The sequence below is a fragment of the Bos mutus genome, chromosome 19 (assembly GCF_027580195.1).
Source record: "Bos mutus isolate GX-2022 chromosome 19, NWIPB_WYAK_1.1, whole genome shotgun sequence".
NCBI lineage: Eukaryota > Metazoa > Chordata > Mammalia > Artiodactyla > Bovidae > Bos > Bos mutus.
The window spans coordinates 43914107-44025530 of record NC_091635.1 but is presented as its reverse complement, the minus strand read 5'-3'; the positions used below and the strand labels follow the sequence as shown (position 1 = coordinate 44025530).

General features: G+C 39.2%; 2 protein-coding genes, 1 non-coding gene and 1 pseudogene across 4 annotated transcripts; 2 read left to right on the top strand and 2 right to left on the bottom strand.

Moving 5' to 3' along the window:
• Positions 1 to 7504: 7504 nt before the first annotated feature.
• CRLF3 (cytokine receptor like factor 3) lies at positions 7505 to 48513 on the top strand. Its single transcript, XM_070390410.1, has 8 exons — positions 7505 to 7704; positions 22410 to 22617; positions 25267 to 25354; positions 26475 to 26652; positions 28343 to 28565; positions 29466 to 29598; positions 45880 to 45992; positions 47045 to 48513. The coding sequence occupies exons 1-8, from the start codon at positions 7588 to 7590 to the stop codon at positions 47299 to 47301; spliced, it is 1317 nt and encodes a 438-aa protein (XP_070246511.1). The 5' UTR covers positions 7505 to 7587; the 3' UTR covers positions 47302 to 48513.
• LOC102286572 (large ribosomal subunit protein uL13-like) lies at positions 13254 to 14940 on the bottom strand (annotated as a pseudogene).
• Positions 33701 to 33831, top strand: LOC138984009 (small nucleolar RNA SNORA30/SNORA37 family). The gene has a single exon (XR_011461370.1). It is a non-coding gene; the product is annotated as a small nucleolar RNA SNORA30/SNORA37 family (small nucleolar RNA).
• A 5827-nt stretch (positions 48514 to 54340) lies between the features above and the next one.
• Positions 54341 to 95926, bottom strand: SUZ12 (SUZ12 polycomb repressive complex 2 subunit). Of its 2 annotated transcripts, XM_005896673.3 has the most exons (16): positions 94997 to 95924; positions 92628 to 92674; positions 92479 to 92543; positions 88167 to 88235; positions 79898 to 79947; positions 76498 to 76583; positions 74319 to 74550; positions 73136 to 73229; positions 68861 to 68966; positions 65041 to 65218; positions 61964 to 62055; positions 61605 to 61748; positions 60976 to 61133; positions 60403 to 60601; positions 59852 to 59931; positions 54342 to 58004 (listed from the first exon to the last, which is right to left on the bottom strand). In XM_005896673.3, exons 1-16 carry the CDS (start codon positions 95268 to 95270, stop codon positions 57659 to 57661), a joined length of 2220 nt encoding a protein of 739 aa, XP_005896735.2. In that variant the 5' UTR covers positions 95271 to 95924; the 3' UTR covers positions 54342 to 57658. The 2 variants fall into 2 exon arrangements, with proteins under 2 accessions (XP_070246510.1, XP_005896735.2); XM_070390409.1 differs by lacking the exon at positions 88167 to 88235 and having other exon boundaries at positions 54341 to 58004; positions 94997 to 95926.
• Positions 95927 to 111424: the final 15498 nt, after the last annotated feature.

Below are 111424 nucleotides of genomic sequence, written 5' to 3'. Positions count from 1 at the left end.
TGAAAGTGAAAAGTGAAAGTGAAGTCGCTCAGTCCTGTCTGACTCTTAGAGACCTCATGGACTACAGCCCACCAGGGTTCTCCATCCATGGGATTTTCCAGGCAAGAGCACTGGAGTGGGGTGCCATTGTCTTCTCCGTCCATGGAATACTACTCAGCATTAAAAAGAAATGAACTATCAATACATGAAATAACATGAATGAATCTCAAAATCCTTCTGTTGAGTAAAAGAAGCCAGATGAAAAAAGAGTATATACTGCATGATTCTATTTTTCTAAAATTTGAGAAAATGCAAATTAATTTCTACTGACAGGAAGCAGATCATCATTGCTTGTGTTCAGGAGTTGAAGAAGGCATGGATTACAAAAGAATGTGTTACATGGAAAGTTTGGGGAGTGATAGAAATGTTTGTTATTTTGGTTATGGTAATGGTTCCCCATGAAAAAGTTAATCACATTATATGTTTTAAATACATGCAGTTTATTGCAAATCAGTTATACTCAATAAAGCTGTTTTTAAAAATTGTTAATGCTGATTGAAGTTTTTCAGCATGGGCAGGACTCATTCCTGGGTTCTACAGTAGGATGATTAGAAGATGAACTAGCATTTTCACTGAGGAATTTCCTAGTATTAAGAGGTGGAGGTCTTTTCTCTGGACCACTTGGTTTCTCCAATCTATTTAGGGGCATGTGTGGGTACTCAGTCGCTCAGTCTTCTCCAACTCTTTGCAAACCTAAGGACTGTTGCCCACCAACCTCATCTATCCATGGGATTCTCCAGGCAAGAATACTACAGTGTGTTGCCATGCCCTCCTCTAAGGGATCTTCCCAACCCAGGGATCAATCTTATGTCTCCTGCATTGGCAGGTGGATTCTTTACCACTAGTGCCACCTGGGAAACCCCTATTTAGGGGCTGCTGCTGCTGCTAAGTCACTTCAGTCGTGTCCAACTCTGTGTGACCCCATAGACGGCAGCCCACCAGGCTCCCCCATCCCTGGGATTCTCCAGGCAAGAACACTGGAGTGGGTTGCCATTTCCTTCTCCAATGCATGCAGGGGTATTTATATCTCATGTAGTTTCATGGAAGCAGTGGGGAGGAATCACCTAAATGCATGGACTAGGGCAATGGACCTAAAATATCTAACTCTAATATTAACAGATATCCCCCAAGTTAATCCCATAACTCCTTGTAATGTGCTTTGCTATTCATCCTTCCATCCATCCTATAAATATTGAGTGTCTGATATATGCCAGCTGTGAACAAAGCAGCTGTAACAAAACAGACAAAAATTTCTCTCCTTTTAGGATTTATATTCTAGTTGGTAGACATATATAATACAAACGATAGATAAGTAAAATATATGGCAATGAGTGAGTGAAAGTCACTCAGTTGAGTCCGACTCTTTGCGACCCCATGGGCTATACAGGTAAGATAAAGCTAAATGCTAAGGAGAAAATAATGCAGGAAATAGGATAAGAAAAGGAATGTCAGAATATAGGTTGTGGGTTTTTTTAAGTGACTAAGTATTTTTAAAGGATATATGGCCTGAATTTCCTTGGAGTCTTCAGGGGGAGTTAGCCCATTTCTGAATGGTTCCTCTTCTGCAGCTTCGGATATAAATTCCTGCAGTAGTCTTGGGCAATCACTACTTCTCCACTTCCTATCTTCCAAAATTTGTGGAACTCGCTAGTGCTTTTTGTGTTCTCTACTGTTCCACTCTCCTTCATGGATCACTGCCTTGTCGCAGCGAAGAGGCTTGTATAACTCAATGAAGCTATGAGGCATGTCGTGCAGGACCACCCAGATGGATGCGTCATAGTGAAGAGTTCTGACAAAAAGTGGTCCACTGAAGGAGAGAATGGCAAACTAGTTCAATATGCTTGTTGCAAGAACCCCATGAACATATGAAAAGACAAAAGGATGTGACATCAGAAGGCAAGACCCCCAGGTTGGAAGGTGTCTGCTATGCTATTGAGGAAGAGCAGAGGGCAATTATGAATAGCTCCAGAAAGAATGGACCAGCAGAGCCAAAGCAGAAACGATGCTCAGCTGTGGATGTGTCTGGTGGTGAAAGTAAAGTCCTATGCTGTAAAGAACAATATGGCATAGGAACCTGGAATGTTAGGCTCACAAATCAAGGTAAGTTGTACGTGATCAAGCGGGATGGCAAGAATGAACATCGACATCTTAAAAATCAGTGAACTAAAATGGACGAGAATGGGAGAATTTAATCCTGATGACCATTATATCTACTATTGTGGGCAAGAATCCCATAGTAGCCCTCATAGTCAACAAAAGAGTCGAAATGCATTACCTGCAGGCAATCTCAAAAATGACAGAATGATTTCAGTTTGTTTCTAGGGCAAACCATTCAACATTGCAGTAATCCAAGTCTATGTATGCCCCAACCATTGATACTGAAGAAGCTGAAGTTGACCAGTTCTATGATAACCTATAAGACCTGATAGAACTAACACCAAAGAAAGACATCCTTTTCCTCATACGGGATTGGAACGGAAAAGTAGGAAGTCAAGAGATAACCTGGAGTAACAGGCAAGTTTGGCCTTGGAGTACAAAATGAAGGAAGGCAAAGCTAACAGAGTTTTGTCAAGAGAACCCACTAGTCATAGCAAACATTCTCTTCCATCAACACAAGAGACAACTCTACACGTGGGCATCATCAGAAGTCAATACCAAAATCAGATTGATTATATTCTTTGCAGCCAAAGATGGAGAAGCTGTATACAGGTCAGCAAAAAACAAGACCTGGAGGTGACTGTGGCTCAGATCATGAACTCCTTATTGCTAAATTCAGGCTTCAACTGAAGAAAGTAGGGAAAACCACCAGGCCATTCAAGTATGACCTGAATTAAATCCCTTATGATCATACAATGGAGGTGACAAATAGATTCAAGGGATTAGATCTGATAGAGTGCCTGAAGAATTATGGACAGAGGTTGATAACATATAGGAGACAGTGATCAAAACCATCCCAAAGAAACACAAATGCAAGAAGGTAAAGCAGTTGTCTGAGGAAGTTTTACAAATAGCTGAGGAAAGAAGAGAAATGAAAGGGAAAGATACACTCAACTGAATGCAGAGTTCCAGAGAATAGCCAAGAGAGATAAGAAGCCCTTCTTCAATGAACAGTGCGAATAAATAGAGGAAAACAATAGTATGGGAAAGACTAGAGATCTCTGCAAGAAAATTGGAGATATCAAGGGAATATTTCATGCAAGGATGGGCATGATGAAGGATAGAGACAGTAAAGACCTAAAAGAAGCAGAAGAGACTAATAGGTAGCAAGAATACACAGAAGAACTGTACAAAAAAGATCTCAATGATCCAGATAATCATGAGGGTATGGTCATTCACCTAGAGCTAGACATCCTGGAGAGTGAAGTCAACTGGGCCTTAGGAAGCATTTCTAAGAACAAAGCTAGTGGAGGTAATGGAATTCCAGCTGGGCTATTTAAAATCCTAAAAGATGATGCTGTTAAAGGACTGCACCCAATATGTCAGCAAATTTGGAAAACTCAGCAGTGGCCACAGGACTGGAAAAGGTCAGTTTTCATTCCAATCCCAAAGAAAGGCAATGCCAAAGAATCTTTAAACTACCATACAGTTGTACTCATTTCACATACTAGCAAGGTTATACTCAAAATCTTTCAAGCTAGGCTTCAGTAATACATAAACTGAAAACTTTGAGATGTACAAGCTGGGTTTAGAAAAGGCAGAGGAACCATAGATCAAATTACCAACATTCACTGGGTCATAGAGAAAGCAAGGGAATTCCGGAAAAACATCTACTTCTGCTTCATTGACTATGGTAAACCTTTGACTGTGTGGCTCACAACAAACTGTGGAAAATTCTTACAGAGATAGGAATACCAGACCACCTTACCTGTCTCCTGAGAAATCTGTATGCAGGTCAGGAAGCAACAGTTAGAATCAAACATGGAACAACTGACTGGTTCAAAATTGGGAAAGGAGTATAACAAGGCTGTATATCATCACTCTTTTTAACTTCTATGCAGAGTACATCATGTGAAATGCCAGACTGGATGACTCACAAGCTGGAACCAAGATTGCTGGGAGAAATATCAACAACCTCAGATATGCAGATGATACCACTCTAATAGCAGAAAGTGAAAAGGAACTAAAGAGCCTTTTGATGAGGGTAAAAGAGGAGAGTGAAAAAACTGGCTTGATCATGGCAACTAGTCCCTTCATTTCATGGCAAATTGAAGGGGGAAAAGTGGAAGCAGTGACAGATTTTATTTTCTTGGGCTCCAAAATCACTGCAGACAGTGACTGCCACCATGAAATTAAAGACGCTTGCTCCTTGGAAGAAAATCTATGACAAACCTAGACAGCATATTAAAAAGCAGAGACACCACTTTGCCAACAAAGGTCTGTATAGTCAAAGGTATAGTTTTTTCAGTAGTCATGTATGGATATGAGACTTGGACCATAATGAAGCCTGAATGCTGTAGAACTGATGCTTTCGAATTGTGGTGCTGGTTAAGACTCTTGAGAGTTCCTCGGACTGCAAGGAGATCAAACCAGTCAATCCTTAAAGAAATCAACCTTGAACATTCATAGGAAGGACTGCTGAAGCTGAAGCTCCAATACTTTGGCCATCTGGTGTGAAGAGCTGACTCATTGGAAAATTCTCTAATGTTGGGGGAGATTGAAGGAAAAAAGGAGAGCAGGGTGACAGAGGATGAGATGGTTAGACAGCATCACTGACTCAATGGACAAGAATTTGAACAAACTCTGGGAGATGGTGAAGGACAGGGGAGCCTGGCATGCTACAGTCTATGGGGTTGCAAAAAGTTGGTCACAACTTCATGACTGAACAACAACAAAAACATGTGAAATCTTCTCAGACCAGGGGTTGAACCCGTGTCCCCTGCATTGGCAGGTGTATTCTTAACCATTGGATCTCCAAGGAAGTCCCCTAAACCAGTTTTAAACTCCTTAAGTTGTTATTTTGGAAGGGAAAAGAGAGACCCATGTGGGGCCACACCAAGAAAAACCTTAAGATTCACCTCAGAAGCTACTTTTTCCAAGAAACTTTCCCTGATACTTTCTTCCTTCCACTTTACCTTTGGCTGGGTTAGGCAGCAGGTTTCTGTGCTTCTACTTATTGCATTCAATATATTAGAATACAAATTCCTGCTTATCTTTGTACGATTCCTCCCAGTGGACTATGAAGGCAAGTCCTAGGTCTTATTCCTGTTGATTCCCAACACTTGGCACAGAGCCAGACACATACCTTACACTCTTTAAACATTTTGTACATAAATATGTGCTTTTACTTGGCCATATTAACCAGAATTTGCACACTCCCTGTAAGGAAGACGTTTCAATTATTGTCAATTTTTAGAAATGTAGCTCACACATGTTTCCAAAATTGCTAGTCTTCTAAATCAAATTTTAGTGCTTTTTGGCAGACATGTCCTCAGTACATGGAGAAAAATGGAAGATGTCATTTTCTCCTCAATATTATACCATTTTCTCTTGATAACCATCACTGTTGTTATTCTGGAATACACACTTCTCCCACTTGACTGATGTACTTGGTGGTGGTTATTTAGTCGCTAAGTCACGTCTGACTCTCGTGACCCCATGGACTGTAGCCCACCAGGCTCCTCTGTCCACGGGATTTCCCAGGCAAGAATATTGGAGTGGGTTGCCATTTCCTCCTCCAGGGGATCTTCCTGATCCAGGGATCGAGCCCAGTTGAGATCTTCTGGAGGTTTTCTGAGTACCTGTTAACCTTCTTAACCTGAACTCCACGGCCCTTACTTTGCTCGACTTCATCTCCCAATATATTTCAGTCTTTCCTCTCCAGTCACAGTGGTCTGCCCCTCCTTCCTTACAGAATCCACTTAGATTCCTGCCTGCCTTATATGCTTCCCCACTTAGTTTTGTCCTACCTGGGGTGCCTCTCCTTACTCCTTTTTGTTTAGTTAATGCCTTGATTCATTCCACAGGTACTTGTTGAGCATCTATGGAGTGGCTGGCTAGTTTAGGATAATTTCCCACTTTCTCCAGAAGGGCTTTCCTTTTCTAAACTTCTCTAATCTCAAGTGTCATTTTAAAGAGTATGGTAGCAAGAACATGAGAGTCTGGCCCAGGAAAACTGAAATCTAGCCTCTAGTACAGATTCATTGTGTAACCTTGAGGCAGTCTGTTTCTGAGGGAAAGCAAGTCTACCACACTCGGCCAGGGGTCAGGAAACTATGTGTGGTGTGTGCTAAGTTACTTCAGTAGTGTCTGATTCTGCGGGCCTATGGCCTGTAGCCCTCCAGTTTCCTCTGACCATGGTCTAAATCTGACCTACCGCCTGTTTTTATTGGGCTCCTGAATGAAGAATGTTTTTTACCTTTTAAAGTAGTTGAAAAAAGATGCAAAGTATATTTTGTGACACATGACAATTAGGTGAAATTCAAATTTGTGTCCATAAGTATTATTTGGACATGGTCACGCCCACTTACTACATTGCAACAGAGGCCTTGCTATGCTATGCTAAGTCGCTTCAGTCGTGTCCGACTCTGTGTGACCCCATAGACGGCAGCCACCAGGCTCCCCCGTCCCTGGGATTCTCTAGGCAAGAACACTGGAGTGGGCTGCCACTTCCTTCTCCAATGCATGAAAGTGAAAAGTGAAAGCGAAATCGCTCAGTCCTGTCCGATTCCCAGGGACCCCATGGACTGCAGCCTACCAGGCTCCTCCATCCATGGGATTTTCCAGGCAGAAGTACTGGAGTGGGGTGCCATTGCCTTCTCCAACAGAGGCCTTATGGCCAGCCAAGCTCCACATTTTCACTACCTGGCTGGTACAGAAAGAGCTAGTCTTGGAGTTCTAGCAGGATTGAGGTACCTACCGGGGGGCCCACGCTTAGGCCTCTGTCTTGCCTCCTTTATTAGACTACAAGCTTCTGGATTGGGGGTGATCCCTCTGAGCCTGGTGACTGGCTCAGGGTAACCTCCTAACCACTGGCCGCTGCAGGAATGCTCGTTCACTGACTCAATGGACGTGAGTTTGAGTAAACTCCGGGAGTTGGTGATGGACAGGGAGGCCTGGCATGCTGCAGTCCATGGGGTCGCAAAGAGTCGGACACGACTGAGCGACTGAACTGAACTGAACTGAAGACAATGATTTAAGAGCCACTGGGGTTAAAATCCCGACGGCTTGAGAAAGTTGATTCCCCTCTCTGTCCCTCTTTTTCCTCCGCTGTGGAATAGGGGTGCAAGGAGGCCTGGTAGTGAAAAGCCAGAAGGAGATAAGTTGTGCGAAGCACTTCGCTAGGTTCAGTCATTAATCTTTCGTTGGCTCCACGCGGACTGAGAAGAACCCCCGCGGGCCAGGTGCGGCGCATGAGCGCCGCCGGGAGGTTGGCGCAGGCGGCGCTGGGACCCTGACGCGGGTCTCGCCCTGCCGTCAATCAAGGCCTCCGCGGGGCGGGGCGGGGCGGGGCTTCCGCCTGCGCTCGGCCGTACCGGGCCGCTCGGCGGCGCCTGGGACAGTAGGGAACCGCGCCCGCCGCCGCCGGCCGCGCGGCCGGACGAGGGGACGATGGAGCTGGAGCCCGAGCTGATGCTGCAGGAGGCCCGCGAGAGCGTGGAGGCGGCGCAGAGCTACCGCCGGGAGCTGAGCCAGAGGCTGCAGGGGCTGCGGGAGGCGCGGAGGCAGGTCGGAGGGCCGCGCCCGCTGGGGCGCTGTGGGCCCCGGGGAGGGCGCGGGGTGCCCGGCGGTGGGCGAGTGCAGGGAAGGCTGCGAGGGGCGGGAGTGTCCGGACACTCTGAAGGGAGGAGGGAAGCGGCTCCGAAGGCGCTGGAGCCTTGACTAGGTGTGAGGAAGGGGGAGGTGGGCTCTGAGGGGTGTGGGGGGAGGGGGTCTTGAGAGGAAGAGGCGCGTTTGGGGAATGGAGGGAGGGTGTGAGAGGTGTTTCCTAAGCTGTGTGGGGCGATGCTGGGGATGCGAAGGGCTGCGAGGTTGGGGGGAGTCTGGGGTCCCAGCAGAAACCGAGGGCGTCGCAGAGTGGTCAAGATTGCGAGAGTTGGGGGCGGTGGAGGTTCATTGGAAAACCTGCCTTGTAGATGGAGATTGAGTTTAGAGAGCTCGAGGAAAATGTAGGGCAGTGAGTTGGGAGAGCGCAAATTGGAGGCAAAATGGACCGTGGAAGGGGAAGGACTAAAGAGAGGGACAGAGACAGGAGAAGCAGCAGAGTTAACACTAAATGAATGGAATTACTGTCTGAAAGTAGTCTTTAATATCTCCTGTGATCTTGAATGCATTAAAAAAAAATCATTTAGCGGGTTCCCATTCTAGCGAGTTTGGATTTTAAAGTGAAGCTGTGTGGAAAGGGCAAAGGAAAGAAAATGAAACCCTTGAGGGATGGGATACAAAAGCGTAGGGAAATGGAAAAACAGATTTAAAGAGAGACGTGTTGAGAGGAGAAGCTAAATATACTTTCAAGTGACAGCAGTTATCTGCCCCGTGGGGACCTGGTCCTCAAAGATATAGGAGAGTCACATGGTTTCTCCACACCCTGGAACATATACGGAAAAAGATACAACCCGCGGCCAGTGTGTAGTAGGACAGATAATCCTCGAGCAACTTTTAATTCAGGTGTTTAATAAGTGCTTTTTGAATCAGTGGGATTCCAGCTGAGTGGAATCATATGAGTGAGTGGCATTTTTCTTCATCACACTTGTCAGTAATCTATTTGGTCATCCGAGTAGTTCTCATGCTGCAAAGAATCTGAAAATTACAACTAGTTGAATAGTACTGTGCTAAGAGTGCCTTTGGCTATTCTCATCATCAAGGTTACTCAACCTGCTTGAGGTTTTATACATTTTAAAATTCTTGTAGGTTTTTTTTAATAATTATTTTCACTTTTGACTCTGCTAGGTCTTCATTGCTTTTGTGCTGGGTCTTCATTGCCTTTGCGTGGGCTTTCTGTGGTTGCGGCAAGTGGGGCCTGCTCTCTAGTTGCAGCAGGCGCACTTCTCAGTTGCAGTGGCTTCTCATGTTGCACAGCCCTCTAGGGCCAGAGGGCTTCGGTAGTTGCAGCGTGCAGACTCAGTAGTTGTGGCTTAGTTGCTCTGCAGCATGTGGGATCTTCCTGAAGCAGGAATCGAGCCAGTGTCCTCTGCTTTGGCTGGCAGATTCTAATCCACTGTGCCACTAGGGAGGTCCTAAAATTCTTGTAGATTTTTAAATGAAGGTCAGGCATCATTTGTAGTTTAGTAGCAAATCTGAGAGGGAAATCTAGATATGGTGATCCTCACTTGATGAATACTTTTTTTAAGGCCTTCCAATACATTCATCTTGATTTCCACTTGACAACATCTGTATTATTCCTTCTGCTATTGTGAAACAGAGGTTCTAAATCTAGGGTATGTTTAAAAAGAGATTTAAGTATCTCTTATTATATGATTATTCAGCCAGTTAAGATATCTTATATATGAATGAGACCGTTGTTTAACTGTATCAACAATTAAGAAACAGTAGAGTTGATATTATATTCCCTGATGGCTCAGTGGGTAAAGAATCTACCTGCAGTGCAAGAGACACAGAAGACACTGGTTCAATCCCTGGGTCGGGAAGATCCCCTGGAGAAGGAAATGGTAACCCACTCCAGAGATTCCTGGAGAATCCCATGGACAGAGGAGCCTGGTGGGCTACAGTCCATGGGGTCGCAAAGAGTCGGACACGACTAAGCAGCTGAACACACACACAGAGTTGATATTAAATGAATGAATGAGCTTAGCACCTGGGAGTAGTACTTATTAATTTCTCATGTGTAATTGAATACATTAAAACAATTCAGTATGATCTCATTCTGAGTTTCCAAACCTACATTCTTTAAATTTCCATGTCCAATAATTTAAATACGGGACACACTTCCCTATAATTTAGTGGAGTTTAGTATGGGGTTTCCCACTCCAGTACTTTTGCCTAGAAAATCCCATGGACGGAGGAGCCTGGTAGGCTGCAGTCCATGGGGTCGCTGAGGGTTGGACACGACTGAGCAACTTCACTTTCACTTTTCACTTTCATGCATTGGAGAAGGAAATGACAACCCACTCCAGGGTTGTCTTGCCTGGAGAATCCCAGGGACGGGGGAGCCTGGTGGGCTGCCGTCTATGGGGTCGCACAGAGTTGGACATGACTGAAGCGACTTAGCAGCAGCAGCAGTATGGGGTTTTGTTTTGTTTTTGAGTTCCCTTGTCTCAGGCTTGAAACAGAAAACACTAGGAGAACATCCATTATGCTTAGGTTCTCAATAACACTGCCTTCCAAGTAGACGGAGTAATATGGTAGTTCTCCCGTGTGACCTGAAATGTGTTTTGTGCCAGTGCCAGTTACAGTGGCTTCTGGTTCTATTGGGCTGGCCAAAAAGTTTGTAAGATCGTGTGGAAAAACCTGAACAAACTTTATCGTCAACCCAATAAAAGCTTTAATTCTTTCTCAGAGTTCATTCTAGTGGGTTGTACACGTTTGGATTTGGAGAATACATCCTCTATCAACTTGCAGTCTAAGGAGGATCTGTGTTACAAAAATGTTATCGAAATAAGCAGCTGCTTTTGTTTAGTGGTTGGGATATTTTTAGGGTTCCAGTCATTTTCAGAATAACTACATAAAATATATGGCTTTTCAGTCAAAGGTTTTGTGTGGGGGATGAATGAGAGAGCAGAGAAAAAGGATGTTCCCTTCGTATATATATTTTTACTTGCTGATTTTACTTCCTTATAGAATTTTTAAAATTGATGTATAATTTACAGACTGTACCTTAAAATGTACAATTCAGCAGTTTTTAGTGTATTTGCAAAGTTGTGCAACCATCACCACTGTCTGTTTCCAGAACCTTTCATCACCCCAAAAAAGAAATGCTTTCTGTCTCTATTTGGACTGGCCTATTTAGCACATGTCATAAAAATGAAACCATACTGAATGTAACCCCTTGCGACTGGCTTCTTTGACTTAGGCATAATGTTTTCAACTTCATTCATGTGGTAGCATGTATTGACACTTTAGTTCTTTTTGTGGCTGAGTAATATTTTGTGGATAAAGCACGTTTTATGTTTCCAACCATCAGCTGATAGACATTTGGGTTGATTTCACTCTTTGGCTATTATGAATAATGTTGCTGTGAACATTCATGGATGAGTTTCCGTGTGGATATTTGTATATTTGAGAATATACTTAGGAATTGCTGGGTCATGTGGTAACTCTTTGTTTAACGTTCTCAAGAACTCTTGGCATACTTTTTATCTTTGTTTTTGTTTCTTACCCTTGAAAAATCTCTCATGAAATTTGCGTCCTGTTAGGAAATCATGTCTGTGAAAGTTTAGAAGGAACAAGAGTAACGTCTTTTACTGTCAATCCTTTAGAGTCAAAAACAACTGCCAGCATGCAGCAGTTTCTCCTCTTGTGGTTAAGTTGAAGCCTTAGCCTCTGTCTTCAGAGAAAAGGAAGTTCTGTGTAGGAATGAAGTGTAGTCTGTAACTCTTACTGTTTGAATGTGTTAAACGCTAGAGACGGGTCTTCAGGAAATCAGGTGATATTTACAGTCAACTTGGCCTCACTGATGTCGAAATCATTAAGAATAGTTCTATATAGCTCCCTGGAATCCTTGGTATTAAGATGTAAATGCCAAGGAAATCAACTCCCACCGTCTTTAAATACTTATCTGTTCATTCATTCAGTGAGTATGTATTGGGTGCCTCTTGTGGGTCAGAGATACTTCTAGGTCCTAGAAATACTGTGGTGAGGGAAACAGACCACTGCCCTCACAGATGTAATCTTTTCCTTCTGTGGCTAATCATTAGACTTCCGCCTCAAAACAAAACAAATAGGAGAAATTTAAATTCTTGTGTATTCGTTTTCAGATTTCACTTCCATCGTGTTCTTCATCCCTTGTTTATTTCTACAGGATTGACTTTCCTGCTTGTTGTGAGTAGAGATAGCTGATTAGGATGTCACATAGTAATGTCAGCTGGCCAGTCAGAGATGCCTCACGGAGTGACACCAGCGTGATGACATTGCCACGGTCCAGAGCCTCATCTTTAAGCATTGCAGGTCCAGAAACTCCATCTTTGTACATTATCAAAGGGGGGTTAGATTGAGGTACTGGAGATGGTAGAAATACCGATATTCCAGTCTGTGTACAGTTAATAGTTCACTCCATAAAATAAATGTGTTGGCCATCATGTGCCTCTAATTAGTGTGATTCAGTGTCTCAGAGGGCGCTGACAAGAGCAGATCCCTGCTGTTTCAGAATAATGGTCCAGATCCTGGTGTCTAATTAAGATACTGTTAGGTGAGGACCCTGGCCAGCTCTGGCCAGTGGGTGTCCCTTTGATCATTGCTACTACAAATGTGGTCTATGTCTGCAATAGGGGCATCCTGACCTGAGAGTTGATGAAGAATGCAGGAATCAGGCCCCACCCAGACCTCCTGAATAGTCATCTGTACTTTAACAATATTGCTGGGTGTGATGTGTTTGCACATTAAACATTGCAGCACAGGGCCTTGGAGTGTACCATTAACACTTCATCAGCTCTCTGCCGATTTAACCCTTAGATGTGTTGTAAAATGTTGTGGTTTGTCATCAAGATTTTTTTTATAACTTTATTTTTATTTATTTTTGGCTGTGATGGGTCTTTATTGCTGGGAGGGCTCTTTAGTTCTGGGGAGTGGGAGCGACTCTTTGGTTGTGGTGCGCAGGCTTCCCACTGGTGGCTTCTCTTGTCTTGGAGTGTGGGCTCCAGTAACTCCAGCACGTGGGCTCAGTAGTTGTGGCTCCTGGGCGCCAGGGCACAGGCTCAATAGTTGTGGTGCCCAGGCTTTGTTGCACTGTGGCATGTGGGGTCTTCCCAGGTCAGGGATGGAACCCGTGTCTCCTGCATTGGCAGGTGGATTCTTTACCACTGACCCACCAGGGAAGCCCTAGCCTCAAGATTAAAATGTTGTTTGAAATTGCATGGGTTTGTTAGACAATTATACAATGTCAGACAAGTGATTAGTTGAGAATCTCAAGCCAGCACTTGTTTCAGCATGTCTTAAACATCTGTAATGCAACCATTTGTCTCTCACGGTATTTTGTTTTCAGATTTTTTTCTTTAAAAATAATCTATTAGTTTTGGATCACAAAATATAGGAAAGACACAAAGGTGATGCCTGTGACCACTTGGCTGCACTTCCTTTGCATTAACTCTTTTTTAAAATCCCAGACCTGTGCTACCCAAGCATTCTCTCATATCCTAACAGATACAGAGCATAGTATCCGACCACGTGGAAACCTTAAACACACACCCTGCAGCGATGTGGGATCCCTTCCAACTAAGTCTTCCAGCTCACTTTTGCCAATATTGCAACTGCACTGGTTATTCCAACTGTGTCCTAAAGCTCATGAACGAATAGGTCCCAAATGATGCCTGCACAGCCCTCCACTTTTTTTTTTTTTGCCTCCACCTTTTAAAAGTCCTTTCTTAAACAGCTGGGCTTCCCAGGTGACACAGTGGTAAAAAATACACCCACCACTGCAGGAGACGCAAGAGACGTGGGTTCGATCCCTGGGTCGGGAAGATACCCTAGAGTAGGAAGTGGCAGCGCACTCCAGTATGCTTGCCTGGAAATTCCATGGTCACGAGAAGCCTGGCAGGCTACAGTCCATGGGTTGCAAAGAGTCAGACAGGACTGAGCATGCATGCTTCTTAAACAGCAGTGACTAAGGCCCCTTTGCTGTACCCAGTCTTCTAAGCCCCAGGCTGCCTGTGGCACCTGGATGGCAGCCCCTAGGGGTCCCCCACATCCTAGGGTGGCGATGGAGGAAGGGCAGGCCTGGCCAAGCATGAAGAATAAGTAGTCAGTTTTATTGGGCTCAGACTAGAAATCCACGAGTCTTGAGGACCTCTGTGAATTTGTCGGTTTTCTTCCTCTATGTTCTTTTCAGCCTGCTCCATAGCCTCGTGAGCTGCTGCTTTTTCCAACAGCGGATCTTGGCCGTCTCCTTTCTCTTCTCCTCCAGGGTGGCTCTTACCACCTGGTGGTACTTGGAGCCAGCCTCACGAGCCAGACACCCTAGGTGTAGGCGAACTTCGGAATAGGCTTCAGACGTACAGCCTTGAGGGCAGCGGGAACCACCATCGGCTTTTTCTTTTCGTAGGGTGGCGGGATCCCGTCAAACACCTTGAGGTGGCCCGGAGCGGCTGGGCCACGCTTGGTCCTGTGGGCCGCCTGCCTTGCACTGTCTGCCAGAAGATGTGTCTGGGGGCTCGGAAGTGGTCGGGGCCCCCAGAGGTGTTGGTGTTCATCTGCTTGCAGAGGAAGGCCAGGTACTTCCGTGTCCTTCTGTGGAAGCTGTCAGCACTGTTGATGCCCTCACAGTGCAGGACCACAGCCTTCCGGTCCAGAAGCACCCGCTTGGCCATGACGGCTGCCCGGTGGCCCAGGAGATGGCCTTGGCCATCGAGCCCCAGGACCTGCCTCTCCATCATCTTCAGCAGCCGCCCGGGAAAGCTGTTTTCAAACTTTTAAATAGTTGATTTCAGCTAATTTTTTGAGGATCTTACTAGAAACCTTGATATTCCTAATGTACCACACCAGGTTCTCCATAGATCATTATTCCCACAGGATTTGAAAACATGTAGCGTATTTAACACTCAGTGTGGGGAACTCAGTGCAGGGAAAAATAAGTTATTTCAGAAAACCAGGGCAGGAAGTCTTAGTAACTCAGCAAAGAAAAGAAAGCTATTAACTGCTTCTTTTATCTCCCACTTCCCCTTCTGTTACCCATTTTCAAAACAGTCCAAAAATCTGTTTGAGAATAATTTGTTACTGCAGTGTCACTTAAAATGTTCCTTTTGCGTCCTGTGTGTGTGCGCGCTCAGTTGTGTCAAACTCTTTGTGACTGACCCCCCCCCCGCCCCGACTGTAGCCCACCAGGCTCCTCTGTCCTTGGAATTTTCCAGGCAAGAATGCTGGAGAGGGTTGCCATTTCCTTCTCCAAGGGATCTTCCTGACCCTGGAATTGAACCCATGTCTCCTGCTTTGGCAGGCGGATTCTTTACCACTGAGCCACCCGGGAAATCCATTATAGTGTCCTAAGAAAAGGTTAAATCCCAAGCTGGAGAAACCTAAGAAGAAATGAATAATTTGAAAATAATTCATAATTCTATTTACAGACAACCACTGTTAACATTTGGTGTATCCTTCTAGACATATTATTTTGTCAAATTGAAAAACTACTGTATAGTAGTTTTGCAACTTTATATATGCTTTTTTCTTTTGGCTCATGTTACATCATAAGCATATATTATGACAGATTTCCCATGTACAGTCTAATTTTTAATCCAGAGGTGAATTAAAATTACCTAGATACTTACAGAGCATTTGTTGGTAGCAGGCTGAAAAGTATTGACTCAGATATGTCAAAATACAAAACAGAAGCAAAGCTCTAGAAGCAAAACTAAATAATCAACCACCAAGGGGGAAAAAGCTGCACATATATTTGTGTGCAAAAGACCACATATTTACATTGGCTTTTTAGTCATCTTTTCTCAAACAAGTCTTCACAAATTGTCTTTAAGCACAGCACTCTGAGAGCTGCTTGTTGAGTCCAAACTCACTTGAAATATAGTAGGAAATGAGAATTCATAAAAGCATTTGGAATTAATGTTAAACTCAGGGAGCTTAATTAAAAAGTGTGTGAGTGTCACAGAAGGGCCCAGTTTATTTCTGTCTGGGATTTTTTTTTTTTTTCCCCAAGATAGAATGTGATGTAAATTTTACTTGGATAGAGAAGAACTGTTCTTATTACTAGAAACCTGGTAAATTATGTGACTAATTTGTGATCTCAAAAGCCAAACAAATGTAGGACAGGCTTTGGGTTTGTTTTTTGGGTGGGGGGAGTCCACTGGGATCTTAGTTCACTGACCCGAGATCAAACCTCGGCCCTGGCAGTGAAAGCACCAAGTCCAAACTCCTGGACTCCCAGGGAATTCCCAGGACAGGCTTTTATTATTATTTCAAGAATATTTATTAATATTTATCTATTCATTTGTCTGCACCGGGTCTTCATTGTGCCATGTGGGATCTTTGATCTTTTCATTGCAGCCTGTGGGATGCAGTTTCCTGACCAGGGATCAAACCCTGGGCCCCTGCATTGAGAGCACGCAGTCTTAGCCACTGGACTACCTGTGAAGCCCCATACTTTTCTTGTTGAGGGATATCCATGAATCATTTATATTTGCAGTTGTTTTACTTTGTTTGCATTTGCCCCCGTTAGTCATAAGACCTTGAGACACTTAACTTTCCCAGTGCCTCACTTTCCTTCCTATCTGTACAATGAGGATAGGGATAGGACCTACTTTATTTGGCCACTGTGGGAATTAAAGGGAGAAATGTATTTAAAATGTTTAACACAATGCCTGGGACTTATGAGCTGCTTAATAAACGTTAGCTGTAGAACTAATACCACTATATCATTCAGGGTGACCTCCCCTACTTTCCCACTGGCATCTAATTCTTGAAACGTCTCCTCTCTCTTCCAGCAGAAAGGGCTTTTTGAGCTCTGATGGCAGTTTGTGGCTGTCCCACTTACATAAGAACTTAATACTTTTTACTTTAGTTACGGGGGCATGCAACTCTCTCCTTTACTAGAATGACACAGTTTTCTGAGGTCAGGATCATGCTTTATTCATCTTTATAACCCTAGTTCCTGGCACATACTAAAGCTCAGTAAATGTTGAATGAGTGCTTTTATGAATGTTGTGGGTGTACTTTTGCAGACATTCATTTAGATTGTTCGTGGCCTTGATTATATTCACCCTATTCACTAATGCAGATAATCACGAATTAAACATTTGTTTTGTCATGATTTGGTTATTTGTTGCTACATAATAAACTATGTCAGAGCATAATGGCTTAAAAGGCTTGCTTAGTGTTCTGGGGACTGACTGGGGCTCAGCTGGGCAGTTCTCCTGATTTTGCTGGCAGCTCTTCTGTAATTGCAGTCAGATGGCAGCTGAGGCCGGAATGTTCAAGATGGAATATTTACTTACCTGTTTGGAGCCTAAAGTGGTAGCAGGGCTCAGCTGGAATGCTGGCGTGGCTGGGCCTGGCTGCCAGGCCCTCTTTCTTCCTCCCACCCTCACACTTTCCTCCCCCGCCTCACACTTTCCTCCCCCCTCAACTTGGTCTCTCAAGAAGGATAGCCATGCTTCGTAAATGGCAGGACCCCTGAAAGTGCAAAAGCAGAAGTTGCCAGGTCATCTTAAGGCTGCAGCCTGGAGCCAGCACAGTTCAGCTCCTGCCTGTAACGATGCACGGATGACTGCATTGCTAGTCACCGCCCAGCCTGTATTCTCACCGAGAGGTCTCTACGAGGATCTGAGTGCCACAAGGCATGGTTTATGGTTCCCTGGGGCCATTAATGTAACAGACTGCCAAATCATATAGTAAAGTTTTCCTTTTGAAAGTTTAGTAAGCGTTTTTTAAGAAAGCCTAACTGTAAGAGAGACAAGAAGGAAATGTAGCAGCGCTTTTGAGTCCATACATGAAGCAGACAGTTCAGATTTTCTGCCACTTGACTGGCTTTGTGACGTGGGCAAGTTCATCTCTCTGATTCCTGTAGGTCACTCACCTACAGATGATTTCTTCATAGGGTTGTGGTAGAATTTAAGTGAGAGCACGGCTATAAGTACCTGGTACACAGGTGTTCGGTAAGTGGGGACGGCTGCTATATTGTTATTATTGCCATTATTATTACTATTATTATTAATGACTTATGTCTTGGTGTCAGTGTGAAGACAAAGAGCTAATCCTGTGAACCCAGAGGGAACATTTTGGTTAGCTTCTTCAATTTCAGTTGATTACTTTGTATCTTTGTCTTTTATTTTTGATTCCTATGTTCTTGTTAGCTAATCATATTTAAAGCCAGCCTCTAATAATTTTAGTTTCCTATAAGCAAAACAGTTGGGAGTATAAATTCTTAGATTAAAGTTGGAGGATAAAAATTCTTTTCTTCTGTAGTCATGAAAATCCATGGTTTAGAGGAGATTCCAGTTACTTCATTTCCTGAAACACAGGCATGTTATATTATAGACAGAGCTACTATATATTGCCACTTAAGACCAGAGATGTCTTAAATCAGATTCTACACAGGCTCTTTGATATTTTAGTAGCTAAACTCTAGAGCAAAATCAGTATCAGTCACTATTGTCTTGGAGGGCTGTGAAGTATCTTTTACTAGGGTTTTGTATGGCTTTGTACTGTTACATAAGCTTATTCACTTTTTGAGAACTTCTGTAAAACTTTAAAAGTTGCTTTGGAATTAAAATCAACTGCAGTGAAAAGTTTGTAAATTTTAATGGTCTGTTATACTAGAAGTTTTAGTAGAAAATTGGTTCTGAATATTGTTAATCAATATAAATAATGTATATTACATTTCCTTTCTGAGACCTTGAGTTATGTATCATTTGTATCCTTCTTAAATTTACTTTGTTACAAATTGTAACAGTTGTTTTGCCCTGAGTGGTTGTCTACCACACCTTTCCTTATGCAAGGACAAGAAATACACATTGTGGCAGGAAATGTCTTCAACCAATCACTTAACTTTACAGGTTTACCAGAATGCCTTAAAACGGATTCTGGGGGACTTCCCTGGCAGTCCAGTGGTTAGGACTGTGCAGTTCGAATGCATAGTGTGTGTGTGTGTGTTCCCTGGTTGGGGAAGTAAGGTCCCTCATGCCACATGGCCAAAAATGAAAAAATAATTTAAAAACAAACAAAATGGGGTCTGTATGCACTAAGCAGCTTGGTGCCTGGACAGACCGTGAACCTTTGAGTCATGCTGTTTTCTGGCACCGGGAGGCTGTGGGGAAGTTTTTTGGCTTCTTTGAGCTTTTTCTTCAATGTAGACAGTACAGACCCACCTCTCACAGTTGTTGGGATGAGTGAACAAGCTAACAGTGAGCCCACTGGACCATGGTGCCACATCAAGTACCAAGAAATTCACTCAGCAGTGAAGTCCACATTTTAAAATTAGTTGTGTAAAAGCCCAAGGAATGACCTTGATTGGTTACATGATTCGATTAAAGGTGACTGTAGCTTTGAATTAAGAGCTATTTCTGGGAGAAGAAACTGGTGCCAAGGAAGTGTCAAGTTTGAAACAGTGGTGGTCCAGGATTTATGAGCAAAAAGGAGTCACATTTACAATGAAATGAGAGGAGGTGAGTTTGGAAATGGATTCTCCCTTCTCGGGCCCTCTCACTGCTTTGTGTTCACACATTTCCTTTTTTTCTGAGGTTCTGAAACAAAACAAAACGTAGTGGGGCTCTGCAGCAGCAGCAGGAGCTTTTGAATTCTTTCTAAAGAGGAAGTTGACTTTACCCAACCAGTGCACTTCCTGTGTGTGTGGTATCCGTTAGGGAGAGATGCAGGACCTCCTTGGTACAGCGCTCGACTGCAGAATTTCCTCTTGCTGGTGGCGGTGGGGGGTCGAACTGTATTTCAGAGCTCCAGTTTGTCGTCTTCGTTTATCCTGGTATCTGTGAGGTCTGTGTGAATCACCTTGTTACCGTTGCAGGTTCTGATCCAATAATTCGGGATAGGACCTGAGATTTTCCATTTCTAACCATATTCCAGGTGAGATGTATCAAAATCCTAAGGCATTCTTTCCCTGGTTCTTTTTGAAAGGTTTTAAACACATACATGGGGTGGGGGGGCTTCTCTGGTGACTCAGACGGTAAAGAATCTGCCTGCAATGCAGGAGACCTGGGGTCAGGAAGATCCCCTGGAGAAGGTAATGCCTACCCACTGCAGCATTCTTGCCTGGGAAATCCCGTGGGCAGAGGAGACTGGCAGGCTACAGTCCATGGGGTCACAAAGAGTCAGACACTGCTGTGTCCGACTGACACACACACACAAACACATACACGATTAACGTAATTGTAATGAACAACACTTAGTTGCTAGTTTTTACGTATGTTAGGGCCTGATTCTCAGGTACCTGATCCCACAGTTGGGTGATGTGCTAAAGCAAGGACATTTTTAATATAACCCTCTTATTTTTTTAAAGTTCTCTAGTAACTTTACAGAGATTAATAGCAATTAAACTTGTTAGAATTTCTTTGTTCTTTATGATTTAAGAAATTATTTCACTTACTGCACAAGCAGCGTTGTAACTTACGTTAATGTTGAAAGGAGAAGAAATTGTTTCTACAATCTCCCCAGCCAATCAAACCATTTTTTCGCCCGTATTTCTTTGTAGCCCTTAGATGTGGGCATTTTTTGTTTTCACATGCTCGTGAACATTTCTGGGTAACTTTTTTGTTCTTAATGGTTTTATTTTTTTGGCTGTGCTGGGTCTTCATCGCTATGGGGGCTTTTCTCTAGTTTTGGGGAGTGGGGGCTACTCTGCAGTTGCAGTGGGTGGGCGTCTCAACGCAGTAGTTTCTCTTGTTGCTGAGCACAGGTTCTGGGGCCCACGGGCTTCAGCGGTTGTGGCTCCCAGGCTCTAGAGCACAGCCTCCGTAGTTGTGGTGAACAGGCTTAGTTGCTCTGCAGCATGTGGGATCTCCCCTAATCAGGGATTGAACCTGTGTCTCCTGCATTGGTAGGCGGATTCTTTACCCCTGAGCCACCAGGGAAACCCCTGGGCAACAATTTTGTATTCTGGTTTTCAGTTTTAGTGTTAGAGAATAAGTAGAAAGTTTTCAAAATTTCTCTGTTACCTGTTGAAATATTGGGCTTTATCCACATTTTGATACATTCTTTTCTTGGTGGATTTCTCTTAGCCTTCAAATGCTCTTTCTAAGATCAAGTTAGCAAAGGGTTAGGGTAATAAACATAATATGTCTTAGGAAATTAATATAATATTTGCAAAGTACAGTATGAACTTGGTTATGAAGTTGGTTAGATAGCATCACCAACTTAAAGGACAGGAATTTGAGTAAACGCTAGGAGATAGGAGAGGAAAACCAGCATGCTGCAGATCATGGGGTTGCAAAGAGTTGGACACGACTTAGTGACTGAACAACAACAAAATGTGAGCTTGCTTAAATTCAGCTGACTAGTGTATAGTTAGAATTTTCCTGTTAAGTGAGAAAAGGTGAATTGTGTGTTATCTGTATGCTTAAAAAGACAATCAGGTGTCTGTACAGACAGCTGACTTGTTTTCAGAATATCTGTGAGATGTAAGGATTTTTCTGTCATATCTCCTAGAACAAACCATTCTTAATCTGGGCTCTGAGGATCGAGGGTAGTGTGTCTCAAAGCATGGGCTGCAGAGTCACAGGTGTGCTTGTGAAAAAGGAGGACTCTGCCCGTCGTATGTTCCCCTGACCCCTTCTCCAAGCTAGTTCTGGGGTGGAGCCTTGCTATCTAAGCTATAACAGATTGTCTGATACGTGATTCTTCTGCAAACCAAGTTTCAGAATTACTGCTCTGGGCAAGCTGTGGTTGGGATCTGAGGGACTTTGTAATCTCTGATATTGAATCAGTTTCTTTTTGGTAGGGATTATTCATTTTTTCTGGGAAGGTCTATAAACCTCTCATTGAAATTCACAGAGGACCGTGACTCAAAGAGGATGACGTCATTGTCCCAGAGGTGTGCTTTGAACATCTTCTGCTTCCTGTGAACCTTTTGGATTGTAAATAAATTCTTAGTTTTTTTTTTTTTTTTTTAAACCATAATGAGGGCATTTTGTCCACAGTGTTGTTGTTGTTGTTGTTTTGCGCTTTTTAAAGCTATCATTTCTTTTCTACTTTTCAGTGAAATGAATTTTTTTTTTTTGGCAGGGGGAGGGTGGGCCTCATGGCATGTGGGATCTTTGTTCCCTGACCAGGGATCAAACCTATGCCCCGCTGCAGTGGAAGCATGGAGTCTTAACCACTGGACCGTCTGGGAAGTTCCAGTAAAATAAATTTTAATCTCTTCCTAATCTGATTTTTTTCTTTGGCACTGAAACATTACTATTTCCGAAAACTGCTTTGTGGAGATAATATTATTGCTAATGTTTATTTATTGAAAGCAACAATGTGCCGATTATTTTACCAAGTGCAGGGCGTAGACTATTTAATCCACAAGCAGCTCCATCGGGCGAGCGTAATTATCCTCATTTGAAGAACAAGGGCATTGAAGCATGGTGTATTTAATTATTAATAGCCTAATCCGATTGACCTCGTCTGTGAGTGATGGGATCAGGGTGTGAGGCTGTTCTGTCTCACCTGAAGGCAAACACTGAGCAGGTCTGCACAGATGAATCACATTTGGTTTACCAGTGACTGGAAGGTGATGTTGGGGTAGTGCCTTGAGATTATTATGGGTGATGCCTGTGGATCAGCCTTTCCTAGAGACTCTGAGTTTTTACGTTATTTCGTTTCAGATCAAGGAGAGTGCATCCCAGACAAGAGATGTCCTCAAACAGCATTTTAATGATTTAAAGGGAACGCTTGCAAAGCTCCTGGATGAGCGATTGGTGACCCTCTTGCAAGAGGTGGACACCATTGAGCAGGAGACCATCAAACCACTAGATGACTGCCAGAAGCTGATAGAACACGGAGTTAACACTGCAGAGGACTTAGTCCAAGAAGGTGGGAGTCCAGGGAGCCTGTTAAATGCGGCCCATTCAGGTCGACGTTGTGCTGGTTTCCCAGGGCACCAGCAGGCTTCCTGCCATCTCTGGGTGCTTAGGCTGTTCGTACCTTGGGAAAGTTTGTGATAATAGGATAACAGGGGTACAGTGAGGTATCCTAGGGTAAGTTGCAATTCATGTACTAATTATAGTAATTTACAAAACACAGTAAATGATCTTTCTTATGGTTCTATGATAACAGTCTCTCATTCTTAGTTAACACAGCAACTTTGCGATCATTTTGAATCTGTTCACGTAGTCTTCAAGGGTGTTGATGATTTAATTCCATTGTTATTTTTAGAAGGTTAAGGAGTAGGATTGGTGTTTACTCCTGAGACTGTAGTGGTTATATTCCTGAATGTAGTCAGTTACTTTGGTTAAAGCGTGCCCAGTTCTTCCCTTGCTAACTTCCTGCCTCCACGTCTGTCTACCTTCTTTCCTTCCCTCCTGTAGGTCTTTGTCAGGTACATTAAATAAAAAGGTACTAGTTCTGCCCTTTGGGGTTCACAGGCCGGTGAGAGAGGCACATATGGTGAGAGAGATCTAAGACCTCATGGGAGCACAAAAAGAAAAATGCTTAGCTCTGGAAGAGGGTGGGGTGGCTTCCAACAGGAGAACTTCCACAAAGGCTGAAGAAATTCATCAAGCAGGCAAAAGAGGAAAAGGAGTTCACAGCAAGACTGGAAACAGAAGTCATGCCAAGAATAAAGTGAATGGCATATCTGGGAGGTCTTGAATGAAGTCTTTTAGGCCACAGAGTTACATTAAAAAAAAAAAAAAGACACTGCCAACAGTTTGGAAACTGTATTAGGAGTTTTAAAGAACTAAAAAGTGCCTAATGAGAACACCATGGCAGCAGTCCAGATAGGAAATGACAGAGGCGTGACAGATGAAGGTAAAGCAGAGCAGGTTTTAAGATTTTTTGGACGTAGAATGATTGGTGATTTTACTGAGCTCTTCCTGTTGGTGTTGGCGATTGCCCAGTTATAGGATGGAGGAGGAAGAGAAGGGTTTGGGATGACCCAGGCCAGTGTGGTTTTAGATGACTGGTGAACTGTACCATTGACTGACTCAGGACATGAAGGGGGAGGGTGAGTGGTTAGACAGTTGGTTCTGGGTATGTTGAGCTTGAGGTGCTAAAGATATCAGGAGCTGGAAATGTGGGTATGATGCTAAGGAGAGAGATCCTACCTGGAGATGTGGAGTGGTGTGTACAACGCATCTGAATCCATGGGAATAAGTAAAGTCATCAAGAGAGAGCACAATATGATTAAAATGACTCCTTGGGATGTTCATATTTCCACTCTTTCTCTGTACTTTCTTTTTTAAAAATTATTAGAGGATAATTGCTTTACAGTATTGAGTTAGTTTCTGCCATACCTCAGCATGACTCAGCCATTGGTATGTATATATATGTCTCCTCCCTCTTGAACCTCCCTCCCACCTTCCACCCCATCTCTGTACTTTCAAATGGTTCAGGCTCACTCTTACTATTCTTAGAATTTAGGTTTACCTGAACTATGACATTTTCAAAGACCCGTCTTTCTTTCTCCATTAAAAACATTAAAGTAAAAGTTACATTTCAGTTAAAAAAAAAAAGGGGGGGGGAGGGTGCAATATGAGATGGGAAGGCTGTACAAGGTGGGACTCTGAGAGATGCCAACATTTAGAGGTCAGTTAAGGACAGAGGACTCAGGGAGGGAGCCTGAATGCCGTCCATTCTTCATTGAGTGCTGTGCGTGGCACAGAATAAAAAGTGTGTATGGCTCGCAAGTTGTCACTTCAGCCAGAAGTCAGTCCCCTTTCTGGTCTCACTTAGAATATAGTACTAGTGTTATGTGTACATGCTGATTCCACTTCCAGCTTCTCTTCAAGGACAAGTGTTTATTTGCCACTGACCATAACAGTGCGTTTGAGAAAATTCTTTTTAGCAGGACTGCAGAATGTCTTTCCCTGGGGGCTCAGCATTTGGAAACAGACTCAGCAGCAGTTCAGCACAGGTCAAGAGTGTGTACCCATCAGCATGAGGCCTAACCAGTGATTTTATTTTAGAAAATAAAATCCTTTGAGGCACATACATGTTTGTTACAGCATCTGCTGCTAAATTTTTTTTTTATACTTCAGAAATATTTTTAAATTTCAAACTTTTTCCTCCTTTCCCTTCCCAAGGGATAAAAACTTATTTATGGAATTGTGAGGATTCTGAAGCAGTGTTAGTATGCCTCTGTTTTCCTTTTGGTGAGGGGTGGGGTCATTGTTATGTGGTCTCAAAACACTTGAGTGACTCCAGGGCACAGTCAGACAGAAAACCGTTCTGGTAGTGTTCTTTAGGGCTGCGGAAGGACAGGGTCCCTGGGGACCTGGCCATACACTTGGTTGATAAACCAGGTTTCCACTTGCAGAGCAGAATCTTTCATCTCTGGCAGAATGCAGCCACCATGTACCCTGTTCCTCTGTGTTTCACTTTAAAGTCACTGCTGAAATAGTTCCTACACTTGCTTTTGGGGAATTTGTGACATCACATAAGAATCGTTTTCAAGAGATGCGGAGACCCACCTAACACAGGTGACCGTTTTTCCTGTACTGGTTCTCTTATCCCTGATTGTAGGTGAGCTCGCCATTCGGGGAGGTATAGGAGAACAGAATGAAAAGCTCTGGAGCTTTACCAAGAAAGCCTCGCACATCCAGCTGGACAGGTGAGAGCGCGTGTCTCTTGGGCTTAAACTGCTTTTCTTTTTTTTCTCTCTCTCTCCCTCTCTCCTCTTTTTCCTGTTAAAAATTATGATTCAAGGAGATAGTATATTTTTCAAAGTTTCACTACCCATTACCAGTATTACTAGTGTGGAATAGTCGGGATTGTAATCTATGAAATAGAACTACTACAGATTTTCTTCAATCCTAACATGTAAGAGAATCATTAAATTTTAAAAATTCTGGACATATCATTAAAACTGAGTCATGGCTCAGACCACAAGGTCCTGCTGTTTAGCACAGGGAATTGTATTCAATAACCAATGATGGACCACAATGGAAAAGAATATAAAAAAGAATGCATGTAGTATGTGTAAATGAATCACTTTGCCATACAGCAGAAATTAATGCAATACTGTAAAGCAACTGTACTTCAGTTGAAACAAAGAAAATTGAGTCACAACTCAGTAAACCAAATCTTTTGACATAAACTTGACAGTTGTGATCCTATCCCTTTTCATCCCCACTGCCATTAGCATTATTTACCAGCGGCTCCTGCGTCCTTACAGCATGTGACTGATTGAAAATGTTGCTTGTTGGGAAGCCCCTGGCTGTGCACTGGTTAGGATTTCATTCTCTCATTGCTGAGGGCCTGGATTCAACCCCTGGTTGGGAAACTAAAATCCCACAAGCCACACGTTTGAGTCAAAAAATAAATAAGTGAAATGACAAATAAAATATTCTTTGTTAATTTGTTAAAAATTGATGTATAGTTGATTTTCAGTGTTGTATGTGTTTTGGGGTATACAACGTGTGCTGTGCTTAGTTGCTCAGTCATGTCTGACTCTTCGCAACCCCGCGGGCTGTAGCCCACCAGGCTCGCTCCTCTGTCCATGGGGATTCTCCAAGCAAGGATACTGGAGTGGGTCGCCATGCCCTCCTCCACGGAATCTTCCTAACCTAGGGATTGAACCCAGGTCTCCCACATTGCACGCAGATTCTTTACCGATTGAGCGTCCAGGGAAGCCCACTACAACATAGTGATATGCAATTTTAAAAGCTATACTCCCTTGTATTTTTAACTCTTGGTTAAAAGTCTCATAAACATGAGCTTTCTTTCCTCAGCCTACCAGAAGTGCCTTTACTAGTTGACGTGCCTTGCTTATCTGCTCAATTGGATGACTCAATTCTTAACATAGTGAAAGACCATATTTTTAAACATGGAACGGTAGCATCTCGCCCACCGGTACAGATAGAAGAATTGATAGAGAAACCTGGAGGCATCATCGTACGGTGGTGTAAGGTATGTAATTCAGAACTGTAGAAGTGGCTTCAGCATTATGAATTTGAGTTTTAGGGGCCTTTACAATTTTTTTTATTAGTTACTGTTTTCTTCTCTGCGTGAACAAAAGTGCCTTTTGCTTTACAATTAAGGTCATAGGGAACTTGAACTAGCTGTTGCTTTGAGATGAACAGTTTTGAAGGTACTTTTTAAAATCTCTGTATCAAAACGTTTGCCATCACACATTTCCCAAACGTAACTTGGTGAGTTGAGAATTGCTCCCATTTCTGTTTATTAGAAAAGTTCAGAAGGTATTAGTGAATGTTGGCTGTTGGATATTTTTCTGTTCAACATTGAACTAGTACCTCTGAAATAAAAGTTCAAAAGTATGTTCTTTTCCCCCACACTCTCAGCATTACCAAGAATTTTGTGTATTGGTCATATTAAGCATGTGATAAGTCATATTATGCATGTGAATTACCATATTTTAGATAAAAACCATGTCCAAGTGAGTCATAATATCTTGGCTGTTGACAAATACATCATTCAGAGGTGGGTGGTCAGCTTCTGGAAACTTTTCTTAAATGGGATTTTTACTTTTGTTACAAAATTGTTTTTCTTGTTTTTGATTAATTTTTTATTCTTTTCATTGTTTTTAATGAAATTTTAAAAATGAAGCCTTTGTACAGAAGAAAGAAGTAGATACTTCTGTTGGTTCAAAACAAAGACTCTTATTGTATTTCTGGTTTTTTTTGCCTGTCAGTTCTTTTGTTATAAGTATTATTATTCATGCTTTCTTGCATACACATTTAAGATTTTCTAAAGTATATACCTAGCTGTAAAACTATGAGGTAGCATATTAGATCTATACTCTACCAGGAGATAACCAAACTCTTCCCAAAGTGATTGTCCCCGAGTGTCCTTCTCCCAGTGGTGTACACATGCCTCTTACTCTGCATCTTCACCGGTACTTGGCATTGTCAGACTTTATATCTTTGCCAGTGTAGTACCTCATGGTGGATTTTGACTGCATTTTCCATACTACAAGTTAGGCTGCATATCTTTATATATTTTCAGCTGCTTATATTTCTTATTCTGTAAAACACTGACTCGTGTCTTCTATGCATTTCCCTTGCTGGCTGCCTTGTTTTCTTTTATAAGTTTTACATATTACATTTTACAAAGTCCTTTATATATTTCAGATATTACCTCTCTCTTAGTTACATGAATAATGTAGTTGTGGGATGCTTGTCTTTGAATTTTGACTGTCTTATCTTGGGCTTTATTGTGTAGGAAACACATCGATACTTCAAAGGAAGCAGATCTGTTCATATCACACCGGGGTTATAAAGCACGTGGTTCAGGGACTTGTGGCAGTCCAGTGGTTAAGAATCCGCCTGCCAGTGTAGGGGATGCAGATTCAATCCCTGGTTGGGGAACTAAGATCCCACATGTCTAGGGGCAACTAAATCCAAGTGCTTCAATGAAGACTCAGTGCACCAAAAAAAAAAAATAAAATAAAAACACATGGTTCAGTAAGGAAAAGAAGGGAAATAATGATGTCATATTTTCTCTGAGCTTCCTGAGACCAGCTCATATTCAGCATATGGGCCTGTTTGCTCAGTCCCAAAGGCCCCCATTCAGAGTTAGGTTGTAATGCTGAGAGAAGTTGTTCTCTGACTTCTGCCTAACATAAAGCCTTTCTCCCCAGGTGGATGACGACTTTACCGCCCAAGATTACAGGCTCCAGTTCCGTAAATGTACTTCCAATCATTTTGAGGATGTATATGTAGGCTCTGAAACGGAATTCATTGTGTTGCACATAGACCCCAACGTTGATTATCAGTTCAGAGTCTGCGCCCGAGGAGACGGCCGACAGGAGTGGAGTCCGTGGAGCGTCCCCCAGATCGGTCATTCCACACTGGTGCCGCATGGTATGCCGTTGCCCTCTTACTCCTGAAACTTTCCTATGTATGAAGACTTGTATTCTTTGCTAAAAGGCAGCCCACTGACAACCCTTTTTCCTAAGGATAGACCCTGAATTGATGGAGAATGACATGAGACACATCTTTTACTTCCTGCTCAGATTATTTCATGTGGATTTTGATAAATTTTCATTCATCCCCAAATGGGCTAACCAGGTGGTTCAAGTGGTAAAGAACCCGCTTGCCAATGCAGGAGATGTGGGTTCAATCCCTGAGTTGGGAAGATCCCCTATAGTAGGAAATGGCATCCCACTCCAGTATTCTTGCCTGGAGAATCCCATGGACAGAGGGGAGCCTGGTGGGCTACAGTCCACGGGGTTGCAAAGAGTCAGACACGACTGAGCATGCATGCACACGAGGTTCCCCAAGTAGTGCCAGATAGGAGTAGAAACGTCCCTAAAAGCAAAGGTTTGTAAATATTGCCTTAGAAGACTGCAGTATTTAACCCAAACCTTCAATGTATATCTTGCTAGGGGCTTTTTTTTTTTTTTTTTTTCAAAAAAAGTCTTATGATTTGAAATTGATCTCTCGTATTACTTTTTAAAAATATTTAGACTCATTTCTTAATTACCTTTTAGGTTGGAATAAGCTCAAACATGATTTTATTGAGTAGTAAGGGATAATGCTTGTTTGATCTTCCTTGCCACAAATGTGCAAGAAGAGACTAAAATCTTTGTGGTATGTAGGATTAACCATGACACCCTATCACTGAATTTTTCCCTTTATTGAACTTGCCCATGACTCCTAAGAGTGGCGTCTTCCACTTCCAAGTTTTATTTAATATATCTGTGTCGAAGGTTTTCCCCAAATGATTCTAACAGTTTTCAATATCTTTTGCTTTTTAAAAAGAGTGGACAGCTGGCTTTGAGGGGTACAGCCTGAGCAGTCGGAGAAACATAGCACTTCGTAACGATGCCGAGTCGTCCGGTGTTCTCTACTCCAGCGCGCCCACTTACTTCTGTGGGCAGACGTTAACATTCAGGCAAGTGGATATTAAAAGATCTGACTCTCAGGCCTTGGGCAGTAGCGGGAAGTACTCAGAGCATCCAGGAGCTTCTGGTCTAAAGAGTCCTGAGTTTATTCTGTCATTTCTAGGCAGTATTACCTTGGAGCCATTTCCTTATTTCTCTTTGCTTCGCTTTTCTCATATGTAGTCATAGGGTTATTATGAGCATGAAGTGAGATAAAGTGTTTAAAATGCCTTCCTTTGCTTGATAACATAGTGCACCATGGTGTTTAGGTCTTCTTTCCTCCTGGTAAATAGAGATAAACAGAATATCTCTCAAAAGTCCATCTTAAAAATTCAGAGGTCCCCAATTTTTTTTTTCCTTTGTGAATCCAAAAGAGCAGGTTTCAGTGAAAGACAGCCTAAGGAAACGTACTGTGTGTAGATACATGTGGTATATATGTTTAGTCTTTGTAAAATAAAGTGGAAAACAAGCCTCTCCTGCCACCAGTTATTTTCTATTTCTTCACCCATTGCTCCCTGTCTTAGAAAAATTCCCTTTTCCTTGTTTTCATGTTTGCTGAGATACATTCTCTGTAGTCCTGTTTCTAAATAACTTTTCCTGAGAACCAAAGCCCAGTTTTGATTGAGGAAAGTAAAGCTCGCCTGATGTTCACCATACACCCCTCAGTGTAGCAAGCTCTCCTCTAGGTTTTAAGTCGTGAGAATCGTGGGATTTTATTGTGAATGCTTGTTCCGGGTTACTCTTGTTCTCAGTCTCTTGTATAAGGCATGGAGAGTATCTGAAAGTTTTCTCTAAGCTAATGTTGCCATGTTCTCCACCAGCCAAGTCATTTGAACCGTCAGCATGATCAGAATGCACTAGTTTATGCTTTGTCTCATTTCTGACACCTCCCCTTGCCCCTTACGTTACAATGAAAGAATGACTTAATAACCAGAAAAATACTGACAGAGAAGTAAGGAGTCTAGTACCTAACATCGACTTAGTTATTCCCCGGGTAATCAGTTTTCTGAACTAACAAATCTCTTCTCTGCTTATGTCCCTTGTTGATAGAGATATTCCCATTAGTGAGTCTTCTGAGCAGAAGGGACTTCTGTATAATGACAGGGCTTCCTGAGTTAATAGGTTCAGGCCAGATATCTCAGCTCATAATAAGAATAATAATCAGTGTAATATTGCAGTTTTAAGTTGCATTTACCATGTGCCAGGTGCTATTCTAAGCATTTCACTTATTGCTTCTCATAACCCAATGAAATAGGTTTAGTTACCCATTTTATGGATGAAGATACTGAGGCACAGGGAAGTCCAGTCACTTACCCAGGGTCACACAACTAGTAAATGGCAAAGCTAGGATTTGAACCCAGTCAGTCTGGGTCCCATGATTTTAACACTGGTCTTTATTGCTTCTTGGGCTTCCCTGTGGCAGGAAAATAATTCTCCTGCCAATGTAGGAGACTTGAATTCGATCCCTGGGTTGTGAAGATCCCCTGGAGAAGGAAATGGCTACCCACTCCAGTGTTCTTGCCTGGGAAATCCCATGGATAGAGGAGCCTGGCAGGCTACAGTCCATGGGGTTGCAGAGTCAGACACGACTTAGCGACTAAACAACAAACAGCGATATTGCTTCTTGTTAGTCTTTTTCATGCCAGAGGGTGGAAATGTACAGTTTCTCCATATCCTTAGCTCTCTTCTTTTCCCGTCTTCTGTGACTTTTCTCGCTTGGTGATGGTGATCGGATGCTCTTCTACCGGTAACTTCTTCCTCTGTGAACCCAGGGGAACCCGGCCAATAGATGACCTACTTAGGTTTATTTCTTAAGTCATTCAATAAATGTTTTTAGGTTACGACATTAGAAATTACACATTGATTTGCATCCACCTCCTTTCTGCAGCCTGTGGCCTGACAGTTGGCCTAACCCATTAGCTCCTCCTTCCTCCTCCAAAGGTGCTTGACTGGGCCCCTCTTGGCAGGTGATTAACTGACAGTTAAGCTCAGTATTACCTTAGTCAGACCTTTGCATTTTTGTCATTTTTCCTTTGAATGTGGATTGAAAATGTTTTCTTTTGTTGTTTAAAGTAATGCTGGTCATTGGCCATGACGGCAGAAGATGTGAATGGTGTGTTTGTGTTGGGGGCACCGTCTTGTGTTTGGGGGGAGGGCGCAGGCAGATACGCCTACTTGAATAAAGGTAAACTTTATCTAGTTTTTTAAGGACTTCATAGTCAGAGGGGTGATTATACTCCTGCAGGCCCTGTCCTGTGGCTCAACCCAGTCTATGCTGAAGTTTCTGAAATGCTTCGAGCTGCTGATGTCAAAGAAACCTGTTACTGGCCAGCTCTTAACAGTCTCTCCAGCCCAGCCTCAGGTGATGCCCGGGTCCCCTCCTTCCCGGCCACTCCCTGACTTCCTGTCTTGAATATTCCTGCCTTCCCTTGCTTCTAAAATTTCCCGATTATACTATTTTTTAAACCATATTTTTACTGTCTCTTCTCTACCACCTCCTTTCTTTAGCTTCCCTTAGTCTGATAAAATATTTGCTGATCTGTAAAGTGTGTAGAAATATCTCAGAATATCACTGTTACTCAGACTTGAGCCCTGAGAATATATTCTATGCATTGGTAGTTTAATATTAAGTAAAGAATCTGGGATATTGAGAAATCTCATTTTTATAAGAGCATATCTGGGAAGAAGAAAATTTTCTTTGATGGTGAGACTTTTGTCTTAGTTCAGAAAATTATTTAATAATTCTTGGTTACTTGTGAATAAAGGAACTTTGTAATCCTCATTTCTCCTGTAAGCATTGTCATAGTCAGCTTATGCCCTATTGTTGCAAATAGCCTTGCTTTGCCCAATGCCAAGGAAGCCCAGAGGGAGAGTAGTCTTCCACGGTTGCTGTAAATGTTTGGCGAAGTGCTTAATTTTTTAAACTTTATTTTTTGCAATTGTTACCTATAATGAGGGCATCCCAGGTGACTCAGTGGTAAAAGAATCCACCTGCCCATTTAGGAGATGGGAATTTGATCCCTGGGTCGGGAAGGTCCCCTGAAGGAGGAAACAACAACAAATATTCTTGCCTGGAAAATTCCATGGACAGAAGAGCCTGGCAGGGTACAGCCCATGGAGTGACAAAGAGTTGGATACTACTGAGTCCATCTATAATGAGCTTTCTGAGCCTGGATAGTGTTTGGAGAGGAGGTGGTGGTGTAAGCTTGTATGTTCTCCACCCTACCGGGCTTTTTCAGTTTGGAGGGAAGTGTGGCTAAAGTTGACCTTGGAGTGTTGGTATTGTTGCAGCACTTGACGACGTTGCCATGTGAGTAATAGAAGCTGATTTTGGTTCTCTAATACATATATATTTATTAAAAAATAAATAAAAACGGGGACTTCCCTGGCAGTCCAGTAGTTAAGACTCTATGCTTCCACTGCAGGGGGCTCCAGTACGTCCCTGATTGGGAACTAAGATCCCGTATGCTGTGCTGTAAAAAAAAAAAAAATATGGAATCTAGAAAGACGGTCATGACGATCCTATATGCAAGGCAGCAAAAGAGACACAGATGTGTAAAGAACAGACTTTTGGACTATGTGGGAGAAGGTGAGGGTGGGATAATTTAAGAGAATAGCATTGAAACATGCACATTACCGTATGTAAAATAGGTGACCAGTGCAAGTTCGATGCATGAAGCAGGGCACTCAAAGCTGGTGCTCTGGGACAACCCAGAGGGATGGGGTGGGGAGGGAGTGGGGTTCAGGATGGGGGGACATACTGTACACGTGGCTGATTCATGTTGATGTATGGCTAAAACAACCACAATATTGTGAAGAAATTATCCTCCAATTAAATAAATTAATTAAAAAAAAAATCTTCCTTTTAACAGCCTTCCTTATCCTGGTAGCCTCGGAGGTTACTGTCTTTCTCTTTCCCCATGAGGAAATGAGAGCAGAGAGAGACTGACTCATCAATATTTAAATCCTGAGCGTCTCACCCCAGTCTGTGCTCTTAACCACTGTGCTACCCTGCCTTTCACAAGTAACATGATGTGGTAAATCGAGTGGTAAATCAGCTGGCTATTTTTTGTTAACTTTTTTCTTCCAAGAACATCAAAAAGTAAAGTTCCACTAGCACTTTCACAGGTCCTCCCCTAGGCAGTGTGGCCAGGTTTTGGTAGCTGGTACTGAAATTGACAACCCTTGATTATATCCTTGCCCTGGGACTGTGTCAGTGGCGACTGTCAATCAATGGGACGGGACGAGGGGGGAAGTCATGTTCCAGTTACTTATTGTTGTGTAACAAGCCACCCCCAAACTTAAACAACTCTAGTCACTTATTTAGCTCAGGAAACTACAGTTCGCAGAGTATGGCAAGGACAACTCATCTCTGCTTATGTGGAGTCAGCTGGGGTGGTTTGACCAAGGATGGTGGATCGACTTCCAAGATGACCTGTTGACATGGCTGGCAGGTTGATTCTGGCTCCTGGGGCCTCTCTGTGGACTGCCTGTGCCTGCTCATAGCCTGCTGGCTGGGTTCCAAGAATCAGCATCCCAAGAGGTAGGAAATAGAAACTGAGAGCTTCTTAAGGTCGAGCCTGGAGACTAACCCAGCATCATTTCTGCCATGCTTTGTTGCTCAACTGCTCACAGAGTCCAGATCCCAGGGAGGAGACGTAGACCCTGCCTTATTTATTGATATTTTTTGCCGTGCCTTGAAACAAGTGGGATCTTAGTTCCCCAACCAGGGATCAAACCCGTGCCCGCTGCCCAGTCTTAACTACTGGACCGTCAGGGAGATCCTTAGAGCCTGCTTTTTTTTTGTTGTTTTGGTTGACCTTCCTTGACCAGCACTCAGACTCACCCCCCGCAGTGGAAGTGCAGAGTCTTAACTGCTGGACCACCAGGGGAAGTCCCTAGACTGCTGCTTGATGGAGGAAATATCAATGAATCTGGGGGCTTTCTGTTAGAAATGCCATGGTTGGTAGCTGTTAGAAAGGGGTTTCTTGGAATATGTGCATTTGGTTTAATGCTTGCCTTGTTTGAACATTAGCATTACCTTTGGTGAATGAATTTAAGCTGGAGGAGATCTCTATTTTTCTGTACAAGCTTGGTCTCTGTCATTACCAAGTGTATCTTTAATACTAATTACTACCTCTTCATATCGTAAAAAAACAAAAATCTCAGTCTAATATAATTTTATCTGGTAAAATCCCAGCTGGGCATAATCTCTACTAGGATTAGGAAGATAATTTAACTATAGGGTCTTTGAAACCTTATCACTTTCTTCTTTTATTGAGACAGTGCCCTGTCCCAGGTGAATACAGCTTTGCTGGTGTTTTCTGTTTTGTTAGAGTGATCCCCTCTGGAGGCTTGATGTGTAGTTCTTTCCGGGTGAAGCTTGTGTCTTATTACAGGTGTGGGGTATGTTGTCAGACAGAAGTTTTCCCCACAGACCTTTTATTATAGACTTGGATGAGATAAGACAGGTGGTTCCTAAGTAGACTAAGGATTCTGTAGTTTTTAGTTTGTTTGTAGAGAGAGGATGACATGAAATCATAGAATCATATCTGCTTTGGGATGTTCACAAGGAGTTATAACCATTCCTTACAGATAATCTGAGGAATATTTCTTATACTTTTTTCCTATCCATATCTCTGTCTGAAACTGCTTTTCTAAAATGTAAGGACAGTTCTCTTGCTCACCTGAGGTCTTTCTGAATGATGCTGACCATTTCATTCAACGCTTATTCCACTCTGATGGTATTTACACTATTTGGTATGGTTGGGAATGCAAAGTTTTTAAAAAAAGAAAAAACAAGAACCTTTGGCTAATAGTTTATAAGTTAGGATAAGAGAGATTCTGAGGAACTTCCCTGGTGGTTCCGTGGCTAAGACTGTGCGCTTCCAATGCTTCCGTTGCAGAGGGTATGGGTTCGATCCCTGGTCAGGGAACTAAGATCCCACATGCCGTTCAGCGTGGCTAAAAATAAAGAAACTGGTAGCACCGTAGCACCATTAAAAAAATATGATTAGACAGTCAAACCCAAAAAAAAAAAAATCCTGAATGCTGTGAGATATAGGGGAAGGGAAATTTACTTCTAGATGAGGGGATGATGAAGGCTTTATCTCAGAGTTAGAAAGGACAGTTCAGGTAGGGAAATAAAGCAAGAACCAAAGATATGGAGGAGGGAAAATATGGAGAACAGGAAGTAATTGGTATAAATGGAGTTAATAGAGACAGGCACATAGAGAGAGCCCCAGAAAAGTAGGATATTCTTAGTTCTGAAGAATTTAATGAGTTAATGTCTATAAATCCTCATTACATGCTCAGGAGGTAGAAATGTTATATAGATGAGGAAACTGAGGTGTAAAAAGATTAAACCACCTGCCTGAGGTTGTACAGATTCTTTTGGGGGATTCATACCGTGAGGCATGTGGGATCTTAACCAGAGATGGAACCTGTGCCTCTTGCAGTGGAAGCGTGGAGTCCTAACCACTGGACCACCAGGGAGTTCCGTGTACAGATTCTTATAGTTATCCTGAGATTCAGATCCTGGCAGTCCAGCCCCGTAGGTCTCTCTCCGCTTGGACCTAGAATGTGACAGGAAGCCATTGGAGGACATTGAGCAGATGAATGAGGTGATCTGATGTGCGTTTTACAGGTGGTTTTGGCTGCTGGGTGGAAAGAAGTCTGGAAAGTGGTGAAGGCCTGGAGACCAGTTAGGAGGCTGGAGAGGAGGGGCAAAAATGTTAACCAGAAATGAGGGAAAAGCTGCGCTCAGCATTAAAGGGTTAATCTTGTTGACAGCTCAACCTGGACCAGAAGTTAGTGATAAGTGGTCAGAATCTGGGTTTATTTTGAAGGAAGCACTGACAGGATTTATTGACAAGTGGTTGTAGGGTATGAGAAAAGTGTAACCTCCGGGTTTTCGGAGTAAGTAACTTAGGGTAGAATTGTCATTTACTGAAGTAGGTGAGGCCTTTTGAGGAACCTGTTTCTGGGTGAATATCAGTTTGTTCTTTCACAAATTAATTTCCTTATAAGACATTTAAGTGAAGATGTGGAGTGGACAGTGAATATACAAGTGTGGAGTTAAGTGGAGAAGACCAGGCTGAAGATACTAGTGAGAGGTTTTTTTTTTTTAGTTTTTTTTTTTTTGTCTGCACTGTGCAACATGTGGGATCTTTGTTCTCTGACCAAGGATCGAACGTGTACTCCTTGCATTGGAGGTGTGGGTCTTAACCACTGGACTGCCAGGGAAGTCCAACTTCAGAGGTTTTAACATGGTGGTTTAGTCGCTAAGTCATGTCCTTCTCTTGGCGACCCCATGGACTGTAGCCTGCCAGGCTCCTCTGTCCATGGGATTTTCCAGGCAAGAGTACTGGAGTGGGGTGCCATTGCCTTTTCGAGTAGATGCATAGCAGTACCTTAGTTCTGAATTTTTTCTACTCTGGAAACTTTTTGGAGGAATGAAAGAGGTGGGGGAACCCAGAAGTGCTTTTTCAATAGAACTAAGTAATACAGAAAACTCAAATTCCAAATTAGCTGTAAAGACTTCATAAAAACACAACTAGGCAGGAAGTCATGATATTTGCTGGCCAACCTCAGAATCTCCAGATATTCAGTCCCAAAAGAAGACCCCACAAGACTATGATGGCCAGGACAGAACAGTGCTTGAGTGTTCCTGAGGAAGCAGAGAGAAAAGGTGTAACAAATCTCCAGGGCAGTCAGAGTGCATCACTTTACGAAGCAGGGGCTGTGTCTTTTGGTGACAGTGGACAGTGGTCTGTAAGCAGCCTTTGACGAGAGCTCCTCTGTCCATGGAATTCTCCAGGCAAGAATACTGGAGTGGGTTGCCATTTCCTCCTCCAGGGGATCTTCCCGACTTAGGGATCGAACCCAGGTCTTCTCCTGCATTGCAGGCAGATTTTTTTTCACCGTCTCAGCCACCGGTGAAGAGAACTCAGGTATATAAATCTGAAAGTCACCCTTTTTAGGTTTTTTTTTTCCCCTCCGACAGTACTGCTTGGCCTGTGGGATCTTGGTTCCTCGAACAGGGATCAAAGTCCCGCAGCTGTGAAGGGCAGAGTCCTAACCACTGGACCACCAGGGAATTCCCATCTTCATTTAATTTTTTAAAAAATGCCTTCCATCAGTGTTTTGTCATTTTTTTTCTTGTCTTACTACACATGCTAGGAAGTGTAATTCTGAGCAGCAGCGCTGAAAGTAGACATCCTTGTCTCATTCCAGATCTAGGAATAAGGTGCTAGTATGATGCCAGCTGTAGGTTTTTTGTGGATACCCTCTATCGGGTTAAGGAAGTTTCCTTCTATTCTTACTTTGCTGAGAGCTTTATCTATAAATGGATGTTTAATTTTGTCATATTACCTTTATATAACTAATCAGATAATCATATGGTTTGTCTTCTGTTGATATGATGACAGCGATAGATTTTTAAATACTGGATCAGCTTTGCATTCCCATGAGAAGCCCTACTTGACTATGTGTTCTTCTTTTGTATATATTGCTGTAAATTTAGCTTTTATTAATTTTTTGAGGATTTTTACATCTCTTCACAAGAGAGATATCTGTCTCTTTTCTTACAGTGAGTTTGGTATCAGGGTAATTGCCAGCCTCATAGAGTGAGATGGGAAATCATTCTTCCTCTTTTATTTCTCAGAACTGTCTGTGAGAATTGGCATTGTTCCTTAAATGTTTGGTAGAATTCACCAGTGAATTCGCCATCCTAGGAGTTTCTTTGTTGGAAGATTTTCAATTTTTACAATAATAATAAGATAATCAGTTTTATTTTAAGAGAGGATAAAAGCTATTTTAGTATTTGTATAGTAAGGAATATATTTCTATATAAAAAAATCCTTGTCTTCCATGACTTGATAAGACATCCCTTTTCTCTTTTTTTTCCCCTGACAAGTCAAGCTGTGCCTTGACCCTCTTTGTTAACATATGGCTTATTTGTTCCTTGGGCTAGATTCCCGTTGGTGACACACAGGCCAGCTGGCTGTGTTCCTGGAAGTCCTTGCAGTCTTCCCAGCAGTGTGTGAGGGTCCTGACTGCTGTTGCTGCATCCTTGTCAGTCTTAAGTGTTACTGTTTTAACCTGTAGCTGTAGGCCATGATAATATTCTTCTTCTCTTTCTTATATTTATCATAAAGTTGGATACTTTCCATAATATATTTGGATATATTATCCAAACAACTGGATTTTTGGACCTTTGCTCCAGGTGTCCACTGTGGGAAGAAGGAAATGTGAGGTTCTGAGGCTTTTCCCAGTTAGCCAAAGTGCGGAGTAATAGGTTTAGCGTTCTTTTTGCTGTCAACCTTGCTGCTTTTTGTTCTGAACCATGTTCTTTCTCAGAATACTCTATCTTTGAGAACAATTATCCTCTGCAACTTTCTACATGATTCTGTGCAGTGGATGCCCTCCTGCTAATTTGTACATAAGTTGATTTTTTAAGTTAATTGTATCTCTGAGGTCACTGTACCCTGCCATCAATTATTTTATATGCCATTTGTCTTTTTTATATACTTTTTATATTTGGATGATTTATAGGAAAGTTTTGTTTTTTTTTTAATAGGACTTGTTTGTGTGAGAGAACCATTCAAATAGTTTTTTTAGGATATGATGTCCTGATTACTTGTCTTGCAACTTAAAAATTCAAAAATGTTAGGAATCCCTGAAAGTCCGGTGGTTAGAATGCAGTGCTTTCCGTTCTGGGGATCCGGATTCATTTGCTGGCTGGGGAACTAAGATCCTGCAAGCTGTGTGGTATGCCCCCCCACCCCGAAAAAATATTCAAAGATGCTAAATTTACATTCTGTTTCTTAGTGAGCTATGAAAATAATTCTGGGTTTCAGGAAAATTAGCTCTTTATTTTCATGGTTCATTTTATATTCAAAGAAATTTTTGTAAGCTTTTAATGGCAGCCTTGTGTTGTTTATCAAATGCTGTTTTCATGCAGAATGTTTCTAGGAACAGTTTTGTGATTTATTCAAATTAAGAGTTTTTTTTTCCTTTCTTCCCAAGATGTTTTTTTCTTACTGCTTTGAGTTTCTTTTTTTTAAATTGGAAGATAATTGGTTTACAGTGTTGTGTTGGTTTCTGTCATACGTCATCATGAGTCAGCCATAAGTATACCTATGTCCCCTCCCGCCCACCTCCCTCCCCATCCCACCCCTCTAGGCTGCCACAGAGCACTGGGTTGAGCTTCCTGTGCTCTGCAGCAACTTTCTGCTTTTGAGTTTTAACTCATACTTTATTTCAAGAAAATTTGAGTTAATTATTCATTTAAGAAGTTTAATCACAGGAAAAAATGTACATTTGAAATGAGCTGGCCAAACTCAAGTGAGAGCACAGTGCACCAAAAGATACCAGTTGCAAGCTCAGGGGTCCCCAGGGCCCATCCTCACTTCTAACTACATAGGTGGCTACAAATTCCAAGGTTTCCATGACCACGCTCAGGTTTTATAATTTGCTGGCATGACTCACAGAACTTAGGAAAGCACTTCACTTATGATAACAGTGTTAATATAGCAGGAGGATACACATCAGAACCTGCCAGAGAGAGGGACTCACAGGGCGAGATGTGAGGGGTTCCAGACCAAAGCATACATTTCAGGGATGCAAGACTTTGCAATAACAATACTCAGAGTATTACAAAGCAGGAATGCTCACTCAGCCTTTAGTGTCCAGAGTTTTTATTGGGATTTTATTGATTGCAGGAGACCCAGTCTTCCCAATCCCTGACTTGGGAAGATCCCCCAGAAAAGGAAATGGTAACCAACACAATGTTCTTGCCTGGAAAATCCCATGGACAGCAGAACCTGACGGGCTATAGTCCACAGGTTTGCAAAGAGTCAGACACAACTGAGCATACACACACACACACACACACACACACATCTGGGAGATTGGACTGACATCCCTTTGCTCAGAGCCTCAACCCTGTGATCATATGTTTGATCTTTCTGGGGTGACTTGTTCCCGTCCTGAGTCGTCGTGTTAGCACAAACTATCTAGGGACCCACCTGGAGCACCTCATTAGCATGGTGGATCTGAGATGCCCACCATGAGTAATGAAGACACACTACTGTCACTTGGAACATTCCAGTGGTTTCGAGATTGTTTCCAGGCATTAAGGCAAGCCAGATTCTTCATTAGGCAATACTAAAATGAATAATTACTATCCTCCATCTATTAGTGATAATATTAGCATGTTTTTATTTTTTAGAGAAATAATATTAGAGATGTTAGGGATAAAATTGAAGTATCTTGTGTTCCTCACATTCATCTCTCTCTCTATATATATATATGTATATAATATATATATTTATCCATATAGTGTTCTGTGTGTTTTTGTTTTTTTGTTTTGATTTTAAAAAATACTTATGTTTATTTATTCAGTTGGCTGTGTCAGGTCTTAGTTGCAGCATGCAAACTCTTAGCTGTGGCATGTGGGATGTAGTTTCCTGACCAGGGACTGAAACTGGGCACCCCCTGCATTGGGAGCAGAGAGTCATAGTCACTGGACCACCAAGGAAGTCCCTGATTTGTGTGTTTTTAAAGTCTTTATAAGCATGATTTTTCAGATTCACAGAAGAATTGCAAGAATAGTACAAAGAACCCCCGAATAGCCTTCACCCAGATTCCCCAATACTACATTTGCTTCATCATTTTCTTTTTTTTTCCCAAATCATTTTCAGTGAGTATTTCATAAAAAGAGATCATAAAAATCATAAAGTTAACATTGATACACTATTATCTAACCTATAGAGCTTACTAGATTTAGTTGTCCCAATTAACGTTCTTTGCGGAAAAGAAAAAGATCTTGGATCCTGTGTGATATTCATTTGTTATGTCCCTTTAGCCTCATTTATTTATTTACTCTTGGTTGTGCTGGGTCTTTGCTGCTTCGAGCGGCCTTTCTCGTTGCAGAGAGCAGGGGGCCCCCTTGGTTTCGGTTCCCGGGCTTCTCGTTGGATGGCTTCTCTCGTTGCTGAGCACAGGCTCTGGGTGCTCTCAGTTGCTCTGCAGCACGTGAGATCTTCCTGGACCAGGGATTGAACCCATGTCCCCTGCACTGGCAGGCAGATTCTTGCTTTCTTTTTTTGAGTTATTTATTCATTCTTGGCTGTGCTTGTTCTTCGTTGCTGTGGCACGCTTTCTCTGGTTGCAGGGAGCGGGGGCTGCTCTTCCCTGAGGTGCCTGCGCCTCTCATTGTGGTAGCCTGTCGAGCGGAACACAGGCTCTAGGCTCACGGGCTTCGACAGTTGCGGCACTTGGGCTCAGTAGCCGTGGCGCAGGGTCTTAGCTGCTCAGAGGCATGTAGAGTCTTCCCATACCGGGTATTGAACCCATGTCAGCTGTGTTGGCAGGCAGATTCTCATGCACTGGGCCACCGGGGAAGTCTCTCTTTAGCGTCTATTAACCTGGAACAGTTTCTCTCTTTTCAATTGTATGATATTGGCATTTTTTAAGAGCACAGGTCAGTTATTTTATAGACGATCCCTCATTTTGGGTTTTTCTGGTGTTTCCTGAATGTTAAGATTCAGGTTGTGTATCTTTAGCGGGAACACTGTAGAAGTACAGTTGTGTCCTCTCAGTGCCTTGACTTCTTTTGGATATATGCCCAAGAGTGGGGTTGCTGCATCATGTGGTGGCTCTATTTTTAGTTTTGTGAGGAACCTCCGTTCTGTTTTACAGAGTAGCTGGGCCAATTTACATTCTCACCAACAGTGCTAGTACTTTATTTAGGATTTTTACATCTGTAGTCAGTCATCAGAGTTGTTGGCCTGAAGTTTTCTTTTCTTGCATTGTCTTCCTCTGACTCTGGTTTCAGGATAATTTTAACCTTGTAAGTTTAGAAATGTCGACCAAAAAAAACCCAAAATTGCACAACATGAGAATTGCAAAATAAGTTTTATTTGAGGCAAAATGAGGACTATAGCCTGGGAAATAGCATTTCAGGTAGCTCCGAGAAACTGCTCCAAAGAGGCAGCGGGGAAAGGTCAGTGTGTATGATTTTGGTGAAAGGGGAATACATGCAATCAAGCGCTTTTTTTTTTTTGCAGAAGGTTTCTGCTAGTCAGGAAGAACAGTCATCATCGTAAAGGATTTTAGTGCTTTTCTAGGTATGAGGAGATACAAGAATTGGGCTCATAAAATCTGCTTCTGAAAATATCTAATTGCCTGAAGACCTGTCCTGCCAGTTTTCCCCTGAGCACAGCATGCCTCGTTCCTGCTCTCCTCCCTGAACCCCTTTCACGGGTGTTGAAAATCAGCAGCTGCAGCAGCACATGATTTAATTCCTTGTAGAGGTAGATGGCAACTGCCCCTGGCGAGTGCCAGTTTGTAGTTGACTATTCCCTCCTCTTTAGTGTTTTTGAAGACTTTAAGAAGGATTGTATTTATTGTTTAATCATGTGGTAGAATTCACCAGTGAGGCTCTTTGGTCCAGGGCTGCTGTTTACTGATAGTCTTGGTACATTTTTGATTACTGATCCAGTCTCCTTTCTAGTTATAAGTCTGTTCAGATTTGCTGTGTGTTTATGATTCATTCTTGGTAGGTTGTATATTTGTAGAAATTTACCCATTTCTTCTAAATTATCCAATTTCTTGGTATATTTTGTTTATGCGTTTCTTACAATCTGTTCAATTTCTATGGTATCAGTTGTAATGTCTCCTCTTTCATTTCTGACTTTGTTTGTATCTTGTCTTTCTTTATCTTAATCTAGCTGAATCTGTCAACTTTGTCAGTCATTTCAAAAAAACAACTCTTAGTTTTGTTGATGTTTTTCTGTTGTTTTTCTAGTCTCTATATTATTTGTTCCTACTCTAATATATTATTATTTCCTTTCTTCTCCTAACTTAAGTCTTAGTTCTTTTTTGTTCTTTGAGATGTAAGTTGTTTTCTGATATTTTAAAAAATTTTTATTTAAATTTTTTGGAAATTGGATTTAAAAAAAAAAACACAAACTTTTTTTTGGTTGCCCCACATGGTATGTGGGGTGTTCGTACCCTGACCAGGGATCGAGTCCATGTCCCCTGCATTGGAAATGAGAGGCTTTAACCACTGAACCAGCAGGAAAGTCCCTGGTATCTTTTTAGATGTATGTGTCTGTCAACTTTGCTCTTCAGTGCTTTTGCTGCATCCTATATGTTTTGGTTTTGTTTTCATTTGTATCAGGACATTTTCTAATTTTCGTTTTGATTTTGTCTTTGATCCGTTGGCTGTTCAAAAGTTTGTTAATTTCCACATATTCGTGAGCTTTCTAGTTTCCCTTCTGCCATTAATTTATAGTTTCATTCCGTTGTGGTCAGAAAATAAACACGGTGTAATTTCAGTCTTCCTGAATTCGGTGTGACTTATTTTGTGACCTACTGTGTGCTGTATCCTGGAGAACGTTCCTTGTATGCTTGAGAAGAATGTATAGTCTGCTTTTGGGAGGAGTGTCCGTATCATTTACGGTGTTACTCAGATCCCCTACTCCTTACTGATCTTCTGTCTGGATATTCTATCCACTATTGAAGTAGAGTATTGAAATCTTCTATTATTGTGTAACTGTTTTCCCCTTCAGTTCTGTCAGTTTTTTGCTGCATATATTTAAGTGCTCTGATGTTGGGTGCGTATATGTTTATAATTGTTCTATCTTCCTGGTAAATGGACTTCCCTTGAGTTTGTGTGTGCAGTTTCTCAATTAGAGCCTTGCTGGCTTTTCAGGCGCTCGTAATCTCTTGCTCCCTCTGGTGCCAGTTTGTGGTACTGCACGTCCTGCAGCCGCAGGGTGCCTTCACTCCCTTGGACCCAGTGGCCCCCAGACATCCAGAGTATGCTGGCTCCCGACAAGGGAATGAGACAGATACCATTCCCTTGAGCTGGCCTGTGGAAAGATAGCACACCAGAAGGATGTCTTGCTCTTCTCCCTCCCTGCAGCACTGGCTGCAGGCTGCCACCCCTCACTTTTCTTGGCAGCATTCAGGCATCCATGCTCTGCCAGTTCCTTCAGTGCACCAAATGAGACATGACAGAAACCAGTCCTCTGGGAAACCCTCCAAGGAGCTGGAATGTTGGATGTACACTCCACTCCTGTGTGTCTTTTCTGAAGGAAAAGTCAGGAGCTGGGCTGTTCTTGCCTGGTTCTGAGCTGTGGTAGCTTGGAAGAGGGGTTGACATGAGGCAAGTGAAATTACTCTTCTCAGCCAGTTCAGTGCAGCTGTTCTCAGCTGTGTGCTCCTTTGGGACTTTTTAACTGAATTCTGGAACTCTCCTAAAGGTATTTTGGTCTGTATATCATTTAGAAAGTGTGTGTCCCCACGGTAGAATGAGTCCTAGGACTTAACTATGCTGTCGTATGGCTGGCGTCATTCTCCTCCTCCTTTATACTGCTGGTTTAGAAATGAAATGACTTCAGAAACCCACCCACATGTTTATTATGGACTCCATGTTTGCCACTTCACAAGGAAAGACATCTTGAGGCCACTCTGGGTATCAGTAACCACGTCTTCCCTCAAAAGCTACGTGCTGCCCCTCACTCATTTTTCTTTTTCTGTCCTTGCAAAGTCTAGCTTTCTGGAATGGAGAGAAAGATGACCCCGGTCATCGGGATGTGGGTTGACCATTATATCTAAGTACATGATGACATGTTGTTTGAGACTTAGACGCAAAAGGAAATGCTTCAACTTACTATGTATGAAGTTCTCCAGCCAGAATATGTCCATAACCATATTATCCTCTGTTTTAAAAGAGGGATAATGTCTATTTTTAAATGCTTGGTAAACAGTAGTCATTACATAGACTCTCCTAATAAAAGTTTAAGTGATGATCACATTCGTTATAATAGCAAATATGACACATTTTCTATATGTCTAGAACCAGAACATAGAGCTGAAATATGCTGTCATAGCCTTAAACAGGTAACATGGACTCTGAAGTCAGAATGCCTGAGTTCGTGTCCTAGCTCCACCACTCAGCTCAGTGATCAGATCAGTTTATTTTCCCTTTTTCTTAAACCTTATTTTTTCTTTTGTGTCTGAGTTTACTCATGTATAAACTGGGTATGATAATAACAGTGCCTACATCATGGATTGTTAAAAACGAACTGAATGAGAAGATTTATAGATAAGATATACAGACACAAAGTTTTCAGAACAGGACCTGGAATTTAAGAAGTGCTAAATTATTGTTAGCTATTCTTAAGAGTAATCGTGATGAAATTGCTCTTGTTATGCTTAGCAACTAGTAGAGATCACATTAAAAAAATATTTAAAAGATTTTTCTGCCCCGTTGACAGAGTTGAAACTGTGGGACAACCAGACAGAAGAGACAGTATAGGAGTGTGTGCAGAAAAACAGAATGGATATGACTCCCTGCAGCGGGATCAAGCAGTATGCATTAGTACAAATGGTAAGTAAGGAGAAAATAACTGCCATTCTCTTTGAAATGTATAATTTACTATAATAAGATTTGAATCAGTATCACACGTTTATACCAGAAGATGAAAAAATTTAGGTCTTAATGACATATCTATGTGACTGCTTCATACCAGGCATTATTCTATACCCTTTAAAAATACCTTATTTAATCTTTAACACCTTTTTGAAGTGAGGAGTAGCATTATATCCATTTTGTAGTTGATGAAAGGGCTTCCTAGGTGGCTCAGTGGTAAAGAATCTGCCTGACAATGCAGGAGACGCAGGTTCGATCCCTGGGTTGGGAAGATTCCCTGGAGGCGGAAATGGCAACCTACTCCAAGTATTCTTGCCTGGGAAGTTCCATGGACAGAGGAGCCTGGTGGCTACAGTCCATGGTGTCACAAAGAACTGGAAAGGAGCACGCCCAGCGCTGAGTGGGCACACCCAGCACACGGTAGATGAGAAAAGCCACAGAGAAGCTGGGGCTGAAGTAGCTGGCCTAAAGTCACTTAGTGTGGAGGTGATTGAGCTGAGATTTTTTGCCAGGCAGTTTACTCCTGGATTCCGTGTGCCTAAGTCATCTGAATCCAACATAGAGAAGATAAATTCAGCATAGGTTAGGGAAATGAGGAGAGTTTACATCTATAGTGTTCTTTGGTCCCTTACTTCACAGTGATCACACTTAAAAATCACTACCAAGATGTGTTAATATTTTATGGTGTGGGTCAAACAGTCGGTAGACAGGATCCTTATGTATTCCATGTGAAACAGTCCTGCTATTCCACAGGAAGGAAACTCATGGTCTCTTTTAAAAGAGTGGAACCCTGGACCAGAAGCCTAAAACGTTATTAAAGCTTTAACTTTTCCTTCTGCCTTGGGAATGTGGGGTTAATGAACATATTTAACTGCATTATCTTTGACCAGTTGGCATTCCAAAATGTTTTCTTTAATTAGGAAATTAGCTGCATTACCAATAATCTAGCATCTTGTTTCCATTCTTAGTTGCTGCTCACATGTCAATGACTCTTTACCTTAACATTTTAGGTGCAGTTTTTGTAAATGGAAAAGAAATGACTAATCAGTTGCCCGCAGTTACTTCTGGGTCCACTGTCACATTTGACGTTGAAGCTGTGACTCTAGGATCCACCAATAATAACGAAGGCGGAAACTTCAAGCTTCGAGTGACTATTAGCTCAAATAACAGAGAAGTGGTGTTTGATTGGTTACTCGATCAGTCTTGTGGTTCTCTTTACTTTGGATGCTCATTTTTCTATCCTGGGTGGAAAGTGCTGGTGTTCTAGGTTTGCCGATGATTGGCTTTGGGTGTGCAGGGGTTTCACATAGCTTTCCTCTCAGCCCAGTTGTCATTGGTTTAAAAAATGGTTAGATTCATCTCTCAGTTAAGCCATTGGAAACAGAAATTATTTACGGGATATCTTTTGGACTATCTCAGCAATAAGAGGCATGAATATGGTAGACAAAACCGTTGCAATGCAGTCCATTTTATTTTTTAGTATAGTGTTAATTGGAATATGACATCACAATAAAAATCAAACTGGCTTTTAAAGTATGAGGAGATACAGAAAGCCCTATGAACCCTTCCACTGTACTTCTAAAGTTGGTTGTAAGAACAGAAAAATGCAACATAACATCATTTTTTATTAAGTCTCCATCTTTTAAAGATCCAAGGCCATTTAAGACTTTAGAATGAAAAGCCAGGACTAGACCAGGCAGAATATGCCATAATGTACGCTGTGACGGACACTCCCTTGTGTGTTCTCCACAGGAGTGTTGCATATGCTCTTCATCTTCAGGGATTTGTAAGCAGTATTGAATTTTATCTCATGTTCAGTAATCTTTAAGTCCCAAAAGTGTGATAAGTTTTAAAAATTACTGAGCAAATGTCTACAACAGGCAAAGTGTTTTCTTTTGTTCTTTCCTTGCAGCTCCATTCCCAGTTAGGTTTGAGGGGTTTTACAGGGTAAAACTACTTACGGAAGTAGTATGCACAGCAGTGTTATTAATAGCTATGTCCCACGTTTGAAATAGGCACCGGTGCGTATCCAGCCTAGTGACTCGCATGTCGCTCTTGGTGGGGTCTGAGTTGCAGTCCAGTTCATGAGTGGTCTTTTAGTGGACCAAACAAGTGTAGGCTAAATACTTGACCTATTTTTTGGGAAACAAATTTGTTTAAAATATTTATTTGAAGGACTTGGATGTAAACATGATTATCTTAACTTGCTATTTACCAGCCTAAGATCTTTTCTCTTTAATGTGAATTTTTTTTTTTTTTTCCATTTTTAAGAGTAGAAAAGTGGAAAAGCAAGTTTGATATTTTTGTAAGATAATTTATTGGGGGATTCCAGTTCCCTATTAGACAATCATGACCTTTTCCCATTGCCTTTTTATATATAAGTAAGCTGTTTTTCACTTGTTTAGTGATTAAGAAGATGTGCTAGAATGTAGATGCCTCGTCCAACTATCTGAAACAAAAATAAAAAAAGTAAAAGGTATGTGTGTGTATTTTTTTTTTCTTTCATGAGATTTAATTAATTCAGATTTAATCTTTTAAGTAGAGGGAGAAAAGTCATCTTCACTTTTAACTGTGTGTGTGTATATATAATAGTAATAAATAAGTTATATACACATACATAAGATGTATATTGGCAAGACTGTTCTCCTTCCAGAGGGTCTAGGGGAGCACCCTTGGAGCTACTGGTGGCCACAGGCGTTGTAACTACAGTCTCTGTCTCTGTCTTCCCATGGCCTTCTCCCTTGGGCTTTTTTTTTTTCCCCAACTGCCCTGTGAGGCTTGCAGGATCTTAGTTCCCCAACCAGGGATTGAACCCAGGCCCATGGCAGTGAAAACACCAAGTTCTAACCACTGGACCTCGAGGGAGTTCCCTCCTTTTGTCTCTTATAAGGACATTTGTCTTGGATTTAGTACCCACTCAAATAATCCAGGATGATCTCATCTCCAAGTCTTTATTTTACTTATAGCTGCAAAGACCCTTTTTCCAAGTAAAATTGCTGCCATAGGTTCTGATGTGGACATGTCCTTTTGTGGGCCACCACCAGCCAACATGGATGATGGTGTTTGGCTGGAGTGGTTGTTGGCCATCAGTTTGTCTTACTAGGCTGCCCCTTTCCTGGTCCCTTGGCTGCAGAGAGCAGGTTTTTGTTGGGGCTTTTTTGTCTGTCGACATTTCCATGTTGCTGGTGTCTTTTGCCCCCAGGTCTGGGATACACGACGAAAACCTTAAGAATGCACAGTGTGGAGTTCCTTGAGTTTTGAGGTGCTTGGTCGTCTGTCAGTCTTCTTGTGTTTGTTTTATTATATTTTTCCCCATAGTTTTTAGTTTTCCTCAGCAGGAGTGGGAAAATTATGCTACTCCATCTTCTCAGAAGCATAAATTCTGAAGCTATATAATAGATTTTAATATCAAAACAAAAATAAAAGAGTAAGTAGGGATGAAGGGTAAATACATCTCTTCAGAGGGCTTTCCCTGTAGAGGGGAGCAGAGTAAGCATCTAGCTCCTCGGTTAAATATGGAAGATTTAGTTCAAGGAGTGAAATTTATTCAGTTATTGACAACAAACTATTGTGACAACTATTGACAGTAACGCACTCACTGAGGTATCTCTTAAACAGGTTCAGAACTTTCCACACGTGTATGAATCAACTAGTGTCAGCTCCACTCAGTGTCCTGTCTTTCTCTCTCTCGGATTATTCCTTAACCTTAGTGGAGCACTTCCTCCATTTGCTGAGAAAGGGTGCCCAAGAGGTAAATTTTTTGAGATGGAAAGCTGAAAATCTCTTTATTCAATCCTACCTTTGACTGTGACTCATAAAGAATTCTAGGTTGGCGGTCATTCCCTCTCAGAATTTGAATGCACTGCTCTGTGGTCTCCCAGGAAAACTAATGCCCTTCTGGTGCCTCTTCATTTGCATGTTGTATGTTTTTCCTCTTTGGAAAACTGTAGTATCTTCTCTTTATTCCAGCGGTCCCCTACCTTTTTGGCATCAGGGACTGGTTTCATGGAAGACAATTTTTCACCGACTGTTGGGGGCAGTGGTTTTGGGATGATTCAAGCACGTTATATTTTTTGTGCACTTTATTTCTACTATTCCACAAGCTGCACCTCAGGTCATCATGTATTAGATCCCAGAGGTTGGGGACCCCTGCTTTGTTCTGTCTTCCTAATTTGGTTTTGGTATAACACTCAGCTACGTAGCTCATTTGACAGCTGACCCTATAGATATATGAGTTTCTAATACCTGCTTTAAACCCACTAGATTATAAATTCCTTGAGTTTTTGTATCTTCATAGCAAGTTATTCTCAACCCTGGCCTCACATTAGAATTTCCTGGAGAGCTTTTAAAAATAGCAGAAATTCTGATTCAATTGGTATTAGTGGAGCTCACATTTTTTACGAAATGAAATTATTATTATGAAGGCAGATTTGGGAGTAACCACTCCAAAGTAACTAAAAGTCCAGTCTCGGTGATTTTTTTTGGTAAATCTAAATTTGTTCTCTTTGGAAGACTATCCTTTATTCTGAAATTTAAGTTTCTTGCTCTTTTTATACTGTGTCCTTCTGTAAAATTAAAGTGACAGTAGATGTCAGGTTTGCTGGGTTTGTTTGTAAATCCTGACAAAATGCCAAAATTTTTTGAATATATATTAGAGGTCTATGAAATCCAAAAGTCTGGGATGTACTTCCTACCCAACATTTCCTGATATGTGGGTATCTGATAAGTACTTCTGAACTAAGAACAGTACTTCTCTTCTTAAAAGACAAAAACAGTATTCGGCAAAATAAAACTAATCTCTCACAAAAGACTTTCTTTCATGGAATTTATTGTTGATCAAATGAAGTGACCTTTCTGTCACTTCTATTCATTAGTCTTACCTAAGGCAGTGTTAGAAAGCTTGCAGTTCTGTAGAAAATTAAGACTTTGTTAATGTAATCTCAGAAGACTTCTCCAGGGTCTTAAAATATATAGCTTGTGGAAGAAGGAGCAAGCGTGTGATTTTTCCTCAGCCGTGGGAGCTGAGGATTGAAGTTGACAAAACTGTAAGGTTGTAGGGAAGGAAATAGTGATGTTAACCAAGAGCAGGTTACTGTCTAGATCCCGTGTTGAAGGAGGCACTTTTTTTTGTGAGGCCGGGGGCGGGGGTGGGGTGGGGTGGGTCTATTGCTATAGTTGTTATTTTTTAAATGTATTTTTAATTGGAGGATAATTGCTTTCCAAGTTTGTGTTGGTTTCTGCCATATATTAACGTGAATCAGCCGTGGGTATACATATGTCCCCTCCCTCTTGAATCCCTCCCTCCCACCTCCCAGCCTATTGAAGGAGGGATTTTGATCCCATTTTACAGTTGAAGAAACAAACTCAGTGTTGTCAAGTAACTGAGTTTTGGAGCTGCAAAGGCCCTGGAGTTGGCATTCAAATCTAGGCCTGTGGACTCTCAGTTCTTCTGCCACGCTCCTCTGTGTCCACACTGCCCTGTGTCCCTGGGGCACCAGTTTGAGATGAGATGTTTAGCTTACTAACCTGGCTTACTAAAACATGAACGAATGTCACCCTCTCTGGAATTCAAGATTCACGAGGACAAGAACAATGTCTGGCTTCTTCATCTTTGTATCCTCACACTTAACTAAGGCAAAGGCCATTCATTATAGGTGCCCAGGAAGTATCTAAGGAATAAATAAGGCTCCGTGAGCCTAATTAATGGCATGGCAACTGTGGTCCTTTCCCTTCAGGGCCTCACAGAAGAGCCAGCTCCCCGCTTTCCCCAAATAAGAGAAATAGGGATCATTTGGACAGAATCCACTCAGAAGAAAATCTTAGTTGAATTAGTGAATAAGGGAGTTAAGTTACATTCTAGGTCCTTGTTCTAGGTGATTCATAGGTTTGTCTCAAAATAGAAAAAGCTTTCATTCTGTGACCTGTGTAGCTTCACCGCTTCTCTGGAGTAATGAGCAGTAAGTCTAGCGAAGAGGTGCGTGGTTGTTTAGGAAAAAGAAGTGACCTTAGTTTTGATCCGTGAGAACTGGGAGAATCCTTGAAACATGAGTCTTACTCAGCTCATTCCCAGTACTTGGGATAAGTCCCGGCACATGTGTACAGATGAATGACTGAACAGCTGGAGTGGGAGTGTGCTACCAAAGAGGTAGAAGCTATTAGGGCTCTGAAAAGGGATGGAGTAGCATGGACAGAAATAGGATTCCAGGAGATGGTGTACCTGTAGGTGGCCACTGGTTAAGTTCTGCCATGTGGGTGGATAGGATGGTAGTCAGAAATGGGAAAAGACAACCGATTAAATACAGTAGTTTGGGAGATATACACCCTGTTCTCTCAAAGCAGCTTTATAATGTGATTCATCCATGTGACATTTAAGTAACAATCTTATGTCTAAGAATATACTTGAGTGAATTTTTACCTCTGTATAAAAACCACTTACACTTGTACAAATAGTACATAGAAACAGAAGGTGCTCCAGAAATTGGATTGTAGACTGTGTATGGAGAACAGGGTGCATGGTGTGTACCATGCTGTACTCTGGTACCCTACCTGGTTGGAGGGGAGATTGCATACTGAGAGGTGAAGACTGGAAAGATAGTGAATTCCAATCAGGCAGGAAAAGTATGGTTTTTATGCTGTCAACAACTCAGTTCAGTTCAGTCGCTCAGTTGTGTCCGACTTTTTGTGACCCCATGGACTGCAGCACACCGGCTTCCCTGTCCATTACCAATTCCCAGAGTTTACTCAAACCCATGTCCATCACGTTGGTGATGCCATCCAACCATTTCATCCTCTGTTGTTCCCTTCTTCTCCTGCCTTCAATCTTTCCCAGAATCAGGGTCTTTTCCAGTCAGTTCTTTGCATCAGGTGGCCAAAGTATTGGAGTTTCAGCTTCAGCATCAGTCCTTCTAGTGAATATTCAGGACTGATTTCCTTTAGGATTGACTGGTTGGATCTCCTTGCTGTCCAAGGGACTCTCAAGAGTCTTCAACACCACAGTTCAAAACCATCAATTCTTCGGCTCTCAGCTTTCTTTATAGTTCAACTCTCACATCTGTACAGGACTACTGGAAAAACCATAGCTTTGACTAGATGGACCTTTTGTCGGGAAAGTAATGTCTCTGCTTTTTAATATGCTGTCTAGTTGGTCGTAACTTTTCTTCCAAGGAGCAAGTGTCTTTTATGGCTGCAGTCACCATCTGCAGTGATTTTGGAGCCCCCCAAAATAAAGTCTGACACTGTTTCCACTGTTTCCCCATCTATTTCCCACGAAAGGATGGGACCAGATGCCATGATCTTCGTTTTCTGAATGTTGAGCTTTAAGCCAACTTTTTCACTCCCCTCTTTCACTTGCATCAAGAGGCACTTTAGTAATTCTTCGCTTTCTGCCAGTGTCATCTGCGTAGGTTATTGATATAGGTTATTGTCGTCTGAGGTTACTGATATTTCTCCTTGCAATCTTGATTCCAGCCTGTGCTTCATCCAGCCCAGCATTTTGCATGATGTACTCTGCATATAAGTTAAATAAGCAGGGTGACAGTATACAGCCTTGATGTACTCCTTTCCCCATTTGGAACCAGTCTGTTGTTCCATGTCCAGTTCTAACTGTTGCTTCTTGACCTGCATACAGATTTCTCTGGTATTCCTGTCTCTTTAAGAATTTTCCAGTTTGTTGTGATCTATACAGTCAACTGGGAACCATCAATGATCCATTTTAATATGGTACTGGTATAGTTAATAAAACATGTATCTCTGCTTTCCTTGGAGTGACATACTATTTAGATTAACAAAAAAATAAATACAGCTTTCAGACTATTTTTTACAGCACCTGTTTGACTTAATACCAATTGACTGTGTTCCAAATCCTTGTTAACAACTTATCCATTATACCTGGTTCCCAGTGAGAAACCATCCCTCTTTTTCAGCTTTTTAAAATGTTAAGAACTACGGAAAACAGGCAGTACATTTAGATTTAAAAACTGCACAGCAACAGCCTCCTTCCTATCCTTTCACCCAGACATCTTTTCTGACAGCAGTTGCTTTTGTGTATCCATTTAGTCATATTCTTCACCCAAGCAAATATGGGCACATATTCTTTTCAAATCTTGTTAAAAATGGAAGTATTCTAGAAACTTCTCTGTACCTTTCTAATCTGCTCAACAGTGGTCAGTTTGTCAATTTACATGTGCCCCAGTTTATGTTGGATTAAATTCCTGAAGATAAAATTGTTGGGGCAAAGGTTAAATGCATTATGATTTTAATGGTAAGTACCAAATTACTCTGTAGAGGTTGTACTAGCTTATTTCCCCACCAGAAATGTCATGAGTACCCACTTCTCCATTTTTTACCCAACAGTATTATCAGCACTCTTTCATCTTTAGCAAGCTGAATCCACCTGTGTTCTCGATCTCATTCTTTCCTTTTCTGGCAATGTGTATCTTTGGTGTCCTCTGTGTCTTCCATAGTCTGCAGGCTCAACCTTCCTATCCACTCTCCCCAATCTCTGCCTGTTTCCCTCTTTCGATGGCCCTATTTCCCACGTATTCATGATAAACTTCTCCGACTCATTTTCCATTTATTAATAGTAAACTCCTCAAACCTGTTTTCTGTTATTTAACCCTTAAAGTTGCTGTTTTAAACTCATTTTCTGTTACAGGACGGCTTCCTTTATGAAACTCTTCTTCCCTTGGCGTTGTCACTGCTGATTAGTTCATTTCTGCACACTGAAACACCATGGTTACTTCTTGGGCACTTACTTCACAATGGGCAGAATTCTGTTATTTAGTTGGGTATCTCACCTGGAGGACTCCTGCAGCATCCCTGTGCTTCTCCCTGTGGAGAGCTTCTTCCCTCCCAGATTCTTAGAGCCACAGCTCACCTATGACACAGACTGGTTTGTGTCACGTCTGTACAGTAAATCTCCAAATACTTCTTACTGCCTGAAATCCAAATGCTTAGTTAGCATGGCATATAAGGCCTTCAGTTTATGTAACAATTATCTGAACACCAATGAAGACCATGAGTCACTACTAAGGCTAGTGAGACTGACTCAGCAGTCTAATGAAAAGGAAGCAGGTGCTTAAAGAAACAGAGTGAGCTTTGGAACCAGAGGGGCGCTCAGCTCAAAGAATACACATGTGTACAGGCAAGCTATTTCTTGTAAATAAAGCAAGCACAGTGGAACTGTCAACACTTCGGTAACATTTTCCTCAATTCTTCTAAATTAATTTCAACTACTGACCTCAAAGAATATAGTATTTTATTACAAAATTGTTTTATTATTTGTGTCTCACTATATGGCTTTTTGAAAGCCAACATAAATCCTTTTTCATTCAAAAGAAAATTGAAAAAACCAAAGGTGAATCAGCATTAGGGCAATTAATATTGACATTACCCTAGACTATCAATTTTAAAATATTTTTTATGTGACAGTATGACACACTAGTTGCAACTGCTATTACTAGAACCGAAAGCAGGATTTCACATTAATTTTTCTCAACTTATTTGTTCCAATGGATATATTTTTTTGGATATTTCCTATCTTAGCCAAGCCAAACTTTTTGTGCGTGTATTAACAATTCATAATATAAAAAACAAAACAGAATGCAGCTTTTATATTATTGAACTTTATGTACAAAATCATTTGATTTCAAATAAACATTTAATGTAAAAACAAACGTTCTTTTAAACTGAATTTTTTTTTTTACATCTACTGTACCATTCAAATGCTTTATCATCTTACATGATTTCTTCAAAATCTCTTATCAAGGGTACATATAGAAAAGCTTTTTTTTATAAATAGAAACAAAGGGATTTTTTCAGCTTTTATTATAAGATGACATAAAAAGTTTACTCAACAGAAGTAATTTCATTACTATTTGGGGGAGGGAATCACCAACTTTTTGTGCAAACAATGCTAGCCTTCTTTTAAGCATTAAGAGCATAACTGCTTAAGAAATGACATAAGCAATAATTCTACACCTACATCTCCCCTAAAATAATCTATTTTTTTTTTTTTACATATGTGCACAGCTTTAGCAAATTAAAGCCCGAGAGAAATGCTCGAAATCCACTATGCAGAGGCATAATCAGAGTTTACTGTAACTCATCATTTGGAGAGCTTACCAATCAAGGAGTCTGTAATGAAAGCTGCAGTTTCCCTCTTTCCTATTTTTTTTTAACACAAAAAAAATCAATGACTAGGAACTTAATACTGGATGACAAATCACATCCACACTATCAGTTAAATAGCCTCACAGTTAAACACATCTTAAAGACCAATCAAATCAGTATTTACATTTTATAAATTTCTGAAGACACCATTAGAAAGCTTATATATCCCTTCATTAAACAAAATAGGGAACTGCATCTGATGGTGGTGGAATGAAATTAAAAAAATTAAAAATACCTGTATTTACAGCAGCATTGATCCTTTATAAATAAAGAATATGAAAATGCAATTATCTTTAAGGATAATAAAAAATTGAGGTGATGTTACTCAACCACAGTGCTTGGAGTTGGACTAAAAATCTATTGGTGCTTGTTAATGTGCCAGTAGTGAAACCACTTTCTGTTGGAGAAAATCCAACTGTAAATATGTGCATGAGACACATATAACACAGGGCAAAACTGCTCACAACGATTCAAGTCAGCTTATCTGCATTGGATATTCTAATCATGAAATACATTACGAAGACATCCTTGCAAAGAAAAAAAATGTTACATCATTTTCTGGTTCATTTTTATAGAACATTTCCTCCCTCAAAAGTGGCATCTTAAAAATCTGAAACTCGTTCTTCCCTTGGTTTACAATCCTAAGGAACAGATGTGAACAGCTGAATCTTCCATGTGATTACCTAATTGGGAAAGAAGAAAAAAAACAGCAAAATGTTCAAGTTTAAAAAAATATACTGGGTGAGCAATGCACTAAAATTGTCCACATAAAAACAAATGGATGGTCAGTGACCTTAGAAGCCAACACTGACATTTCACTGACAATGTGAAAAATTAACATGTTCTCAAACAGGCCTAAGATGAAGAAGTGCTATTTTTAAATTGTAAAATGAACTCACATAATGTAAAATACCTTATGTTGTACTTTTGCATTCCAAATTGATAAATGATTTCAAAGTCAAGGATTAAGGTCTGATTGCAAACAGTACTGCAACATAATTTCACAAAAATATTCAGTTTCTAAAAAAAGGAATCACATTCTAATTTTCCCTCCCCAAGAAAATGTCTCACAATTACAAAGTAGAAAAACAGCCAGTCACAAATGCCAAAAAAAAAAAACCCCAACACATTATAAATATGAAATAATTTCTAGATTATCAATTCAGTATATTTCATAAGACAATTGTTGAAGTTAAAAATACTTTAAGGTATTGCTTTTCATGCTTGAACTTGAGAATATTTTAATGACATCAAAAAAACTGATATGCGGGTAATGCTGCATACTGAAGTGAAGTAGAACCCTGATTAAAAATATCCTTGTTGAAATCATTTACTTCATCTGACAGTGCCTGTTTGGAACCTATGATTAAAAACAAAAACAGAACCCTTCCTAGAGGCTGAATTCCCTAGAATGAAATTTCAGTGTTTGTCCATAATGTGGGGGTTAAGCCTTTTCAGAGTTTTTGTTTTTTGCTCTGTTTTGAAACCCCTGAGACACCATCTGTTTCCAAAGCTTTCTCTTTTGAGTTAATTTCACTAAATCCATTTGCTGTCCCATTTTGTTCTTCAGTGACTTCTTCATTTGCAGGGGAAGCAGATTCTCCTTTTTCTAATTTTTGTTGCATTTCACGGAGCTTGGTAACAGCTTTATCTATTGACATTATGCTAATAAGATTAAAGTCATGCATGCTGACTAGATGAAGCATGAAGTTTCGACATAAATTCTTCTTAATTATTTTCTGTCCATAGTTTTCTACAAACAGCATACAGGCATGATTCATTTGATTGTCAGCAATAAACCTATTTAATAAAAACACAAACACATCAACAACAATACAAAGTATTTCTGTCAAAGGCCACAATGATAACTATTACAAGATAATAAGGCTATACCTAGGTAAGTGATGATTTAACTAGTAAAACTATAGTGAATCTGAGATTCGATCACCTGAATAAACTTACCATGTTAGAAATTTAAAGAGGTTTAATTTAACCAGAGCTTAAACAGATGTCATTTCTGTTTTTCCTAATGAAATTAGGAAGTTAGCAGTTAAAAGTGTAAAATATTTTCTCTTGCCACTCCACTTTCATTAACTGTGTAACACTATTCTCTCAGTTTCCTATTTCAGAAGCAGTGTTTCTACACACTTTCAGTTAATGGTAAACTTTTGAAAAAATGAACATGTCACAACAATTGTGGTATAGTATGACTGTTTTGGTGGAAGACAAGGAATAAAATTTGAGAGAACCAAATTAAACCAAATAGGAGATGGATGTTCAATTACCCACTGAGACTCAAAACAATCTGTAAAATGTAAAAGCCTGATTACAGATCTGAAAAAATACAAATAGTTTACCAACTACCTGCCACTTTGTAATGCCAGTTTATAGTGAACCTAGTAGTTCTTATGCTGACAGATTTGGATCAGGAATTAAAATATAACTCAATTAAGTAATTTGACTAAAATTCTATCTTGAAACTGGCATATCAGGACAAAAGGAGAAAGAGATTTCAGCCAAGCCTCCACATACATATTTACTCATAACTGAGTTTTAATGACTAGACCAGGGATGAAGCAAACATTTTCTGTAAAAGGCTAAACAGTAAGTATTTTAGGCTTTGCAAGCCATATGTGGGCTTTCCAGATGGTGCTAGTGGTAAATAAAGACCTCCTGCCAACGCAGGAGACGTAAGAGACGCGAGTTTGATCCTTAGGTTGGAAAGATCCCCTGGAGGAGGACATGGCAACCCACACCAGTATTCTTGCCTGGAGAATCCCATGGACAGAGGAGCCTGGTGGGCTACAGTCCATAGAGTCACAAAGAGTTGGACCCGACTGAAACGAATTAGCAAGCCATATGTAATCTCTATTGTCTTCCTCTTTAATTTTTTTTACAACCCACTAAAAATGTGAAGACTATTCTTAGCTCAAGGCAGTTTACAAAAAAAAAAAGGCTATAAGCGATGCACCCAGTCATCTGAACTAGAACTTAAAACACTTACGTCCTCCATTCCCCAAGAATAAAGAAAATAAAACGCCTCTTCCCATTTATTTCATTTAACCTTTAAAGGAAAAAACCTTAGATCCATGTGCTATAAAAGAAAGCCTTATTTGAGGGTCTAATACTAACGAAGGTAGAGAAGAATCTATGTACTGACAGGTAAATAGTTCACATAGGGAAGCAGATGTACAGGAAAAACAATGCTACAGCCTCAAAGGCACAAGAAATTAGGATTGTTCTACCCTCAGCTTTATGAAATGGTAGTAAGAAATAAGAAAAGCTGACTGTTTATATTTTACTCTGAATAATAAAGCAGTTAAAAATTTTGTTAATAATTGTGTTAGTGGTTTTCAGGATTTCCAGGTGTGTAGCACACGGTGTATTATTTATGTATTCCCTAGCAATAAAAGGAATAAAAGCTGGGTTATTAAAAAAACATTAACTAAAAACCTGCTGTTAGATGGAGCTAGCACCTTACTTAAAACATTCTTTGAAGGTAACCATATTTTTCTAATACCTGAATTAGGATATTTAGGACAAATTATACCTAAATTTTAAGTAAGATCCTAACACAGATTTACAGAATGTGAAGCAACAAAAAGAACATGAAGGAAATGGAATATTTAAATCTAGAAACACCCTACCCATGCTTCATGACATGGAGATTCCATAGTTTCATCACTTCTTTCTCTCCTTCATTAACATCAGAAAATTCCTCAATTTGCTTTTAGAAAAAAAGAGGGGAAAAAAATTTATTAGATGCAGAATAAATATAATTGGTATTTCTAAGAAAAAATTGTGAGAATGTTAAAAACAGAATTTTTTGTAACTAAAAATACCACAACTTATTTATATAGCAAAGCAGATGTTTCCAACATCCATTTAAGTGGTAATTTTAAAAGGGAAATCCTTACTATGAAAATAGTTGCCTTTAAATAAAATGAAAACACACAAAATCACAAGAAGAAAACCCGTATTTCCTTTAGTTGGTAACTATTAAAATGACACAATTACAAAAATTGTAGATTCCTGAATTCCTTAATTTAGAAAAATGCTCCTTAACATTAAATCAAAAATTTAATTCATATTAAAGTTATTAGTTTTCAAACAAAATCATTTCATCATAAAATTGTAAAATCATTGTCGATAACGATAATGATGATGATGGTAAGAGCAACAGAACAGTAATAATTACAGTAATGGTTTTTTCTCTTAGCCATTCGGGGTCTTTTTCATCTTCACTATCTACTTCCATTTCTTGTGGACGGAGAGGTAAACAAGTATCACTATGGAAATAGAGGCGGTTGTGTCCACTACTGTATGTTCGCTGCTGTTCCACTTCTCCATCTTCGGATTCAAGAAATTCAGACATACTTGCTTTTGTTCTTTTTGGCCTAATGAAAAGAAATGTTGATGTAATATTAAGTAACACAGAGAGGGCTCACACTACTCAGAGTACATTCCTTTCTTACAGAGGTTTCCACCTAGGCATGCACACAGAAACTTCTACTGGGAGACACTTCAATCTCCCTATAACCACTACAGCAGTAGCCACATTAACACAGGAAAAAGCTGTGAGGAGGAAGTGAGAAAACTGCTGTAGAAACAGGAGCCAGGGAGAGTTATAAAGCAGTATGCGACCCCAGAGACTTATTTAATACTGAAATAAGAACTGCCACCTAAACAGTAGTTTTGAATGGCTTCCCTTATTCCTCAAACATCAATAAAGTCAGAAAATAAACTTTTGCCACATGCCCTTTTTACCTACCTGCACACAAGAATGTGTGTGATAGGTGTTCTCTTTACTGGTCCATTGCGACTAAAAGCAAATCCGGGCTGGCGATGAATATCCTGAGGATTTCCTGCATAGGAGCCATCATAACACTCGTTGATAGAAACATCTATCCTAGCACCTTTTGGATGATACTGTAACAAAAATGGCAAGGTGATCAGAAAAATAAAATATTAATTATCCTATCTTAAATACCTATTCCTCCAACTTAATTAAAACGTACTTGTGGGTTCTTAAATGTTTTGAAAACTAAAATAAGCCAGGCATACCAGCATGGTGAACAGGGGGCCAGAAGATCTGGAGTCAAAAAGATCCATGTTAAAATCCTGGCTGTGCCATTTATTGGCTTGGTAACGGTACAAATTATTTCTTGTCTGAGCAAGGATAAGGAAATTACCACTTAATTCAAAGAGCTGGGGTGAGGATTATGTGAGTCATTAGAGGTGCACCGTGCAAATATACACAAACACTGAGTCATTCACCGTAATTCATCCATAAACAATCCATTCAACGTGGAAACTTTGGCATCCTGCACAAAGTACAATTTCTGAAAGCCAAATTTTATCATAATGTATAATAGTAAGAAAAAATGAAAAACTACTTACAACATAATTGAAGATAAATCTGCTATGGCAAAGTTTAAGATGTTTAAGTAAGCTATAAAGTTTGCGGCAGTTCAGGGTGCACCAAGGGCAATGTAGGTCATCTCTTGCTTCAGTTTGTTGTCTCGTATTGTTGTTATAAAGGAACTTTAAAGATAACAAAAGACAAAAAGAACAGCAAATCTCCAACTTACATATCTCAAGATATTTTGTTTCAATATCAACTTTAAACATAGTTAAAATAATATAAAAGGAAAATCAAGTCAGAGGCATTCTATTTATTTATGTCAGAATATTTCAGATAGAACGTGCAAAACAAAAGTATCTCATGATTACTTAAAAGAAGGGTCAGCTATGTTTACCTGATAAAATATTCTTAATTTTTGTCGGTTTTCATTTGAAGTATCTTTTTCTTTTCTTGTTTGCAGATCTGTAGTCAATGATTCTTTAACAGCTGAAAACATACACTTTAATGAAAATACTTGCTTCTAAAAAGTGAAATATCATCTGTTGTGAACATAATTAAACAATAAAGGTTTCACAAAATTCTTCTTGTGGCATTGAATACAATGTTTTCACCCTCAAGTGATTTCAGGGGAACAATCCCTTTATCAGCAACCTAACCAGATACTAAGGTCTTTACTGGTAGGATCCATTCTTTTTTCCCCTTTAAAATGTCCTAAAACATTAGGACACCTATCATGTTCTAAAACATTTAAAAAATAACCCCAAGTATTATACGTAGTCACTGTAATGCTTTAAGCACTTTGAGGTCAAAGTAAGGTTTTGCTTGGTCTCTGTATTTCCAGTGCACAACAGTGAGCAGACACCCACTCAATATTGGTTTAACAAATTAAATGAAAATGATTGTAATAATATCATTCCAAATCCAAAACATCATCATTAATAATTTTGGTGTATTATTTTACTGACTTAAAAATGAAAATTTGTATTTCTCCTGACATAAGTAATCATTTCCTATGTAAAACTTTGTAAAAATCTTTTCTACTCAGTTTCCTGAAAACTCTTTTACTAGTATTTGGCCACAGAACACTTTGAGAAGTGCCCAGACTACAATTTCCTTGGGAAATCTTTCCCCTGACAGGGGTCATTTCTTACATCTCCTAAAACTGACTCTAACTACAGTTGACTTGCACACAGCTAATGGATGGACTTGAGTGGTATATGTCAAAGACAGCTCCCTTCTGCCTTCTTAAACAGTCTTAGATATAAAACACATGGATACCCTCAGGTCAAGGACAGTGTTCTTATCAGGCAGATAAAAAATGAAAGAATACTGCAACATGGGCCTTAACCCAACAGAGCTAACTGCTACAATTTGTAAATGTTTCTCCTCTTAAAAATTTACTACAAAGGAGAAGGAAATGGCAACCCACTCCAGTATTCTTGCCTGGAAAATCCCATGGACGGAGAAGCCTAGTGGGCTATAGTCCATGGGGTCGCAAAGAGTCGGACACGACTGAGCGACTTGACTTGACTTACTTTACTTCCCATGCTTAGACCATACCACTGCTTTTCTCATAAGAACATTTAAGTACTTGAGCATTGTTAAGTTAAAGATACCTTACTTCTGAGCTTTCACTTGGAATGTTTATTTTAATGTGTTATTTTGCACTGGTTCTGCCTATAGTTACATGGTATATGTATGCCTGACTTGCAGTGATTCTAGAACAGCGCTGCTTAAACGATCTGCGATGAAGAACCTTTTAAAAGATTTCTTAAATCTTTTTCAAAATTTCCAATCCTTCGCGAGCCAGAACTTACACAAAAACGCAATAAAAACATCAGACTACTAAAAAAAAAAAAAAAAAAAAATTTACTACAAAATTTAACCTGATAAAATTCAGGTTATAATAATCCTCTTCCAGCCCCCAAATTGTTCAAATATTCTTAAATGGTTAAGTCAGTTCCATAATATAAACAAATTTTTATGTAAATTTGAAAAAGCACATTGTTCCAAAGCCCTTTATAGCTGCAATTCAAAACTACAAAGCTCTGAAAACCAATCATTTTCTCATGAGTTTGGGACAAATTTATTTAATGGAAAAACTTATCCTAAATTGACATAAAGCTATCTATAGACTATGACAAAGCCTTTGACTGTGTGGATCACAATAAACTGTGGAAAATTCTGAAAGAGATGGGAATACCAGACCACCTGACCTGCCTCTTGAGAAACCTATATGCAGGTCAGGAAGCAAGTTTATAACTGGACATGAACAACAGACTGGTTCCCAATAGGAAAAGGAGTACGTCAAGGCTGTGTATTGTCACCTTACTTAACTTCTATGCACAGTACATCATGAGAAACGCTGGGCTGGAAGAAGCACAAGCTGGAATCAAGATTGCCAGGAGAAATATCAATAACCTCAGATAGGTAGATGACACCACCCTTATGGCAGAAAGTGACGAGGAACTAAAAAGCCTTTTGATGAAAGTGAAAGTGGAGAGTGAAAAAGTTGGCTTAGAGCTCAACATTCAGAAAATGAAGATCATGGCATCTGGTCCCATCACTTCATGGGAAACAGATGGGGAAACAGTGTCAGACTTTATTTTTGGGGGCTCCAAAATCACTGCAGATGGTGACTGCAGCCATGAAATTAAAAGATGCTTACTCCTTGGAAGGAAAGCTATGATCAACCTAGATAGCATATTCAAAAGCAGAGACGTTACTTTGCCAACAAAGGTCCGTCTAGTCAAGGCCATGGTTTTTCCAGTAGTCATGTATGGATGTGAGAGTTGGACTGTGAAGAAAGCTGAGCGCCGAAGAATTGATGCTTTTGAACTGTGGTGTTGGAGAAGACTCTTGAGAGTCCCTTGGACTGCAAGGAGATCCAACCAGTCCCTTCTAAAGGAGATCAGTCCTGGGTGTTCTTTGGAAGGAATGATGCTAAAGCTGAAACTCCAATCCTTTGGCCACCTCATGCGAAGAGCTGACTCATTGGAAAAGACTCTGATGCTGGGAGGGATTGGGGGCAGGAGGAAAAGGGGATGACAGAGGATGAGATGGCTAGATGGCATCACCGACTCAATGGACATGAGTTTGGGTGAACTCTGGGAGTTGGTGACGGACAGGGAGGCCTGGCGTGCTGCAATTCATAGGGTCGCAGAGTCGGACACGACTGAGCGACTGAACTGAGACCTCATTTGAAGATATTATGTAATATATGGCATATATAATATATATTATACCATGATTCTAAAATTAAAAAATCTCCAAAATTCCCACATACATCTAGTGAATAAAGTACTGTTGATCAGCACTTCATCACAAAACTTTAGGAGAATCGTAATTTACTCATAATGTGTCTAGTAAGTCAAATAATATTTCCGAAGATTACTGGAGCAAAAGACAAATTAATCTAAAACCTAAGTCCTAACTCTGCAAAGCATTATTTTGACAGCAAAGTTTTCATACCAATAGTTTGAGTAGGTTTTACTGAACCAGGCTTATTTTCTTGATGAAGACTCTCTGAATTTCTAGTGGCAAGAGGTTTGGCTATAGGAGCTGTAGATTTATCATTGGTCTCTCCTGTCCAACGAAGAGTGAACTGCAATGTAGGTCCCTGAGAAAATGTTTCAAATGGAGGCAGTCTCTAAAAAAGAAAAAACATGACAACAGTGAAGATCCCAAAAACTGAATTGAAAGAAATTGTAGGAGTAAAAAAAAAATACTTATTATGACATATTAATGTAGAACTGACTTCAATCAACAGATTTTTCCTTTAAAAACCCCCAAATGCCTACATGGATAGCCAGGAAAATAAAGTAAATGTATGGCGCAGTAAAGACTGTATATAGTACTAGAGGGCTCAGACTGGCAATTGCTACACTGGTTCCCCATACAAACACTGGCCCAATACAGCCAGATTTTCAGACTTTTTTTTTAAGTTCATATGAAAAATACTCCCATTTTTATTTGCTGGTAACTAACAAATTAAAAAAAAAACTATGGTACCCAAAGCCTGCCAGTTTGCAACTTCTCTAAAGATGACCAATTACTTCTGACTGAATTGAATGGTTTTAGCAATGAATAATTTTTGATTTCTCAGCTTCACAACGACTGCCCTTGGTTCTCACTCTGAATTTTAGGACACTGAGGCTTTCCTCCTCCACTTTTAATCACTTACAAAACCACTCTTCCCTTGGTCTCCTTAATTAGTTCCTAGTCAACATTTAGCCACAAGCCCCAATCTCTCACCCATCCTCAAGGATTTACCTATTAGATTATTCCCAAATTGCTTCTCCCTTCTTTACACTTAGAGCTCTAAACATTGTCACTTGGATATCCAGGTCATCCTGAACTAAAATATGTTTAGACATGAATCTATTATCTTTTCCTCTCAAGTACACTTATTTTTGTCCCAAGCATTATCATTCTACTAGTGGCCCTAAAGGAGAAGGAAATGGCAACCCACTCCAGTGTTCTTGCCTGGAGAATCCCAGGGACAGGGGAGCCTGGTGGGCTGCCGTCTATGGGGTCGCACAGAGTCGGACATGACTGAAGCAACTTAGCAGCAGCAGCAGTAACCCTAAACTAAAAATTTCACAATTACATTTGAAACCTATTCTTGCTATTCTCATATAATTACCATGTACAGATTCTTACTACAGTATCTTATTACTAGAGAGCAGTATCTCAGCTGCTCTGCTTCTAATTTTTACTTCTCAATCCATATTCAGGAGACCAAGTAATTTCTGTCAAAGATGCTTTCATGTTATTCCTTTTTATAGAAATCTTCAATGATTTCCTATTTTACTGCCACACAAGTCTAACCTCCTTCTACATCTTTATTACAAATAATCCTTTAAAACTATAATTTTAGACTGTAGTGACGTGAAAGGGTAATCATATAAACCAATTCTGACAGAGTGAGTCCGTATCTAGGAATTTATCTTGTAAAAATACTTGCAATGCAAAAAGATACATGTACAAGTGAGTACAAGTATACTCACAACATTTGTTAAAATGTAAAAAAAATTAAAATAAATTATCAACTTAAGTGACATTAGTTTAGCAACTTATGGGACATTTACTTAAAAGAATAACATAGAGCTGTCAAAAAGAAGCAAATCTATATGACCTGACTTAAAAGGATACCTCAATTTCTTGGGAAAACCCCCAAGCTCATGTATCAGTTCAATTCAGTTGCTTAGTCGTGTCCGACTCTTTGCAACCCCATGGACTGCAGCATATGTATAAAGTCTTATAATGAGTATAAACTCATATATAATAATTCTATTTTCTCATGAAGAAATTTAAACTTTAAAAAAGAAATTTAATATTGTCTCAATTTCTTGGAAAAACCTCAAAACTCATACACAATAATCCTATTTTCTCAAGGATAAATTTAGACTTTAAAAAATTTAAAACATAAAAGTAACAAATACCTGCAGAAAATTCAAGCACTATAGATACATATAAATAAGTTATTTAAAATCCCATCACCTGAAGGTAACCACTATTATGCTTAATTTTAGAAAAGGTGGTTGTGTTATTATGTAAAAATTGAATATCATGGAAATCTTGTCAAAATATTACCCTTTTTAATGGCTATCATTCTAAGAGTTAAGGTGTTTCCAATTTTTCACTATTTAAAAATTTCAGGCAAGACTTGTTACCTAGATCTTTTCAGTTATCTAGGTACTACCTTGTGACAAAATTGTAAAATATAAACTGTTATATCAAATTGTTAATGACTATATACACAATTAAAACTTTCATTTATATTGTCAGTCTCCCCTCCAGTAAAGTTACATCAACTTATTCTTAACTTAAAGCATTCTTTAAGAATATATGTCCCCACATCTCCAACTAGAAACTGTCAACTTCTTTTAACTGTTGTCAAACTAGTAATCAAAAGCTAGTAATCTCTGATTTTGTTTGCATGTCTCTGAATACTAGTAAAGTTGAGTATCTTTTTAAAAAGTTTACTAGCAAAACTAATACAATAAAGTTAAAAAATAAAATAAAATTTAAAAAAATCAAAAAATAAAAATAAAAAAATAGAAAGTTTACTAGTCATCTGTATCTGTTGAGCTGTCAGACTGTTCTTTATCCATGTCTCCTAATTAGACTGCTTTTTATTAATTGCATATTCATATTAGCCTTTTGTATGTTACAAATATTTGCCCCAGTCCATCATTTGGTTTTAACTTTAGATTTTTAAAGTATAGAAACGACTCGTTTTAATTAGTCGTTTTTATGATTTCTAGCTTTTGTATCATACCTAGAAGGGCTTTTCTCATAGCAAGATTATATTAATATTCATCTGTCTTTTTTCTGAAGCTATGCAGTGTTAATTTTTACATTTACATTTATGAGCCTTCTGGAATTTATTAGGTCTAAATTTATTTCCAGATGGCTAGAGAGTAATTCTGTCACATAGATAATAAACGGTTTATCTTTCCCACACAGATCTAACACCAATTTTATCACAGGTTAAACTCAAAACTATTTCAGCACTATGCTTCAGTGATGTGCTTGTCTATTCCTATACTTGCACCATAAATTTAAGTTATTTTATTGTTATCTGGAAAGTAAAGGTTCTCAAAAAACTTTCCCATAATTTTCCGTAGTACTATTACACACTGTTTTAGGTTAACTTTAGACTAATTTTAAGGCTTAAGGAAAAAAAAATCCTTTCAGGATTTTGCTTGTGCTGCTACACTGATCTAATATATTTAGAAACAAATGACACTGGTTCTATTGTCTGCCTATCCAAGAAATGTATGTATGCCTATTTTTAAGTCTCTTAAAAGTTATTTTAAGCCTGTTTCATCTAAGATTTAAAGATTTCCTGATAAGTTTATTATTGGTCAGATGTTACCTGCTGTTACTATGAATGGATTTAAAATATCAGTCAACATTTATTGAGCACTTATTTTATGCCAGGCACGGTGCTAAGCATCTTTCATTAATTATTTCATTTAATCCATCAATTCTATGCCTTGCTTAACAGATAAGAAAACTGAGACACAAGGATTAAGTAACTTGCCAGATGCCACATAACTACAAGTGGAGATTTGAACCTGGTGGTCTGGCTCCAAGGATGATGCCTTCCATTAAATACTCTGACTAGATAATTTTGATTTGTGTTTTTCAAGGTATTAAAAAAAAGGACTCTTCCTTCCAATATGAATTCCTTTCAACATGAATTTCCATTCGGGGAAGAAAACATCAATCAGAAATGGGAGTTTGTAACTATAACGTGCTCAGTCTTCTGAGTAGTCCATACCTTCCCATCAAGAATAGTCTCCCATGTTGCTCTTTTCTTGCTTATTGGACATTCTTCCATTTCCTGCATGGCTACTTCATATTCCCCATCTAAAAGCTGTAAGCGCCTGTTAGACAAACACATACACTTTAAAGTAACCTGAGTATTATTGTAAGTACACAAATTCTACATCTTTAGATTTATATTCAAAAGCAATTATTAAATTTATAAACTAGCTTACATTCCCAACAAGATTTTAAAATATACCTACACTCCATTCCTGGCCAAAAATTTTTTTAAATGATTTGTACTAATAACTATAACTAGAGAATTACTTCATTACTGTAGCTACTCAGATATAACTTAAAACATTTAAAGTATAATATGCTTACGGTCTTAAAACTTAGTAAGTTTTAAATATTAAGTATAAAGCATGTGTGCAGGCTTTATACTTTTAGAAATGAAATAACAACAGTGTTTTAATACTTGCCTTAGGGAGCCACTAAGAATTACGTCTGCTATCTTTAATTATTGTAAATACTTGAACTAGAATTCTTGACTCAGCAAACTGATGATTATAATGACAAATCAGATAATTATAAGACCCTAAGGGGGCACCTGGCACATATAGGTGCTCAATAAACATTTCACAGGTGAATGAATATGTGGAATACTGGTTGAATCAAAGAATCAATTAAATTAAACCCATACTCACAGTACAGTTTTAATGTGTGTGTACATATTTGTGTGTGTATATATAGTTTTTTATTTTTTCCATACCATTAAACACTGGTAACACTACTAACCTAAATACCATTCTCCAACCATATCCAATAGTTAACTATATATCAAGAATCTGGCATCTCATCAGTCTTAGAGAAATCCTCTCAGGTGATATTAGCTGACATTTATTGAGTGCTTACTATGTGCCAGGCCCTATTTTAAAGACTTTATTTACATGGTTCATTTAATTTTCCCAACAACTCTATGAAGTAGATGCTATTACTTTACTGTTCAGAAGAGGAAACGGGGGCATAGACAGGGTTAAATAACTTGCTTTAAGGTGACACAGTGAGTAGCCAGAGCTAGCAATACAATACAGATAGCTTGTCTCTAAAGTCTGATTCTTAATAGCAAATGATTTCAAGAACTTAAGAATTTTTGTCTTTATGTTGTGCTACTTGAATTTTTTCTACTTCAATGTATCAGCTTAATATTTTTTAAAGTTGATTTTATTAGTTTGAATAGATATTAATATTCTTCTAAAATGGAAAGGAGCTCTCCTCACACATTTACATGGCTACATAGCATTCTGTTTTATGGCTGTACATTTTGATGGCTACAATCCAATTTACTCTCCTATCTGTAATGTATGAAGAGTCCCTTTTCCCCCACAGCCTCATCGAATGGTACTTTACCAAGTTTTTTGATACCTGTCAAACTGGTAAGTGAAAAAAATGACATCTCAATGTATTTTTATATTCAGATGTTTTACCTTTTAGTTGTTTAAAAACCATATATATTTTCTTTTCTTATATTTTCATGATATCCCTTCCTCATTCTATTCGTCTGTTGTGTTTTCCTTTTTACTTAATATGATCTGTATGTATTAGAGGAATGAGGTATCCATTGATATCTACATATTGTGAATTCAAATTAATTTTCTTCTGACTTGTCATTTTTATTTCAACTTGGCTTACAATGGTGTTTTTGTTTTCAAAAGGAAAGGAAAGTGAAGTCGCTCAGTCGTGTCCGACTCTTTGCGACCCCATGTACTGCAGTCTCCCAGTCTCCCAGTCTCCTCTGTCAATGGGATTTTCCAGGCAAGAGTACTGGAGTGGGTTGCCATTTCCTTCTCCAGGGGATCTTCCCGACTCAGGGATTGAACCCAGGTCTCCCGCATTACAGGCGGACGCTTTACCCTCTAAGCCACCAGGGAAGCCCATTTTTTAAAAGAAGTTTTTTATTTTGCTCCATATTCATATTTTTCGATATGGCTTTTGATTTTTACTCTTTAAGGAGACTTTAACTTCTCAGAAATTATAAAACAAATTTTTAAACATCTAATCCCCAGATCTTGGCTGGCAAATACTTTTCCTCTATTAACAGGAACCATGACTCTTAAGAAAGACCCAATTCCAGAGCAGAGGTAGGAAAAGGAGAATGTAAAGCCTGGAATAGCTAGAATACTCCAGAAAACAAGGAAATAAATGAATAAAAATAAGTCAAAGAGACTTAGGAACCTGCTTGGAGCTCCAGAGCTCCTCCTGAGCAAATTTAGGACAATCTGAACATTAAAATAGCAACAGAAATAGATTAAAACAGACTGAATAAAAGTGGAATTCATTAATCCATACTTGATACCGTTACAATGGAGAAATATGACCACCATTTTAACCAAATGATCAAACCAAGCTGTGTCTGGGACATGCACAAAGAACACATCATCAATTAGTGTTCCTACCCAAAATGTTTAACCTGAATCTAAACATGAAACAATCACAAAAGTCCAAAATGGAATACATTCTGCAAAACTACAGGCCTGTATTTAAAGTGTCACAGAAGGAAGGAAAGCGGGAGGTGGGGACCGGAAAACTATTCCAAATTGAAGGAGACTGAATATATACAACAATGGACAACTAGCTACAGATCACAATCCTTGACTATGGCGAGGAGGGAGCAGAAAAGTACATTACTGAGGCAACTGGGGAGACAGCACTGTATTTTTGTCTCATGTTAGCTTTTCTGCATATGGTAGATGTATTGTGGTTATGGAGGTTAATGTCCTTGCTCTCAGGAGATCTGGGGTAAGTTTAGGAATAAGAAACGGAATCAAGTGTCCATGATCTAACCCTCAAATGGTTTATCACAAAAATACTCATGAATAAAGCACATGTTGTAAAATGTCAACAAATTATGAATCTAGGTGAAGGATACATGGGTATTAACTACCTGCATTTTTCCTTCAACTTTTTTAAGTTTTAAAATTTCCAAAATTTAAGTTGGGAGAAAATTATTTTATGATTTCCTCTTGGTACTTTTTTAAAAGCAGTTTTTATATGTATACCTGTAGCTGATTCGTGTTGATGTATGGTGGAAACCAATACAATATTTTAAAGCTATTATCTTTCAATTAAAAATAAAACTTTTAAAAAGGCAGTTGTTTTTAAATACACAAGGAATATGTTAACATATTTAAGGTAGAAAGAATTTTTAAAAGAATATAATGTACCTCTCCTCCTACACTGCCTAAAATAGAACATTTACTAACATTGATGAAGTCCAGTGTACGACATCCTAATTGCTTTTCCCACAGACATAACCCCTTTCAAATTTCTGACTTGAAAGAAAACAATGTCGCTGACATTAAGTGACAGATTCAAAGACAATATGGTATAGCAAAATCAATGGCACTATTCCTAATCACCTTTGCTTTCCCATTAAAAGCCCCGAACCTTTCTTTACCCTGGTGGCTAGTCAGTGGATTCTATCAAGGCAATCATCTACTTTTTAAAGAGCAGGAGAAATGCACTAGTTGGCTTGGCTTTCTCCTATCCCTGACTGACAGTGAAATGTGTTCACTACCGGTGAGCACCTCCAGACAAGAAATCATGGCATATTACAGGTTTCATCCTCTAATTGTACCAAAAAAAGAATACTGCATTCGCTTCCCAGAGGTTCTATACTGGCACTAAGGTGCTTAATTCCCAAGTGAAAACTGCAGAAATGATTATAAATCCAAGTGTTCCTTCCTACCATGTGTCAAATGCACACAGAGCCACACAATGATGGTAACACACAATTTTCTTCCTTAACTCAGGTAAATATATAATCTCAATATTTGCATGAAGCCCACTTCATTCAGGTCTCTGCTCAAATATGACCTTCTCCCAGAGGCTTTCTCTATAAAACAACCATTTATTCTCTTATTTTTCTTCACAGCATTCTCACTAAGTACATTAGCTAATATAATTTTGGGGAGTAGTACCTGTTTCCTCTACTAGAATTTAAGCTCCATGAGGGCAGGGGTTTTGCTGCCTCATGGGTGAAAACAGTATCTAACAAAGAAGGAGACACAGAAAATACTTGCTGAATAAACAATCTTAACTGAACATTCAAACAACTCATCAGTGTTTATTGCTTTCTACGTGATAAAGAGAAAAGTTTAGTATTTGCGATTTGTTTTTCAATCCATAAGAATAAAGAGAAGGCAAAGAAACAGTATCACCACTATATTCTGCTTCAAAATAAAAACATTCCTAAAACATGGGAGCCTTGCCTGTCCATCAACATTACCTGTTTTTATCAAATACTGTCATTTGTGCAACAAACGTTTTTTCCCCATCTTCACGATTTCGTTTTCTTCTAGCTGGAAGTTCTTCGTTGACATCTGAATTTGACAAACATTACTCATGAATCAAATATTCAAGCAAATACACCATATTTATGACATTTGGACCCTTCACATAGCATATACTCTATCCCAAATGAGGTATAGGAAGTTGTAATATAATACCCAGACTTACACCCTTCAATTTTATGTTTTTACCTTATGTGTATGTTCTTACTTTTTAATATTCATTGCCATTAACCCCACATTTTTGCAGATGTTAGTTTCTATTCAGAATGATCTTCCCTGCTAGGCAAGGAGAAAAAAATTCCTCATTCATGGTTACTTTCCAAGAACTTCAAAGAATGCCTCAAGACTCAAAGATTATTTTTGTCAAGGTATTTCTCCACTAACCTTCAAAAATACCTCTATTATACCATGGATCATTTAGCTGCAATTATATTTTATGTTTATCCCTGTATTCTAGGTTATGAGCCTTTGGAAGATGGGACTGGATTTCTTAATCATATTTGTGTCCTGAGCACCTATATGTTATATGAATAGTTACCTCAAAGGTGGATTCAGAACAGTGTGGAGGATAGAAGGATAGATATGTGGTAAGTATAATACAATGTTAACTGTAGAATCTAAGTGGTAGATAAACAGTTGTTCACTACCAAATTCTTTTGAATGTTCTGTATGTATGAAATTCTTCACATGCTGGGGGAAGGGATGAATTATTTGCTCAGAGACTAATTTAAATACCAGTCTTTTCCATCCAGTGTTCAATATATACATGTATTTTTTTACTACATGAAATGTTTCACCATATAATAATGAAAACTTTATAAATTAAATACCTAGTATAGCACAATAACCAATAGTGTAAGCACCAGGCCAATCTACCATAAAATTAATTATCTCATTAGAGATTTCCTAATAAAGGCCATGTTGTTAGAGCACATGCAGTAACTTCTAGTTCTACATCATTTTCCCCTCTAAACAATTATTAAAATGACTAAAAAAGAAATAAAGAAATATTTTGTACACAATTATGAGTACTATGAAGATGCACTACTTCAATCATTTTTACAGTTCATCTTAATCTCCAACAATAAAATCTAGTAAAATTATTAAAATAAAAATTACCAATATTTTCATTGGTTTCTCCATTAATCATCCCATTATACTCTCTTCTTCCTGGACGAGTCACTCTAAATAGCAATGAGTAAGACTTCACCATATGGCTGTTACTAGGTTCAAATTCATTACTGGAAACTGCAAGGGATGGGAAGTTTCCAGGTTTTGTTTGATTGAGGTCAGGATTCAAAGGCACCTGCTTTTTACCTGTAGGAACTTGCCTTATCGGACAACTTACATCCTGCAAAGGCAAAGATTATTATATTTATTTATGTATATGCAATGATAAGAATGATAATAAAACCTCTAATCACAGCTATAGGAAGTACAGTTTAGGGCATGATTTCCAAATGGCATGCTAAGATTCTAAACAAAGGTCTGAAAATTGTGATGAAGCACAAAGACAATATCAATCAACTATCTTTCAAATATTAACACAATTGAGGACTTCCTGAATATAATGAAAATAATGATATAGTATATCTTATATTTAGCTGATGGTCATCTTAAAGTGTTAAGTTAGAAATACAGAACTAAAACCATGCTTGAAATATTACATACAACTCATGTAAACTACTCTTTTCCCTTAAATATTCTATTTTTAACAAAATAACAAACAGGATCATTAGAAATGAAAAAAGATGATTACAATAACCCTACTGACAACAACCTTAAGAAACAGTAAATCCATATATTGAAATATATTGTCTATAAGAAGTAATATTAATCATCTTATGAGTAGTGTTCTGTCTTTATATAACTAGGGCTATGCTGAAAGAGCAAAGCCGAAAAACTGCAAGATGCAGAAGACCTTTATAACAAGAAAATACAGAACATATTTTAGGTACCTTCTATTTTAAAACAAACAGAATACATGCTTATAGTCTTAAAATTCTGTTCTACAAGAGTGTAAAAATGGGAAAAATGTAAGTCTCCGTCACCCCAGTTCTTATACTCTAGAGAGGACTAATATTACCAAGTGGCTGTGCATATCCTTTGAAAAAAATATTTATGCCTTTTCTTAACACAAGAAGGATCATACTATAGTTATAGTCATTTCTGTTTTGCCTAAATAATAATATATCTTGAAGAATTTTCACATTACTACTTACTGTGTGTGCGGTTTGGGGGACTAGAGAGTATTATTGACTAACTTTAATAGAGTTTTTAATATAACACTTACACTGCTATCTCTCATCACTTTGGTCTACTCCATATCTCTAGCACAGTTTTTACCACATTATCTTACTATGATTTTGGAAGAGCATTAGCAATAGGAACCTCTATACAGATCATTCTTATTCATTTTTTTGGCCTTGCCCCACAGCTTATGGGCTTTTAGCTCCTCAACCAGGGATAGAACCCATGCTCCCAGAGGTGAAAGTGTCCTAAATTTTTGGAATGCCAGGGAAGTCCCTCCTATTCTTAAAACACCCAAGGACGTCCAAGGCTACTAAAAGTAAACCTACTGGCTTTGGTGGGTTGCCCAGGAAATTTAACCAGCATAACACTTGTTTCTATGGTAAAATGATTTCATCTTGCTAATAAAACTTTGAAGCAATATAGTAACAAGTTAATGACTGATAAGGCTACCAGCAGAATTTCTTTGCCTGCAAGTACTGGTACAAGATAATCCTTTAGGGAAAAACTCTCTTTTAGCCCTTATTTAAAATACCAGTGTGTTTAAATAGCTAAGGTGAAAAAAAAAAAAAACAAGCTAAGAGATTAGAGTAGCAGGAAGCAACTGAATTTATGTCCTAAGATGCTAAAAAATAAGCTTATTCCCCCACATTGTCATACTTCCATAACAAAGTTTTATGCAGATACCTACAGTCAGATTAGAAAAACCTGAAGACATGGGAGGTTGGCAAAAGAGGTTATCAATTTTACAATTCAGCCATCAACGTATTTTAAAGAATCCATCTGCCAATGCAGGAAACTTGAGTTCGATCCCGGGGTCAGGAAGATCCCCTGGAGAAGGAAATGGCAACCCACTCCAGTATTCTTGCATGGGAGATCCCATGGACAGAAGAGCCTGGCGAGCTACAGTCCATGGGGTCGCGAAACAGTCGGACATGGTTTAGCAACTGAACAACAACCACATAGTTTAAAAACACATATATTTGCATAAACATATTTAATGAAAAAATTATTCCATTTAATTCACCAGTATCACTTTATACATCACCTTTCTTTTTTTGTGGCAAACTTTCACAAGCAGGACTTCCAGGGTGACAGAATTTTGTTCATTTTCTGAATTTTGTGATGGTTTATCTAAATAGAAAAACAATACTTCAAACTCTATTTTAACAAATAGTACTCATTTTCCTAAGATGTCTGAGAATTTCAAACAAAGACTTTCTATAATGAAGTCTTCTCACAAGTTTACTCATTCCTTTTCTCCACAATCAGTTCCGAATTTAACAAATACAGTTAAAGCTTCTTAGTAGAAAGCATAAATGAAATAGTTCAGGATAGGTAAGACACAAAATAAACATTTTTTTCTTTCTCCCAAAATCTATTAGCAAAATATCCTAGTTTAAGATGTATTTAAATTGAATTGGTTACTATCTCTCATTTCATTTTGAATGCTCAGATGTCTAAACTAAAAGGCTCTCTGATTTGACCAAAACTTGTAACCGAAAGGATTAAAAAAAAAAATTAAACATAAGTTATTTATGATAATATAAACATATTATCATTTCACAAGAAAGCAAGCTATTTTTTGACCTTTCCCCCACAATCTTTTTTTTTTCAGGTTCTTTCCCCATTTATTACAAATTTTTTTCTTTTTAAAATTAAATTATTTTAATTGGAGGCTAATTACAATATTGTAGTGGATTTTGCCATACACTGACATGAATCAGCCATGGGTGTACATGTGTTTCCCATTCTGAACCCTGCTCCCTCCCCAAGAATTTCTTTAAAGCCTAAATGGGATAGCAAAAATCAAGATATTATTTACTACCTAAGAGAATCTCTTGGTTTACAGAATTTAGGAATCTTAATTTTAAAGTGATAGTATATAGTCTCTTTATCAATGAACTTTAAAAAAAGGCTTCTGCCAATTAAGGTTCCAGAATACTTCCCTACAACTTATCTTTAATCCCAAAGGCACTAATAGTCCAAAACCATATTTTATCATTCATTTATCATTAAGTTTCAACAATATACAGAACTACTATGTTATATATGTATACACATGCATATATATGTTATAGATGAACCCATATACAAAGAAATAATCTTTGTTCTGAAATTTTAGGCAACACTTTTTCTGCTTAGAAACACTCTTCTTACTCAGGGTATATACATAAAATACATTTGAATCAGTCTCTTGAAAGCTGTATCCAGGATAAAGATAATTTAACATACCCAAAATATCCAAATGTCCAAAATGCAATAACAAAAATACTCTCTGAACAATACTCACCACGAAAATAGTACCCTGATAATCTGTGTATTCATTCTAAGCAGTTATAAGTAGTAACTGTTAAACAAGTCTTCATTCAAAAACAAAAGAAAAAATAATATTTTAGGGATCTTGATGTTATTTTTCTATCCTGGTTTCTTAAAAATATTACTTCTTAAAAAAAACTACAAATATACCTTGAATAGACAAGAGAGGCAATATATCTGCTTCTTTCCAACCTCCACTAATTTCAAAGTTTTAATGGGAAATTACTTTCTGGAAATAGAAGTATTGACAGTTTACTTTCTCATTTATTCCAGTAATATCAAGAAAAAAAAACTTTAAGTGAATCTGAGCAACTCTTGAACTGTTCTGTCATATAGACAGGAAAAAAATGATCATACCATGTGGCAGTTTATGTCAACTAATTAATTCAAGTAAATTACTGTTACTTATATAATGTTAGTAAATAGTATTCAATTAATATCCACCAATAATTTCAGTGATGAGTAATTTATGTTTATAGAAGTACCTGAGAACAAAGGGCTAACAAACCTATAAAATTCAAATTATGAGCTTCTAAAGTATTAGAATTCATGTACTTTTTAAGTACCACAGGATATCAAATACAATGAATGATTAAAAATAAGAACTCTACAAGATGATTATAAATGATTTAGGAAAAAAAACATGAAAATGCCACTCAGGTTACTTCTATTAAAAAAACAGACCAGGTCTAAGACAAAACTAGAAGTTACATTAGCTGCTAATATGACCAGACTAATAGGGTATGACCAGACTTCAAATTTCTTACATTAAAAACTTGACTAGTTATCAAACTGTTCTAATATAACCATTCTATTTATTATTACACTTTGTTTCTTACTAAACAATACCAAGGATGAAAAACTTGACCTGTTTCTTATAAAGATTTTATTACATTGCATGATTATATTAAAGGATACACATATAATTTAAGATGGACAAGCCCAGAGGCATTTTATCCATTTTGAAACCAACTGAAACTTTTCCCAGTATCCTTTCACCTTTTTTTAATGAAGTAACATTCAGGACTATATAATTTTCCTTTTACAGTATCTAACATATTGATATATCCCATTGGTTAGCAGTACTCGTTTCAGTTGTTATAGCTTAGTACTGGGATGGCCACAAAGTTTGTTTGGGTTTTTCCATAAAATGTCATTAAGAAAAAAATTCAAAATGTTTATCCCTATTCCAGGTTCTGAGGCAATTAATTAAAATTCTCACCGCCTTTATAATTTAAAGTTTGAAAAACATTGTAAATAAAAAATAACAAAATCTAAGAAATTTCATTTTATTAAATCTTTCCCATATTTTCTACTGGTGATCTCTGGAAAGATGAGGGCTCTGAGTTGGGTAAGATAATGTTATACAGTTTTTTTTTAACTGCAATACTTGGAGCCCTAAAAGGTATGATTGAGTTTTAAGAGGTGGAATTTCATCTATTTAGATAAGCTAATGTTTACCTTCAAGAATGAACCCACAAAATACTGATTATTTTAACAATTTAAAAATCCACTCATAACTTAAATGGACAGCAAGAAAGCTATAAGGAAACCAGGTGCTGAGCACAATCTTATGTATGTACAAGGTTGACCTACAATTTTTAAAAGCTTTTAAGACAGTTTTTTATTTATTTTTATAATAGTATAATTGATTTACAATGTTGTGCCAACCTCTGACGTACAGGAAAGTGACTCAGTTATACACATTCTTTATTTAAAGTAGTTTCTTAAAACTTGTTTCTCAGACAACCTATTTCTGAATTACCTTCATGCCTTATTAAAATACAGACTCCTAAACGCCACCAAAACCCTACTAGATCTGAGGCCTTAGAGGGTCCAGGTATATGTATTTCAAACAAACTGTCAAAATGTTTCCACCAGACTAAGACTTAAGAACTACTACTTTAAAAGTTTAATGAGTTATAAGTTACATCCTCCATATTCCACTATTGACCACAAAAGCCATAACTGAAATTGCAGGGGAAATCCACTAAAGAGAAATTAAATAATCAGAATCAACATCTTTTCCATTAAATATAATTTTACAAATTTACAGTTTTGTGGGTTTTTTTGCATTCACAAAGGTGTGCTGCTGTAGACTGCCAGTAAGTTTACTTTGAAATACATACCATTTTTGTGGAAGAAACCAGTAAATGTAAGCTGCAGATGAGCTGACAAGCTAAACAGAACAAATAAAAAATTTTACTACTTTAATATGCTATAACAAAAATAACTTAGACTTTAAATATAACACGGAAATCAAAGCTACTTCAGCTCATTTATAAACATTTGGCTAATTCTTAACTCTATTCAAGCCCACTGACTCCATGCTTCCCGTGTTAAGTATGACATCCTCAACAGTGTGTCTATACACATTGAAATACACACACCACACAAATAGAAACAAAAAACACCAAAGAAGCAAGGCAGAAAGAGACCACCAAATAAGAAGCAAGATAATTTATAGTGCTTTAGTGTTCTACCTGTAAAACAGGGACAGATTTCCCTTCCCATCCCTCTAAACAATAGCTGAATCCATGCTACTCAATACTCAAGTGTATTTTCAAGCTACAGAATTTCAACCTCCTTAACAACTTATGCAGAACCATCACTTTCTACTTTAATGAGGGATGAAATACACAATCACAAATATGCTATCAATTTGTTACTATTCAACATGTCATTTTCACTTTTAGTTTTATAAGCAATGAAAAGGAAGCATAAACTATAATGAGCCTTTGTTTTGAAAACTATTTACTACAATGGAAAAACTATTAAGTTGGGATAAATGAAAACATCAACAGGCTTTTGTAGTAGCTTTAAACTGGCAAAGAGCAATCTATCTTTAAATCGGGAGCCATTCATAACTTTCCAGAACAGTTTCTGTCATGTGATACAGACACCAGATTATAGAGGGCTATAGAGAACAGATGTTGGAAAAAGGGAAGCAGTACTGAACCCTTACTCAAGAAATTTACTAGTGTAAAGAATCAAAGTAAAATAGTAAAAGCACAATATGGTTCAATAAAGGGTACCTTTTTTTTTTTTTAAAAATGATGGTGACAATCTATGCATTCATATAACCAGAGGGGAACAGTTATATAAAGGCTTTGAGGCAAGAGAGCGTTGAGGAACGAGCTATGGTCAGAAATGAGGCCATATTACTAACAGGTTAGTTCTGTAACTGTGCCCAGGACTCCAAGTATTAGCGCAATAGGAGGTTAAGTGAGATATTTCAAAAGAAGATGTGAGGATGCCTCTATTTTCTAGTGAGATAATCCATGAAAGTGTATGCTAAAAAAATACAGGGTGGGAGTCCTGAAGGGCATTTCTAGAATGGTACTAAGAAAAGTAAGCTAGGATATCAATAGACTAACAAAATGACTATGAAGTATAAGGGTTCAAGCAGAGTTAGAAAGCATAAACACACACACACACAAAAAAAGAAAGCATAAACACAAAGGAAAAATTAGTAACTGTAACTAAAGTATTGAAAAATTTTTTAAAAATTACATTAAGAGGATCAACTGTATGTAAATGAGCTCAAAGGACTTTTTCCAAGGTGATGAAAATGTTCTATATCTTAATTGTGGTTACAGTTAAACAAATGCATACATTTGTCAAAACTCAAAATATACACTTAAGGTGAGTGTATTATACTGAATGTTAATTATATACCAACTTGATTTTTTAAAAGTATATACACCATGTATAAACTCTACAAGCCATTTTACTAAAAGATAACTAGCGTTTTTCTATAAAAAACTGTTCCGTAAACAAAACCTTATAATGCAGAACGGGTGAAACTCCAAAATAAAAACTGAGAAACTGAGAGAAATATTCCACAGTTTCCACATGTTGTAAGATAATTCGTTAGTCACAACCAGCCTACCCTATTCTTAGTTGCTTCAGTTAAACATACATACTAAAGGCCAGGTTAATTTTTCTTAAAACATCATTTTAAATGAATCATTTCTTTCTCCAATTTCCTAATGGGTCCCCAACTGCCAAAACTTTTGTCTAAGTGCTGTCTGTGACATGGTTCCTATTTTTCTTTAGCCCTACTAAAGCCTCATATAAGAAAGTAGAATAGAATGATAAAATAGAGGCAAATTCAAGTTTGAATTCTGGCTCCAGTTATTAGCTATGACCTGGTATCTATAAAATGAAGATTGGGAGGCATGGATGAAAGACTAAAGAATCCATCAAAATACTTGCTTCCCCTTCTACAAAGACCCCATCCCCAATCATCCCAGAGCTTAATTTATTTGATAAGCACTTGTATTTACCATTTTTTGTCACAATTTTTTCACACGCGTTCTCTTTTAACATATCAGTGTCCTCTGTATCTATCAACGTCTTACAGAAAGGCACTCAACAAATGATTTTCAAAAGGAAAGATTTTTAAAAGGTCAGGGATCAGGACCCATTATATTGTGGTACTTCTAAAATTATTTACATTGTTTTTATAGGAAATTCGATCCTAGGTTCCAACTGTGAAACAACAAAAATACCTTGCATTGATCTACCCAGAAAACACTTTGCTGCTGCTGCTAAGTCGCTTCAGTCATGTCTGACTCTGTGCAACCCCACAGACGGCAGCCCACCAGGCTCCTCCATCCCTGGGATTCTCCAGGCAAGAACACTGGAGTGGGTTGCCATTTCCTTCTCCAATGCATGAAAGTGAAAAGTGAAAGTGAAGTCCCTCAGTCGTGTCCGACTCTTTGCGACCCCATGGACTGCAGCCTACCAGGCTCCTCCGTTCATGGGATTTTCCAGGCAAGAGTGCTGGAGTGGGGTGCCATTGCCTTCTCGGAGAAAACACTTTATATTAGTGTTATTCAAAACCTGGTCTACCCACTGAGATCACTGGAGAAACTTACCATGCCACATGGCAAGATATTGAGAATTAGACTTTAACCATTTTTATAGAAATTTAGCATTGCCATGACATCAAAGTATGTGATCAATATATTTTACAAAAAGTATCCATCTACAAAAGATTGGAAATTAAAAACTAACAAAAAGGTCACCACAGGATGGTTTGAGGCACGGTTTTAAATGGTACATTACAAATTAAATGAGATGGCAGATCCATTCAGCCACCATATAACATTGTTTGAGAAAAGGAATTCCAAATTTCAATTAACCAGTTTAAAAAACAAATTTGGGAATGTGATTTGCTATGCATAATTTCCCCTAGGGGAAAACACTCTCCTAAAAGTAAACACTCTGATATGTGCCTTGAATACAATGAAACAATGAGGCCGAGTTGATCCCTTTCACCGGTGGTTTAGTCCAAGGAAAGAGGACAGTTTTCTCTCCCTTTCTAATTTACCCTTTTCCCTCTCTTGTGGCTACTGTGTCTACATCTTAATTGGTTAAGCTGGATCAGAGGAAGGGAAGAAAGAAACATGTAGGCCTGGTCAAGCCTATCTGGTCTTAGGCAGCACAGAATCCAGCTTAGATGATCAGAATAAAGTATCAGATAAGGATTTGGTTCATCTTCTTGATGTATTTCCTATTTTTATCTTCTTAGGAAGAAAGCAATATGGCAACAGGAAACTAGAGGAGGAATGTGAAATTTGGGGATAAGATTTTAAGCACAAGTAATTGACAAGTATCTGACATTGTAAAGCAGTCTGCAGAATAAGGTTAAGTAAATTTAAATTTATAAGAGATGAATATTTTGAGATGAGATTCATGTAGGAAACTCAAATTTTAGGAGTAGACAGATCCCACAGAAGGATCAACATTTTTATGCAGGAAAGAAACCAAGATTAGCGCCTCAAATTTCTACACATTAATCTGACAGTGGCAGGTTTAAGACTTCATTTCTAGAGTCATGGCTATACGACCTCAAAACAGGTCAAGTGTGATGATAAGCTAAGTTACATTTAATGTTATGATGTAAACATTAAGATGACTAGCATTTCTTATTAGTATATTGCTTCACACTGTAAACTGTGTGTATCAAGCTGTTTCTAAAAGATGTTTATTTTCCTTAAGACTTAAGTAAAAAGCCGCTGTATTCAGAAAAAAAGTCAATAAAGATATGATTGTTTTGGGGGAAAAAAATCTGTTTTCAAATACCTAGATTTTAAGAATCATATATGATTAGTGGTGAATGATAAGGCACCTTCAGAAGTACATAGGTACAAAGAAATTTACGGCCCAGATTCTAAAAAAGGAACAATTAAAACTTAAGTCTGAAAAGATGTTGATATGTAAACAACTTCAAAACTTACAATCAAGACAGAATTGTTAAAAAAAGAGAGAAAGGGGAGGAAGACATCAGACCCTATTACGGTGGAAAAAGACATAATCAACTTAAGAAGCAGCTTGAAGTTTTAAAAATGCAGCTAAACCTACAAAAGAGGTGGCTAGAGTAACACCATTAATGCAATACATCTATTTAAAATAATTTACAGCTTTCTTAGCATAACGACCAACAACCTTAAATAGCCTACAAGGTCCTGCATTATCTGGTCATGGCCATCTGCTCTAGTCTCATCAAATGTTATCTCTCTACAGCTACACTGCCCTCAAGTGATGTTACATTCCCTTTATCTAGAGTCACCTACCTGCTCACCCTCTATCTTCATTCTACTCCTATATTCATGTTTCAAATCTCAGCTTCTTCCTTCAGGGAAGCTCTCATTGAACATTTCTATTCCCAAATTAGACTCTCAAACAAGAGCTGGTTCTCCTGCCTCATACAGCCATAGTTTCCCTATGTGTCTACTTTTACTTCCCAGCACTTATATTTATTATACGATTATGCCTTTTTCCCTAAATGCTGATAAACTCCAGAAAGGCAGGTCTTCATCTGTTTCGCTTACCATTATATCCACTAGGTCTTAGTAAAGTGTCTGGGACATAGTACATGAAGGAAGTGGGAATCCCAGAAAAAAATAGATCCAAATTTTGTTACAGTACAAAAAGATGATAAGAAAAGGAAGATTATTAACTCAAAAGTTTAGGCTGTAATAACAACAACATAAAGTGATGGAAGGCACCTTTTCAACCTACTAAAAACATAGGCTTGGAAATATACCTAGTAGATGTTCTACTTCAGTTATCTTTGGAAGGAATTTCTCCAGCTACTAACAGGACCAGGAATGGAAAATGATTAAGTGGAAATGCTTCTAATTTGACCACAGGAAATATTTCTGGAAGCAATTCCAATTTGGAAATCTTTTCATGCTACCTTTCAGTCAGTGGAGATGCACTTAGAAGTCAGGAGTTGTGACTAGAGAATTCCCAAACTGGTAGGATTAATAGCCCAAGAGACTCCCTGGGATCCTGCTAAAACAGACTACTACAGAAAGATCAGAGATTTATACCAATGAATCGTAGTGCTTGGTCAAAACTCAAAATTCAAAATCCACAATATACCGGCAAGTCAGAAACAAGAGATGGAGAGGACAGAACAAAGTATTATATCACAAATTCTAAAAAGAAAGACATTTTAAATATACATAACCACACCAGAAGAGCAAGAAAAGATTAGGAAAAAATAGATACTAGAGATGTGACCACTATGAATTTCTAAAATTTGCTAATTGCTATGGAGTTTGCAAAAGCCATGGTACAACAAAAGAAATAATCTTCACAGTTGGTGGGTATTACTATTGAGTTTTAAGGTTACAAATGCAACCCTGATCTACTGTCACAAATTGACTGATACCTTAAAGAAGTGAAAACCATGAAATGTCCCATGTTTCTTTTATTCCATCAGCTTCTCCTCTAATAAATTTCTGCCATTATCTGTGACAAGTAAGATAACTGTAGAGTTAAAGTACAAAAAACCAAGATCCTTCAACACCAACTTCACTTTGCACAGATAATGCCAGGAATTTGGTTTTGTTTTTAAGTCTCTACAACTGTGATAAATAGATCAGGGATGTGACTGTTCTAATCTTTGGGCTGTAGTACTACAGTATCTGGGGTATCTCAACAGTCTCCTGGAACTTTGCGGAATGAAATGCATTGGGTTTGAGAGTGGAGACATTAAGACTGTTGAAGTACTGAAAGAACATGAGTTCCAATGGAATCTATCCAAACTATAGCTACTGAACAAATCCAGGATCCAATTAAACTGAGTAAGAGCTTTATGTTTAAGATAGTACAGAATAAAAATATAGATGGGAGATACTTTATTTGTAAATGATTTAAGATTTTAATGTCTACTAATTAATTTCATGGAACAACAAAGATTTACCTTGTTCTCCCATAAGAGACTTTGACAATAGATCTTGCAAGCAAGGTTTTATAGTGCTGACATTATATACTGCTGTCTAGGGAACTTAGAATCCTATGTGATAATAAAGTTTAGTAGAATGGCAGGATTATGCCTAATTCGAGATGCAAAATACATTGAAGGAATTTAGTAACATAGGGCCTTGCGGGTAAACTTAAAATGAACCAATTTCTCAGTTAATTTTAGTGACTCTGGGAGCAACAATGAGACATTCATAAAGATGGAGTGTATGTGTGGCGTGGGGGGTGGGGGTGGAACATCGAGTACAGTAATTCAATACCTCATGGGCCTGAAGAGCCTTGCTGAGTATTAAGCAAGCATGGTCAGCTCCAACACTGATAGGTCTGTTTAAAAAGATCTTGGGGAGCTGAAATGACCAACTCACTGGTCCCAGTTAGATCCTAGACTATTTTCAAAATTACAAGCAGGAATTCTATGCAACTCTCTGAAGTTTCTGTGAGTTGGTCAACAATACCCCTGTTACAGTACTGGCAGAGTTGTTAAACTCATTGGGTCAAAAGGAATATAATTATTTGGTGAGTACCAGTATAATAATCTATCTTCGTCACAACACACACTCTAAGAGAAGTTCTGTAATATTTATCAAAGCCAAGGTCACAATGAGATGGTAGTCACGTTTAGCAGTGATGAAGGTAGAACCTTGATGGGGGAGATGAAGAAATGTTCAAGTTTTCTTCTTTTTGTTTTCACTCTTCCTTCTCACACAAGCCTCAGAAGACCTGAGGGCAAACTATTAAGGTGTTTAGGAGAAAAGAAGAGAGGATGTATGGTCAGGCTCTGACTATAGCTTCACACTTTAACTACAAAAGGCCCAGAGGGTCCCAAAAGATCTTTCCAGGGCAGGTGAACAGATAGGATTTGGAATAGAAATTCAAGCAAAGAACAGAGGGTGCATGCACTGAGCATATTTTCAGTCTATATAAACCAATACTATAAGGTATTTCTTGGGCAGTAATCAATTAGGTAAAGATTTGGGATCTCAGCTTCTAGAATGAACCATCAAAGTTTATTTACAAATCAAGACTGCCTAGATAGGAAAATATAAGTTACGCTTCAGTCCTACAAGACTGCAAACATTTTTTAAATGAGATTAAAAAAAAAATTCAAATAATAACCGAACCAAAAAGACGAACTTAAAAGCAATTACAAAAATGACATCTCTTAGTCACAGAAACAAGATACTATAAATAAAACATCATTGAATTAACGTACATCCTATCTAAATTGATAAGGTATGATTTAAAACTTCAAGAGAAAAAGAAAAATCCATGTGGCAGTTTTCTCAATTCCATTTTTTAAAAAATCTAGTATTTTTAGTTCTACATTCTCCCCTAAAAGTAGTCAATGAATAAACAAATACCACCCAAGTCCCTGTTTCTCTTTAGAATAATACTCAACTTTCTTTACTTATCAAAGAGTAAGTAGATACCTACCGTCTAGGATTGGAAGCATCTGTCTAGCCTAGGGAGATATTAAGCTACTGGGAACATTTAGGGATTACTTCTGGGAATCGTATTTGAAAATACACATTAAGGTTCTGTCCAAAAGGCCAGGTTTCTGAAACTATCATGTGATAAATACATTTCAAATATAAATGACAGTTAAGAATATTTTGTCTGAAGGACGTCAATAAGAGGAAGGATGAAAAAAGGAAAAAAAGTGCCTCTCTCAGAACTGTAGATGATTCCTTAGTAAAGATGTGATCGTGTGAAGCACTTGGCACAGCACCTCAAGTACAGCTGAGTATACCATAAACATGAGCCTCCATCTTTCTTCAGATGAGGTAGCAGGATTAATACTAACTGCAAAAGTTACAGAAACTTTGATTCAAAATGCAAGAAATTGTAGTAGAGAAAAATAATAATGAATAGAACTGCCTTAGAAAACAGTGAGTTTCCAGCACTGGAGATATTCAAGATAAGGCTTAAGAAGGGAGTCTCTGCCAGGGAGGCTACAGAAGTAATCCCTGATTTGTGTATGAGTTTGGATCAGATGACTTCTAAAGTTCGCTCTAACTCCTTACAATATTGAGGTGATCAAAATGAAAATGATCACTGTACTTTTTCTTTTTTCCTCAAGTTTGTCACTTAATGTAAACTGATAGGTTATCTTACCTATGAGATTCTTGCTCTCCTTTCATTTTCTCTACTTTTGATAACATATCATCAACTTTAAATGTTTTCCTGGAAGAAACAGATAAACAAAATAATCACTTCTCAACTGGGAAAAACAAACAGATTATACTTTATTGTCACTATAATAGGCAAACTGGGTATGTGATTTTTATTTTTAATAAGATAAATTATGGATGGTTAGCCATAACAATGAATACTATTGAGATAGTGTATATAATAATACAGCAAACAAGCCTTCAAGTCCCATTTCAAAGGCTAACTTTTCTATGAAACCTTGGGTAATTAATCCAAAACTACAGGGATTTCTCCCTACCTATGGAACTTGGTGTATACTTATTTTGACATTTAGTCTCCTAAATGTGAAACTTGAATAAATATTTTATTTCTATTAGATTATAAGTTCCTAAAGGGCAGAGATTCGTCTTCTTCAAGGAAAGCCACATGGTGCTTGGCATGTTGCCTTAATCTTGGTAGGTGCCAAGCATCTGTCGGACTGAGCCAAACAAATGCAAATTATGTATATTTTGAAACATTCATATTTCTATTAAGTAACCTGACAAATATGGATATTCCATAAAACATATGAAGTATAGTAAAACACCCTCAAAGATGAGCAGCAATGGCTAAAGTTAAATATGTCATTGTAAAGAGATGGTTGTCACCATCATGAAAAAAACTTTGAAGTTTAAAGGACATACCATCAAATCATAACAAAATCATCAGCTTTTTCACTTAATAAGTTTAAGAGAAAAAAGTAGTTTTCCACAAAATAGAAACTTAAATTAAGAATAACCACGCCCTCAGTAAGCAATTTAAGAATGAATGGATTCTAAAATAAGCCTCATCTTCTTAAGGTAATCTACTATTTACATTTTTTAGAGGCTAAAAAACTAGACTCATATATGTTAATGGAAAACAAGTATTTCTTATACTCCCTTCAAATTTAGAACTCAAAAAGGTTCATGCATTCCACATAAATTACTTTGTAAAGCTTGAATTCAGATACTAGAAATTACTAATATGCTCATTCCTCAAAAACAGCTATTGTACCCTATAATAAAATATCAGCAGAGAAATGGTGATGCAAATATATCATAGCAAAACACTGATAGGAAGAATAGAATTGATATAATCTATATTTCAGATGAATAAATAGCCTCCATTAACAAAAGGTCTTTTTTAAAAAAGCTTCTCTCTTTACCTTTAGAGTTACTGAAAACCTCAATATTAAAGTTTCATCTGATAAAGTATAGGAAGAAGTTCTTTAAGAAGGATGGCAATACATTTTCAATCTCCATAGATAAGAGAGAAGAAAGAAGAAAAACCTATGATTCTTTTAGGCTAGTTACAAAGAACTTTTCAGTATAAATACTGAAATGTACTACTAAGGAGGTTGTAAAGTTTCTGAAAACTTTTAAGAATAAAATGTTTATCTTTGTGTAACGATTAAGAAGAAACCTTGTCTGTGGGAAGAAAAGTTAAGACTGTGGGTCACAAGGTTCATCTCTTCCAACTTTATGGAGACTGTACATAGGAGAACTGACTATTAACAACCATTTGAAATAGGTTAGATCATACAAGCAACCCAGCATTCCTTAGGATAAACAAAACAAACCATATAGGCAACTACAGAAAAGCAGCCTCACCTCCCAACACCAAGTATTTCTGTTTTTTAGAAAGGTGCTGCTACTCTAGCTCAGATTTAACAAGGGATATAGTTATCAAAAGGTCATCAAAATGGAGAATATTATTAAAATTCAAGAAATTTCAGGAAATTTTGGAGGGAGGATTCAGAAGCAGCTTGCATGAAACCTAGTAAAATGGGCTCAATAAGACACCCTTCTCTCCTCACCAGTGTTTCCACTGTGCCAGGGTAGTGGCAGCCTATAAAATCTGAATACCTCTATGAAGTGCAACGAAAGTAAAAGACTTACAAATATACTAGATTTACTCTTACACCTGCATGTCAAAAGGAGTGATAAGTATATTCCAACAATGAATATTATGTTGTTGTAATGGTACAAAAGGAGTTCCCAAAACATGGTGAGTAAAGGGATAGTACTAAAAGCAATTTTGTAAAAGCAGTTTCAAGAACACTGTGAACAAAGACCACAATCACTGGGCTAAATTTGTCACCTTCCAAATTCACTAACTACTTTGAAAAAGACAGCACTCATTTGAAGATATTAAGTTGTAGTATAAGTGTTAAAAATGAGTCAGTGTCTTATACAGGCCAAGCATGCAACAAAAGAATAAAGTGATTCCTAATGCATTTTTACATGGAAAATAGACTAAATGGAATGTGTATGTCTCTTGGCTGGCAAACTGCTTAGAATCTGTCCCAAAAGACAATTTTTTACCTATGGGATACTAAATCAAGAAAATTCACTTCTACTACCAAATTTTTAAAATGGCTTCCACTCATTAGAGGACAAGAGAAATGAATCCCACAGACAGTCTAATAAACAATTATGATGTATTCTTTAATCCACTTATAGATTAACCCAAGTTTACTTTTAAAGAACTTTATCACTTTAAAATCATATAGCATTCTAGATGATAACTGCAGTAATTTTTTTTTTTGCGGGGGGGGCCACATGGCAGCATCCAAGATCTTAGTTTCCTGATCAAGGATAGAACCCGTGCCCCCTGCAGTGCAATTGCAAAGTCTAAGCCACTGGATGGCCAGGAAAATCCTCTAGATGATCTCATTTCCATATTAAAAACATTGAAAGAAAAATTTACTACTTAATAAAATCCTCCTACTTTTATAGAGTAAATCAAGGGTCTGCAGATTATGGACCACTGGCCAAATCCAGCCTACTGTCTGTTTTTGCACAGCCTATAAGCCAGAATGCTTTTTACAGATAAACATTTCCAAGTGATTTGGTAACAGAGAACTCTAAATCCCAATTATGTTAAATACTATCCCCTCACTCCACTTTGCAAAAATAAAAGAATTCCACATTTCTTACTAGTAGGCATGTATTATAAAACACTGCAGTAGGGAATTCCTTGGTGGTCCAGTGGTTAGGGCTTAGTGCTTTCACCACCGAAGCCTAGGTTTAATCCCTGGTGAGGGAACTATGATCCTGCTGGCCATGTGGCCAAAAAAAAAAAAAAAAAAAATACACTGCACTCAATCATTATATTTTGAATTTCATCAAAAATTCGTTGACATATGTTTTTCTTTTTTGTATAATACCTATATACTACCTAATATCCTCAATTCTGTTTACTGGACCACAAAGCCTAAAGTACTTACCATCTGGTCCTTTACATAAAAAGTTTCCTGAACCCTGGCATGGAGTAGACAGGTAAAGAATTGACATATTTAATTCTGCTGCCTAGTCTATCGCTTTCTTTCTAGTTATTTACAAATCTGACAGTTTTCACTAGTTAAATACATGTGCAGGCGTGCGCACAATCGCGTGTGCATGATCTCTCTCTGGATCCAGAGGGATTATCAAAAGACAAATGGTTTTAACATTTCAATCCTTCAAAATACATCTAGATAGATCTACAAAACTGAACTATGTCTTACCATAAAAAACATTGATACTTACTTAGTAACCAGCAGGAGTCTCCAAAGGAGTTTAGTTTCAAAGTTTACTGAAAAGCTTAATGGTTTTCCTAAGTCAAGACTATAACAATACCAAATGCTTAGTAAAGGTTCTCTCCTTTAAAGTTTTGTTCACTTGATATGCTCAATAAATAATCATGGGCACAGAACAAGAAACTAGCATTCCATAATTATATACGGTTAAATGTTAAAAGTAAAAATAAGTTCTCTGACACCTCTAGATTCCACTTTAAGACTACGTAATTAAGATTAAGAAGTTTTTAAAGACATTCCTCCTACTGACTTCAGAAGTATTTCCCTTTTAATAAAACAACCACCAAAAATATAAAATGAGATTTATTGTTAGAACATAAAAGAAATACTCAGACATTAACTGGTAAACTTATGTATCAAAGATAAGTTCCCATGAGCCCTAATTTAGTAAATATTTAAATCAACTCCAACCAAACTTGAAAAAAACTATTAGCACAGAGCAAAAACATCAGTCAGTAAAATCACTTCATTTACTTCACTACTAAATCATTTCTATCAGGAATAAACTGGCAATCAACTGGGATTTACAAAAGTGGTACTTAAAAAGTTGCTTTGCAATCAATTCAATTACTCTTTCACCTCAGTTTTCATATTTAACCTTTCATTAGAGATCGTACTTTAAAACAAAATTTTAACATGGTTTGATCAACTTGAAATAAGATTCATAAAATGTACCTTTTGATGTTTGTTCTGGAGTTTCGATGAGACATGTAAGTAAGAGTTCTATGCAAAAATATTGGCTATAAAAAAAGTTAAAATATTCAAATTAAATAGATGAAATTCTAGGAAAAAAATAATGCTGATGAATTTTGTTGATTACTTACCGCTATAAGATTTCGTGTTCGAAGAAATCTATAGATCTGCGTTGGTTCTAGGTAACAGAAACAAAATCCAAATGTTATCTAAATTCACTCATTACTTAAGTTGTTAAGAAAATACCAACCCAGGCCATGTTATAACCAATATAAACTAATCACCTATATGAAAATCATGTACTGAATATTTACATCAAGAAAATTAGTATGCACAATTACATTAAATGACATTCAGTCTACAACACACATTCACAAAATTCATCTACATTTATTTTAAATTTAAGGTACTCTATAATCTTGTTTTTAAGCCTTGCATATCTAAGGCAGCTATTTTTAAACGAGTTTGTATGCAGAACTGCAGAGAAGTAGTTATATTCATTTAACTTAGTTAATATAAACTATTAATAACCCATCTCTTTCTAAAAAGTAGCTAAAATGAGATAGTTGGATTCCGTAAAAGAACTCCATATTGATGCCAATAACAAAAATGAAATGTTCACTTTTTAATTGGTCTTTTCAAAAGTCTGTCCAGTAGTCAACTTAAACAGAATACAACTGTTACCCAGATAGATGTCCCAATACAGATATGAGCAAAATTAGTTCTGAAATCTAAAACACAGATCAGCTAAAATTTTCATTGAATTTATTTCTAGCTATAGTTGAAGTTTCTATTTTGCTCAAGTAAATATTACCTCAGTATGTAAATACTATCCTAACACATTTTTAAAGTAATAGATTCCCAGAATGTTTTTAATTCTGTTTACGTAAATGTGTTACAAAGGACGTAGGTTATAGATAGAAAATATTTTTATACACAAATACCATAATACCAGTTACATTAATGACATGTTAGTAATATATTTCTTTAAATAAAGCAGTATAAAAATGACTGTATTAGTAAATACATCAAAGCATATACACGTCTCAGAAACTAAGATCAATATTAGAGAAGAATCAAGTTGTTCTGTGACCAAATCTTTTTTTTTTTCCAAATCTAACTCTTAATGACAGTTCATCTCTACAAAGCAGACTCATCAGAAAGCAAGACAGATAAAACTCTTCGAGGATTTCTCTCCTCATAATGTTTAGAGAGAATTTTTTAAAATTTCCACTCAATCTTTAGTTAGCTAAGTTTTAGTCTCAAATGAACTAAAAGGAGATGAGATGTTTTAGAAAGAGTACAAACATGTATGTTTATTGTCATCACTGTGCTTTAATATTTCCAATTGAAAGCCTCTACAGATTTCCGAAACTGTATTAAGGAAATGCGAGAATAATGTAAATCTCTCTCAAGCAGGTTCAATACTCATTTCAATAAAAACTGAAATTCCTTGTATTAAATGTCAATTAGAATTTCATGAAGCACTAATGAGAGAGAATGAAAGAAGGGTATTAAACAATGTAATACATCTTTCCAAGCACAGCTGATACCATGCCCTTAACATATGCCACGGAAAATTGTAAATAAAGACATTGAGTGGTAGAATTGAGTTTATTCAAGTATCTGTAAGACATCTAGCTGTTAAATATCATCCAGATACAACATCCACACCAAAGCAGAGAGAAAACAACCAGGACGTAATATTCATTAAAGAACAGGGCAGGTTACTCATAGTCATGCTGTTTCTTACAAATTCTATTGTTTGTTTCCAGACACCTTGCCCCCTTCCTAAATTAAGTCGTAGCTCTGCCCTCGAAACAGACCTTAAAAACAGAAATTGACATCAGAAAATGTTCTGAAATGAAGACAAACACAACGGGCAGAATTCCGAAAGCGTGTCTAGAGAAGTGAGTTGCTTAAGCACTACCTGTCTCACTTTACGTCCCCCTTAAATGGGTAGAAAGATTTGAAAGGTTTAGAGCATCAAAAGGTGCCCTGTTAATGTGCAGCACCAAGTTCTTGCGAAGGCATTTCAGACTGACAATTTGGTCGATTTTACTGCATTCCTCTGTTCACAGGCTTAATTTTGCTCCTCTGAACCTATAACCGACAGCCTTGTACTTCTGGAGTACGGAAGGCATGAAAGAAAGCAAGAACTCGTCCTGTACCGCAGATCCAACTGTACAGTTCAACCGTGACCTCCTCACCTAAAAGCAGCCTGCTCTTAACGCGGGGCCCCACGGCCTCAGCTCGCGTGTAAACCTTTTGGGGAGGCACGAACCTCACCTGGAGCCCTTAGCCTATCTCCCCCAAAGCCCCTAGACTTCGAGCCCCCGTGAGCCGTAACCCCCGAAGGCGGAACAGCCCCCTCAATTTCGCCCTCCACTCCCGAATCAAACCGACTCCAGGAGACGAAGGGGGTCCCAGCACGAGTGTCCCGGCCCCCTAACGCTTCAAGAGTGGAGATTCCTGCCCTCAAAGCCTCCAACACACTCACTCTCAAAGGCCTGGAGGAAAAGCTCGTGGTCAGCCTGGACGTGCTCCATTTTCGGCTTCTTCACCGGTAACACCGCGGCCCCCGCCGCTGCCGCCGCGGAGGAGGAGGAGGAGGCCGAGTAACTGCCGCCGCCTCCACAGCCCCCGCCACCGGATTTGCCGCCCGACGCCGTCGCCGCCGCCACCGCCGCCGAACCCCCGAAACCGCCTCCCCCGGACCCCGCGCTGGGCCCCGAGCCGCCCCCTCCCCCACCGCCGTGCTTCTGAGGCGCCATCGCGGTTCCTGCCTCCTCCCCCCGCCAGCTACCCGCCGGGCGGCCCCGGAGAGTAAGCGCCTGCAATACCAACCGCTCGCCCCAGCAGGCTCCGGCGGACCGAGGGGGGAAGGAGGAGAGAGGGGAGGAGAGGGGAAGGGAAGGGAGGAGGAGAGGAGGGAAGGAGGGAGGAAAAAAAAAAGTGTCTCCTCCTGAGAACCCCGCTCCGCTCGAGAGACCGCTCACCCTAGCCTGGCCTCGCTCCGCCCACTTCCCCCGCCCGGCGCTCTGATTGGTCGGCGGGAGCGCGCGCCGCCCGGCCGCCCAGCCCGTTGGCCCGCGGATTCCCCCGTCAGTCACGCGGAGGCGCTTCTCGCGGAGGCGCGGCTTGGTTGGCCCGTGCGCGCTGCCGATCGCGGGCCCGGCCGCCTCTTTGAACTGAATTCGCGGGAAAATTAGGGGTCGGAGCGGCCTTCCTGCTGGCCCCGGTGCATTCTGGGGAGAGAGGGACCCAGCGAGCGGCTTAGGGAGCCGTTTCTCGCCTTCTGAGCGTCGTCAGTTGCCGCCCCCGGGGTATACAGGACCCCTGAGGAGAGGCGGGCCTCTGAGGAACTGGGGGGCGAGGGCCCTGTTAAATGAACCGAGATCCTAGCTGGATCGTCGAGTCTCTAACTTCACAGGAAGGGGCCTGCCTCGGGGTTTGGTCGGGTCGGGTCGGGTCGGGTCGGGTCGCTTCTGGTCTAAGGGGCTAGCAGGGCGGGGATCGCTTCCCTGGTCCCCTCGTCACCACGTGCCTCAAGGCGCCCTTGGCCGAATCCCACCCAGCGAGACTCAAGAGAGGACTGGGGCAGCCAAGGGCTTGCGGCTGCTGCTCTTTCGAACGCCGCAGGGCTCCACCAAAGGGAGCGATTTCTAGGGAGCTTGAATGTCCAAAAATCAAATGAAGAAAACGATTTTCTGAAGGTGCGGTGAAGCTTGAGGATGCTTACTGAGAGAGGTTGTGGCTTCTCAACATGTTAGAAGTAAAACCTAGATATTTGATCCCCGGACACCAGAAGAGTTGTCAGAGGGACAAACTAGATGATTTTTTAGAAGTATCTACACCCATCTTGAGAATCTACTCATTTTGCGCTCAAAAACTGTAGAGGGAATCCGGTGTTTCGCCTGTCTCTTTTAAAAAGAGATGCGTAGGCCCGATTCAGGCTTCCGGTCCGGACTGGTTTGGAGTCGAGCTAATACTCCGAGATTTGAATTTCAGGTTGGGCAATATGATCTCTAAGGACGTCCTTCCAGTTGAAATCCTGTGGTCTTGTATTACATTAAAATGAAATATTATCTTCGAAAATTGCAATCTATAAACACAGATCCATTTCATACTTCCAATTATATTTTTTAAATGCTTGCGTTGGGCCCTTTATAGTTAATTTCAAAATGCTGTTTACGAAGCAGGCATCTTTGGAATGGTTATTTAAATAACCAAAGCGCTTATTTTATCAATGCATTTTCTACTTAAGAAAGTGAGCTCTGCAGGTTTTGCATGTAGTATAAAATTTGGCATTTCAGAAACACATCCAAAAGTAGGTATACCTGTTGCTGGTTTTTAAGTAGTCTGTATTTTTAGTCAGACAAAAAGTTCAGAATGCTGTCCTGTGTTATACTGTTCTGTACTCAGTATTTTTTTGTTTCCCCCTGCCAAAATAAAGAAGAGATTTTGTTTTGTTCTTTAGATTTCTGAAATAACCCTTTCCTGAACTGAGAGGCTTGTGGGGTATTAGATCTTGCTAAACTGCTCATCTTTAGCTTTACAGGGTTAGAAAATGAAGTTTCATCAATTCATTCAAGGTCTGGAGTACTAAGCATACTAAGCAAATCACAAAATATCAAGTTATAAGCCTAAAGGCTAAGAGTAAATATAACTGACAAAATTACCCGTCTTCATCATTTAGGAGAATAGGGTTCTCCTTTTGAAGGGGAGGGTGGAAATACAGGTAGAGCCAAAGAGGTTATTGTAAATTTTCAGTGAATAGAGAAATGGAACCAAAGGATTTAGGATGTTGCTAAAAGGTATTTCCTTTAAGAATGCGATGGTATAGCATTCTAAGCTTCACCCTGGGCGTAGTTTTAATGTACAGTAGCTAACCAGTATTGATGATGAGAATCAAAGCTATCCATGCTATGGAAGAGTTGTATAACACATTCTCACTTTTTGTATTCTCCTTTGTCCAGAATGTACGTAGCATACTAAAAAAATCCTTAAAACCTCGAACAAATTAGAATTAATTAGGGGGTTATCTTGGTCACATTACTATCTTCTTAATCAGATTATGTTCCATAGATAAAATGTTAATAGATCACCTCAAGGTTGGTCACTTCTGTGACTAGGTTGTTTTGTTATTTTTTAAGTTTGGTGTGGCAACTGTTTTTGAGACTGGTGATGCCAATTCACGGTCAAAGACAGGTATATATTTAGTTCCCGGCCTCACACTGAATTTGAATTGCGTTCAAGGGTTTTGTTTGTTTTGGCTTTCATGCATATTTGGAATTGGTAAGCCCCTAAAAAGCAAAGGCCACTAACCTTTTCTTTTATATTTCCTAGCACCAGACTAGATATGTGTGCAAGGAAAGAATGGCCATCATATTGACCTTTATAGCTGTGAGTATTCTTTTAGGTATGTTACCTCAATTTGTCATAATGATCCTATGAAGCTGGCATTATTTTCATTTTACAGAAGAGAAAATAGGCTCAGAGAGGTTAAGTCACTTGCTCATTTAGTGGCAGAGCTGTGACTCGGACCCATCACTTTAAGCATTGAGTCTATTAGAGTAAGCCAATAAGAGCTATATCAGAAGAAAAAGAACGTTTAAGTCTCACTTTGAGGGAACTAAAGTTGTATTTGCTGACATGTTCTGAAAGATATATAATCAAATTTGATTTTTAAAAAGGAATGGCCTCCAACGTAAAAATATTAATAACCTTCCTAATAAAAGTTAGTATGAAAAAATAATTTCAACAGTTCTGTTTGAAACTTAAAGTTTGCATATTTTTCCCTTTGTCTAGAAAAGAAAAATATAAGAACCATGGAATATTCACTGTGTATTATGGGGTTTTCATAATAAACCCCTGATTTGTGTGTGTGTGTGTTTATCTAGGCTTAACTAGATATAATAAGGGTGGTAGTAAGGCATAGTTAGAACCCCTGGGACAAAAAGAAACTTGACACTAATAACCTGAGGGAGGAGAAACCACCTGAGACACAGTGGAAATACCTAAACCTGAATTTGGGGAGGCCTATAACTGAAGATAACTACTATGCCCATTTGTTTTAAACTGTGGGACAAGTGATTTTATGTTTAATTTTAAGCAAAAGCAGGAATGAATTGAGATTTATTGAGCATTCTATCCATACAACAGTTGTAAAACTGTTATTTACTATTGTTAGTCTCTTACACACAAGTAATTGAATCTCAGAGAGATTAAGTCACTCTCTCACCATCCCACAGCTTTTAAGTGGGCAAGCTGAGATTTGAACCCAGTTACAGGGAACTCAAAACCCCATGTGTTTTCCAGTAAAACAAAGGTATCCAGGCTGTCATCTTGGAAGACCCAGAGTTTCAAAAAGCAAGCGTAGGCTCTACTTCCCCATTCATCTGCAATCAGGGCTGTTCTGCTTCTCTGTGTTCTGTAATTTCAAAGATAATGGATCTGCTTGCTCAAGAAATATTTTTTGAAAACCACTGCATTACTCTCTGCTACCTTCCCAAGTCTGATAATGAGGAACAATGAGCTAAAATGGCACTAATAATGTGGGCTATATTCACCTCAAAATTTGACACCATGAAAAACATGAGTATGCTAAGAGTAATGAAGTTTACTAATAGTAGTGAAACATAGATGAAAAAAAATCTCTGTTTCTCACTCATGTCCTGCCCAGAAAAAAAAATTTTAATCTTCTTGCTTTTGTTATCCTTTATCTTTGTGTGAACTGATTGTTTCCAAACCAAGTTTCCTCTTTATTTTCTAAGGGGAAGAAAAGCATTACTATGTCACCATCCTTCATAAATAATATCAACAAAACTAGATAGATATTATACCACTTCCATAATAATGCTGTAGTCTGAATTTCCATTTAAAGTTTGTAAGTTCAGCTTCATTGTACAATTTCTGATTACCATTGATAATCAGAACAAATTAAGAGATACAGGCCTTTATTTTTAGCTTGTTGTCGTTTTACAGATACTGTTCTTATCTCCCTGAGACAGTTTTCGTTTGACGGGTATATTTGGCAATTACTCTTTATAAATGACTTTGTTATGTGAAAACAAATTTTATAGCTAGAAGAAACTTAGATAGTATCTAGCTTAAGCCTCTTTTTATACACCTGAAGAAGCTGAGTTCCAGAGTTTTATTTGCTAAGATTACACAGGAAGTATATGCTGAGAGAGAATCTATAGGGTTAAATACTTGTGGAAAAGCTGCCTCTTAGCGTCTACATTCAGTTTTATTTAGGACGTTGTATGTTCTTCTTTAAAAAAGTTCTTTTCCACCTTACTCTACTCAGAATTTTATTTCTGCCTGCACACTATCCAATGGAACTAGATCCTGGGGAAACATTGCTATTATTCTTGATTGAGCTAGTTTTTTCTCCTTCATATTCATGGCTTCCTACAAAAACTTATTTATGTGACTAGTTTGAGAAAGTTGCCACCTTCATGGTTAAGTTGAATGAGAGAGATGTCCTGAAGAGACTACAGAATGATTTGGCAGCTGTTTTTGATAGAACAACACAGAGCTTACAAGTTGCCACTGGGATATCTAATACCCTATGTGCCTGCAAGAAATTCCCTGAGATTATAAAAGCACTAGGCAATAGATTTCAGAATTCTGTAACCATTTTTTATCACAGAGGCACTGTAAAGAGAACAATTTGGGGAGTAAGACTTCTACTTCATATCAAGATAAATTAACTTTCTGTACTTTGGGGATCAAATTAATACACAGAAGCCAAAAAATTAATTTGGTTGGGCTTTCTTCAGAGAGCACTCTTCGAAGAGAGTTTTCTTAATAGGAGAGAAATGTTTCTGGCTCTATTTCTATTTTTTAAATCTAATTTTCTCCTAGATTTTAAAAGTTTGCAACAAACTTAGGAGAAAGAACATTATACTATCAGTCAACTCTTGACTTGTCATTATTTCACAGTGTGAGTTTGATAAAGTTATTTAAGTTCTCTGGTCTTTGTTTTCTCAAATATAAAATTAAGGATTGATTTAGAATAGTGATTTTTGTCCATAACAGAATCCCTGGAAGTTGAAGGTAGAGCATGTATTATGTGGGAAATCATGTTCAGCATTATAATTTTGTTTTTGAAAGGAAAAACAAAACTATCTACAGTTCTTATACTATAATCAGTAAAAATAAAGTTCTTTATCAATGACTATATGAAAAAGTAGACAGTCTTCCATATACCACATGACACATCTATAATATGTGTTCTTAAGGCACATTTCCCTACAAAGATAGACATGGGTTACAGAGGTAGGAGAATAGGAACTTTTTTAAAAATCAAACTAGGTAAAGAGGGAAAAAATCAAGAAACACTGATACAGGTTATTGTTAAAGTTATCCCAGTTCTTTAATTCTAAAAAAAATAAGTGCACTATACCAAAGTTAAATTCATCCAAATGTCCTTTTCTATAAAATTATAAAACATGGGTTCTACTTTTGATTCCTGAATGAAACAATAAACAAAAGGCAAAAAGTGTTATTTTTTCTCTAATGGAGCAGATAAGGGTTAAAAATTCAGCTCAAAACATGTCAAATAATGTAGAAGAGTGCCAGTAGGAAGGTAAACTATACAATATTTAGAATGGGAAATGAAAACAGGAAAGTTTATGTTGTACTTATCATGTAAGAATATAAAAATCTTCTTTCACCGGTAAAAGCAAAAATATCTGAAAAATGCTGAGAATCCAAAAAGATCTGAGCCGCCTGAATTGCCCACAGAAAGGAATGTTAAAAAATAAGTTGATAGGCCTTTTAACAAAAATTCAGTAATTTATTCAACCAATCTTCAATTAATTGTTACACTATGAAGAAAAAAAAAAGAGGCCTGTACAAATTGCTTTTAGGAATTTGTTGAAGCTTTTTTAGGGTCCCAAATGGTCAATTATTTTTAATGTTTCATGGGTGTTTAAATAATATGAATGTTTTCTGTTTTGTCCAGAGTTAATCATGTAGGGAATTCCATGGCAGTCCAGGGGGTAGGACTTGGCATTTTCGCTGCAGGGGGCTAGGTTCAGTCCCTGGTTAGGAAACTAAGATACCTGAAAGCCTCCAGTGGTCAAAAAAATACCCTCAAAAAACAAAGTTAATCATCTATGTCTGTCTACTTCTCCATCCGTCATCTAAGATACCACATTGCTTTTGATCCTCATGCGCCTTAGTCTCCTCTAGTCTGTGACCTGTAATAGCTTCTCAGACTTCCCTTGTTTTTGATGGACCTTGACAGTTTTAAACAGTACTGATAATTTATATAATGTTCCTCAATTTGGATTTGTCTGATAGTTTTTTAATTGAGTGGGGTTATGAGTTTTGGGGAGTAAGATCTCGGAGGTGAAATGTCATTTTCATCACTTCATGTTCAGGGTACCTGCCATCAACATGATCGTCATTGATGATGTTAACCTTAATCACCAAACCAACTTAGTATTTGACAGTCTTCTCCGCTCCCATCTTTGGAAGCAAGTTCCCATGTGTAGCCCACACTCAGGTGTGGTGATGGAGGTTGTGGTGGTGAATTAAGCTCTTCTTCCTTGATGGGAGAGTAACTTTGTAAGTTATTCACAATTTCTCTATATAGGAGACTTTTCTCCCTCATCTCTGTATTTTTTCAATTATTTATTTATGGGTGTTTACTTGGATACTTTGGGCTATATCCAATGCTACATTATTTATTTTGTTGTTCAGATTGTTCCTGCTTTAGCCATTGGGGAGATTGGCCCCTTTGATGTGGCCCCATCATTTGTGTTTTGTTTTTAGCAATTTCTTACTTTCTTCTAAGTGTCAGCCTCATCTTGTATATTCCCTATCCTAGTCTTCAGTTCAGTTCAGTTCAGTCGCTCAGTCATGTCCGACTCTTTGCAACCCCATGGACTGCAGCACGCCAGGCCTCCCTGTCCATCACCAACTCCTGGAGTTCACCCAGACTCATGTCTATTGAGTTGGTGATGCCATCCAGCCATCTCATCCTCTGTCGTCCCCTCTGTCGTACCAGGTGGTCTGGTATTCCTATCTCTTGAAGAATTTTCCACAGTTTGTTGTGATCCACACAGTCCAAGGCTTTGGTATAGTCAATATCAGCCATTTCTCCAAGGAGCTCTGATTCCTTTAAGGGGAGAAATGACAACCAAATCCGCCTGTACAAGGAAGGGTGGCACAACTCATTGCCCTTCTCAGCAAACATTGGTGAGAGAAAGAGGCAATGAAGTTCTTCCCAGCTCTTTCCTGGCAGAGCTCACCCTCTAAACCAGGAGCTTCCTCTTTAACATGAATCCCCATCATAAGGGGCATGTTTCAGGTTTCTCACGTAAAGGACTCCTGAGAAATTGTAATAATCAGTTATATTTTTCTGATTCTAATGATGTTGCTTCTATACTCAGTTAAAGCAGAGTTCCCTTTTTTCCTCCTTAGAAGCTAGTTTTCATTTCTTGGAAATCTTAAAATTTTACTGAACTGTCTGAGCAGAAGAAGGGAGAATAGAATATATCTTGAACACAGGGAATTTCACTAGAAAACCTGCAAACAGTGTTGGGGAACTTGTTTTATTCTGTGATAAATGTTTCCTGACCCTGTGAATTTGGGAGTATTTCAGAGAGAAGAATGGCAGGTAGCAAGTGGTCTGGAAAGCTGTGAGTCTTGAAGACTTTTTCAAGTGCCTGAGCTACTGAATCCTGCTTCAAACAATACTTCAAACAGAGCCTTTTGTAAAGTTAATAAATGTTCCTTTTTCTCAGGAAAAGGGCTTGCAATGTCAGAGTCCTTCCTACTTTTATATTTTACCTCGTTATATTGATGGCTATACTGCCTGCTCTCCAGTCACACCAGTTTAAGCATTATTCCATGAATATTTCCATAGTTTCTATGTTTGGAATGTCTACCCCTCGTTTCCTCATCAAAGTGCTACACATTTATCACTTTAACTTAGATGTCATCTCTGACATGAAAATATCACCTAATCTTTCCAGATAGAGTAAATTACCCACAGTGTATGGACTTGTCTATCCCATTAGCCAATGTCTGTGCTTTGCTTAGTCTCTCAGTCAGGTCCAATTCTTTGCAACCCCATGGACTGTAGCCTGCCAGGCTCCTCTGTCTATGGGGATTCTCCAGGCAAGAATACTGGAGTGGGTTGCCTTGCCCTCCTGCAGGGAATCTTCATCTTTAAAGCCTACTGTGGAATAAGCATTCAATAAATGTTTGTTGAACTCATTAACAAAAAAATGAACATATCTGCATAAAGTTGCTTCAGGACTGCTTGGTGAACATCTGAGCTTGCCCCTAGGCAAATATTTATAAAGTGTTAAGAGGAAAAGACACATTAAAATGGGAGCCAAGCTACCTAGCTTCTCTAATCCTAGCTCAACTAACATCTACATGGCCTTAGAAGTCACTACAACTTTCTGGGCCTATTTCTTTACACAATTAGAAGATTCCACTGGATCAATTATTTTCAGTCTGGAGTGAGATCATAACATCAAATATTTGGGGTCAGAAAAATCTCGTCTTCTGATAAGATAATTGCTAATCCTATGACATTCTCTAATTTCTGGGAAGCTTCTTATGGCTTAGTTATAGCTTTCAAGTATATTTCATATGCTGCTATCCTATTGCTTTCACTTATGTTTTACATATTTTCTATGACATTTCTTCTGTTCATACATGTAAATATACTCCAGAAATTTAATACTTTATATTATTTCACATACTTTAATACTCCTGCCTTTCCTGTATATTGATAGATTTTTTAAAAATCTATTAGTTCAGTCTAGTATTTGTGCACTTAACTGAATTAACCAGCAGTTTATTCTGAGGACATTTCTTATAGGAAAAAAGACTAGGACTCTTCAAAACGAAAACTCCACTTTGCCTTTAGAGCTTGTGATAAGAAAAGTATATAATGCTAAATAAAATTTAAAAACCCAACCCACTAGTAGACCTAGAAGACAAGGAAAGATTTTTTTCTTGGTAGATCCCCCAGGCTGTATTAGTCATCTGTTAGACATTCCTGTAGTATTTTGTCGTTTGTGTTGTACATACCTTTTAAAAGGTACTTATCACATTCATTACATTAGTATGTATTTAAATTTCTGCTTCTCCTACTACACTGGTTAGTACATCAAAGAAAGGAAATGTGTTTAATTCATCCTTGTATCTTCTGCCTCTTTTGCTTAAGACCTTGCCCATAGCAGACACCTGATCAATATTTGTTTGATGAACAAATAAGAAAGGTGGATTGTGAATTGAGCCTTGACTATTGAGGGTGTCAGGAAGCAGAGAAGCAATATAGAGTTTCACTCAGGGGAGTGATGTGATCAGAACTGCATTTAGAAGCTTACTCTGATTTAATTTTATTATGTTAGAGAGCATGGTTTTTAATTTCGAAGCAATAATTTGCAGGAGGTGGCTAATACTGGTGTGCAAGAGCCAACTGGTGAATCTTGAGGAATTATGCAATCCATTTGTTAAACACAATCATTAGTAAAAATTAGGTTATGTTATTGTTGTTGTTTAGTCATGTCCGACTCTTTGTGACCCCATGTTCTTTTCTCCCCAACCCTGTAATCCACCAGGCTCCTCTGTCCATGGGTTTCCCAGGCAAGAGTACTGGAGTGGGTTGCCATTTCCTTCCCCAGGGGATCTTTCCGACCCACGATTGAATCCACGTCTCCTGCACTGACAGGCAGATTTTTTACCAGTGAACCACCAGGGAAGCCTTGGGTTACATAAGGTTACAACTAAAGATAAAATAATTTGGAAGTGATGAGTTTTGAGTATTACTTCTATTTTTAATATATCTTTAGGCTATATATGGTTATAATTAAAGATATTATATTAAAAATAAAAGTAATATTTAAAACTCATCACTTCCAAATTATTTTGTTATTAACATTTTACCATTATCCATGCTCTTGAGATTATTTGTGTATTGTATATATATGGTAGAAATACTAGCATAATGATACACTACTACGCTTCTCTCCCCAACTCTGCTTTCAGGGGTATAATGTTGGTGGCTTGAAATCAGGCATGGTGGGAATATTTGCACGGAGGAAATGGGCAAGCACTAGCAATGATGGCTCCCCACACCCCTCTTGGGAGAGTTCATTGTTATTTACTGGCACATCATTGTTTAGAAGGCAACATTGACAAAGAGGCAATGAAAAGTTTGGAAAATAGAGTTGAGGAAATTTGCAGACAAAAAAGGAAATGAGAGAATTTGCAGGAAAAAAAAAAGAGAAATGCGAAGTGGTAGAGAAAAGAGGAGAGAATTAGAATTATTTGGAGATACCGATGTACCAATAAAATGAATTTGAGAAAGTAAAAACAGAGAAAGAAGGGTGGGGATTGAGTGGGATAGAAGATGTGTGTGGAGGGGAGAGATCTAATGAGTAACTGTGCATGGGACAAAAAGTTAAGGAAGAAATTTTCCAGAACTGAAGGGCAAGAGTTTCTACAGTGAAGGAGTCCTTGAGTATCTTACACAATGAATGAAAAGATGTACATCAAGACATACCGTTGGGCATTTTCAGAAAGTCAAAGATAGAACATAAAGCTTCCAGAAATAATAAAAATATAATAAAGGACAATGGGTCATGGACAAAAGTAAGAATTGCATCAGATGTCTCAGCACTAATGTTGGAATCTAGAAGACAATTCATAGTTGTCTAAGGAAAAATGTCATAAGGAAAAATGAATTCCAACCCAGAATGATATACCCAGACGAAGGATCAATGTCAAATAAAGATATTTTCAGACTTGCAAGATGTCAGAGAAAAATCACCTCCCTTACAGTCTTTCTTCAGGAAGCTAGCAGATGTGCTGTACCAAAATCAGGAAGAAAAACAAGACAAGGAATCCAGTGGGAAACAGGGGACTCACAAAAAAGTAAGGAAAATTCCCAGGATGACGATGAAGGGAAATCCCACAGCAGTTGTGGTATTGGCCTACTGAGCAACAGTGAAGACTGGAATGGGAGGAAGATTTCTGAGAAAAAAACAATATAGATGTATTCCTTGATGAGTTTGAATGAATGGGGATTTACAGTTTGGGCAGAATATTTGGGGGGAAATAAGTGAGATTTACATAGAAAGCTTAACAAGGAATTGAGACAATGATTAACCCCAGGTACTAGAAAGGAGATATAATCATACTACATTACTCAGACCCATTGCTAAAAGTATTTTCAATTCGTTGTAGGTAAATAAAAAATTGATTTAACCCACAGTATGGGAAGGATAAACCTGTGTGGAGGAAAAGGTATGGAGGTGGTGAGAGGCCGGTAGGAGGATGCCACACTGAGGGGGAAACAGCCCCCCCCGCGCCCCCCCCGCCCCCCCCGTAAAAAAGGACATTTTCCTCCGAAGACCTCCTCAGTCTGAGAGAGGACATGCAAAGGGAACCAGCCAGAAGGGAAAATTGGAGGGCTTGGCAGCGCGGTTCTTCGGAGCAAGGCCGCGGGATGGTGGTCCCCTTCGTCCCTCGAGGGGGAGGAAGAGTGCGACTCTCGACCCCGAACTCAGGAGCGTCTTTCGGGCCGAGTGGCCGGAACCCGGACCCCCAGTGCCCGCCCGGCGCCGGCTGCACCCCGGGCCGCCTCTCGCGGGGAATCCGTGGCCGGGGAGGCTGACGGCCTGCGGACGCCAGGCGAGGGCTGTCGGGTTGGGCCGGGACTGCGGCGCCGAGTACCCGCCGGGACTTGGTGGAGCGGAGGGCGGCGCCCTGTCCCCGGGCGCGGCCGCGCTGTCGGCCAGCGGCAGGAGCCCCCGAGGGCCACCGCGGCCCGGCGGACAGGCGCCCGCTGCCGGCCTCCGCTTCGCCCGGCTCCCCGCGCCGGCGCAGCCCCCCACCCCCGACTCTGACCCAAGTCCCCTGACCCCGGCTCTCAGCCCAGCATCCCGACCTTCTTACTCCGCTGACCCAGGTCCTTGTCCCCCGAGCCAAGCCCTGGGCCCCCACCCCTGGCCCTCGCCTGCGACCCCGGCCCCCGTCCTCGCCCGATCCTAGCTCTCCGACACCGACCGCCGCGCGGACCCGGGTTCGCAGCCCGCAAGGGATCTGTGGTGAGGCCAAGCCGGGCCAGGGGAAGCTGACCGCTCAGCCCGCGTCCGGGTCCGGGTCCCGCTGGTGGTCCCTGGGCTCTGACCAACCTAGTGACCGCAGCGGTGGTGCTAGCGAAGAAGAGAGGGGTCCGGACCGAGTTTCCAACCTGGGCGGGGCAGGTGACCCCTTGAATCAAGAGGAAGCAGAAGCAGTGGACGGCAGAGTGGCGTTTTGGTTATGTCGTAGTTGGTGGTGGTGGTTTAGTCGCTAAGAAGTGTCAGATTCTTGCGACCCCATGGACTGGGAATCTACCAGGCTCCTGTCCATGGGAATCTCCAGGCAAGAATACTGAAGTGGTTTGTCATTTCTTTCTCCAGGGGATCTTCCCTGATCCAGGAATCGAACCCAGGTCTCCTGCATTGCAGGCAGATTATTTACGGACTGAGCTACAGGGGAACTGTGCAACAGATGGGTTTATTGAGAGATGTGGCGGTAAACCAGTAGACAGAGTGTGTGTGTGTGTTGGGGGGGGGGGTGGGAGTTGCACGTGGTTGCACAGAAGAGTTATAAGATTACACGTGGTTGCACAGGAGAGAAGGGAAGGGTGGGGTAAGGCAGGAGTCCCCTACTCCTTTGCCACGGATACCTCTCAGTGGCCTGATAGGGAGTAGGCCACATAGCAGGCGGGAAACGGGAACCATCCCGGATACCCCCTTGCCCCAACACACACACACACACACAAATTGCCTTCCACTAATCCAGTTGGTCCTTGGTGCCAAAAAGATTGGGGATTGCTGGGGTAGCGGAAGGCTGTTTTTTCTTTACAAGTTTTAGAGCACTATTTGGCTTTTAAAACTGGTTAGTTAGGAAAAGGAGGAGGGGGAGGAAGATAAAGAACCATTGGTGACCTTTAATAACCCCGAAGTTTAGATTTCCCAGCAGGTTCCCCCAACTTACTAGAGGTGTCAACTTGGGCCAGTCACTTCACCCTTTGGAACCTTGGTTTGCTGGGCTGTGAAATGAAGCTCCACCCACAGCATTTCCTAAGGATTAGTGACAGGTAGGCAAAGATGCTTTGTCAGAGTCTGTGATGGGCACAAGCTAGCTGTTCAGTGAACCTTATGAATGAAGTTACTTTAGAATGAATAAAGGGATTCATAGCCAAAAGCGGCCTCCCTGCCACAATACCTGTGTGCTGAAGGGCTGCAGTGGATGTGATCCAATTTGAATGTGGGTTTTTGAGCAGACCAAGGCTGTAAAGGAGAAAGCAATAATAGAGCTACTTGTGTGAACAACTAGAGGTCTTTTTAAATGTTAATTTGTACCTGGACAGCTCCCAGGTTGTGGACGCTTGGGGTGAGAAGGGGAGAAAAGGGGGCAGGATTTTCGAAAGAGAGAGAATATGCCCTATTTCTTATGAGTATCTTATTAGCACACAGATAAGTTAGGGAGTGAAACTACTCATCTTACAAAAAGTGTTCCTCATATGAAAAGCGGATCCTAAGTCCCTTAAGGCAGAATCACCTCTGGTGTTTAATAATAGCAATGTGTACAATAAAAGTTGAGGTATTTCAAGCAATTGCTGTGAAGTGTCAATAAGATAAAGCAAGTTTGTGTTTTAATATCCCAATTAACCCAAAAATAATGATAGAGTTGGGATCTGAACCAGAGTTTGATTCTGAAACCTCTTCTTTCATTTTTTCTTTTCTCTCTATTGAAATGTTTTATTGAGATAAAAACTACAAAAATAATACACCTTTGTTGTATTGCTCAACAAAATAGTAATGGAGAAAGTCCCACCCCAGTTCTCAGACGTAACCAATGTATGAATGAATGGTTTGGTGGGCAATCCTCCTAGCTTTATATTTTGTTCATAACATGCACATACACACTTTTAAAATGGATTGTACAATAACTACTATTGTGCAACTTGCCTGTTTTAGATTTATATTTAACAATGTGTAATAGGCCTATTTCCATCTGATAACATATACAACACTCTTCATTCTCTTTAATAGTTATATAGTATACCATTGTGTGGATGTATTGTAATTTATTTAACCACTTGCCTGATAATCAGTGTAGGATCTTTCCAATAGTTTGCTATTATAAACATTGATTCCGTGACCCTCCTTATATTGGGTTGGCTAAAAAGTTCATTTGCGTTTTTCCACAATATCTTACAGAAGAATCCAAACGCACTTTTTCATTCAACCCAGTATGTATATGTCTGTGCATTTTTGTTAGTGTTTCTATATGATAGATTTGTAGATGTCGGATGGCTAGGCCTTAAGCATGCATGCTTAAAATGTTTTAGCTACTGACGAAACATACTCGAAATAAAGCTCCTGGTTTTAATGATTATATCCCACTGCCCTTTGAGCGAAGTAGCAACTGCATTGTGAAATAGTTGGCTTCCTTGGGTAGTGGCAGCTGTGTGGACCCGTAGGGGAGGGCTCCTCATGGAAGGGGAAAAAGAAAAATTGTGACTAAGTCTTTGAAGCAGACAGCCCCTTTCCTTGGGCGCTTTGTGTTTACCCAAGCCAATGGTACGCCCTGAAACATAGCAAGGGAGCTTGAGGTTTGTGGCTCTCTTGTGGTTATGAACTATTGAAGAATATGGCCTTTGAATTTCTGGCAGTTTGTGACTCTTTGGATAAAATAAATAAATAAAAGATTGTTAAAAGTGACCACATAGGACTTCCCTGGTGGTCCAGTGACTAAGACTTGGAGCTTCCAATGAGGCGGCCTGGGTTCTATCCCTGCTAGGGGAACTAGATCCCACATGCTGCAACTAAGAACTGACAAAGCCTAATACATCAATAAATATATTTTTTTAAAGTGACACATAATAATCTATTGCTGTAAATCCAGAGTTTCAAATCTGTTTAAAGCAAGGTACATTCACGTTGTGAGCGGATTCTAGCCGCCGTAGGAGTGTGGCGTTAAGGAAAACCAAATGGCTCTGAAGAGAACTTTCATCCCTGTTCTTCCCAATAAACATTCGAAGCTCAAAGGGTTAATTGCTTAAGGCTTTGAAGAACACCTTAAGTGTACCATTTGGTAAAAAATGTGAAAACATAATACCCTCAGTCTTTGACAGGTGACAGCAACTGTATGAACCAAGAATGGTATTTTGGTTAGGTTGGGCTTTGTCAGTTACAGAGACAACCTCTTAAGGCACCTCAAGCAAATGGGCATTCTTACAAGTGACACAGAGAGCGAGAAAGGGCACAGAGATTCAGAGCAGCATAAAGTGGGACTTCAGTTGCAGAAGTCTATGGTCTTTACTCCAGGGCACTCTTATTAATGTGATTCAGTGACTCCATGCTCTCTTAGGCACTTAGGCACATGTTCCTTCCCCCATCCACTTTTACCCTGTATAATTTTCTATATTTCATAATTTCTACTTACCTAGTTTCTGCTTCCTGACTACTTTTTGCCTTTCTACACTTCAAGCTCTTATCTCTAATCCATAGGGTCTCTTTGGTTTTTAACTCATATGTTCCCATCATGTACTTCTCTTTTTACTTCTTAGTCCAGAGTCCAAAAAGGGAGGGTTAAGTTAGTTCAGTTCATCTTTTCATGCCAGGGATCATTATAGGTTTTTGGCCAGCCAGCGGATGGGTTGTCCTTGAGTCAGGAGCTTACCTGTGGTCTGATCAGTAGTAGCAAGTCACCCAGGGTCAGGTGGAAAGAAAAAAAGTAGCTGTGAGTAGATCAGTTTCCTTCAGGAAGGGTTTTGGGTGTATTAAACTCTGTGAGTAACTCATAACAGTGTGTGTAATGTAGAGCTGTTACTTTTCAGTAATGTTTATTGAGTACCTAATATTTTCCAATATTAGGTTTTAGGAACTTC

Bases quoted from the DNA above. Each gene is read 5' to 3' on its own strand.
- SUZ12 (XM_005896673.3), bottom strand. From the start codon at position 95,270: ATGGCGCCTCAGAAGCACGGCGGTGGGGGAGGGGGCGGCTCGGGGCCC. The intron at 92,544-92,627 runs GTAAGTAATCAA...CTTTTTTTATAG, and splicing joins GAACACGAAATCTTATAGCG to CCAATATTTTTGCATAGAAC. The intron at 59,932-60,402 runs GTAATTATTACT...TTTTTCTAAAAG, and splicing joins TAAGAGAAAAAACCATTACT to CAAATTGAGGAATTTTCTGA.
- CRLF3 (XM_070390410.1), top strand. From the start codon at position 7,588: ATGGAGCTGGAGCCCGAGCTGATGCTGCAGGAGGCCCGCGAGAGCGTG. The intron at 25,355-26,474 runs GTGAGAGCGCGT...TTCTTTCCTCAG, and splicing joins TCGCACATCCAGCTGGACAG to CCTACCAGAAGTGCCTTTAC. The intron at 45,993-47,044 runs GTAAGTAAGGAG...TTAACATTTTAG, and splicing joins AGTATGCATTAGTACAAATG to GTGCAGTTTTTGTAAATGGA.